The 144179-nt window shown below is 39.6% G+C and overlaps 3 protein-coding genes across 3 annotated transcripts in view; 2 read left to right on the forward strand and 1 right to left on the reverse strand.

Annotated features, from left to right (window-relative positions):
- The first annotated feature begins 10256 nt into the window (after positions 1-10256).
- l(2)34Fd (lethal (2) 34Fd) lies at positions 10257-68076 on the forward strand. Its single transcript, XM_070090795.1, has 15 exons — positions 10257-10492; positions 11408-11453; positions 25504-25718; positions 25995-26131; positions 26456-26668; positions 27222-27315; positions 27890-28039; positions 37439-37558; positions 53410-53554; positions 59156-59316; positions 62269-62438; positions 62883-62976; positions 63745-63813; positions 66407-66609; positions 67808-68076. Exons 1-15 carry the CDS (start codon positions 10424-10426, stop codon positions 68022-68024), a joined length of 2103 nt encoding a protein of 700 aa, XP_069946896.1. The 5' UTR covers positions 10257-10423; the 3' UTR covers positions 68025-68076.
- On the reverse strand, positions 66615-119599 carry LOC128693879 (carbohydrate sulfotransferase 11). The gene is made up of 5 exons (XM_053783743.2): positions 118615-119599; positions 74728-74889; positions 73077-73261; positions 72289-72766; positions 66615-70977 (listed from the first exon to the last, which is right to left on the reverse strand). Exons 1-5 carry the CDS (start codon positions 118846-118848, stop codon positions 70756-70758), a joined length of 1281 nt encoding a protein of 426 aa, XP_053639718.2. The 5' UTR covers positions 118849-119599; the 3' UTR covers positions 66615-70755.
- A 16950-nt stretch (positions 119600-136549) lies between these two features.
- Positions 136550-144179, forward strand: part of LOC128693878 (serine-rich adhesin for platelets) — a 52338-nt gene continuing 44708 nt past the window's right edge. Inside the window, exons 1-3 of the mRNA XM_070090803.1 lie at positions 136550-137019; positions 141447-141516; positions 142715-142885. Coding sequence (XP_069946904.1) covers positions 137004-137019; positions 141447-141516; positions 142715-142885 — 257 coding nt within the window. The 5' untranslated portion in view covers positions 136550-137003. The remainder of the gene's footprint in view (positions 137020-141446; positions 141517-142714; positions 142886-144179) is intronic.

Consider the following 144179-nt stretch of genomic DNA (forward strand, 5'->3'; position numbering starts at 1 on the left):
TCCGATAACATTCTTCTTTGCAAATATACAGGGTCTAAAGCCAGCAACAAACAACAAAATACCTTGTATCCGTGGACTGCTTGCAGAGGCAAAGGCAATGTTCGCGGCTTTCACTGAGACCCACATAAGGGATCACTTGGACAACGAAATATGGATCCCAGGTTACAACCTATACAGATGTGACAGAGTAAACAGGCAAAAGGGGGAGGGGGTTGGCCTGTACACTGCAGAGTCACTTGTTTGCACAGAATTGCTTAATGCCTCAAATAATGTAGTGGAAGTTTTAGCAGTAAAGGTCGAGAACCAAAACCTAGTCATTGTGGTAGTCTACAAGCCTCCAGATGCAACATCCCAGCAATTCCAGGAACAGCTGTTAAAAATTGACCACTGTCTGGAAAATCTGCCAGCTCCTGCACCCAACATCTTGCTCCTGGGGGATTTCAACTTAAGGCACCTAAAATGGAGGAATATAGCAAATAATATTGTTGCAGTAATAACACCAGGAGGCAGCTCTGATGAAAACTCGCACTCACACGAGCCTTTAAATCTCTGCACAAAATTCAATTTAAACCAGCAAATAATAGAGCCTACTAGACTGGAGAATACACTAGACCTCATCTTCACTAACAATGATGATCTGATATGAAATGTCACCATATCAAAAACAATATACTCAGATCACAACATAATTGAGGTTCAGACATGTATGCGTGGAGCCCCAGACCGACATAATGAGACTAGTCACGAGGGAGCATTCACCAAATTCAACTTCAATAACAAAAACAAAGTGGGACCAAGTAAACCAAGTCCTAACCGATATAAGCTGGGAAGATATACTAAGCAACACAGACCCCAACTTATGCCTAGAACAGATTAACTTGGTGGCACTCGATGTATGCACAAGGCTTATTCCTCTAAGAAAAAGGAGGAGTAGATGTAAAATAGAAAGAGACAGGCGCTCCCTTTACAGGCGACGGAAAAGAATAACAGAGCGGCTAAAAGAGGTCAATATATCTGAAATGCGTAGGGAGACACTGGTCAGAGAAATAGCAAGCATCGAACTTAAGCTAAAGGAATCTTATAGGAGTCAGGAATCGCGGGAAGAACTAAAAGCCATAAATGAAATCGAAAGAAACCCAAAGTATTTCTTCTCCTATGCCAAATCAAAGTCGAGAACAACGTCCAGTATTGGGCCCCTACTTAAACAAGATGGATCCTACACAGATGACAGCAAGGAAATGAGTGAGCTACTCAAGTCCCAATATGACTCAGTTTTTAGCAAGCCGCTAACCAGACAGAGTCGAAGATCAAAGTGAATTTTTTATGAGAGAGCCACAAAATTTGATTAACACAAGCCTATCCGATGTTATCCTGACGCCAAATGACTTTGAACAGGCGATAAATGACATGCCCATGCACTCTGCCCCAGGGCCAGACTCATGGAACTCCGTGTTCATCAAGAACTGCAAGAAGCCCCTATCACGAGCCTTTTCCATCCTATGGAGAGGGAGCATGGACACGGGGGTCGTCCCACAGTTACTAAAAACAACAGACATAGCCCCACTCCACAAAGGGGGCAGTAAAGCAACAGCAAAGAACTACAGACCAATAGCACTAACATCCCATATCATAAAAATCTTTGAAAGGGTCCTAAGAAGCAAGATCACCACGCATCTAGAAACCCATCAGTTACACAACCCAGGGCAACATGGGTTTAGAACAGGTCGCTCCTGTCTGTCTCAACTATTGGACCACTACGACAAGGTCCTAAATGCACTAGAAGACAAAAAGAATGCAGATGTAATATATACAGACTTTGCAAAAGCCTTCGACAAGTGTGACCATGGCGTAATAGCGCACAAAATGCGTGCTAAAGGAATAACAGGAAAAGTCGGTCGATGGATCTATAATTTCCTCACTAACAGAACACAGAGAGTAGTCGTCAACAGAGTAAAGTCTGAGGCAGCTACGGTGAAAAGCTCTGTTCCACAAGGCACAGTACTCGCTCCCATCTTGTTCCTCATCCTTATATCCGACATAGACAAGGATGTCAGCCACAGCACCGTGTCTTCCTTTGCAGATGACACCCGAATCTGCATGACAGTGTCTTCCATTGCAGACACTGCAAAGCTCCAGGCAGACATCAACCAAATCTTTCAGTGGGCTGCAGAAAACAATATGAAGTTCAACGATGAGAAATTTCAATTACTCAGATATGGTAAACATGAGGAAATTAAATCGTCATCAGAGTACAAAACAAATTCTGGCCACAAAATAGAGCGAAACACCAACGTCAAAGACCTGGGAGTGATCATGTCGGAGGATCTCACCTTCAAGGACCATAACATTGTATCAATCGCATCTGCTAGAAAAATGACAGGATGGATAATGAGAACCTTCAAAACTAGGGAGGCCAAGCCCATGATGACACTCTTCAGGTCACTTGTTCTATCTAGGCTGGAATATTGCTGCACACTAACAGCACCTTTCAAGGCAGGTGAAATTGCCGACCTAGAAAATGTACAGAGAACTTTCACGGCACGCATAACGGAGATAAAACACCTCAATTATTGGGAGCGCTTGAGGTTCCTAAACCTGTATTCCCTGGAACGCAGGAGGGAGAGATACATGATTATATACACCTGGAAAATCCTAGAGGGACTAGTACCGAACTTGCACACGAAAATCACTCATTACGAAAGCAAAAGACTTGGCAGACGATGCACCATCCCCCCAATGAAAAGCAGGGGTGTCACTAGCACGTTAAGAGACCATACAATAAGTGTCAGGGGCCCGAGACTGTTCAACTGCCTCCCAGCACACATAAGGGGGATTACCAACAGACCCCTGGCAGTCTTCAAGCTGGCACTGGACAAGCACCTAAAGTCAGTTCCGGATCAGCCGGGCTGTAGCTCGTATGTTGGTTTGCGTGCAGCCAGCAGCAACAGCCTGGTTGATCAGGCTGTGATCCACCAGGAGGCCTGGTCTCAGACCGGGCCGCGGGGGCGTTGACCCCCGGAACTCTCTCCAGGTAAACTCCATGTAAACTACGAAAGCAAAAGACTTGGCAGACGATGCACCATCCCCCCAATGAAAAGCAGGGGTGTCACTAGCACGTTAAGAGACCATACAATAAGTGTCAGGGGCCCGAGACTGTTCAACTGCCTCCCAGCATACATAAGGGGGATTACCAACAGACCCCTGGCAGTCTTCAAGCTGGCACTGGACAAGCACCTAAAGTCGGTTCCTGACCAGCCGGGCTGTGGCTCGTACGTTGGTTTGTGTGCAGCCAGCAGCAACAGCCTGGTTGATCAGGCTCTGATCCACCAGGAGGCCTATTCACAGACCGGGCCGCGGGGGCGTTGACCCCCGGAACTCTCTCCAGGTAAACTCCAGGTAAACCCTAGAAGGGCTAGGCATGGTGTCGATCAGACCTATTAATTACAAATGAAATATGTATCACCAGGAATTCTGGTAAATATATAAGTTTGTGGACTATATATTAAAATTAATAAATGATTATCTATACACACATTTACATAACAGAAGGAGAATATCACTCACCAATTTGACTGGAGATTAAGGTGTATCATACTCAGAAAACCTCATTCTAACTAAATTTATGATGATAATACTGGCCAGAATTACAACACAATTTAGATAGCTTATCTGAGGTTCCTGGAGCTGTCTTGTCCAGTCGCCTGATATCTCAAGTTATGCAGGAATGCACATCCAACAATTTCGGCTCCTGTTTGAGAGGTGTCAGCACAATTTTACCTCTAGAGCACGAAAATTCTTCCCATTATTCACTAACGTTTGTGTTCAATTCAAACATGGCGGGTCTCTTCTGCCCAGGTGCAGGGCTTCCCATTTTTTATAACATAAATTTTATTAAATACAATATATTACACTAATTTACATAAAAAATACACTGTATTTTTTCCGGAAAATACATTATTTTCCACACCCGGTATGTCGGCACTAGGTAGTGCATGTAGCTTGAAAGGATCATCAGGCCAATTACATTTTTGTTATATAGAGTAAGGGGTAATAGAGACTGGTCAGATTACAAACCCTTATCCTCTATACAACGAATCAGTCATTCAGTGATTGAGCTGCTACCGCTAACTATGCCAGTCTACCCATTACCACACGAACGAAATTGAAGTCCAAACATGATGCAAGAGGGAGGCTAATTTTGTTATATGCTCAGCAAGGAAGATAACCTACAACATTCCTTGCTCCATTAAGTACCGGGAAACCCTTTACTTGAAGCATACAGCATGAGCTATTTAACTAGGAAGCTCCCTAAATTATGGACCAATAGTCGCATCATCCCCATTCCAAAACCTAATCAACAAAATGTATTTCGCCCAATATCTCTCACTAGCTGCTTATGTAAAACATTTAAGAGGATGATTCAAGGACTTCAGTAGAATTAAGTCACTTTGACTCTGTTTGGGTTATCCTAGGTAATTTACACGTGTTACTATGTATGATGTTTATTGTGTATCTGTACCTAAATAAACTTATTCCAAATTGTCTCATGCACATAATCAAACATTTCTGTCTCCTTCATTGTATGCTTTTGTGCATGAAAGGGATGTAAATCACCGCATAACCACATTTCTCGCCTTACACTCTGATAGCTTCTACACTGCCTTCCTTGATTTTAAATATGCATTTGACATTGCTGACAGACATGAATTTGCCAGAACAGATGTAGGAGGACGTCTTCTCCGCTGGTTTAAAGGCTACGTGTCCAACAGAAAGTTTTCTGTGTGCTCCCAAAGAATAGGAGTGCAATTAAAGGCTGTGTAAGGAACTCTCAGGGAGGTGTCCTCGGTTCCACCCTAGTTAATATTTTAATTAGTGCTTCAGTAAATACTATTCCTAGGCAGCCCGAAATGTTATGCATCCTATGGGCTTATTGATTGTTGTATATATATCTTACAATGGAGTGGTTGAAAATAAAGAATTTTTATGTTAATCAACATATGATTATCTTTGCTGTTGATATAATTCGCACCGCCAGATTCTCCAACACCCAAGACGTCTTACCCATGAGGTTGATCACCTCGGCCGAGAGACCGAAGATACTTAACGGGAGTGCTACCCGACAGAGAGACACAGTCCACAGGATCCAGTTGCATGATTAAGTCTTGGCTTGAAAATGTTACCAGATACAGGTATCTAGGCTTTGAAGTCCCACTACCTGGACTTCTAATAAGATTTTGTTGCAAATACAAAGAAAGACTGAGAACACTTAGCGCTGTAGCAGGTTTTCATCCCAGGTATGGAGCTCATGTTAAAATTATGAAAATTATTAATTTTACTTACATTAGATCACTGGTTGATTAAGCCGCACCCTTACTTGCCCTTATGTTAGATTGGAAGTTTGAAGGGCTTGAAAAACTGCAGAACGAAGCAGTGAGAATCATCCTGCGAGGCCCCCATATCTCCCAAATTCTAAATATTAGAAAGAACTTGATATTCCAAGTATCAGTGATCGTATCACAAAGAAATGTCCTCTTTAGTGTTAATATGCTCGGGGAAACCTGTCCAAACTCTTGCACAGAAGCCCTCCAAACTTAGGTGCCCTGTGGCCTGGTGGCTAAAGCTCTCGATTCACACGGCGACGTCTGGGTTCGATTCCCAGCGAGGGTAGAAACATTGGGCGTGTTTCTTTACACTGGTTGTCTATGTTCACCCATCAGTAAAATAGGTACCTGGGAGTTAGTCAAAACTGACCTAATTTGTCCGAAATTCTCTGTATAACAAGCGACTTTCTATATAGTAGTATGTCACTGATGTTAGCTAGGACTGTATACCTTGTACATGTACTTGTAGTAAATAAAGATATTATTATTATTATTATTATTATTATTATTATTATTATTATTATTATTATTATTATTATTATTATCATGTGAGCACTCCAAATGGATCATGAATACTGGAACTGACCTTCGGATAAATCAGAAGTGTCTTGGACAAGACACTTCCCTGCAACATAGGAAACTACCTCTTTCCGAATCACTATCCTTCACTTTCCCCCCAAAAATCGTAGTCATAACAAAGTTTCTTCTTGAAGCCTAATACGATGCTTTAGTCACACAGCACTCTCACAATTTATGTAACAATGTTGGTAGGATTACCGAAAAGCTCCTGGAGAGCGAAACGTTGCCACAATAAAATGTCGCAATAGTTTTACTTGTGTCTTTTTACCTAACATAATTTATGTATGTCGCTGGATCTGTTCACCAATCCACTGGTGCAATTCGTAGTGCCACTATTGTCCTACCTGGAGTTTACCTGGAGAGAGTTCCGAGGGTCAACGCCCCCGCGGCCCGGTCTGTGACCAGGCCTCCTGGTGGATCAGAGCCTGATCAACCAGGCTGTTGCTGCTGGCTGCACACAAACCAACGTACGAGCCACAGCCCGGCTGATCAGGAACTGACTTTAGGTGCTTGTCCAGTGCCAGCTTGAAGACTGCCAGGGGTCTGTTGGTAATCCCCCTTATGTGTGCTGGGAGGCAGTTGAACAGTCTCGGGCCCCTGACACTTATTGTATGGTCTCTTAACGTGCTAGTGACACCCCTGCTTTTCATTAGGGGGATGGTGCATCGTCTGCCAAGTCTTTTGCTTTCGTAGTGAGTGATTTTCGTGTGCAAGTTCGGTACTAGTCCCTCTAGGATTTTCCAGGTGTATATAATCATGTATCTCTCCCTCCTGCGTTCCAGGGAATACAGGTTTAGGAACCTCAAGCGCTCCCAGTAATTGAGGTGTTTTATCTCCGTTATGCGCGCCGTGAAAGTTCTCTGTACATTTTCTAGGTCGGCAATTTCACCTGCCTTGAAAGGTGCTGTTAGTGTGCAGCAATATTCCAGCCTAGATAGAACAAGTGACCTGAAGAGTGTCATCATGGGCTTGGCCTCCCTAGTTTTGAAGGTTCTCATTATCCATCCTGTCATTTTTCTAGCAGATGCAATTGATACAATGTTATGGTCCTTGAAGATGAGATCCTCCGACATGATCACTCCCAGGTCTTTGACGTTGGTGTTTCGCTCTATTTTGTGGCCAGAATTTGTTTTGTACTCTGATGAAGATTTAATTTCCTCATGTTTACCATATCTGAGTAATTGAAATTTCTCATCGTTGAACTTCATATTGTTTTCTGCAGCCCACTGAAAGATTTGGTTGATGTCCGCCTGGAGCCTTGCAGTGTCTGCAATGGAAGACACTGTCATGCAGATTCGGGTGTCATCTGCAAAGGAAGACACGGTGCTGTGGCTGACATCTTTGTCTATGTCGGATATGAGGATGAGGAACAAGATGGGAGCGAGTACTGTGCCTTGTGGAACAGAGCTTTTCACCGTAGCTGCCTCAGACTTTACTCTGTTGACGACTACTCTCTGTGTTCTGTTAGTGAGGAAATTATAGATCCATCGACCGACTTTTCCTGTTATTCCTTTAGCACGCATTTTGTGCGCTATTACGCCATGGTCACACTTGTCGAAGGCTTTTGCAAAGTCTGTATATATTACATCTGCATTCTTTTTGTCTTCTAGTGCATTTAGGACCTTGTCGTAGTGATCCAATAGTTGAGACAGACAGGAGCGACCTGTTCTAAACCCATGTTGCCCTGGGTTGTGTAACTGATGGGTTTCTAGATGGGTGGTGATCTTGCTTCTTAGGACCCTTTCAAAGATTTTTATGATATGGGATGTTAGTGCTATTGGTCTGTAGTTCTTTGCTGTTGCTTTACTGCCCCCTTTGTGGAGTGGGGCTATGTCTGTTGTTTTTAGTAACTGTGGGACGACCCCCGTGTCCATGCTCCCTCTCCATAGGATGGAAAAGGCTCGTGATAGGGGCTTCTTGCAGTTCTTGATGAACACAGAGTTCCATGAGTCTGGCCCTGGGGCAGAGTGCATGGGCATGTCATTTATCGCCTGTTCGAAGTCATTTGGCGTAAGGATAACATCGGATAGGCTTGTGTTAATCAAATTTTGTGGCTCTCTACAGTGATGGTTCTCATATAGAAATTGGAACAAGCATCAACACTTCGGTTTCCACACTTCAAACTGAACTGTTTGCTAGCCTCTTTGTGCTCAAATGTGTTCATGTATCCTGTATGCCTTGCATCATGTATTCATGTATTATGCCCATATATCATGTATTTATGTATGCCTTAATTGTAAATGATTCTCAATTAGTTTAGTCTGATTAAGTGCAAATTTGAAATTGTTTTGAAATAGTTAAAAAAAAAAAAACTTAAATTACTGGAATCATAAATTACCGGAAAATGCATTTTTCTGGTCGGATTCAAACTTTTACCATAGGTGGCCTTTATTAAACAACAGTGTATCGCTCAATTTGAGTTGTGTGAATTTTGATATGCAATTTTATTGAGGAAACTGTTTCCCAAGTAATAACTAGAGAATGCCTCATCTAATCAGCTTCAAACCCTAAATGCTGGTGTATCTTAATAAGAAGTATTGTTGCATTGATTTTGGTCTGTGTGAGTGCCAATTTGCCAATTTCATGAAACTGGGTTTTGAAAAATTAAAATCTAATTATTTTCTTAAATGATTGTAGAGAATCTTAAATAGAATGTAAACAAAAAAAATACAGTCCGCGGATTGAAAGTGTTTTTAAGGTTAACGAGGGAAGACTTTCCAATTTCTCACACACTGAGGTCCGGGGGTTCGAGTCTCCTCTGGTACGGCTGGAAAACATTAGGGACGTGTTTCCATAAGACACCTGCTGTCCCTGTTCACTCATCAGTTTAAAATAGTCGACTGGTGTGGGTCACATCCTGGACAAAATTGACCTAATTTGCGGGAAATGCTTAGCATAACAAGCGACTTTCTATATAGTAGTATAGCATTGATGTCAGCTAGACCTATATACCTTGTACATATACTTGTAGTAAATAAAGATATTATTATCATTATATTACTATTAACATTCTCAGCAACATTTTCCTTGGCTTTCTCACAAATTTCCAGTTATTACTCGAAAATGTCTTATTTAATCGGCCTCAACTTTTCAACGTTTGTGTAATATATCTTGGACAAGATCCATGGGACTATTTGCGTGTGTGAGTGCACTGTGCACGTTGCTGCATAAGTCATTCCCTCATTCCTTTATTTCAGCACGATAGTGTCGTATGTCGTATGACATTTAGGTGTGCACGCACAAAGCTCCTTAATATGCAGAACATTTGGGGCAAACTGTAAGTTTAGAGCTTTCTTTTCATTAAAACAACAATTATGAACAACAGTAATCTTCAATGGCTGATGCATCGAATAAAATTATAGATCTTACATATGGAATTTGTGCATGGGGATCAACAACATCCAATCATCTAAAACCCCTCATAACCCAGCAAAAGGCAGCAGTCAGAATGATAACGAATTCCCACTCCCGCCAGCATACTCCACCAATTTTCAAAAGCCTGAATCTGCTCACCATTAAGAACATCCATACTTATTCATGTGCCTACTACATACACAGCACAATACACGCAAATATAAACCCTCCACTCAAACTTCTCCTCACCTACTTAAACAGGACACATGACCACAACACAAGGCACAGATCTCTTTTTGATATACCTCGTGTCCATATCACACTGTGTAAAAACTCTATGCACATAAAGGACCCTAAAATATGGAATTCATTACCAGAATATATTAAAGTAACCCAGTCTGAAAATCAGTTTAAGACTCTTCTCAAAAGCCACTTAATCACCATAGACTAAATGCTAAATATTCAATACACACATACTCAGCTATGTACTCCCACATCATAAGTTCAACAATCACTTTGAACCTCTTATCCATTGTTGACAAGAATATAATTGAACCATTGCTTTTCACAATAAGCATTTTAGACTATATGAATATATCCTTTGTCTTATACAAATTTAATTCACTTATAATTAATAATCTACTGTTCAACTATGAAATAATTACTGTCCTACTGTACAACTATGATGAATCCTTAGTATTAAGTAGTCTGTAAGCCAATAATGTTAAGTTGGCCCATAATGCCCAGGCATAATAGAGGCTCTCTTTGCATTGCAACCCACTATTGTAAATATAAAATCTCAATGTACTGTTTGCAAAGACATAAAATAAATAAAAATAAATAAAAAAATCATATACCACACTGCAGCATTCCAGTCTCGCGCTTGAGGAACATATTTCTCCCGGACTCCCGGGAGGTAATGTTCAAGATGGAGTACGCTTTGGTACCCCTTATTAACCCCAACATCATCAACAGTGAGGACCTCGTGGCTGTCAGTGGCCCTTAAGACACTAATAAGAAGAGGGACTCGTGCAATCACAGGGAGTAGAGACGTCCAGGCAAATAAAAGAAGCTGTATAAACTAATTAATTCATACTACATCTGTCAAAATGAAAGCCCTAGACGGACGCAATAACATTAAAGTGTACAATTTAAGTGCTGGAAAATCACTTCCCGACGTGAGTTGTTTCTCGAGGTTATTTTTCCTTTTAAGAGGATTGTATTGATGATAGTGAAGGGTTGTTTATATATATAGAATTAGAGCTATCTTCCCCTTTCATTGGATCAAACCTGATTGCTTCCACTTCCCCAAGTGCTGTATGACCCTTAAAGGCTTAGCACTAAAAAAAATATTTTACTAGTCCCTTTAAATATTTTGTTTGGGTAAAAGCGAACATTTGGTAAAACTACTGATCTTTATATTAATTTTTGCTAAAAGTTGTATAATTTGGTTGATGATAATTCCCTGATGGTTGTGGAAATAGCAAAAATAACACTGATATACTCTAACCACTATAAGGAACCTATATTTGTCAGTAATCTCATTTATTTTCCCAAGTCTCCGATAGATCAACAGAAGCCTCCAATATTTTCTTACTGATGGAGAATTTTCCTTTATATAAATTTAATAAGACTATCACCAAAGGCATATGTAGGGGTATTAATTTAATTGTTCTATTTGTTTCATAATGTATACTATCATTATTTAGCTTCACAGTTGTATTAATGGTAAATGTCAGTCATAATTACTGCAGAATATTAATCATCACACTCACTTCACATACTGAGTGTCTGTGGTTTAATCATAACCTCATTACAGAGCAAAAAATTGATGTGAGGGATCTGGGAGTGATAATGTCAGAGAATCTCACTTTCAAAGATCACAACAATGTCTTTACTACATCTGTTAGGAAAATGATAGGATGGATAATGAGAACTTTGGTTTTGTAATACTAGAATAATTATTGGTATATAAATATTAACCTGTTTCTGGTGATGAAAAATTGCATTAAAATGTGACTATAAAGGTTGTTAGTTTAGTATGAAAGTTAAAATATGTTTTGTATTATAAAAGTTATTTTTTATCTATGCAGTGGTTGACAGACAGAAAAAGAAGACAACTATCAAAAAGAGATGTTGGTAAGTATTAGATACAGTGTTAGCATTTGCATTATTGTTTGTCCTGTAGTGTATAATTTCTGTAAATACAAATGCAAGTGCAGTACATTATTTACTTTTTTTTTTATTAACACATCAGCCATTTCCCACCAAGGCAGGGTGGCCTGAAAAAGAAAGACTTTTATCATTCACTCCATCACTGTCTTGTCAGAGATGTGCTTACATTACAGTTATAAAACTGCAACATTAACACCCCTCCTTCAGAGTGCAAGCACCGTACTTCCCATCTCCAGGACTCAAGTCCAGCCTGCTAGTTTCCCTGAATACCTTCGTAAATGTTACTTTGCTTACACTTCAACAGCACGTCAAGTCCTAAAAACCATTTGTCTCCATTCACTCCTGTCTAACATGCTAACGCACACTTGCTGGAAGTCCAAGCCCCTCGCACACAAAATTTCCTTTACCCCCTCCCTCCGACCTTTTCTAGGCCGACCCCTACCCCGCCTTCCTTCCACTACAGATTTATACACTCGAAGTCATTCTATTTCCTTCCATCCTCTCTACATGTCTGAACCACCTCAATAACCCCTCCTCAGCCCTCTGGATAATAGTTTTGGTAATCTCGCACCTCCTCCTAATCTCCAAACTATGGATTCTCTGCATTATATTCACACCACACATTGCCCTCAGACATGACATCTCCACTGCCTCCAGCCTTCTCCTTGTTGCAACATTCACCACTCATGCTTGCCCTTGGTTATGAAAATACGAGTCTCGTACCAGCAGTATATCAGTCGGAATCAGTAAGTCTTTCAGACTTCTTGCTCCTTCACCACACATTCCATCCACAAAGTCTCTACCTGCTTGATGGTTCTGGGTATTATTGCCCCTGTCAAGCTGTTTTTGCAGTATGCAGTCTTATGTAGATATCACTGTTTGACTGTTCAGGAACAGTTGTCAGTAAGTTATGAAGTTTCCCTTTATGAAGTTTCCCTTTTATTTGAATGGATGAAGTTGAAAAGCCCTGGGCCCTAAAGCTTTTTGACACCTAATTTTACAAACTAATATCTATTTTAGTACTTCAGCTCAGTTTCAGTGCTTCACTTGTAGCTTTGATGTACTTAACCCCTTTTCCCAGGATTCATCCAACATTAGTCAACTACAGTGGAACCCCGTTAAACGACCAGCTCCCTACTTGAACTAAGCTCAGCTCTCGACTAAATAAATGCGACCTACCAGAACTTTGCTGTAAACTATTTCATGTTTCTTCGCATTTTTTGGTGTTTTTTGTATTATTTGTATATATGTCACCATGGGGCGTACAACAATTAGTGGTAACAGCCAACCAAACAGAAAATTGGTTGGGAAGAACGTGTTCGACACTCAAATGGAGCAGCACTTGAACAGCCTTCTGGGATGAATTAAGGTCGTATACCAAGGTTCCACTATACGTATGTGTATTCCGGTCTCCGTGTAACTGGGATTATGTATTTCATAATCCAGGTCTCTTGTTCCTCATTGCACATGATTTGATTAGTGCAGAGTGCAGCATGAGTTTATGATGCAGTTATTAATATTGAAGATTTGAAGGAAATCAGAAGAGGCATGCATAAGCTATTACGTATATGGAAACTAATATCCAAATTTCTTCATTAAAAATTGTAAATTAGGACATATGATCCTGCTCTTATGAGGGATTGTTTCAGTGTGCATATTTGGAACTACTACCTCTGTTATTCTTTGCATATGCTTGCCCTCCATAGAGCACAAATTGAAGGATATTAGGCATTTCCAGTCTGGACTGCAATTTTGTCTTAAACAGGGTGGGCCAACAGTAGGCTTACACTCAGTAGGTATGCACTTAACACCTGCACCTGCTCAGCATTTTCACACTTTCAATACTGCTTTAGTTTTGGAATGCTGGTTTGGAATAATGGTTTGGAATAATGGTTTGGAAAAATGGGTTGGAATAATGGTTTGGAATAATGGTTTGGAATTATGGTTTGGAATTTTTTTATTATTTTTTTTTATTATCACACCGGCCGATTCCCACCAAGGCAGGGTGGCCCGAAAAAGAAAAACTTTCACCATCATTCACTCCATCACTGTCTTGCCAGAAGGGTGCTTTACACTACAGTTTTTAAACTGCAACATTAACACCCCTCCTTCAGAGTGCAGGCACTGTACTTCCCATCTCCAGGACTCAAGTCCGGCCTGCCGGTTTCCCTGAATCCCTTCATAAATGTTACTTTGCTCACACTCCAACAGCACGTCAAGTATTAAAAACCATTTGTCTCCATTCACTCCTATCAAACACGCTCACGCATGCCTGCTGGAAGTCCAAGCCCCTCGCACACAAAACCTCCTTTACCCCCTCCCTCCAACCCTTCCTAGGCCGACCCCTACCCCGCCTTCCTTCCACTACAGACTGATACACTCTTGAAGTCATTCTGTTTTGCTCCATTCTCTCTACATGTCCGAACCACCTCAACAACCCTTCCTCAGCCCTCTGGACAACAGTTTTGGTAATCCCGCACCTCCTCCTAACTTCCAAACTACGAATTCTCTGCATTATATTCACACCACACATTGCCCTCAGACATGACATCTCCACTGCCTCCAGCCTTCTCCTCGCTGCAACATTCATCACCCACGCTTCACACCCATATAAGAGCGTTGGTAAAACTATACTCTCATACATTCCCCTCTTTGCCTCCAAGGACAAAGTTCTTTGTCTCCACAGACTCCTAAGTGCACCACTCACTCTTTTTCCCTCATCAATTCTATGATTCACCTCATCTTTCATAGACCCATCCGCTGACACGTCCACTCCCAAATATCTGAATACGTTCACCTCCTCCATACTCTCTCCCTCCAATCTGATATTCAATCTTTCATCACCTAATCTTTTTGTTATCCTCATAACCTTACTCTTTCCTGTATTCACCTTTAATTTTCTTCTTTTGCACACCCTACCAAATTCATCCACCAATCTCTGCAACTTCTCTTCAGAATCTCCCAAGAGCACAGTGTCATCAGCAAAGAGCAGCTGTGACAACTCCCACTTTGTGTGTGATTCTTTATCTTTTAACTCCACGCCTCTTGCCAAGACCCTCGCATTTACTTCTCTTACAACCCCATCTATAAATATATTAAACAACCACGGTGACATCACACATCCTTGTCTAAGGCCTACTTTTACTGGGAAAAAATTTCCCTCTTTCCTACATACTCTAACTTGAGCCTCACTATCCTCGTAAAAACTCTTCACTGCTTTCAGTAACCTACCTCCTACACCATACACTTGCAACATCTGCCACATTGCCCCCCTATCCACCCTGTCATACGCCTTTTCCAAATCCATAAATGCCACAAAAACCTCTTTAGCCTTATCTAAATACTGTTCACTTATATGTTTCACTGTAAACACCTGGTCCACACACCCCCTACCTTTCCTAAAGCCTCCTTGTTCATCTGCTATCCTATTCTCCGTCTTACTCTTAATTCTTTCAATTATAACTCTACCATACACTTTACCAGGTACACTCAACAGACTTATCCCCCTATAATTTTTGCACTCTCTTTTATCCCCTTTGCCTTTATACAAAGGAACTATGCATGCTCTCTGCCAATCCCTAGGTACCTTACCCTCTTCCATACATTTATTAAATAATTGCACCAACCACTCCAAAACTATATCCCCACCTGCTTTTAACATTTCTATCTTTATCCCATCAATCCCGGCTGCCTTACCCCCTTTCATTTTACCTACTGCCTCACGAACTTCCCCCACACTCACAACTGGCTCTTCCTCACTCCTACAAGATGTTATTCCTCCTTGCCCTATACACGAAATCACAGCTTCCCTATCTTCATCAACATTTAACAATTCCTCAAAATATTCCTTCCATCTTCCCAATACCTCTAACTCTCCATTTAATAACTCTCCTCTCCTATTTTTAACTGACAAATCCATTTGTTCTCTAGGCTTTCTTAACTTGTTAACCTCACTCCAAAACTTTTTCTTATTTTCAACAAAATTTGTTGATAACATCTCACCCACTCTCTCATTTGCTCTCTTTTTACATTGCTTCACCACTCTCTTAACTTCTCTCTTTTTCTCCATATACTCTTCCCTCCTTGCATCACTTCTACTTTGTAAAAACTTCTCATATGCTAACTTTTTCTCCCTTACTACTCTCTTTACATCATCATTCCACCAATCGCTCCTCTTCCCTCCTGCACCCACTTTCCTGTAACCACAAACTTCTGCTGAACACTCTAACACTACATTTTTAAACCTACCCCATACCTCTTCGACCCCATTGCCTATGCTCTCATTAACCCATCTATCCTCCAATAGCTGTTTATATCTTACCCTAACTGCCTCCTCTTTTAGTTTATAAACCTTCACCTCTCTCTTCCCTGATGCTTCTATTCTCCTTGTATCCCATCTACCTTTTACTCTCAGTGTAGCTACAACTAGAAAGTGATCTGATATATCTGTGGCCCCTCTATAAACATGTACATCCTGAAGTCTACTCAACAGTCTTTTATCTACCAATACATAATCCAACAAACTACTGTCATTTCGCCCTACATCATATCGTGTATACTTATTTATCCTCTTTTTCTTAAAATATGTATTACCTATAACTAAACCCCTTTCTATACAAAGTTCAATCAAAGGGCTCCCATTATCATTTACACCTGGCACCCCAAACTTACCTACCACACCCTCTCTAAAAGTTTCTCCTACTTTAGCATTCAAGTCCCCTACCACAATTACTCTCTCACTTGGTTCAAAGGCTCCTATACATTCACTTAACATCTCCCAAAATCTCTCTCTCTCCTCTGCATTCCTCTCTTCTCCAGGTGCATACACGCTTATTATGACCCACTTCTCGCATCCAACCTTTACTTTAATCCACATAATTCTTGAATTTACACATTCATATTCTCTTTTCTCCTTCCATAACTGATCATTTAACATTACTGCTACCCCTTCCTTTGCTCTAACTCTCTCAGATACTCCCGATTTAATCCCATTTATTTCCCCCCACTGAAACTCTCCTACCCCCTTCAGCTTTGTTTCGCTTAGGGCCAGGACACCCAACTTCTTTTCATTCATAACATCAGCAATCATCTGTTTCTTGTCATCCGCACTACATCCACGCACATTTAAGCAACCCAGTTTTATAAAGTTTTTCTTCTTCTCTTTTTTAGTAATTGTATACAGGAGAAGGGGTTACTAGCCCATTGCTCCCGGCATTTTAGTCGCCTCATACGACACGCATGGCTTACGGAGGAAAGATTCTTTTCCACTTCCCCATGGACAATAGAAGAAATAAAAAAGAACAAGAGCTATTTAGAAAAAGGAGAAAAACCTAGATGTATGTATATATATATATGCATGTGCGTGTCTGTGAAGTGTGACCAAAGTGTAAGTAGGAGTAGCAAGATATCCCTGTTATCTAGCGTGTTTATGAGACAGAAAAAGAAACCAGCAATCCTACCATCATGCAAAACAGTTACAGGTTTTTGTTTCACAGTCATCTGGCAGGACGGTAGTACTTCCCTGGGTGGTTGCTGTCTACCATTATGGTTTGGAATTATTGTTTGGATAAATTAAATCGAAAACGTGAGCAAATAGTGAAACAACTGTAAACTTACTTTTGGCCCACCCTATATATTACACTACTGTATTATTATTGGTTGCATTTCTTAAAACTTTTGTTTTCTAGCCTATCATTTTCCTCTCAGTTGTGATAGTGTAACGGTGTTGTGTTCTTTAACACAAAAAAAAAATACTCTGACTTGTTACCCACAGATCCTTAACACATCTATTCTGCCTTAAGAAGTGGTTTAACGATGGTTCGACTTGCAATATTTCAACTTTATGATAATGTGATAGCGAAGTGTATTCACTCCTATCCAGTACTGTAATACTATATATTTATTAATAGGATAAACTTGTATTCATTTATTTACTTTTCAATACTGGTATTTAGTGTTGTTTTTTTAACACATCAGCCATCTCCCACCAAGGCAGGGTGACCCAAAAGAAAGAAAAACCCAAAAAGAAAGAAAAAAAAACTTTCATTATCAGTCAACACTTTCACTATCACTCATACATAATCAGTGTCTTTGCAGAGGCGCCCAGATACGACAGTTTAGATAGTCAGTCCAAACTGCCAATATCCCAAACCCCTCCTTTACAGTGTAGGCATTGTACTTCCCATTTCCAGGACTCAAGTCTGGCTAACCACTTTCCTTGAATCCCTTCACAAAATATTATATATTTATTTATATATTTATTTACTTATTCAGTGACAGTAGCTATTTATTTGTTTATCATATCATACTCAACTTATGATGGATTCATTGAAATGTAACCCCATCATTAGTCAAGAAGCACCTGTTCTAGCTTTATCTCTTGAGTTTTTACCATGGCAGAGTAGCATATCCAGCTTTTAACCTCTGTCTTACTTTCATATTCTACTTCCTAATTATTATCCCAGCTGAATAATGTTTTCTGGTATCTGAACTTATAGCATAAAATATTTCTCTCTCTCTCTCGACTAACATTTCATTAAGATTTCCAATACAGTACTCTATATACATAATTTTGAAAATTAAGACTTATATTCTTATCAGTATGTAGTTACAGCATCCTACTGCACTTAACCCTTTGACTGTTTTGGTCGTATATATACGTCTTACTAGCCACCGTTTTTGACATAAATTCTAGCGGCTTCAAATCAAGCAGGAGAAAGCTGGTAGGCCCACATGTGAGAGAATGGGTCTGTGTGGTCAGTGTACACCATATAAAAAAATCCTGCAGCACGCAGTGCATATTGAGAAAAAAAAACTCCGACCTTTTTTTTTTTAATTAAAATGCCGAATTTGTGGTCTATTTTCGTATAGTATTTATGGTTGTATTCTCGTTTTCTTGGTCTAATTTGATAGAATGGAAAACATATTATAGAAATAGAGGTGATTTTGATTGGTTTTACTATGAAAAGAACCTTAAAATGGAGCTCAAAGTAGGGGAAATGTTTGATTTTTGCTGATTGTTAAAAGTAAACAAATGATGTCATTTTCCAATAAATGTCCAAGTAGCCATTCTAATATGCAGTCATGAATGGGTTGACATTATTTATACAATTACTACAATATTGCAGTAGTCTGCATAACAGTAATTCTTCTATTTTTTGTTTGAATAAAAATTACCCCTCTGATATTACCAAGAGTAATATCCTAGGGGCCTGGAGATGTGACTGATGAACAAAGAAAATGTTATTTTAGAGCCAGGAATGTCTGCACGGTTAATTCTGGACCCTATTTTGAAATTGTCATATTTTTAAATTTTCGTGAAATTGGCCAAATTGCAAATTTCTGACCACATTATTGGGTAGTTGAAGTCAGTAAATGGGCAGTTTCTTGTACTAAATCGATAGAAAAAATGGAGTTCTAAAGAAATAGCTATGAGTTTGGTCGACTGGAACAATGGAATTAGCCAAAAATAGGGCTCAAAGTGGGCGAAATCGCCAATTCGTTAATATCGCTGAGGCCGCTAACTTCGCGAGAGCGTACTTCCATCAGTTCTCTATCAGATTTCATTCTTTTGGTGTCATTACAATCTGGAAAAGATTCTCTATCATTTCATAGGAAAAACTAATTTTTTTTTTTTTTTTTTTTTTTTTTTTTTTTTTTTTTTTTTTTTTTTTTTTTTTTTTGAAATTTTGTGACACCAGGAGATACCTGAGGATTTGGGGTTGCGACAGTCAAGGGGTTAATCTGTTCCAGAGAGTGTGACTAAAGGCGAATTTGACGATTTCCGAATTCATTTTCCAGATAAGAAATAATGAAAATCCAATTAATCCATTCCAGACACCCAAAAGTATAAAAAAAAATTGTTTTACATGAAATATACATTTACATACACAGAAAACAATGATACATGAAGAATAAAACAATAATAACATGACACTTACCTTTATTGAAGACTATTCTTAATGTATTGAAGACGGGATGAGGGGAGAGGATGGAGAAATTACCGTTTGGAAGGGGAATCCCCTTCCATAAAGACTTCAGGTACCAAGTCCTTTTTTGGGGTTACTTCAGTTCTTTGTTTTTTAATGCCACTAGGACCAGCTTGAGTCACTGGACCCCCTGTTGCTCAAAAAAGTGTTCCACAGAGGTCTGTTTCTGGCGTATGTTAGGATTTGTGGCAGTGGCAGGGGAGTGTGTTTGGAGTCGGGACAAGGTAGACCTTCAATATGGCACTAATATCAACTCTGCGGCTTATTTATCTAGCACAGTTCATCTAATATGACATAATAAATAATATTAATAACATAAAAACATGATATATACTCTAGAATGAATAAAATATGGCATTAATGCTACAGTTTATTGCTTGCTAGCACTATAGCCTTTATCGACTCCTGCTGCTTTAGTATCGTACATATCTCAGAATCACTGAAGAAAGCACATTCTCCCCTCTCTCTCAGCCCTTTACCAAAGGGCTGACTGGCACTAGGAACTTTCTTTGGGCCCATGGTGGCTTATTTAGCAGTTGCAAGCACTAAAAAGAATGGAATATTACGAAATGTATCGTATGAATGCGTGGGGTGACTGTCACTCGCTGATAAACAATGGCAGACTGACTGTGAATGGTGTGGAATGGTGTGTGGGGGTGCTTGGGCCGCTCGTACGCATTTGAGACGAATGACCATTACCGAGCTATATGACGATCACCGAGCCAATATTTTTATGAAAAAACGTTACGATTACCGAATACTATTACGAAATCCGACAACTACGATATCCGGAGTCCACTGTAATTTATCACGTTTTTCGGTATTCATTTTCATGCTCTGGGCCTTTTAAAGCTTTCACTACTCATTGTCATATAATTTTTCAGCACAGCCTCTCCTCACTTAGCGATGTACTCGTTAAACGATGACTCGGCCTTACGACAGGCTGTCTGACCAGTAAGCATACCTAAATGATGTATATTAGAGCTGATTTCCTCTATTCTGTTTATTACAATATATATGTACAGCACACTACTGTATACACATTTAAAAATGTGCTAAAAATGTTATAAATGGTGCAAAGGTGACATTAACACAACATTAAAGATGGTTGACACAAACCCACTACCATTACAGTATGCTCCTCACTTAGCGACAAATTCATTTACTGACGTGGTCTTAGGAACAGAACTCCGTCGTTAAGTGAGGAGAGGCTGTATTCTTAAAAGAATTTCATCGTCATTATATGTCAAATCTTTACCTGATCTATCATTATCATTTTGTATATGCAGTTTCCCGAGTACTGTATTCTAAAACAGAACATTCTACTGCAATTTTTCCATTTACTAATTTCATTTGAGCCATACTATATTTACACTTTGTGAGTTAATCGCACATCTGTTTCATTCGTTTAATACTCTACCATGTTTCCAAATTTCTATGCATATTATTCATACACATTAAGCTCTTGTCTGCCCTTCATCCTAACCAACTTCAATTACTACATTATCCATACAATCAAATTTTATGCAGCCTCTCCTCACTTAACAGCGGAGTTCCATTCCTAAGACTACGTTGGTAAATGAATTCATCACTAAGTGAGGAGCATGCTATAATGGTAGTGGGTTTGTGTCATCCATCTTTGATATTGTTTTAATGTTGCCTTTGCATCATTTATAACATTTCTGGTATATTCTTAAATGTTTATACAGTAGTATATTGTATATTGTAATAAACAGAATAGAGGAAATCAGCTCTAATATACATTATTTAGATATGTATACTGGTCAGAGAGCCCATCGTAAGTCCGAGGCGTCAGTAAACAAGTATGTTGCTAAGTGAGGAGAGGTTGTACATATTTTATTGCATATTTTTTAATATTGGCAAAGTGTTGTAGTTTCTTGTGCATTTTATATCATTCCACCTCTATTCCTAACAAATTATTCTACTGTTAGTATACACTGGACCTGTTTAGCATGAGTCAGCAGGCCTACTGCATTGCTTCTCTATTCTTATAATTTTATATTTATTTCATGGGGGAGTGCTAAACCCATAGGGGTCATACAGTACCTTGGGTATGGTATGACATCAGATTTGGTCCAAGGAGGAGGAGGGCAGCCTCAATTCTTTGGATCAAGAGCCCTTCACTACCATCAAGGCATTTCCCTTGATGAGCCATATTTCATAAATCATCACTGCCTGTCAGCTTTTCAAATTCTTACATACTTATGAGTACATTTTTTTTTTTGTGTGTGCTTGCTTTGCGACTGGTGGATGAAGGAGCGAGCACTTAACTCTGATATTAACCCTCCTCTCAAACATCTCCTTGCCAACCTCAACAGAACACATGACCATAACACAAGGCACAGATCACTCTTTGATGTTCCTCGTGTCCATCTCACACTATGCAAAAACTCAATGCACATAAAAGGCCCTAAAATCTGGAATTCATTACCTGTAAATATAAAAGAAACACTACTTGTTTATAAATTCAAGTCTCTTCTCAAAGATCACTTACTCACCCAAAACCAAATAAATACTGAATAACTGAACCTTATAAATTTTTTTTATTTTTTTTTATTATCACACTGGCCGATTCCCACCAAGGCAGGGTGGCCCGAAAAAGAAAAACTTTCACCATCATTCACTCCATCACTGTCTTGCCAGAAGGGTGCTTTACACTACAGTTTTTAAACTGCAACATTAACACCCCTCCTTCAGAGTGCAGGCACTGTACTTCCCATCTCCAGGACTCAAGTCCGGCCTGCCGGTTTCCCTGAATCCCTTCATAAATGTTACTTTGCTCACACTCCAACAGCACGTCAAGTATTAAAAACCATTTGTCTCCATTCACTCCTATCAAACACGCTCACGCATGCCTGCTGGAAGTCCAAGCCCCTCGCACACAAAACCTCCTTTACCCCCTCCCTCCAACCCTTCCTAGGCCGACCCCTACCCCGCCTTCCTTCCACTACAGACTGATACACTCTTGAAGTCATTCTGTTTCGCTCCATTCTCTCTACATGTCCGAACCACCTCAACAACCCTTCCTCAGCCCTCTGGACAACAGTTTTGGTAATCCCGCACCTCCTCCTAACTTCCAAACTACGAATTCTCTGCATTATATTCACACCACACATTGCCCTCAGACATGACATCTCCACTGCCTCCAGCCTTCTCCTCGCTGCAACATTCATCACCCACGCTTCACACCCATATAAGAGCGTTGGTAAAACTATACTCTCATACATTCCCCTCTTTGCCTCCAAGGACAAAGTTCTTTGTCTCCACAGACTCCTAAGTGCACCACTCACTCTTTTTCCCTCATCAATTCTATGATTCACCTCATCTTTCATAGACCCATCCGCTGACACGTCCACTCCCAAATATCTGAATACGTTCACCTCCTCCATACTCTCTCCCTCCAATCTGATATTCAATCTTTCATCACCTAATCTTTTTGTTATCCTCATAACCTTACTCTTTCCTGTATTCACCTTTAATTTTCTTCTTTTGCACACCCTACCAAATTCATCCACCAATCTCTGCAACTTCTCTTCAGAATCTCCCAAGAGCACAGTGTCATCAGCAAAGAGCAGCTGTGACAACTCCCACTTTGTGTGTGATTCTTTATCTTTTAACTCCACGCCTCTTGCCAAGACCCTCGCATTTACTTCTCTTACAACCCCATCTATAAATATATTAAACAACCACGGTGACATCACACATCCTTGTCTAAGGCCTACTTTTACTGGGAAAAAATTTCCCTCTTTCCTACATACTCTAACTTGAGCCTCACTATCCTCGTAAAAACTCTTCACTGCTTTCAGTAACCTACCTCCTACACCATACACTTGCAACATCTGCCACATTGCCCCCCTATCCACCCTGTCATACGCCTTTTCCAAATCCATAAATGCCACAAAGACCTCTTTAGCCTTATCTAAATACTGTTCACTTATATGTTTCACTGTAAACACCTGGTCCACACACCCCCTACCTTTCCTAAAGCCTCCTTGTTCATCTGCTATCCTATTCTCCATCTTACTCTTAATTCTTTCAATTATAACTCTACCATACACTTTACCAGGTACACTCAACAGACTTATCCCCCTATAATTTTTGCACTCTCTTTTATCCCCTTTGCCTTTATACAAAGGAACTATGCATGCTCTCTGCCAATCCCTAGGTACCTTACCCTCTTCCATACATTTATTAAATAATTGCACCAACCACTCCAAAACTATATCCCCACCTGCTTTTAACATTTCTATCTTTATCCCATCAATCCCGGCTGCCTTACCCCCTTTCATTTTACCTACTGCCTCACGAACTTCCCCCACACTCACAACTGGCTCTTCCTCACTCCTACAAGATGTTATTCCTCCTTGCCCTATACACGAAATCACAGCTTCCCTATCTTCATCAACATTTAACAATTCCTCAAAATATTCCTTCCATCTTCCCAATACCTCTAACTCTCCATTTAATAACTCTCCTCTCCTATTTTTAACTGACAAATCCATTTGTTCTCTAGGCTTTCTTAACTTGTTAATCTCACTCCAAAACTTCTTCTTATTTTCAACAAAATTTGTTGATAACATCTCACCCACTCTCTCATTTGCTCTCTTTTTACATTGCTTCACCACTCTCTTAACTTCTCTCTTTTTCTCCATATACTCTTCCCTCCTTGCATCACTTCTACTTTGTAAAAACTTCTCATATGCTAACTTTTTCTCCCTTACTACTCTCTTTACATCATCATTCCACCAATCGTTCCTCTTCCCTCCTGCACCCACTTTCCTGTAACCACAAACTTCTGCTGAACACTCTAACACTACATTTTTAAACCTACCCCATACCTCTTCGACCCCATTGCCTATGCTCTCATTAGCCCATCTATCCTCCAATAGCTGTTTATATCTTACCCTAACTGCCTCCTCTTTTAGTTTATAAACCTTCACCTCTCTCTTCCCTGATGCTTCTATTCTCCTTGTATCCCATCTACCTTTTACTCTCAGTGTAGCTACAACTAGAAAGTGATCTGATATATCTGTGGCCCCTCTATAAACATGTACATCCTGAAGTCTACTCAACAGTCTTTTATCTACCAATACATAATCCAACAAACTACTGTCATTTCGCCCTACATCATATCGTGTATACTTATTTATCCTCTTTTTCTTAAAATATGTATTACCTATAACTAAACCCCTTTCTATACAAAGTTCAATCAAAGGGCTCCCATTATCATTTACACCTGGCACCCCAAACTTACCTACCACACCCTCTCTAAAAGTTTCTCCTACTTTAGCATTCAAGTCCCCTACCACAATTACTCTCTCACTTGGTTCAAAGGCTCCTATACATTCACTTAACATCTCCCAAAATCTCTCTCTCTCCTCTGCATTCCTCTCTTCTCCAGGTGCATACACGCTTATTATGACCCACTTCTCGCATCCAACCTTTACTTTAATCCACATAATTCTTGAACCTTATAAATTGTATATCTTAAATGTTTCTCACAATTATATCACATAAATGTTAAACCTAAAACCCAATCTAACCTTATTATTTTTTAAATACACTACCTAACAGAATATTCCATTCGACTGAATGTACAGCAATGCATGCAACCATATGACCTGTCTTTGTAATACTCATTTGTGCTTTATAGTTATCTGTTTACAATAATGTTTTATCACTGATTTCATCATTGCTTAGTTAATCTTAAGCTAATTTTAAGCCAGCCCATAATGCTATGCATATAAGTGGCTTTGGCATGCCGCTCTTACCTGTATTTTTTTGTACCTCTGTATGTATGCTCAAATTACTAAATAAATAAATAAATAAATAAATACTTCACATAAATAAAAATCCTTAGTGCTATTTTTACTAATAAGTATGAATTTTTTAATGATTTTGAAAGTGAATTTTTTGTATCAGCTATATAAATTGCAATTTCTGTATTGAAGTGCTTTTGTAATATATAACATTAGTGCATGTATTATCAACACGACTTTTTTCAGAATTTCGACGGAGGATAGAATTAATCCAGGATTTTACTATGCCTGATGTAAGTGGCTGCGTACGTGTATCTCCAGATGGCCGGTATATTTTAATCACAGGAACTTACAAGCCAAGAGTAAAATGCTATGAAGTTGCTGCACTTTCTCTTAAATTTGAGAGATGTTTTGATGCTGAAGTCGTTCAGTTTGAGATTTTGTCTGAAGACTATAGCAAGGTTAGCTTGATGTTATAATATACTGTACCAGTACAGTATATGATTTCTTTGTCTTGTTAAAATGCATATATTAGTACAATACAGTATTCATAAATTTATTATTTTATTTAATATATATGTTGATCTCTTATTTGGGTCACCCTGCCTTGGCAGGTGATGGATGATGAGTGAAAAAAAAAAAGTTGATCACTTGTTAATTAAAGGCTTTTGTTGTATGGTATTCTTTTAAAGAAGCAGGTTTTTCAAACTAAACAATACTGTTAAATCTTGTTTCAGCTGGTTTTCTTACAAGAGGGAAGGTATGTTGAGTTTCACAATCAAGGAGGGCGTTGGTTTCGGACACGAATTCCAAAATTTGGACGTGACTTGGCCTATCATTATCCCTCTTGTGATCTCTATTTTGCTGCATCAGGGTGAGTATTATTTGGCTGTAAGATTAAACTACAAAATATAATGGGATTTTGCTTAAAAAGTAAATTTGTTTAAATGTAAGCTCCTCTGTATAGTTCAGTTTTTCATAAATACAATTGGAAAATTGGAAAATGTCAAATTGAGAAGTTTATGTAGATTGAAGTGTCACCAATGAATTGAGTACAAAGAATGAATTCTTTGCTGGGGTGCAAAAAGTTCCTTATAGTCTGTATACTATAATGTATCTTCATTATATCTTCCAAAAATTTTATTAGTAGGAGTCCTCTTAAAAGTTAGTTGTTATTTATATATTATTAACTTTCCAGGAGTGATATATATCGATTAAATTTGCACCAAGGCCGGTTCTTGAACTCTCTGCAGACAGATGCCCCAGGTGTAAACAAATGTGTTTTTAACAATGTCCATTACCTCTTTACCTGTGGGACTGAAGATGGTAGAATTGAGGCTTGGGACCCAAGATCAAGACACAGAGTTGGAGTGTTAGACTGTGCAATGCATATGGCTACAGAAAACATTCAGTAAGTCTTCTCATTGAATGAATGCATATATAAATTACCGTTAAAATGAGTTAAGAATGTTTTAAAATAAGGCAGAGTACTTCTTTCTTTCAACAAACCAGCCATATCCCACCGAGGCAGGGTGGCCCAAAAAGAAAAACAAAAGTAAGGCAGAGTACTAAGGCTACTTATTGTCACTGTGGCTGTTCACTATAATTAGATGCTACATGACTTAATTCAAAAGTGATAGTAAGAATATTTGGGATAGATTACCATAAGGTAAAGTGATAGAAAATTAGTTTAGTTAATTAGAAGTATAAGTTAGGCTTATACTGTAAAGGGCCTAGAAGAATTTTTATAGTAAATGCTAGTAGAGTAAAATTTTTATATTCATAATAGAAGAACTGTAGTGTATTGTTAACTCAGTTGGTAAAAATTGTATGTCTTGAGTGAATTGAGAAAGTTTGGATAATTATATGACAGAATTGGCAATTAGAAATAAAATTATATTCTGTATATTCTTGAGCATGAATTGAAGTTTTAATTTTACTTACCTTATGTTTTAATTTTTCAGGTTAGGCAGTTACAAGTCAGTGAAGCAACTGGGCATTACGGCTTTAGCCTACAATGACACGCTCACATTGGGTGTAGGCACACAAACTGGACAGGTAAAGTGTTTGTTTTGTGAAGCTGTGGGATATAAAAAAGCTACCTCTGATTAGACTGCAAAGGACAGATTGGGGTATCAGTACCTTTTACCTCTTTTTTTTTTAAGGAAGTTTTAGGTCAACTAATATGGTCGTTGTTTCTTTACTATGGTTGTTTCTTTACTATCTATAATCTTTTATATGTTAATAGTAGCAAAAGTTACACATTGAAAAATCTAATAGGAATTTTTGTCACTGACCATCTTTAAATTAATTACAGTTGAAATTTGAAATAAATCCAAACAGAATTTTTACATTTCATGATTGTCACAAAAACATAAGAATGCATCATTCAGTTACCTTCAGGAATAAAAGTGTGCCAAGAAAAAAGTTGAATGCAGTAAACATGTAAAAAGAGAAATAAGAAATTAATAATGTTTAAAAATTTGGTGGGAAATACGTTTATGGGTGATATCAACAAAGATGTTTCATTCATTTGTTTTACTTATGTTCTTTGTGTTTGTGGCCTTTTGTGGAACCAAACTGAATTACACTTCTTATATTAACTCTTTTCTATTTGATTTTATTCCTTCAGGTGCTGCTTTATGATATCCGTTCAGACAAACCACTGTTGATAAAAGATCATAATGATGGATTTCCTATTACGGATCTGGAGTTTCATAATTCAGCAGGGTTAGTTCTCTCCATGTCTCCCAAAATTGTCAAGATTTGGAACAAAGATACAGTAAGTAATGTAAAGTATCATTGTCTTTATAATTATAGGTAGATTCAGTGATTTTCGTAGTTGCTAAGATAAATTGATGTAATAAGAACATAAGAAAGAAGGAACACTGCAGCAGGCCTACTGACCCATGCAAAGCAGGTCCATCCCTCCCCCATCCTGGATTAGCCCAATGACCCACCTATTCAGGTCACTTCCACTTAAGGAAGGAGCAAGGCATCAGACCTAGTAGCACAATACACACCCACCCACACCCACTCATGTATTTATCTAACCTATTTTTAAAACTACACAACGTTTTAGCCTCTATAATTGTACTCGGGAGTTTGTTGCACTCGTCCACAACTCTATTACCAAACCAGTACTTTCCTATATCCTTCCTGAATCTGAATTTTTCCAACCTGAAACCATTGCTGCAAGTCCTGTCTTGGCTGGAAATTTTCAGCACGCTATTTACATCGCCTTTATTTATGCCTGTTTTCCATTTATACACCTCGATCATATTCCCCCTAATTCTACGCCTTTCGAGAGAGTGCAGATTCAGGGGCCTCAGTCTATCCTCATAGGGAAGATTTCTGATACATGGGATCAACTTTGTCATCCTCCTCTGTACGTTTTCCAGTGCATTTATATCCATTCTGTAATACGGTGACCAGAACTGTGTAGCATAATCTAAATGAGGCCTAACCAAGGATATATAGAGTTGAAGAACAACCTGAGGACTTCAATTATTTATACTTCTAGACATGAAGCCAAGGATTCTGTTAGCTTTATTGCAAACACTGATGCATGGTTGTCTTGGTTTTAGATTATTGCTAACCAGAACTCCTAAATCCGTTTTGCAATCAGTAGTACAGTGGACCCCCGGTTAACGATATTTTTTCACTCCAGAAGTATGTTCAGGTGCCAGTACTGACCGAATTTGTTCCCATAAGAAATATTGTGAAGTAGATTAGTCCATTTCAGACCCCCAAACATACATGTACAAACGCACTTACATAAATACACTTACATAATTGGTCGCATTCGGAGGTAATCGTTATGCGGGGGTCCACTGTATTAAGATCTCCATTATTTAGCTTATATGTGGCATGGTTATTTTCCTGTCCAACATTTAGAACTGCATTTGTCTATATTAAACTGCATCTGCCACTTCTCCAACCATTGCATCAGTCTGTTCAGATCATCCTGGAGTGCTCTAGTGTCCTCATTAGAATGAATTGGCTGGCCTATTTTGGTGTCATCAGCAAATTTGCTTATGTCACTATTTATTCCCTTATCTATGTCGTTTATGTAAATTGTGAACAACAACGGGCCCAACAATGGCCCCTGCGGAACACCGCTAGTGAAGTGCCCCCATTCTTATTTCTCCCCATTTATGCAAACTCTCTGCTGCCTATTTGTCAACCATGCCTCTACCCAGGAAAAAAATTCTCCTCCTATTCCATGTGTCTTAAGTTTCCTCAATAGCCTCTGATAGGGAATTCTATCGAAAGCCTTACTGAAGTCCATATACACAATATCATATTCATTACCATGATCTACCTCCTCAAACACCTTAGTGAAAAATGTTAGTAAATTCGTAAGACAGGAACGCCCCTTTGTAAAACCGTTTTGAGATTCATTAACCAATTTATGCCTATCAAGATCGCTATGAATTGCTTCAACAATTATTGATTCCATAAATTTTCCCACTATGGAGGTAAGGCTTATTGGTCTATAGTTTGAAGCTAAGGACCTGTCACCTGCCTTGTAAATAGGTATTACTTTTGCCATTTTCCACTTATCAGGCACTATGCCAGTTTGTAGTGATATGTTAAAAAGATTAGCCAAAGGTATGCTAAGTTCCTCTTTACATTCCATTAACACCCTTACAAATAGTTCATCAGGGCCTAGGGATTTGTTAGGTTTTAACTTCTCTATTTGTCTGAGGACCATGTCACTAGTTACTGCAATTGTGCATAGTTTATTATCATCCTGTTCTACATAATCTATTATTTCTGGAATTTTGCTAGTATCTTCCTGAGTAAAAACTGAGAGGAAGTAAGTATTGAAAATTTCACACACATCCTTATCACTGTCAGTGATTTGACCTGAGTTACTCTTAAGTGGACCTATCTTGTCCCTAATCTTACTTCTGTATACCAGAAAGAACCCTTTTGGGTTAGTCTTCGAATACCTTGCGACCTTAGCCTCATAATCCCTTTTTGCTTTTCTTAATATTTTTCTTTTATTTCTCTCTTTAACCTTTTCAGGGTCCATGCCGTAGATCTACGGCTTTACGTTGAGGGTCCAAACCGTATATCTATGCCATGAGCTCAGCTCACTCTGATAAGCTGTGAGCGGTAAATTTGGGCCTAGATATGAGTGAATACATTTATGTGGTATGTGTGCACCACATAAAACAAATCCTGCAGCACACAGTGCATAATGAGAGAAAAAAACTAAGACTAATTTTCGATTAAAACAGCGACTTTGCAGTGTTTTTCATATGTTTTTTGTAGTTGTATTTGCAATTTCTTGGTCTCATTTGATAGATTGGAAGATATATTACAGAAATAGAGATAATTTTGATTGGTTTTATTACTGGAAATGGTTTGAAACCGAGCTCAAAGTAGCGGAAATGTTAAATTTTTGCAGATGTTCAAGAGTAAACAAATGACCTCACACGTCCAATACACGCCAGCTGGTGGGTCTAATATATGTTCACATATGTGGTGATATTATTTATACAATTATTACATTATGGCATAACAGTAAATCTTCAATTTTTTGGTTTGAATAAAAATTCATTATGTGAATAAAATAATCAAAACGGAATTCATTTGTAAAGCATGAAAACATAACTAATGAACAGAGGAAATGTTAGCTTAGTGCCAGGAATGCCTTCTTTGTTTATTCTGGACTCTATTTTGAAATTGGAATATTTTGAACTTTGCATTAAATTGGCCAAATTACCAATTTCCGATCACTTTATTTTGTAGTTGAAACAGTTGACTTGGCGATTTCTTGTGCTCAATCGATAAAATAGAAGTAATACTAGTGAAATAGCTAAGAATTTGGTCGACTGGAATAATGTAATTGGCCCAAAATGGGAGTCAAAGTCGGCAAAATCGCCGATATGTAAATATCGCTGACATATCAAAATTTGTGAGAGCATAATTTCGTCAATTTTCCATCAAATTTTGTACTTTTTGTTTTATTACCTTCAGAAAAAGATTCTCTACCATTTCATAAGAAAAAATAGCAATTATTTTTTGAAAATTTTTGGATACTGGTGCACTTAGAAATTTAGCCTCTGGACCCTGAAAGGGTTAATTGAATATAATGTATTGATTACTTAACTGCCCATCCCCTCTTTTGATACACCTATATATGCTTCTTTTTTGGCCACCGAGATGTTTTAATCTATTGTTCATCCATGTGGGATCATTTCGGTTAGATCTACTTTCTCTACTTGGAACAAAAGTTGTCTGGGCAGCTAGAACTATGCTCTGAAAAATGTCATATTGGCAACCAAGATCACCTTCCTGACCCATAGTCAGGTCATCCCAATTTAGCCCACCCAGGTAATTTTTCAGTCCCATGAAATCGGCCAAGCGAAAGTCTTGGACAGAGATTTGATTGCATTTTTCTTGGTAATTCCATGATATACTGAAACTAAGTGATTTGTGATCACTTTTCCCCAGCTCATCATTAACCTCAAGATTATTAATTAGTGATTCTTTGTTGGCAAGAACCAAGTCAAGCAGAGTGTTTCCTCTAGTTGGTTTTGTCACAAACTGTTTTAAAAAGCAATCCTGGACCGTATCAAGAAAGTCACTAGACTCAAGGGTTCCTGTTGTATTGTTCCAATCAATTTGTCTAAAGTTAAAATCTCCCGTTAACACAAAATTTTCATATCTAGATGCCTTATGAATTTCGTCCCATAACAGCTTACTGCACTCCCTATCAAGGTTTGGGGGCCTATAAATCACACCTAAAATTAATTTGTCACGACCCTCGAAAAACTGTAGCCAAACATTCTGTGTCCGATGTTTCTAATCTTATATCATGTCTAAGACAACAATTTAAATTATCTCTGACATACATCGCCACTCCACCACCCTTCCTGTTGACCCTATCAGTGTGGAATAGTTTATAACCCTGTATGTTGCATTCAGAAGGTATTTCTCTATCTTGTTAAAAAAAAAATCTATATTACCTGTACTTGCAAGTAATCTTAGCTCATCTATCTTATTTCTTAGACTCCTACTATTTGTGTAGTAAACCTTCAGAGAGCTAGTCACTCGTTGCCCTCTACTATCTCTCTTTGTTTGTTGATCAATTGATTTGCCTTTACTAGCAACTTTATTTTGAATATTGTCTTTTAAACACATCCCTGAGGTATCCCTGTAATATCTGCTGTTTTCAACCCTAATTCTTCAGCCAATTAGACAATAGATATACAGGTGGGCCCTGCTTTACAGGGCTTCACGTTGCAGCATTTCGTTAATGCAGTTATACCCATTCTTCATTTATTCAGACTTCCTACAATAAATACTTTTGTCCTTAGCTATTAAGCTAAGGGCAAAAATATTTTAAGGTATGTAATGTGTCTTACACTTAGGTCACACTACACTTGCATGTATAAGCATATATATACACACCCCTCTGGGTTTTCTTCTGGTTTCTTACTAGTTCTTGTTCTTGTTTATTTCTTCTTATTTCCATGGGGAAGTGGAACAGAATTCTTGCTCCGTAAACCATGCCTGTTGTAAGAGGCGACTAAAATGCCGGGAGCAAGGGGCTAGTAACCTCTTCTCCTGTATACATTACTAAAGTTAAAAAAAGAGAAACTTTTGTTTTTCTTTTCTTTGTTTTTGGTGGGATGCAGCTAGTTTATTGAAAGAAGAAGAACGTAATGTGTGTATTGAATATGCACATTTAAGGCCTAGCTCTATTGTTCATTTAATATATGATAGTGTAAACATGTTATCAGGCTTTTACATACATTGAAAAGTGAGAAAAGACTGTTTCATTTTACAGCAATTTTTGCTTTACAGTGGTAGCCTGGAACCTAACCTACACTATTCAGAGTGTAGTGCCTACACTCTGAATAGTAGGTGGGGATGTTGACATTTCGAGGGTCATTTAAGTTGAGAGGTTTATGCACTTGTGGCAATTGTCTGATTAAACACATGCGGCAGAATGGGTTTAGAAATGAGATGGCTCTTCTTGTTCCTTGCTTTACAAATGATGCTCTTTGAAACAGTACACTGTAATAGATTATCAAATTTCACTGAACTATATGGGAAAAAATTTTAATCTTTGAAGCATCAAAATATATTGTGGCAATAATTTTGAGCATGAAGCTTAAAATTTATGACTTGGTACTCTGTCTTTCTTAAAAGTTATTGTGAATAATCTGGTTGTCCTTGGTGTTATTAGATAGTTTATTGGAAGCAAATGTTGCACAGTACATACCATATTACTGGCCATAAGTCAAGGTAAAATTTCACTCAAAATTATCATAGTTTTGTCTAATACCAAATAGAAGTTGAAAGAATACTTTCATGTCTCACATATGAGAGTAATTTTTTTTTTTTCATCAGCAGTCAACACGTGCAGTGTTTTCACATCTGAAGAAAGTGGTCATAATGTTTGTATATAAATTATCAACCCAGGAGTCACAGGTCTCCACAGATGGGTAAATGAGGTGTTTCCTGCATCAGCAGTCAAAACATTCACTTTTTTTGCATATTGTCTGTCCTCTTCTTCACCAGGTTAAAGATATAAAAAAATGGAGGTAATGTTTATATGAAAATTGTTTATCCACTTGTCACAAGTTCTGGTTATGTGTATATGAGAGATGCCATGATATATATGAGAGATGCCATGACTGGTGATGCCATATCACAATACCAATAATTAAACTTCAAAATTTACAGCATTAATACAATAAAATAATTTTTAATATTAATGCATAATATCCAGAAAGCTTTTTTTTCATTTTCAATCCTCTTGTATTTTTACACTCATATGGTAACAGGTATGAAAATACAATTTTCTGCTTATACTGAATTAATACTTTTTATGGGCCACCTCTTGGGTTCCATAACACATCTAAACAATACTGTAATTCATTCTATGTATTGGCCAACATACTGTGTTTGGATTGAATTTTCCAGTGCCATTATTTATTCTAGCACAAAATGCTCTAATGACAATTACTGGTACCTGGAAATTACAGTCCTTCAAACCCCTCCACAAGAAGTCTGAAGACAAGGTATCAGGGAAGGTGAGGGCCAATTGATGGGGGCCATTATGCCACATCCATCTGCCAGGGAAGTTGATGTTACAATAACCATGCTATCATATGCACAGCACTACATTTTTATATATATTTTACCATATTGTAGAGTTGAAAGAGTTTGACAGCCAGCAGTTGAGTATTGTTCGGTTAAGGGTTGAAATATCCAGCAGTTGAGTATTGTTAGGTTGAGGGGTTGAGACAGCCAAGCCATTCCAACCCTTCAACCTTACAGTAACAACAATGAGTAAGACACACATACAACAGTAAGTTTTTTTTTTCTTTTTCAACAAGTTGGCCATCTCCCACAGAGGCAGGGTGAGCCCCCAAAAAAAGAAAAACCATAAAAGAAAAAAATTTTCATCATGTAGGTAGTGGGTTGGTAGACAGCAACCGCCCAGGGAGGTATTACCGTCTTACCATCCTGCCAAGTGAGTGTAAAACGAAAGCCTGTAATTGTTTTACGTGATGGTAGGATTGCTGGTGTACTTTTTTCTGTCTCATAAACATGCAAGATTTCAGGTACGTCTTGCTACTTCTACTTACGCTTAGGTCACACTACACATACATGTACAAGCATATACATGTATATACACACCCCTCTGGGTTTTCTTCTATTTTCTTTCTAGTTCTTGTTCTTGTTTATTTCCTCTTATCTCCATGGGGAAGTGGAACAGAATTCTTCCTCCGTAAGCCATGTGTGTTGTAAGAGGTGACTAAAATGCCGGGAGCAAGGGGCTAGTAACCCCTTCTCCTGTATAAATTACTAAATTTAAAAAGAGAAACGTTCGTTTTTCTTTTTGGGCCACCCTGCCTCTGTGGGATATGGTCGGTTTGTTGAAAGAAGAAGACATATATCTTTCTTTCAACACACCGGCCGTATCCCACCAAGGCAGGGTGGCCCAAAAAGAAAAACGAAAGTTTCTCTTAAATTTAGTAATTTATATGGGAGAAGGGGTTACTAGCCCCTTGCTCCCGGCATTTTAGTCGCCTCTTACAACACGCATGGCTTACGGAGGAAGAATTCTGTTCCACTTCCCCATGGAGAGAAGAGGAAATAAACAAGAACAAGAACTAGAAAGAAAATAGAAGAATACCCAGAGGGGTGTGTACACCTACCATCCGACTTACGATCGAGTTCGGTTCTGAGAAACTGGTCGTAAGTCGAACTTTACTACTGAATATCAACAAAACATTTTTGTAATGACTTTATTTTATTTTTTTATTTGGGTATTTCATGTTTTACTGTACTTTTTATGCTGTTAGTACTGTATTTTATACTGTAAGGTTTAGGATAAACACTTTGTACAACACAAATAGTTGTTTATTTCCCAGAAATTTGGCATAAAAAGCACGGTCGTAAGTCGAGTGGTCGTAAGTCGAGCAGGTCGTAAGTCGGATGGTAGGTGTATATATATGCTTGTACATGTATGTGTAGTGTGACCTAAGTGCAAGTAGAAGTAGCAAGACATACCTGAAATCTTGCATGTTTATGAGACAGACAAAAGACACCAGCAATCCTACCATCATGTAAAACAATTACAGGTTTTCGTTGTACACTCACTTGGCAGGACGGTAGTACCTCCCTGGGTGGTTGCTGTTTACCAACCTACTATCTAGGATATATATGTACTATACTTTCTTTCTTTCTTTCAACACACCGGCCGTATCCCACCGAGGAGGGGTGGCCCAAAAGGAAAAACTAAAGTTTCTCCTTTTACATTTAGTAATATATACAGGAGAAGAGGTTACTAGCCCCTTGCTCCCGGCATTTTAGTCGCCTCTTACAACACGCATGGCTTACGGAGGAAGAATTCTGTTCCACTTCCCCATGGAGATAAGAGGAAATAAACAAGAATAAGAACTAGAAAGAAAATAGAAGAAAACCCAGAGGGGTGTGTATATATGTGCTTGTACATGTATGTGTAGTGTGACCTAAGTGTAAGTAGAAGTAGCAAGACGTACCTGAAATCTTGCATGTTCATGAGACAGAAAAAAGGACACCAGCAATCCTACCATCATGTAAAACAATTACAGGCTTTCGTTGTACACTCACTTGGCAGGACGGTAGTACCTCCCTGGGTGGTTGCTGTTTACCAACCTACTATCTAGGATATATATGTACTATACGTATATATATATATATCCCTCTGGGTTTTCTTCTATTTTCTTACTAGTTCTTGTTCTTTTTTCCTCATATCTCAATGGGGAAGTGGAACAGAATACCTCCTATGTAAGCCATGTGTGTTGTGAGAGGTGACTAACATGCTGGAAGCAAAGGGCTAGTTACCCCTTCTCCTATATACATTACTAAGTTAAAAGGAGAAACTTTTGTTTTTATTTTTGGGCCACCCTGCTTCAGTGGGATAGGGCCGGTTTGTTGAAAGAAGGAGAAACATGCAAAATTTCAGGTATGTCTTGCTACTTCTACTTATACTTAGGTCACACTACACATGCATATACACGTTTATGTATACACACTCATCTGAGTTTTTTTTTATTTTATCTTAATAGTTCTTGTTCTTATTACTTTTCCTTTCATATCCATTGGGAAGTGGAATAAGAATCTTTCCTCTGTAAGCCATGCTTGTTGTAAAAGTCAACTAAAATGCCAGAAGCAATGGGCTAGTAACCCCTTTTCCCGTATAACTTAATAAAAAGAAAAAAGAAGAAAACCGTCAAGTAACAGTATCTTATTGAAAAAACATTTTGCCTACTCTGCAGAATTCATCAGTTGAATACAGAAATAAAGATACCTAGTGTTACATGTCTTATTCATCAGTTTGCTGGTACTGTATACCATGTATAATATGTTATGCATCCTGAGTATTCTTTCGATATCATAATAATTTTTTACATGAATTTTTGTATTATCTACTTATAAAATGCGCATATAATTTTTTCATGTATTTTTGTATTATCTACTTATTAAATGGGCATATAATTTTTAAGTATATTTAACAAAAAATTTGACTTTGGTTGATAATATAGGTACTTTTAATCTGAATTTTTTTTTTTAGTTTATTCTATATCATTGGTTTTATCTAACCTATATAGTCAATTATTTAAAGCAGTGCCAAATTAGTTATTATAATGACCTTACTTTGCAGGGAGCCCCTCACACCAGCATTGAGTCTGGAGTGGACTACAATGATATGTGTTTAGTACCAAACTCTGGCATGTTGTTTTTGACTACTGAGGATGTAAAGATGCAAACATATTTCCTACCTGTGAGTATTTTATTTCTGACTGTAAAGAACGAAACTGAGCATGTGTATTAACTAGTATAAGTTGTGGTGGTGGAGGAAAAATTATTTTAGAGAATTTTTCTGATAAGTAAGGAATTGTGTTGGAGGCCATGTAAAAATACCTTGTTCATCAAGATTTAGAAAGTGCACTTAAAATAGTTATAGGTAGTAGGTTGGTAGACAGCAACCACTCAGGGAGGTACTACCATCCTGCCAAGTGAGTGTAAAACGAAAGCCTGTAATTGTTTTACATGATGGTAGGATTGCTGGTGTCTTTTTTCTGTCTCTTAAACATTCAAGATTTCAGGTACATCTTGCTACTTCTACTTGCACTTAGGTCACACTACACATACATGTACAAGCATATATATACACACACCCCTCTGGGTTTTCTTCTATTTTCTTTCTAGTTCTTGTTCTTGTTTATTTCCTCTTACCTCCATGGGGAAGTGGAATAGAATTCTTCCTCCGTAAGCCATGCGTGTTGTAAGAGGCGACTAAAATGCCGGGAGCAAGGGCCTAGTAACCCCTTCTGTATAAATTACTAAATTTAGAAAGAGAAACTTTCGTTTTTCTTTTTGGGCCACCCTGCCTTGGTGGGATATGGCCGGTTTGTTAAAAAAAAAAATTAAAATAGTTATAGGTAGTAGGTTGGTAGACAGCAACCACTCAGGGAGGTACTACCATCCTGCCAGGTGAGTGTAAAACGAAAGCCTGTAATTGTTTTACATGATGGTAGGATTGCTGGTGTCCTTTTTTTCCGTCTCAAAAACATGCAAGATTTCAGGTACGTCTTGCTACTTCTACTTATGTGATGAATGGTTTGAAAAACCGACAAGTTGAAGATTGAGACACTTATGCAGCATATGGGAATCTTTATTCCTCTCCTTATGCCTTCCTCTTTGTATTGGACTGATGAAGCCACTGTGTGGCGAAACGTTTCCTGAATAAAGATTCCCATGTGCTGCATAAGTGTCTCAATCTTCTACTTCTACTTAGGTCACACTACACATACATGTACAAGCATATATACACACACCCTTCTGGGTTTTCTTATATTTTCTTTCTAGTTCCTGTTCTTGTTTATCTCCTTTTACCTCCAATGGGGAAGTGGAACAGAATTCTTCCTCCATAAACCATGCGTGTTGTAAGAGGTGACTAAAATGCCGGGAGCAAGGGGCTAGTAACCCCCTTCTCCTGTATAAATTACTGAATTTAAAAAGAGAAACATTCATTTTTCTTTTTGGGCCACCCTGCCTTGGTGGGATATGGCCGGTTTGTCGAAAAAAAAGAAAAAAAAAATTTAAAATAGTTGGAAAAGAAGATATGTTTTATTAACCCTTTCAGGGTCCGTCCCGTAGATCTACGGCTTTGCGTTCAGTGTCCAAACCGTAGATCTACGTCATAAAACAAATCCTGCAGCACACTGTGTATAATGAGAGAAAAAAAACTGAAACCAAGATTTACGATTAAAACAGCAACTTTGCAGTGTTTTTTCGTATGTTTTTTATAGTTGTATTTGCAATTTCTTGGTCTCATTTGATAGAATGGAAGACATATTACAGAAATAGAGATGATTTTTATTGGTTTTAGCACTGGAAATGGCTTGAAACTGAGTTCAAAGTAGCGGAAATGTTAAATTTTTGTCGATGTTCAAGAGTAAACAAACGACCTCACACGTCTAATACATGCCAGCTGGTGGATCTAATACACATTCACAAATGTGGTGATGATATTTATACAATTATTACAATATTGCATAACAGTAAATCTTCTATTTTTTGGAGTGAATAAAAATTCATTATGTAAATAAAAAATAAAAATGGGATTTATTTGTAAAGCCTCAAAACGTAACTAATGAACCGAGGAAATGTTAGTTTAGTGCCAGGAATGCCTACATTGTTTATTCTGGATGTTATTTTGAAATTGGAATATTTTGAACTTTGTGTTAAATTGGCCAAATTACCAATTTCCGATCACTTTATTTTGTAGTTGAAACAGTTGACTTGGCGATTTCTTGTGCTCAATCGATAGAATAGAAGTAATACTAGTGAAATAGCTAAGAATTTGGTTGACTGGAATGATGTAATTGGCCTAAAATGGAAGTCAAAGTCGGCAAAATCGCCGATTCGTAAATATCGCTGACACATCAAAATTCGCGAGAGCATAATTTCGTCAGTTTTCCATCAAATTTCGTACTTTTTGTTTTATTACCTTCGCAAAAAGATTCTCTACCATTTCATAAGAAAAAATAACAAATTTTTTTTTTTTGAAAATTCTTGGACACTGGGGCACCACTTCAGATTTGGGCCTTGGACCCTGAAGGGGTTAAATAAAAGGATTTGTATGGTTCCCAGAGCTAGAAGAAATAAAAGTTACATAAACAAATTGAAATCATTGAAAATGTCCATGCTGATTTATTGGAGAAGGCATGACAATCACATATAAGATCTTGAAAGGGTATGAGAAAATACATTAAGATGCAGTAACATCAGCAGAGAACAAAAGGTCACAGTTGTAAATCAAGAAAAAATAAAGCCTCAAGATATTAGAAAATTGTTTCTTCATAAATAGTGAGGAAGAACAATAAGATTGGGTTCCACGAGCTCAGTCCTCACCTGTTCTGTGATTAGTGCGTTGAGATTATAGGAAACTAAAAGTTTTTGTAATTAATTAAATACTAAAGATGAGATACAATGAGTATTTCTCTGTTCTGTAACTATAACAACAAATGTGCATTGCAGGTAGGTAATCATGCACACATTAGAGAATTGTGATATCAGACAGAGAGGTTCAGCTCTTGACCTCACAACATACATAAGAATATAAGAAAGAAGGAGCACTGCAGCAGGCCTACTGACCCATGCGGAGCAGGTCCATCTCTCCCCCCGGATTAGCCCAATGACCCACCCAGTCTGGTCACCTCCACTCAAGGAAGGAGCACGGCACCAGACCCAGCAGCACAAGCTAGTCAGGTCCAACTCACACTCACCCACACTCACTCATCTATTTATCTAACCTATTTTTAAAACTACACAACGTTTTAGCCTCAATAACTGTACTCAGGAGTTTGTTCCACTCATCCACAACTCTATTACCAAACCAGTGCTTTGCTATATCCTTCCTGAATCTGAATTTTTCCAACTTGAAACCATTGCTGCGAGTCCTGTCTTGGCTGGAAATTTTCAGCACGCTATTTACATCTCCTTTATTTATCCCTGTTTCCCATTTACATATACACCTCGATCATAGTGGTATGGTAGGGCCCCGCTTTATGGCATTTCGCCTTACGGCGTTCTGCTAATACAGCGATTTCAAATTATGACCAAAATTTGCTATACGGCAAGTGCTCTTTCAAATACGGCACCCCACCCGATTTGTTTACATTCTCCATGAGCACATCTATTATGTCTGGAAACTTTCCAAAATTTCAAGTGTTTTAACCCTTTGAGGGTTGAGAGGCCCTCTCCCAAACTCATTCTCAGGGTCAAAAAATTTAAAAAAAAAATAAATTATTTTTTCTCGTGAAATGATAGAGAATCATTTTCTGATCATAATGACACCTAAAGTATAAAATTTGATGAAAAACTTAAAGAATTATGCTCTTGCGAAGTTAGCGGTCTCAAAGTTGGCGATTACGCCCACTGTGGGACCTATTTTTGGCCAATTCCAATGTTGCAGTTGACTAAAATCATAGCTATTTCCCTAGAACTCCATTTATTCTATCGATTGAGTACAAGAATCCGCTCATATACCGATTTCAACTACCCAATGAAGTGGTCAGAAATTGGCAATTTGGGCAATTTCACACAAATTTCAAAAGATACCAATTTCAAAATTATTTTTATTTTTTTTTATTATCACACTGGCCGATTCCCACCAAGGCAGGGTGGCCCGAAAAAGAAAAACTTTCACCATCATTCACTCCATCACTGTCTTGCCAGAAGGGTGCTTTTACACTACAGTTTTTAAACTGCAACATTAGCACCCCTCCTTCAGAGTGCAGGCACTGTACTTCCCATCTCCAGGACTCAAGTCCGGCCTGCCGGTTTCCCTGATCCCCTTCATAAATGTTACTTTGCTCACACTCCAACAGCACGTCAAGTATTAAAAACCATTTGTCTCCATTCACTCCTATCAAACACGCTCACGCATGTCTGCTGGAAGTCCAAGCCCCTCGCACACAAAACCTCCTTTACCCCCTCCCTCCAACCTTTCCTAGGCCGACCCCTACCCCGCCTTCCTTCCACTACAGACTGATACACTCTCGAAGTCACTCTCTTTCGCTCCATTCTCTCTACATGTCTGAACCACCTCAACAACCCTTCCTCAGCCCTCTGGACAACAGTTTTGGTAATCCCGCTCCTCCTCTTAACTTCCAAACTACAAATTCTCTGCATTATATTCACACCACACATTGCCCTCAGACATGACATCTCCACTGCCTCCAGCCTTCTCCTCGCTGCAACATTCATCACCCATGCTTCACACCCATATAAGAGCGTTGGTAAAACTATACTCTCATACATTCCCCTCTTTGCCTCCAAGGTCCACAGACTCCTAAGTGCACCACTCACCCTTTTCCCCCTCATCAATTCTATGATTCACCTCATCTTTCATAGACCCATCCGCTGACACGTCCACTCCCAAATATCTGAATACATTCACCTCCTCCATACTCTCTCCCTCCAATCTGATATCCAATCTTTCATCACCTAATCTTTTTGTTATCCTCATAACCTTACTCTTTCCTGTATTCACTTGTAATTTTCTTCTTTTGCACACCCTACCAAATTCATCCACCAATCTCTGCAACTTCTCTTCAGAATCTCCCAAGAGCACAGTGTCATCAGCAAAGAGCAACTTTATCTTTTAACTCCACACCTCTTGCTAAGACCCTTGCATTTACTTCTCTTACAACCCCATCTATAAATATATTAAACAACCACGGTGAGATCACACATCCTTGTCTAAGGCATACTTTTACTGGGAAATAATTTCCCTCTTTCCTACATACTCTAACTTGAGCCTCACTATCCTCATAAAAACTCTTCACTGCTTTCAGTAACCTACCTCCTACACCATACACCTGCAACATCTGCCACATTGCCCCCCTATCCACCCTGTCATACATCTTTTCCAAATCCATAAATGCCACAAAGACCTCTTTAGCCTTATCTAAATACTGTTCACTTATAAGTTTCACTGTAAACACCTGGTCCACACACCCCCTACCTTTCCTAAAGCCTCCTTGTTCATCTGCTATCCTATTCTCCGTCTTACTCTTAATTCTTTCAATAATAACTCTACCATACACTTTACCAGGTATACTCAACAGACTTATCCCCCTATAATTTTTGCACTCTCTTTTGTCCCCTTTGCCTTTATACAAAGGAACTATGCATGCTCTCTGCCAATCCCTAGGTACCTTACCCTCTTCCATACATTTATTAAATAATTGCACCAACCACTCCAAAACTATATCCCCACCTGCTTTTAACATTTCTATCTTTATCCCATCAATCCCAGCTGCCTTACCCCCTTTCATTTTACCTACTGCCTCACGAACTTCCCCCACACTCACAACTGGCTCTTCCTCACTCCTACAAGATGTTATTCCTCCTTGCCCTATACACGAAATCACAGCTTCCCTATCTTCATCAACATTTAACAATTCCTCAAAATATCCCCTCCATCTTCCCAATACCTCTAACTCTCCATTTAATAACTCTCCTCTCCTATTTTTAACTGACAAATCCATTTGTTCTCTAGGCTTCCTTAACTTGTTAATCTCACTCCAAAACTTTTTCTTATTTTCAACAAAATTTGTTGATAACATTTCACCCACTCTCTCATTTGCTCTCTTTTTACATTGCTTCACCACTCTCTTAACCTCTCTCTTTTTCTCCATATACTCTTCCCTCCTTGCATCACTTCTACTTTGTAAAAATTTCTCATATGCTATCTTTTTCTCCCTTACTACTCTCTTTGCATCATCATTCCACCAATCGCTCCTCTTCCCTCCCGCACCCACTTTCCTGTAACCACAAACTTCTGCTGAACACTCTAACACTACATTTTTAAACCTACCCCATACCTCTTCGACCCCATTTCCTATGCTCTCATTAGCCCATCTATCCTCCAATAGCTGTTTATATCTTACCCTAACTGCCTCCTCTTTTAGTTTATAAACCTTCACCTCTCTCTTCCCTGATGCTTCTATTCTCCTTGTATCCCATCTACCTTTTACTTTCAGTGTAGCTACAACTAGAAAGTGATCTGATATATCTGTGGCCCCTCTATAAACATGTACATCCTGAAGTCTACTCAACAGTCTTTTATCTACCAATACATAATCCAACAAACTACTGTCATTTTGCCCTACATCATATCTTGTATACTTATTTATCCTCTTTTTCTTAAAATATGTATTACCTATAACTAAACCCCTTTCTATACAAAGTTCAATCAAAGGGCTCCCATTATCATTTACACCTGGCACCCCAAACTTACCTACCACACCCTCTCTAAAAGTTTCTCCTACTTTAGCATTCAGATCCCCTACCACAATTGACTCTCTCACTTGGTTCAAAGGCTCCTATACATTCACTTAACATCTCCCAAAATCTCTCTCTCTCCTCTACATTCCTCTCTTCTCCAGGTGCATACACGCTTATTATGACCACTTTTCGCATCCAACCTTTACTTTAATCCACATAATTATTGAATTTACACATTCATATTCTCTTTTCTCCTTCCATAACTGATTCTTCAACATTACTGCTACCCCTTCCTTTGCTCTAACTCTCTCAGATACTCCAGATTTAATCCCATTTATTTCCCCCCACCGAAACTCCCCTACCCCCTTCAGCTTTGTTTCGCTTAGGGCCAGGACATCCAACTTCTTTTCATTCATAACAACAGCAATCATCTGTTTCTTGTCATCCGCACTACATCCACGCACATTCAAGCATCCCAATTTTATAAAGTTTTTCTTCTTCTCTTTTTTAGTAAATGTCTACAGGAGAAGGGGTTACTAGCCCATTGCTCCCGGCATTTTAGTCGCGTCATACGACACGCATGGCTTACGGAGGAAAGATTCTTTTCCACTTCCCACTTATCTAGTGTGTTTATGAGACAGAAAAAGAAACCAGCAATCCTACCATCATGCAAAACAGTTACAGGTTTCTGTTTTACAGTCATCTGGCAGGACGGTAGTACTTCCCTGGGTGGTTGCTGTCTACCAACCTAGTGTTCAAAATAAACAAGACAGACATTCATGGCACTAAAATAGCATTTTATCTGTTCATTAGTCATGTTTCTAGGCTCCTTTTACATTACTTTTGCTTTCCATTTTGAATTTTTATTCTCACAGAAAATAGAAAGTTTTCTGTTATGTATACTACTGCTTCATTGTAAAAACAGTATAAATGATATCAGCGCACTTATGAAAGAATATTAGACTCACCATTTGACGTGTATTGGATGCGTGGCTTGATTTGTTTACTCTTGAATATCAGCAAAAATTAATAATTTTAGCTACTTTGCGCTCAATTTCAAAGTACTTGTCATTGTGAAACCAATCAAAATCATCTCTAATTCTGTAATATATCTTCCATTCTATTAAATGAGACCAAGGAAACGAGAATACAACCATAAATACTATATGAAAATTCACTAGAAAGGCACTGTTTTAAACCAAAAACACAGTCGAAGTTTTTTTTTTTTCTCATTATGCACAGCATGCTTTAGGATTTTTTTTATACTGTGCACACTGACCACAGAGACCCATTCTTTCATATGTAGGCCTGCCAGCTTTCTTCCACCAGATTTGAAGGCGCTAGAATTCAGGCGTACAAGTACATGACCGACCCTGGCTGCAATGACGTACTTGTACGTGACCGACCCTCAAAGGGTTAAAGTTATTGCGTATTTTATATGTACTCTGATAATTATGCTTATGTGTACCTGTACCTAAATATATACTTACACATGTGCTGGCATGTAGGTACACATTAAAATCACCAAGAGTCTCTCTACTCATGATGCCATAGTAATACTATGTAATAATAATCTCTCTTGGGCACATTAAATGTCTAATTTTATGTTAATTAAGACATTTTCATGAATCCATCTCTGATATTTTCTTCAAAATTATATAAGAAACACGTTACATAGCATATAAATATTATACATACACCCACAGAATAAAAATTGAAATAAATATGAGATATGTTTACAAAGCGGCTCTAGGAGTGTCGTAAGAATTACATTTTCTCTAGTCAAACACTGGGGGATAACTGTAGATAAATATTCCTTTTGTATGCCTTCACTCTATACAGTGGAACCTCTACTTGTGAGTTTAATTCGTTCCATGACCTTGCTCGCAACTGGATTTGCTCGTTTGCAGAGTCAATTTTCCTCATTTAAATTAACTGAAATGCAATTAATCCGTTCCAGTGGAATTCTGTACTTCAATAATTTCGCTAATATCAACTCTACAGCTTAGTTATCTATCTCACTTCATCTAATATGACATAATAAACAATATAAATAACATACAAACCTGATATATACTTTAAAATGAATAAAATATATCATTCATGCGGAGGTATGGGCGGTGTCGGTGGTGGACGAGTTTGTCTGGAGACCGGGCAAAATACTTCATGAATAATTTAGCTAATATCATCTATACGGCTTATTTATCTATCACAGTTCATCTAATATGACATAACAAACAATATAAATAACATAGAAACATGATATATACTCTAGAATGAATGAAATATGTTATTCATGTAGTGGTATGGGCAGTGTTGGCGGTGGACGAGAGTTTGTCTGGAGACCGGGCAAAATACGTACTTCATGAATAATGACTCAAGAAATCGTAATGACACGATTGCAAACAAACCATACCCCCGGCCGGGATTGAACCCGCGGTCATAGAGTCTCAAAACTCCAGCCCGTCGCGTTAGCCACTAGACCAGCTAGCCACAATTAGATTCATCCAACTAGGTATATTTCTACACCATAGGAAGGTTAGCACAGGCACCACTGTGACCACAAATGCAAGTTTTTACAGATGAATCTCCAGCTAGCGTAAAAACTTGCATTTGTGGTCACAGTGGTGCCTGTGCTAATCTTCCTATGGTGTAGAAATATACAGTGGACCCCTGCATACCGATTTTAATCCGTGCAAGAGGGGTCATTGTTATGCAAAATAATCGGTATGCGAATGAATTTTCCCCATAAGAAATAATGGAAATCAAATTAATCCGTGCCAGAGACCCAAAAGTATGAAAAAAAAATTTTTTTTACCACATGAAATGTTAATTTTAATACACACAAACTGAAAAAGGCATGCACACTTACATGACACTTACTTTTATTGAAGATCTGGTGATGATTGATGGGATGGGAGGAGAGGAGAGAGAGTGTTAGTGTTTAGAAGGAGAATCCCCTTCCATTAAGACTTGAGGTGTCAAGTCCTTTTCTGGGGTTACTTCCCTTCTTCTTTTAATGCCACTAGGACCAGCTTCAGAGTCACTGGACTTCTTTCGCACAACATATCTGTCCATAGTGGCCTGTATCTCTCGTTCCTTTATGACTTCCCTAAAGTGTTTCACAACATTGTCAGTGTAATAATCACCAGCACGGCTTGCAATAGCTGTGTGAGGGTGATACTCATCCATAAAGGTTTGCACTTTCAGCCACATTGCACAGATTTCCTTAATCTTTGTAGTAGGCAACTTCTTCAATTTCTCTCTCCCCTCCTCTGAACCAGTTTTCTCAGGTCTGGCCTCTTGCTCTTGAAGTTGATCTATCAGCTCATCAGTGGTTAGTTCTTCATTGTCCTCCTCCACCAACTCTTCCACATCCTCCCCACTAACCTCCAACCCCAAGGACTTTCCAATGCCACAGTGGATTCCTCAACTGGCATAATCCTCTCAGGGTTAGCCTCAAACCCTTCAAAATCCCTTTTGTCTACACATTCTGGCCACAGTTTCTTCCAAGCAGAGTTCAAGGTCTTCTTAGTCACTCCCTCCCAAGCCTTACCTATAAGGTTTACACAATTGAGGATATTAAAGTGCTCTCTCCAAAACTCTCTTAGAGTCAATTGAGTTTCTGAGGTCACTACAAAGCACCTTTCAAACAGAGCTTTTGTGTACAGTTTCTTGAAGTTTGCAATAACCTGCTGGTCCATGGGCTGCAGGAGAGGAGTGGTATTAGGAGGCAAAAACTTCACCTTAATGAATTTCATGTCCCCATAAAGTCGCTCTGCCACGTCTGTAGGATGACCAGGGGCATTGTCTAACACCAGGAGGCACTTAAGTTCTAATTTCTTTTCAGTTAGGTAATCTTTCACATTGGGGGCAAATTCATGGTGTAACCAGTCATAGAAAAAGTCCCTAGTGACCCATGCCTTACTGTTTGCCCTCCACAGCACACACAAATTCTCCTTGAGGACATTCTTTTGCCTGAACGGTCTGGGAGTTTCAGAGTGATACACTAATAAAGGCTTAACTTTGCAATCACCAGTAGCATTGGAACACATCAACAAAGTAAGCCTGTCTTTCATAGGCTTATGTCCTGGGAGTGCCTTTTCCTCCTGAGTAATGTAGGTCCTGCTTGGCATTTTCTTCCAAAACAGGCCTGTTTCATCACAATTAAACACTTGTTCAGGTTTCAGTCCTTCAGTCTCTATGTACTTCTTGAATTCCTGCACATATTTTTCAGCCGCTTTGTGGTCCGAACTGGCAGCCTCACCATGCCTTATCACACTATGTATGCCACTACGCTTCTTAAATCTCTCAAACCAACCTTTGCTGGCCTTAAACTCACTCACATCAGCACTAGTTGCAGGCATTTTTTTAATTAAATCCTCATGCAACTTCCTAGCCTTTTCGCTTATGATCGCTTGAGAGACACTATCTCCTGCTAGCTGTTTTTCATTTATCCACACCAATAAGAGTCTCTCAACATCTTCCATCACTTGCGATCTTTGTTTCGAAAACACAGTTAAACCTTTGGCAAGAACAGCTTCCTTGATTGCCTTTCTGGTGCCCACAATAGTAGCGATGGTTGATTGGGGTTTCTTGTACAACCTGACCAGGTCGGCGATACGCACTCCACTTTCATACTTATCAATGATCTCTTTCTTCATTTCTATTGGAATTCTCACCCTTAATGGTGTAGGGTTGGCACTAGAAGCTTTCTTGGGGCCCATGTTCACTTATTTTCCAGAAACAGCACCGAAAACACTGTAATAATACGAAATATTCCGATTGTATGCTTGGATGTTACCACGGAGGCTGGCTGGTAAACAATGGCATGGGCGGCACATGTGAGGCTGGCTGAGGGCGCACATTGGACGCGTCTCGGACGAAAATCGGTGAGCGGGTTTTTAAGCGGTATGCGAGGCAAAATTTTTGCGATTAAAGCAAGCGGTATGCGGATTAATCGTTATGTGGTGCCATCGGTATGCGGGGGTCCACTGTACCTAGTTGGATGAATCTTATTGTGGCTAGCTGGTCTAGTGGCTAACGCGATGGGCTGGAGTTTTGAGACTCTATGACCGCGGGTTCAATCCCGGCCAGGGGTATGGTTCATGAATAATTTCGCTAATATCATCTATACGGCTTATTTATATATCACAGTTCATCTAATATGACACAACAAACAATAAAAATAACATAGAGACATGATATATACTCTAGAATGAATAAAATATGTCATTATATAACAGGTGGAGGCGGCCACAACCACACCCTCTTTGTTAAGGTAAACACTGCCATCTAGTGATGGCCTTTTGAAGCCATCTATTATAATTGTTATATCAAGTACATTATTATTATATGTATATGTATTATTATTATACATATTATATTATTGTTATTATCATATTATATTATTATTAGTATAACAGTGGACCCCCGCCTTACGATGGCATCGCGTTACATTAAATCCGCCATACGATACATTTGAATGCAAAAATTTTGCCTCGCCTCACGCTAAAAAACTTGCCTCTCGGGATTCGTCCGGGACGCGTCCCATGTGTGGCCTCAGCGCCAGTGTTTACAAGCCAGCCAGTGCAGTCGCATCCACGCATACATTTGGTACATTTCACTTTATCCCAGTGTTTTTTGTGCTTATAACTGCAAAATAAGTCACCATGGGCCCCAAGAAAGCTTCTAGTGCCAACCCTGTGGTACAAAGGGTGAGAATTCATATGGAAATTAAGAAATATTTTGAAGGCATTAGGGCTAACCCTGAAAAGCCTATGCCAGTTGTGGAATCCATTGTGCCTACTTCAAAGATTAAGGAAATGTGTACAAAGTGGGTTGAACTGCAAACCTTTATGGATGAAAAGCACCCTAACACAGCTATTGCAAGCCGTGCTGGTGACTATTACAATGACAATGTTGTGGCCCATTTTAGGCAAATCTTAAAGGAATGGGAGGCACAGAGCTCTATGGACAGATTTGTTGTGCGACAGAGGTCCAGTGACTCTCAAGCTGGTCCTAGTGGCATTAAAAGAAGAAGGGAAGTAACCCCAGAAAAGGACTTGATACCTCAAGTCCTAATGGAAGGGGATTCCCCTTCTAAACAATAACAACTTCTACACTCTCCCCTCCTCCCATCCCATCAATCATCACCAGATCTTCAATAAAGGTAAGTGTCATGTATTCTGTTCTTAGTAGAGTATTAATTGTGCATGTCTTCTTAAGTTTGTGTGTATTAAAATTAATATTTCATGTGGTAAAAAATTTTTTTTTTCATACTTTGTGGTGTTTTGCACGGATTAATTTGATTTCCATTATTTCTTATGGGGAAAATTAATTCACCATATGATAATTTCAGCTTACGATGAGCTCTCGTGAACGGATTAATATTGTAAGGCGGGGGTCCACTGTATTATTGTATTATATTATTATACTACCTAAGTAGTAGGTTGGTAGACAGCAACCGCCCAGGGAGGTACTACCGTCCTGCCAAGTGAGTGTAAAACAAAAGCCTGTAATTGTTTTACATGATGGTAGGATTGCTGGTGTTCTTTTTTCTGTTTCATAAACATGCAAGATTTCAGGTACGTCTTGCTACTTCTACATACACTTAGGTCAAGCATATATATACATACATACCCCTCTGGGTTTTCTTCTATTTTCTTTCTAGTTCTTGTTCTTGTTTATTTCCTCTTATCTCCATGGGGAAGTGGACCAGAATTCTTCCTCTGTAAGCCATGCGTGTCGTAAGAGGCGACTAAAATGCCAGGAGCAAGGGGCTAGTAACCCCTTCTCCTGTATATATTACTAAATTTGAAAGGAGAAACTTTCGTTTTTCCTTTTGGGCCACCCCACTTCGGTGGGATACGGCTGGTACGTTGAAAGAAAGAATTATACTATTATTATTATTATTATATGTATTATTATTATACATATTATTATTACTATTATTATTACATAAATAATTTGTAATTTTTATTCACACAAAAAATATAAGATTTACTGTTATTCCTTATTGCAATAATTGTATAAATAATATCAACCCATTCACGACTGCATATTGGAATGGACAGTGACGCCATTTGTTTACTCTGAAACAGCTAAGCAATGGACCATTTCTCCTAGGTTGAGCTCTATTTCAAGGTACTTTCGTCGTGAAATCATATCTATTTCTGTAATATATCTTCTATTCTATCAAATGAGACCAAACAAACGAGAATACAACCATAAAAACTATTCGAAATTACCGCTAAGGAGTGGCTAATTGCTGAAAAGTAACTCCATTATTTATGCTTAGATTTCTTTCATTTTTGGTGCATGTTAAGAAACATCTTTCCATCATACATTGCCCAAGTTTCAATAAGATAGTCCAACAAACAAATGAGATACAATTTCCGAGATCAAGAGCAAGAGCCCCTCACCAGTGTCACGGAACCTGCCTTGAGGTCTGTTTGCATGTGGAAATTTTGCTCGCGTATGGAAGCAAAAAATCGACCCATCGACTGCTCGTATTTGGAAAAACTCGCACATGGACACACTCGCAAGTAGAGGTTGCACTGTATATAGCAATTCATGATCCTTGTGGGTTTAGTGCTTCTTTTTTATTATGATTATAATAATTTGCAATAATAATTTGTAATAATAATAACTTGTAACAATAATCATTTGTAATAATAATTTGTCAGAGCATCATTCCTTCTAAAAATTACATGAGAATGGAAGTGTTGGTCTTTATTTATTCTACTGTACCACTGTGGAGACAAGTTGTACACAATGTAAGGTGTCTGTATGAATGTTTATGAACCATAACCAGACGCATCGTCTGTTTGTTTACATAGTGGGTGGGGTGGCCAGGCTGGCTTCCCTACACTGTCCTACCTACCACACCACTTTCTACAAATAAATACTTTTCACCTTTCACCCTACATTAAGACTACAAATATTTTAAGGTAAGTAATAAGTGCACTGTATATACATTTTATCACTCTAAGCATCGTCATATATTATGTGTGGGGTGGGGGTGGCCAGGAGGGCTACCACACCTAGCTTCTTATAGTAAATGCTACTCACCTTTTGCCCTACATTAAGACTATGAATATTTTGAGGTAAATAATGAGTGTACTGTATGTGTATTTTACTTTTTATTCTTTTTTTATGCCTATGTTATATTGCTAACTTAATATATGTTAGTGTAAGCTTGTTATCTGGCATTTATATGCATTTATAAGTGGAAAAAAATGGCGTTCTGCTTTCCGGCGAAGTCTGCTTTCCGGCAGTAGCCTGGAACCTAACCTGTCGTATAAGTGGGGCCCTACTGTATTTCCAGAACAGACAGGAAAACTTTAGCTTGACATTAAAGTGATCAGAACTAGGATAGAAGCCACACACCTGGATCAGTCACAGTGTTTAGAAAATACAATATTTTGCCAGTGTAAAGAAGGTGAACCATTGGAATGAGCTAGGTGAAGAGGTAGTTAAAGTTAAAGGTAAATATGGAACAGTCCAAAAGGCTAGGAACTAACTGCATTAGCTGACTAAAAGTCAAAAGACAGAACCAGGAAGGTGCATTGAATACACACTCAGATATTCAGAGAACCTAAATTATATTGAAATTTTTAATATGTTAATGCACCTAGGAAAAATATTTGGTACAAGAAATAATGTTCACCTTGATTGATCTTTTGGACCCATTACTACTATTTTGTATCACTTACTTGCTATGCTGGATAGGTTATTTAGATTGCATATACTTTTACAGTGTATGCAGTCTAAATAACCATACACAGCATAAGGAATCCATCCGTTTCTGATAGTAAATATAGATTAGAGAAATCTGATTATTGATATTTGGTGATTGAGGCTGGTGGGACATAAAGAAGAAAACTAAACTTCATTGTATGATCCACATTGAAACATTATATATCAGACGTGTAAACAGTCAAGCCATACAAGCCGATAAAGTATTTATTGGTAAAATGGCTAAATAGTAGGTGGTTAAAATATTGGAGGAGATAGAAGCTATGCCACTGAAATTCAAATTAAAAATGTAGTGATTGAGAGAGTGGGCATTTTTTATGAGACTTTTCAACTCTTGTCTTCTGAACATTTGGAATAACAAAATCACCAAGTAGTATAAAATACTATCACTCTCTGTAATATAATTTTGTAAAGGAAATTGGTGAGAGAAATATAAATTGATCATATTTTAAAAGATAGTGATATTACGGTGTTTTTAAACTGATGTTTTCATCATAATGTCTCTCCTAAAAGTAATATTTTCTCCTTAGCTGGATTATGTGATCACAGTAAAATTCGTAGTATCAATTTCAGAGCCTTGGTGCTGCACCCAAGTGGTGTTCTCACCTTGATGCACTTATTGAAGAGTTGGAGGAAGAAGATGCTCCAGCTCAGTATGATGATTATAAGTTTGTCACAGAGGATGAACTAAAGCAGCTTGGCCTCCATGACCTAATTGGTGAGTTGTTTTCTTGACATTGATATATTGTATTAATAATAGCTGGAAAACACACAAAATGCAAACACTAGAACATTTTATTGGAAAAGTTTGTCCTGGGACCTTGGTCACTTCAAATGTACTGGTACATATGGATAGGAAGACATAAGCCTAAAATGGTCAGGAAAGCACCTGAGTGGCAGTGAGGTTAGAGGGCTGAAAAATCTTGAGTAACTTTAAAAATAAGTTGGATAAATATGTGAATTCTCCGTGGGAGAGTGGAGAAGAATCCTTCCTCTGTAAGCCATGCGTGTCATAAGAGGCAACTAAAATGCCAGGAGCAAGGGGCTAGTAATTCCTTCTTCTGTATAAATTACTGAATGTAAAAAGAATAAAAACTTTAATTTCCTCTTTTTTGGGTCACCCTGCCTCAATGGTTGACAGCTGGTGTGTTAAAAAAAATTTGTGGCTGAGAAGGATGAATTTGAGTTGGACCAGCCTAATGTGGGCCAGTAGGTCTGCTGCAGTTTCCTTCATTCTTTTGTTCTTATATGTGTCATCTAGTCATGTCTGGTGTTAGGCAGGGTGATGCTTGTTTAATGAGTGATAGTGTGGTGGCAATACTGTAGCTTCCTCATCTTTGTGTGACTGCATTTGTTACAAAAATCCGAGAAGCTTCTAAACAACTGCATCTGTTGAGATTTGGCTCTGTGATCATCTATTTACCAGTCCAACTCATGTCTTCTTTGTTGCACACGCTTTTTTTCTTGCAACCAACGAGGCAGGGTGACCCCAAAAAGAAAAACACTCACTATCATTCAACATTTTCACCATCATTCACACAATCACTGTCTTTGCAGAGGTGTCCAAATATGACAGTTCAGATGCCACTCCAAACAGTCAACATCCCAAACCCCTCCTTTAAAATGTGGGCATTGTATGTACTTCCCACCTCCAGGACTAAAGTCCAGTTAACTGGTTTCCCTGAGTCCCTTCACAAAATATTACCCTGCTAACACTCCAACAGCTTGTCAAGTCCCAAAAACAATTTGTCTCCATTCACTCTTATCTAACATGCTCACACATGCCTGCTGTATGTCCAAGCCCCTTGCACACAAAACCTCTTTTACCCCCTCCCTCTATCCTTTTCTAGGATGATCCCTAGAACATATTTCTTTTATGTTAATAATACAGTTGAACAATATTACAGCTGTTCTTTATCCTATTTTCTAAACATGATCCTTATTGTTGTTTCAGTAATTTTTAAGCACAGTATTTTATAAATAACTGTACTGTATACCTAGATGTTTTCATTTTGATGATAAACTAAGTTAAAATTTTTTTTTTTTCAACAAGTCAGCCGTCTCCCACTGAGGCAGGGTGACCCAAAAAGAAAGAAAATCCCCAATAAGAAAATACTTTCATCATTCAACACTTTCACCTCACTCACACACAATCACAACAGTTTAGAAGCATATACGTATAAAGATACACAACATATCCCTCCAAACTGCTAATATCCCGAATCCCTCCTTTAGAGTGCAGGCATTGTACTTCCCATTTCCAGGACTCAAGTCCGGCTATATAAAAATAACCGGTTTCCCTGAATCCCTTCACTAAATATTACCCTGCTCACACTCCAACAGATCGTCAGGTCCCAAATACCATTCGTCTCCATTCACTCCTATCGAACACGCTCATGCACGCCTGCTGGAAGTCCAAGCCTCTCGCCCACAAAACTTCCCTTACCCCTTCCTTCCAACCTTTTTGAGGACGACCCCTACCCCGCCTTCCTTCTCCTACAGATTTAAATGCTCTCCATGTCATTCTACTCTGATCCATTCTCTCTAAATGACTAAACCACCTCAACAACCCCTCTTCAGCCCTCTGACTAATACTTTTATTAACTCCACACCTTCTCCTAATTTCCACACTCCGAATTTTCTGCATAATATTTACACCACACACTGCCCTTAGACAGGACATCTCCACTGCCTCCAACCGTCTCCTCGCTGCTGCATTCACAACCCAAGCTTCACACCCATATAAGAGTGTTGGTACTACAATACTTTCATACATTCCCTTCTTTGCCTCCATAGATAACGTTTTTTGACTCCACATATACCTCAACGCACCACTCACCTTTTTTCCCTCATCAATTCTATGATTAACCTCATCCTTCATAAATCCATCCGCCGACACGTCAACTCCCAAGTATCTGAAAACATTCACTTCTTCCATACTCCTCCCCAATTTGATATCCAATTTTTCTTTATCTAACTCGTTTGATACCCTCATCACCTTACTCTTTTCTATGTTCACTTTCAACTTTCTACCTTTACACACACTCCCAAACTCATCCACTAACCTTTGCAATTTTTCTTTAGAATCTCCCATAAGCACAGTATCATCAGCAAAAAGTAACTGTGTCAATTCCCAATTTGTATTTGATTCTCCATAATTTAATCCCACCCCTCTCCCGAACACCCTAGCATTTACCTCTTTTACAACCCCATCTATAAATATACAAAACAACCATGGTAACATTACACATTCCTGTCTAAGACCTACTTTTACCAGGAAGTAGTCTCCCTCTCTTCTACACACCCTAACCTGAGCCTCACTACCCTCATAAAAACTCTTTACAGCATGTAGTAACTTACCACCTATTCCATATACAGTGGTCCCTCAATAATCGTCCGGCCTGAAAGTCGTCCATTTCGGAAAAAGTCCTGTTTTTTCATCAAAATATTGGCTCGCAAATGGTCCGGTAACTCGCTAATAGTCCTAATAGTCCTTTGTCCCGGACGCGTACTCACGCTCTGAGCCGCCTCGGCCTTTCCTTCCCAGCCAGTGTGCCATTGTTTACCAGTGAGTGACGGTCCCCTCACATGCTCCTACGAAATATTTCATAATATTCCATTGATTTTAGTGCTTGCAAGTGCTAAATAAGCTATCATGGCTCCAAATAAAACTTCTAGTGCCAGCCCTTTGGTAAAGAATGTGAGATACACATAATTTAGGAAAAAGTTTGTAGAAAAATACAAAGATGGTGGTGGTAGAGTGGAAGCAGTTGTGATAGTGGTTGATGAACATAAGAAAGGAGGATCACTGCAGCAGGTCTGTTGGCCCATGCTCGGCAGGTCCTTTACAATTCATCCCACTAATGAAACATTTTCCCAACCCAGTCCTCAATGCTACCCAAGAAATAAGCTATGATAACTCTATCCACTCATTTGGGACTTGCAATTGAGTGGATAGAGTTATCATAGCTTATTTCTTGGGTAGCATTGAGGACTGGGTTGGGAAAATGTTTCGTTAGTGGGATGAATTGTAAAGGACCTGCCGAGCATGGGCCAACAGAGGCCTGCTGCAGTGATCCTCCTTTCTTATGTTCATCAACCACTATCACAACTGCTTCCACTCTACCACCATCTTTGTATTTTTCTACAAACTTTTTCATAAATTATGTGTTTTTCACATTCTTTACCAAAAGGCTGGCACTAGAAGCTTTCTTTGGTGCTACGTAGTGATGGTGGTAGAAGGTAGTAGTGATGGTGGTAGAAGGTAGTAATGATGGTGGTAGAAGATAGTAGTGATGGTGGTAGAAGGTAGTAGTGATGGTGGTAACAGTTGTAATAGTGGTAGAAGGGCGTAGTGGGTTCCTTCTTCAGTGGTTCAGCGATTCTACCATCTCCTCCAATGTTGTTGGAGTTATATAGGGCTACAAAAACCACCGCCGACTCAGCTGCTGCTTCACCACCATTATGGACGGCTTACACTCAGTGGCCCTTATATACCCAACAACAACACAACACAACGCCTCTCGTGACATACGTAATGACTTATTTTATTCATTCTAGAGTATATTCCATGTTTCTATGTTATTAATATTGTTTATTATGTCATATTAGTTGAATTGTGATAGATAAATAAGCCATAGAGTTGATATTAGTGTCATATTCTCCAACAATAAACTTGCCATCCCTCCCTCACACAAATAGCCAATAAGAACATAACAATGGAAGAACACTGCAGGTTTACTGGCCCATATAAGGCAAGTCCTTATCAAAATGACCTCCACCCAAAGCTACCCAAGAATTTACTCCCGTACCCAATGATACAAATCAAACTCAGCTCCTCCAACTCGTATATTTGTCCAATCTCTTCTTAAAGCTACCCAAGGTCCTAGCCTCGATCACCCTACTGGTAAGTGTGATGTTAAATAAGAACTTAAGAAAGTAGGAACACTGGAACAGGCTTGCTGGCCCATACTAGGCCGGTCCTTCACAAATCCAACCCACTAACAGAACAAATGCTACCCAAGCAATAAATTCAGGTGCAAGTCCGACTCAAATCCAACCCCTTTCACTCGTGTATTTATCCAACCTAAATTTGAAACTACCCGATGTTTTAGCTTCGATCACCCTACTAGGCAGACTGTTCCACTCATCAACTACCCCTATTACCAATGTTCATTTATACATTTTATTAGTGCCCTAGAGTCCTTATGGAGGGGGATTCCCCTTCCAAATAACCTCTCTTCCCTCTCTCCTCCTCTCTGTCTTCCATTCATCAACAACAGCCTTCAATAAAGGTAACTGTCATGTTGAATGTTCATTCTTTTGTGCATGTAAATCTATCTTTTAGGTAAAAAAAAAAATTTTTTGCTGATACTTCTGGGTGTCTGGAACGAATTAATTGGATTTACATTATTTCTTATGGGGAAAATTGATTCGAAAATCGTCCATTTTGATAATAGTCCCACTTCCAGGAACGGATTATGGACGATTATTGAGGGACCACTGTACTTGCAACATCTGCCACATTGCTCCCCTATCCACTCTGTCATATGCCTTTTCTAAATCCATAAATGCAATAAAAACTTCCCTACCTTTATGTAAATACTGTTCACATATATGCTTCAATGTAAACACTTGATCTACACATCCCCTACCCACTCTGAAACCTCCCTGCTCATCCGCAATCCTACATTCTGTCTTACCTCTAATTCTTTCAATAATAACCCTACCGTACACTTTTCCTGGTATACTCAGTAAACTTATTCCTCTATAATTTTTACAATCTCTTTTGTCCCCCTTCCCTTTATATAAAGGGACTATACATGGTCTCCACCAATCCCTAGGTACCTTCCCCTCTTTCATACATTTATTAAACAAAAGTACCAACCACTCCAACACTATATCCCCCCCCCCCCTGCTTTTAACATTTCTGTCATGATCCCATCAGTTCCAGCAGCTTTATCCCCTTTCATTCTACATAATGCCTCACGTACCTCCATGGCCAGTGCATGAAATTACCGCCTCCCTTTTTTCCTCAACATTTAAAAGTTCCTCAAAATATTCTCGCCATCTACCTAATACCTCCCTCTCCCCATCTACTAACTCCCCTACTCTGTTTTTAACTGACAAATCCATATGTTCCCTAGGCTTTATAGTTTATATTTTCATTAAAAAATTATCTTGACCTGATGAGATTAGACTTTTGCCTGATTGGGCATGAACAAAACTAGCTATGTTCTATGTATAATTTCATGCATACTATGTTGTCTTAATATATCATTATGTGCTGAGATTTTTTTTTTTTTTGTTTTTTTTGCAGGTAGCAACATGCTTCGTGCTGTGATGCATGGATATTACATTGATGTTCGGCTCTACAACAAGGCTAAGCTAATTGCTAATCCATTTGATTATAATGATTTCATGAAGCGTAAAGTGAGGCAAAAAATCTCTGAAGATAACCAGCGAGGAATTCAAACCAAGGCAATTAGACTTACATTAGCAGTGCATCAATGGCACTTATTTATTGTCTTGTTATTGTTGAAATTAATATAGCATGTTGTCCAACTATTTTAAGTGTGTAATTTGGGGTGCCATGGGTAAATGTAAATGGGGAGCCTTAAATTGAGCTATGTGTAGAAAGAGATTTGGTAATAAGTAATACATATTTTATGAAAAAGAGGATCAATAAATATACAAGGTATGATGTAGCACGTAATGAAAGTAGTTTGTTAGATTATGTATTGGTGGATAAAAGGTTGATGGGTAGGCTCCAGGATGTACATGTTTATAGAGGGGCAACTGATATATCGGATCATTATTTAGTTATAGCTACAGTTAGAGTAAGAGGTAGATGGGAAAAGAGGAAGGTGGCAACAACAAGTAAGAGGGAGGTGAAAGTGTATAAACTAAGGGAGGAGGAGTTCGGGTGAGATATAAGCGACTATTGGCAGAAAGGTGGGCTAGTGCAAAGATGAGTAGTGGGGGGGTTGAAGAGGGTTGGAATAGTTTTAAAAATGCAGTATTAGAATGTGGGGCAGAAGTTTGTGGTTATAGGAGGGTGGGGGCAGGAGGAAAGAGGAGTGATTGATGGAATGATGAAGTAAGGGGTGCGATAAAAGAGAAAAAGGTAGCTTATGAGAGGTTTTTACAAAGCAGAAGTGTTATAAGAAGAGCAGAGTATATGGAGAGTAAAAGAAAGGTGAAGAGAGTGGTGAGAGAGTGCAAAAGGAGAGCAGATGAAAGAGTGGGAGAGGCACTGTCAAGAAATTTTAATGAAAATAAGAAAAAATTTTGGAGTGAGTTAAACAAGTTAAGAAAGCCTAGGGAAAGTATGGATTTGTCAGTTAAAAACAGAGTAGGGGAGTTAGTAGATGGGGAGAGGGAGGTATTAGGTAGATGGCGAGAATATTTTGAGGAACTTTTAAATGTTGAGGAAGAAAGGGAGGCGGTAATTTCATGCACTGGCCTGGGAGGTATACCATCTTTTAGGAGTGAAGAAGAGCAGAATGTAAGTGTGGGGGAGGTACGTGAGGCATTACGTAGAATGAAAGGGGGTAAAGCAGCTGGAACTGATGGGATCATGACAGAAATGTTAAAAGCAGGGGGGGATATAGTGTTGGAGTGGTTGGTACTTTTGTTTAATAAATGTATGAAAGAGGGGAAGGTACCTAGGGATTGGCAGAGAGCATGTATAGTTCCTTTATATAAATGGAAAGGGGACAAAAGAGATAGTAAACTTATTCCTCTATAATTTTTACAGAGTATACCAGGAAAAGTATACGGTAGGGTTATAATTGAAAGAATTAGAGGTAAAACAGAATGTAGGATTGCGGATGAGCAGGGAGGTTTCAGAGTGGGTAGGGGATGTGTAGATCAAGTGTTTACATTGAAGCATATATGTGAACAGTATTTAGATAAAGGTAGGGAAGTTTTTATTGCATTTATGGATTTAGAAAAGGCATATGATAGAGTGGATAGAGGAGCAATGTGGCAGATGTTGCAAGTATATGGAATAGGTGGTAAGTTACTAAATGCTGTAAAGAGTTTTTATGAGGATAGTGAGGCTCAGGTTAGGGTGTGTAGAAGAGAGGGAGAATACTTCCCGGTAAAAGTAGGTCTTAGACAGGGATGTGTAATGTCACCATGGTTGTCTAATATATTTATAGATGGGGTTGTAAAAGAAGTAAATGCTAGGGTGTTCGGGAGAGGGGTGGGATTAAATTATGGGGAATCAAATTCAAAATGGGAATTGACACAGTTACTTTTTGCTGATGATACTGTGCTTATGGGAGATTCTAAAGAAAAATTGCAAAGGTTAGTGGATGAGTTTGGGAATGTGTGTAAAGGTAGAAAGTTGCAAGTGAACATAGAAAAGAGTAAGGTGATGAGGGTATCAAATGATTCAGATAAAGAAAAATTGGATATCAAATTGGGGAGGAGGAATATGGAAGAAGTGAATGTTTTCAGATACTTGGGAGTTGACGTGTTGGCGGATGGATTTATGAAGGATGAGGTTAATCATAAAATTAATGAGGGAAAAAAGGTGAGTGGTGCGTTGAGGTATATGTGGAGTCAAAAAACGTTATCTATGGAGGCAAAGAAGGGAATGTATGAAAGTATAGTAGTACCAACACTCTTATATGGATGTGAAGCTTGGGTGGTAAATGCAACAGAGGGGAGATGGTTGGAGGGAGTGGAGATGTCCTGTCTAAGGGCAATGTGTGGTGTAAATATTATGCAGAAAATTCGGAGTGTGGAAATTAGGAGAAGGTGTGGAGTTAATAAAAGCATTAGCCAGAGGGCAGAAGAGGGGTTGTTGAGGTGGTTTGGTCATTTAGAGAGAATGGATTAAAGTACAATGACATGGAAAGCATATAAATCTATAGGGGAAGGAAGGAGGGGTAGGGGTCGTCCTCGAAAGGGTTGGAGAGAGGGGGTAAAGGAGGTTTTGTGGGCGAGGGGCTTGGACTTCCAGCAAGCGTGCGTGAGCGTGTTAGATAGGAGTGAATGGAGATGAATGGTACTTGGGACCTGACAATCTGTTGGAGTGTGAGCAGGGTAATATTTAGTGAAGGGATTCAGGGAAACCGTTTATTTTCATATAGTCGGACTTGAGTCCTGGAAATGGGAAGTACAATGCCTGCACTTTAAAGGAGGGGTTTGGGATATTGGCAGTTTGGAGGGATACGTTGTGTATCTTTATACGTATATGCTTCTAAACTGTTGTATTCTGAGCACCTCTGCAAAAACAGTGATAATTTGTGAGTGTGGTGAGTGTTGAATGATGATGAAAGTATTTTCTTTTTGGGGATTTTCTTTCTTTTCTGGGTCACCCTGCCTCGGTGGGAGATGACCGACTTGTTGAAAAAAAAAAAAAATTCTTCATTTAAGTGTTATAATGTATACTGTAATATATAAATTCTTTAATTCCAGAAACTTCCAAATGTTAACTGTGAACTGTTTGAGAGGTTGATGGAGGAAGAGGAGGAAAAAAAGAAAAAGAAGAAGGGTGCAACAGCAGAGGCACTGTTGAAAGATGATAGATTTGGGGAACTGTTTTCCAGTGCTGATTTCCAAATTGATAAGGATTCATATGAGTTTAGGTGTGTATTATTTTGAGGATCAATATCTACGTAATGCATATGAATATGGATTTTATTAGATCAAGGCTACTGATGACATGGATATTGAAACCACGGATAGTAGCGAGCCTATATGTAAGTCCTATACATACCTATTATAAAGTTATATTAATTTATCATGCACAATAAGTGGAGAATTATCACTTTTTCACTGATGGGAAGCATTTCACAGCTTCTCTTAGGCTGTGGAGAACTTCCGCCATCAATGCTTTTGCACTTTTGAGGCCGTTATTAAGCAAAATTAAGGATTATTTTTGGGCCACGGTAAACAGCGGATACCAGACCCGCAGATATGGGGGTCTTCTGTATACAGTATTTATGTTATGGATGTTGGGGTTACAAAATAGGTGTCTCGCAAATTCATAAGTAATGTGAAACAACTTTATTTTATCTTTATTTCCTCAGATTATTAAACCCTGTGCTCAGTAGAATGGATAAGAAGAAAAAGAAACAGAAACTGCAAGAAGAAGAAGAGGAACAAGAATTCTTAAGAGCTCGGGTAAGATAAATTCACAGAGTAGAATGGATGATATTGTTATCTCTATCTGCCCGACCTATACTGGTTTATTGCTTAATTTTGTTATTACTAGAAGGGTTGCCATATGGGCTGCACTCTGAGGTTGTTCATTTGGGGATAGGACATCTTATATTAGGAATCTTATGCATCACTGGCTTGATCTGCCACAGGGGTTGTCCTGCAATTTGTCCTGTCTTAGATAGTTAGGAACTACATCAGGATCTGTTTTTCCCTACCAGTAAATTCACTCTATGGGCCTTCTTGTGTTGTATGGCTAAATTGGATGGGGCTTTTTCTTTTAGGGCTATTGGTTCTGCCTGAGAGTTTATCCTTTGTGCTGCCTTGCGTTGGATAACTGGGGAAGGGGTTTTTGCACAGACATGAACAAGCTTTTAATTTACAGGGATTTCTAGTTGGGATATTCACCAGGAACAATAAATCCTTTGTTCTGTCCCTTTATTCCTCAATATTCTTCATTCTCCCTAACCATGATGAGCATATGAACTGTGCCTCCACTAATGTCCCTGGTATCATGCCAGTCCCTAGCACCTAAAGAACCTCTTGGTTTCAAGAGAGGTAGACTTGATACAGCTGATTATGAACAAAATGTCTGCTATGAAAACTTTTTCTTGTGTTGTATTTCTAACATTTTTGTTGGTAGTCCAATTAATAACCAGTAATTTTGACTTACACTGAGTGAACAAATAAAATACTAGGTGCTGTATCTGTATAAATTAATTATTTTTTCAGGGAGATTTGGATGATGATAGTTCAGATTCAGATTCTATTATGTCAGACATGGGAGATGAGGAACCAGAGGTAAGCACATCAAATTTATGTTGCTCAATTTAACTTTTACAATGCTCAAAATTCACTTTAACCCGTAAACGGTCCAAGCAGATCTACGTTCACATGTGTAGTGCTACAAAAGTAGATCTACGTTTTTTTACATACTTTCAAATATAACAAAAAAAAAGTAGATCAAAGTTTTTTTTACACATTTTCAAATATAAAAAAACAAAAAGACGATCTACTTTTTTTTACATACTTTCAAATGTTGAAAAAACGTATATATATGTTTGGACCGTTTACGGGTGAAACATCTTTAAAGTACATTATTTAAAATTCTTGATTATACAGGAAGTTACTTGTATTTAACCCCTTCAGGGTCCAAGGCCCAAATCTGAAGTGGTGCCCCAGTGTCCAAGAATTTTCAAAAAAAAAATTTGTTATTTTTTCTTATGAAATGGTAGAGAATCTTTTTGTGAAGGTAATCAAACAAAAAGTACGAAAGTTGGTGGAAAATTGACGAAATTATGCTCTCGCGAATTTTGATGTGTTAGCGATATTTACGAATCGGCGATTTTGCCGACTTTAACTCCCATTTTAGGCCAATTACATTATTCCAGTCAACCAAATTCTTAGCTATTTCACTAGTATTACTTCTATTCTATCGATTGAGCACAAGAAATCGCCAAGTCAACTGTTTCAACTACAAATTAAAGTGATCTGAAATTGTTAATTTGGTCAATTTAACACAAAGTTCAAAATATTCCTATTTCAAAATAGGGTCCAGAATAGACAATGTAGGTATTCATGGAACTAAAGTAACATTTCCTCTGTTCATTAGTTACGTTTTGAGGCTTTACAAATAAATTCCATTTTGATTTTTTATTCACACCAAAAAATAGAAGAGTTACTGTTATGCAATACTGTAATAATTGTATAAATATCATCACCATATTTGTGAATGCATATTAGACCCACCAGCTGGCGTGTATTAGACGTATGAGGTCGTTTGTTTACTCTTGAATATCGGCAAAAATTTAACATTTCTGCTACTTTGAGCTCAGTTTCAAGCCATTTCCAGTGCTAAAACCAATCAAAATCATCTCTATTTCTGTAATATGTCTTCCATTCTATCAAATGAGACCAAGAAATCGCAAATAGAACTATAAAAAACACTGCAAAGTCGCTGTTTTAATCGAAAAATCATGATTTCAGTTTTTTCTCTCATTATACACAGCGTGCTGCAGGATCTGTTTTATGTGGTGCACACATACCACATAGATGTATTCTGTTATATCTAGGCCCAAATGTACCACTCACAGTTTATCAGAGTGAGCTGAGCTCATGCCGTAGATCTACGGGACGGACCCTCAAAGGGTTAAGGACATTTTTTAATTTTTCTATTTCATTGCAAAAACCCTGTGGTCAATAATAATTTTTCTAGTCACATTTATCCTCAGTTTTAAATACAATACTGTCTCCATCATTATTCTAACATGACATGTTTTTTATTAAAGCTTGATGTATGCATCACCTGCAGAAACTAGACTTTTAAAGCATCATTTTTCTGAATATTTTCAAAATGTTCTGTCATTATTTCTTTTTGATATAGTTTATACATACTGTAATTCAGATTTTTACCACATTCCATTATTTTACTAATGCAAGTTATGTATTATCTCTAGTCTAATTGTGTTTTCAGAGGATATTTTATCAAAATGAAAATTTTTAATGCATTCAAGTGGAAAGCAATTAATTTATATAATTATTATATACATGGGGCAGCGCTAAACCTGTAGGGGTCATCAGTGCCTTGAGTTAATGGGAGGCAGGTCCAGTTCCATGAATCAAGAGCCCTTTATAATTTATAAAAGCAATTTTTTATAAATTATAATTTATAAATTTTTGAAATAGGACATTACAGATGTTCATATTACTAAATTTATCCTAAATTCTGATATTTTCAATCCCCAAATATTATAAGAATACAGTGCAACCCCAGTGTTTGAACTTAATTGGTTCCCAGGTGATGTTCAAACTACGAAAAGTTCAGTGTCTGAAACGGTATTTCCCAGGCTTTAATTATCAGCCTCACAAACTAGAGGATGTTGAACTGACTCTTCCAAAAGTCTCTTGAGAGTTAGGTCAGTGTCAGAGGTCACTTCAGAACATTTGAAACAGGGCTTCCCTGTAAAGCTTTTTGCAACTGAATTTTAAACAAATCAGCGTGTCTGGACTCGGAAAAATGTTCAAAGACCGGGTCAGTTTTTTCTAAACAAAATTGTTTGGGCTCCAGTTTGTTCAAGGTCCAATGTTCAACCACTGGAGTTTCACTATACTTGAAGATATATGTAACATTTGGGGATACTGTACTGTACTTAAGTTACTGTGGTAGCTTCCAATATTACAGGTATCTCATGTAATGAATTATTATATTCATGAGATGTATGAAGGTCGCATGGGTCTTGCAGTACCTGGGGAACAAGAAATACGTATTGCATTTGATCCAAGGGAGGGAGTGTTAGCTCCAGTTCCTTGGATCAAGACCCTTTCATCAGCATCAAGGCATCCCATTTTCCCCTTGAAAGGCCATGTTGAAGTTTATCTGACCATCATTTTTCAGGAGAAAGTCAAGAGTGACTACAAAGTTAAGCAAGATTCTAAAGCGGAAAGGGAGACATGGAAACAAAAACTGAGAAGTAATGATGAAACATTGACAAGAGTACAAGGCTCTGTCGAGAAGAAAATGGATACAAGCACGAGCCTGAACTTTACTTCTGCTGATTCTCTAGCTGAATTAAAAGCCAACAGAAAAAAACTTAGAAAGTGAGTTTTTTTTTTTTTTTTTTTTTTTTTTAATGTTGGCCGTTTATATTGTGCAAAAATGTCAATTTTAGTTTGTTTTTCTGACATAGTAATTTTTATTTATTCATTTATCAGTGTAAGTAGGCTGTCATGGTTACTATTTTCATGATCATATGTACACTCTGTGGCCACCTTATTAGGTGCATCTGCTCATTAATGCAAATATCTAATCATCCAATCACAATGCAGCACCTCAATACTTAAAACCATGCAGATATGGTTAAGAGGTTTAGTTGTTGTTCAGACTGTACCTCAGGATGGGGAAGAAATGTGATCTAGGTAATTTTGACAGTGGAATGAATGTTGGAGTTAGGTGGGGGTGGTTTGAATTGCTCAAACTGCTAATCTCCTGGTATTTTTCACACAACAGACTCAAGTTTACAGAGAAAGGTGTGAAAAACCACAAAACAATTTGGTTAGTGGTAGTTCAATGGGCAAAAATTCCTTGATAATAAGGTCAGAGAAGGGCCAGACTGGTTCAAGCTGAAGTGGATAGGACTACACTGGGTTCTACTCCTGTCATCTAAGAACAGGAAATTGAGGCCAAGAGGGGCACAGGCTCATCAAAACTGGACAGTTGAAGATTGGAGAAATATTGACTAGTCTGATGAATTGCAATTACTGCTGCAATATGTAGATGGTAGGGTCAGAATTTGGCATAAATCTTTGGGATGTGGTGGAATGGAAAATTTGCAACATGAATGTGCAGGCAACAGATCTGCAGCAACTGTGATTCTATCATATCAACGTAGACCAGGATCTCTAAGGAATGTTTCCAACACCTTGTCGAATTCATGCCACAAAGAATTCAGGCTGTTCTGGGGGCAAAGGAGAAATCCTACTCAATACTAGAGATGTACCTAATGAAGTGGCCACTGAGTGCATTAGCAACCTAATTGCTTCTTAAAAAATAATACACATTTATGCATTGATTATTGAAGAATTGGTGCACTTACAACTACAGTAGTATTGTACAGTACTTTGCATTTCAAATAAGAATTTACATAAACATGGAGTAGAGTATGTTTAAAGTCAAATGAGCACTATGTTTACAGTTTTATCTTTTGTTTAACATTTCCTTAATTCTCTGTTTTATTTAAACATTAATGACACTAACTTTGAAGGTGAAATATTTAACGTTTTCCACAATTTCATCCAGAATGACCTTAGCTGACCGCCTTGACATGGAAGACAGTTCTGAAAACGTCAAGCAACATACCTTTGGTAGCCTGGAAATGAATTATGTCATCAAAAAGGCACCAAAGTTTGAACGTTTAAGACAGCAACAGAAGGAGCATCAAGAAGAGAGAAGAAAAATTTATAGGTCATCAGCTAAACTTAAAGGAAAATTTAATGCCAAAGAGTCCTTATTTTAAATAATGTACATGTATTAACTTAGAAAAAATAAAAAATATATTTTACATGGTTTACCGAGTCTTTTTAGACCCATCTGCTGACGTGTCTATTCCCAAATTTCCAAATACATTTTACTTCCTTCATTCTGATATTCAATGCATCACCTTGCTCTTTTACATACTCTCCCAAATTTGTAATGTTAAGAATCTCCCAAAAGAACTGCATCATAGGCAAGAAATAACTGTGATAACTTGCATCAGATCCAATGTCTCAATCTCTTAACACCATAGCAGTCGTTTCTTTACAACCCCATATGTACTATATATTAGAGAATACATATTCCTGTAAGTTCTACTTTCGCTGGAAAATGGTTCCCCACCCTCCTACATACCCTAACCTGATCCTCACTATGCTTACAAACTCTTTACTGCTTTTAGTAACCTGCCATATATTTGCAACATTTGCTACATGGTTCCCCTATCCATGAATTTTTGGTGGGTGGAATTCTGGCGAGGAGGCTGTAGCTAGTATGTACAGGGTTTATTTTTTTAATGGACTGTAGGAAGATAAGAGCCAAGCCTATATATTTGATGGTGTAAGGCAAGATTAATAAACTAACATTTCTTTTACTATCATGGTACAGTATAATCAAAGATTTTAATGTAATTGCCACATATGTCAATATATAAGTTGACTTTTTACCCATAAGAAAAATCTTTCTAAAACTAGGGGTAGACTAATATGCTCAGTATAAACACTGCTGATACATGGCAGAGGTGAAAATAAGGCCAAAGCATATAGGCCTTAACTTGAATTAACACCAAGCTTTTAGGGGTTGACTTATACACAGACATATATGGTAGATTAAAAATAGAAAACAGTATTTTCAAAATTATTGTGCTCTATTAACAATTAACAAATAACACTCTTGCCCAAAATACTGTACATACTCTGGGATTTTACATCAGTAAGCATGCGTGAGCGTGTTAGGAGTGGAGGCGAATGGTTTTCGGGACTTGACGAGCTGTTGGAGTGTGAGAAGGGTAATATTTTGTGAAGGGATTCAGGGAAACCAGTTAACCAGACCTGAGCCCTGGAAATGGGAAGTACAATGCCTGCACTTTAAAGGAAGGGTTTGGGATATTGGCAGTTTGGAGGGACTTCTAAACTGTCATATCTGGTTGACTCTGCAAAGACAGTGAGTACACATGAGTGAGGTGAAAGTGTTGAATGGTGATGAAAGTATTTTCTTTCTTTCTGGGTCACCCTGCCTCAGTGGGAGATGGCCACCGTGTTAAAAAAAAAAAAAAAATCTGTATAACATTTTGAAAGAAAAATCCTGATTGATTTGACTGTTCTTTTTTCTTATGGTTAAAGTTTTTGTGATTTTCCTAACGTAACAAAGCAGTATTATTAAAATAGCTTTTTGCCTTGCTGGATTAATTTTTTTTTATTATTAACATATTGGCAGTTTCCCATCAAGGAAGGGTAGCCTGAAAAAAAAAGAAACATTTTCATCATCATTCACTCCATCACCGTCTTGCCAGAGGTCTGCCTACACTACAGTTAAAAAACAGCAACATATCTCCACCCCTCCTTTAGAGTGCAGGCATTGTATGTTCCATCTCCAGGACTTAAGTCCAGCTAACTGGTTTTTCTGAATCCCTTCATAAATGTTACTTTGCTCACACTCCAACAGCACATGAAGTTATAAAAATCATTCGTCTCTCCACTTGTTCCTATCTAACATGCTCACACACATTTGCTGAAAGTCCAAGCCCCTCACACACAACCTCTTTTACCCCCTCCCTCCAACCCTTCCTAGGACAACCCTACCCTGCCTGCCTTCTACTATATTTATATGTCCTCCAAGTCATTCTTTTGTGTTCCATCCTCTAAATGTCTAAACCACCTCAACAACCCTTTCTCTGCCCTCTGGATAATACTTTTAGAAACCCCGCACCTCCTAAATCTCCAAGCTACGGATTCTCTGCATTATACTCGCACTGCACATTGCCCTCAGACATGACATCTCCATTGCCTCCAGCCTTCTCCTTGTTGCAACATTCACCACCCATGCTTCATACCCATACAAGAGCACTGATACCTCTATACTCTCATACATTTTCTTCTTTGCTTCCATGGATAATGTTCTTTGGCTCCACTCACCTTTTTCCCCTAATCAATTCTATGATTCACTTCATCTTTCATAGACCCATCTGCTGACAAGTCCACTCCCAAATATCTGAATATATTCACTTCCTCCATACTCCTTCCCTCTAATTTGATATACAGTCTTTCATTACCTAAATCTTTTTATCTTCACCTTGCTCTTTTGTACATTCACTTTTAATTGACTTTTTATGTACTCTTCCAAACTCATTCACCAACCTCTGAAACTCCTCTTTAGAGTCTCCCAAAAGCACAATGTCATCAGCAAAAAGCAACTGTGACAACTCCCACTTTGTGTTACATTCTCTATCTCAATCCCACACCTCTTGCCAACACCCGAGCATTCACGTCTCTCACAACCTCATCTATAAATATATGGAAGAACCATGGTGACATCACACATCCCTGTCTAAGGCCTACTTTTACTGGGAAATAATCTCCCTCTCGTCTACATACTCTAACCTGAGCCTCACTATCCTCTTAAAAACTCTTAACTGCTTTTGGTAACCTATTCCACATATTTGTAACATCTGCCACATTGCTCTCCTATCCAGTTTACTTTTCATAATATTAAATAAATTATTGATTTATATTATCAGGTGAATAACCAAAAAGGAGAAAATCATAAAAATATGCATTGACAACTCTCTCTCTCTCATGTTGACTTAATGTAGAAAAGTATTTTTTAGTGAGGGAAGCAGTGGAAGGATCTCTGGAGTGGAGTTTGGCAGTTCCTGTAGAGTGCAAAGAAAGCCCCATCAGCTCACTTAAGTATTCTTCATCTTCAGAAAATGTTTCAGTCTGAGGATAACAAGAAAAAACAGTGAATGTGCACAGGTGATTTTTTTTTTTTTTAGTATTAAAAGTTGCTTAATTTGAATATCTCGAGCATGGAAAATTAAATATCATGGACATAGTGGTAACCTTGAATCTGTCTGCAAACCTGATTTTACAGTTTAAGGTGTGTGAATTGCCACACCCACCCATCATGTTAACATTGCAAAAAGCATGTTAAATCCCAAAGACTACTTGCCTCCACTAATGCAGTTGTACAAAACACATTTGGTATAAACCTTGGTAATAAATACCGACAAGTTGGTTTAGAAAGACACGTAAGCAAACACTATGACATATTTACCCCTCATGGAAGGTTCCTTGATGTTGGTGAGGGGCTCTTGATTTAGGGAATTGAATCTGTGCTCCAGTTCCCCGAATTAAGCCTGAATGCCTTCCACATCCCCCCTGGGCGCTGTATAATCCTACGGGTTTAGCGCTTCCCCCTTGATTATAATAATAATAATAATATGACATATTTAAATATGTCATAGTGTTTGCTTACGTGTCTTTCTAAACCAACAAAACACATTTACCTATGTCTGTGTACAATATTTATATAAGCAGGTATATGCATTATAGGTAGTAGGTTGGTAGACAGCAACCGCCCAGGGAGGTACTACCGTCCTGCCAAGTGAGTGTAAAACGAAAGCCTGTAATTGTTTTACATGATGGTAGGATTGCTGGTGTCCTTTTTTCTGTCTCATGAACATGCAAGATTTCAGGTACGTCTTGCTACTTCTACTTACACTTAGGTCACACTACACATACATGTACAAGCACATATATACACACCCCTCTGGGTTTTCTTCTATTTTCTTTCTAGTTCTTATTCTTGTTTATTTCCTCTTATCTCCATGGGGAAGTGGAACAGAATTCTTCCTCCGTAAGCCATGCGTGTTGTAAGAGGCAACTAAAATGCCGGGAGCAAGGGGCTAGTAACCTCTTCTCCTGTATATATTACTAAATGTAAAAGGAGAAACTTTCGTTTTTCCTTTTGGGCCACCCCGCCTCGGTGGGATACGGCCGGTGTGTTGAAAGAAAGAAGAAGGTATATGCATACAGTATATGTATGGAAAGATAAATGGTTGTGTATACAACATCTGCATACAGTATTCATAAATAAATATTGTATGAAGGAGGATAGTTGGATACATTATGGTTAATAGATAACATGTTCAATATAAGAGTTGTATTAAAACTTTCAAAAAGAAGTAAATACAGCACTGGCATGCAGGCAAATTACTTTTCTTCCCCTTTGTCATTTAAGCCACTCACCTTAGCAATGACATCGTAGTGAATATCACATGGAGCACAGCGGTTAAAGATGGGTTGCCAATGCACATCAATCTCATTGAAACACTGGAAGCTGACATCAGATGAGCACTTCAACACTTGATCACTCACAAACAGCACAAATTCACGGAAGGTTGGTATGCTCGCATCTAGTGCTATCTCGCGGGAGTCATTTTGAGCAAGCAATGCCCCTTTTATTGTTTGGTGGTATCTATATGCTGAAGTTTCTTTTGTTGATAAAGTGTCAAATGCCTTTGAACTCAGAACATTATTTACACTTGCATTTTTTAGCTCTGATACTAAATTTTGTATTTTATTTGAGAATTTGCTGATGCTTAAGGTGATATCATTATCAGACATACTAATATTTCTTTGATGCACTCGGTATTTTGAAATCATTCTCATTTGCAGATCTTTCTTGTATTTTTCTGGCATTTTGTCTCTGTATGCAGATACTAACCTGAAAGCATGAAGGAAAAATACCTTAGCACAAAATGGATAAATTTCCACTTTTTGAGATTAAAATTCAATAAATATATACTATAGTACAAGTACTGTAATGAGAAAATTTATAATGCAGTTGGTCATAAAATAAAAGTAATTTTAAAAGTGTAGGCACTGACTAGCTTCTATCTGATCCTGATGATATATTCTTTACAATTATCACATCTGAACACTGCACTGGGCAACTCTCTTGTGCCAAGAGGCAAGAAATGGCTGGTTTCTCGAAATGGTGAAGTAAGCTTTAATGTCTACTGCACCTATATTACCTTGTGAAGGGATGGCGGACCACAGTGAAGGTGATGGGCAGGTGCTGCATCTCCTGGGCAGCATCCTTGGATGGCAAGGCTGGAAAGGCCTGATTGGCTGCTTCATGAATCTCGTATGGTGTCATGTTTGATATCTCCACACCTGCCCACTCTAGCAGGTGTCCCAGCCAGCTAGTGGTGCCTGTCTGAAAACACCAAACCATTATTCATTTCTGTAAAATACCCAGTAAACTATATTAAGTAAAATTTAATCCTGTAATGCATTAGATAAAGATGTACATTGGCTTACACCAGGGATATACTAATGAAAGGAAGATCAGCAGTTTCAAGGCCAGTCAATGTGTCTACATATATTGGTAATTAAACATTTATGATTTTTTTTTTACGAAGAATTCCCATGAAGAAGTTCGTTGATGCAAGTGTGAGTCTCATGGTGCAAAGAATTTGACTCATCCTCTTGTTCCTTGAACATGATTGCCTCACACTAGCTCAGGTGCTGTATGAACCATATGGGTTTAGCACTTTGCCTTTAATAATAATAATAATAGCATGGAAGCTTTTTGGGGCTTTTGGCATGTACACTCAACCACTGTATTTCTTTTGTACAACTATGTATCATGTCCAAATAATAATAAATAAATAAATAAATAAAAAAAGAAGGGAATGTGTTCAGATATTTGGGAGTAGACTTGTCAGCAGATGGGTTTACGAAGGACAAGGTTAACCACAGAATTGATGAAGGGAAAAATGTGAGTGGTGCATTGAGGTATCTGTGGAGACAAAAAGAAAACGTTATCCATGGAGGCAAAGAAAGGAATGTATGAAAGTTCAGTGGTACTAACACTCTTATATGGGTGTGGAGCATGGGTTGTAAATCCTACAGCAAGCAAGAAGCTGGAGACAGTGTAGATGTTATGTCTAAGGGCAATGTGTGGTGAAAATACTATGCATAGAATTTGTAGTGTGGACATTAGGAGGTGTAGAGTTACTAAAAGTAATTTTCATAGGGCTGAAGAGGGGTTGTTGAGGTGGTTTGGTCATTGAGAGAGAATGGAGCAAAATAGGATGACATGGAAAGTGAATAAATCTGTAGTGGAGGGGAGGGGGGGTAGGAGTCATCCTAGGAAAGGATGGAGAGAGGGGGGTAAAAGAGGTTTTGTGTTCAAGGAGACTGGACATGTAGCAGGCACGTGTGAGCGTATTAGATAGGAGTGAATGGAGATGAATGGTTTTTGGGACTGACGAGCTGCTGGAATGTGAGCAGAGTAATATTTCATGAAGGGATTCAGGGAAACTGGTTAGCCAGACTCGAGTCCTGGTCGTGGAAAGTACAATGCCTGCACTCTAAAGGAGGGGTTTAGGATATTGGCTATTTGGAGTGACATCTAAACTGTTGTATTTGAGTGCCTCTGCAAAAACAAAATATGTGGGAATGATTCTGAAAGTGCTGAATGATGGCGAGTCTTTCTTTTTTTGGGTCACCCTGCCTCGGTGGGAGATTGCCGATGTGTTAAAAAATATTATTAATAATAATATACAATCTATTATTGCTACATTAAATTGATTCCAATTTTATTCCGATAGCTTCTAATAAAAAATGGAATATAAATGTATGAGTATAGCTCAGAATATTTAATAAACTTGTCCTTACCTTGGCATTCCTGCAGTAAGCAAGATGGTGTTGGGTATCATATGTGAATTTATTTAGAAAGGAAAACCTCTTTAAAGATAAGTAGTGCTGTTGGCAAACTCTCTTGACACGTGCTAGACGCTTTGTCATTACAGACCCCCAGGCACTCTCCAGAACACTCAGCTGCAACAAGATATCAAGTTAATTAATTTTTTACAGGCAGGACTACAAAGAGACCTGGACAGGCTGAACACATGGTCCAGCAACTGGCTTCTCAAATTCAACCCTGCCAAATGCAAAATCATGAAGATTGGGGAAGGGCAAAGAAGACTGCAGAGAGAGTATAGGCTAGCTGCAAACCTCACTAAAGGAGAAAGATCTTGGGGTGACCATAACACTGAGCACGTCTCCGGAGGCACACATCAACCAGATAACTGCTGCAGCACATGGGCGCCTGGCAAACCTGAGAATAGCGTTCTCATACCTTAGTAAGGAATCGTTCAAGGCACTGTACACTGTGTACGTCAGGCCCATACTGGAGTATGCAGCACCAGTTTGGAACCCACACCTGGTCAAGCATGCCAAGAAATTAGAGAAAGTACAAATGTTTTCTTTTTCTGTCTCATAAACACGCTAGATAACAGGGATATCTTGCTACTCCTACTTACACTTTGGTCACACTTCACAAACACGCACATGCATATATATATACATACATCTAGGTTTTTCTCCTTTTTCTAAATAGCTCTTGTTCTTCTTTATTTCTTCTATTGTCCATGGGGAAGTGGAAAAGAATCTTTCCTCCGTAAGCCATGCGTGTCGTATGAGGCGACTAAAATGCCGGGAGCAATGGGCTAGTAACCCCTTCTCCTGTAGACACTTACTAAAAAAGAGAAGAAGAAAAACTTTATAAAACTGGGATGCTTAAATGTGCGTGGATGTAGTGCGGATGACAAGAAACAGATGATTGCTGATGTTATGAATGAAAAGAAGTTGGATGTCCTGGCCCTAAGCGAAACAAAGCTGAAGGGGGTAGGAGAGTTTCAGTGGGGGGGAAATAAATGGGATTAAATCTGGAGTATCTGAGAGAGTTAGAGCAAAGGAAGGGGTAGCAGTAATGTTAAATGATCAGTTATGGAAGGAGAAAAGAGAATATGAATGTGTAAATTCAAGAATTATGTGGATTAAAGTAAAGGTTGGATGCAAGAAGTGGGTCATAATAAGCGTGTATGCACCTGGAGAAGAGAGGAATGCAGAGGAGAGAGAGAGATTTTGGGAGATGTTAAGTGAATGTATAGGAGCCTTTGAACCAAGTGAGAGAGTAATTGTGGTAGGGGACCTGAATGCTAAAGTAGGAGAAACTTTTAGAGAGGGTGTGGTAGGTAAGTTTGGGGTGCCAGGTGTAAATGATAATGGGAGCCCTTTGATTGAACTTTGTATAGAAAGGGGTTTAGTTATAGGTAATACATATTTTAAGAAAAAGAGGATAAATAAGTATACAAGATATGATGTAGGGCGAAATGACAGTAGTTTGTTGGATTATGTATTGGTAGATAAAAGACTGTTGAGTAGACTTCAGGATGTACATGTTTATAGAGGGGCCACAGATATATCAGATCACTTTCTAGTTGTAGCTACACTGAGAGTAAAAGGTAGATGGGATACAAGGAGAATAGAAGCATCAGGGAAGAGAGAGGTGAAGGTTTATAAACTAAAAGAGGAGGCAGTTAGGGTAAGATATAAACAGCTATTGGAGGATAGATGGGCTAATGAGAGCATAGGCAATGGGGTCGAAGAGGTATGGGGTAGGTTTAAAAATGTAGTGTTAGAGTGTTCAGCAGAAGTTTGTGGTTACAGGAAAGTGGGTGCGGGAGGGAAGAGGAGCGATTGGTGGAATGATGATGTAAAGAGAGTAGTAAGGGAGAAAAAGTTAGCATATGAGAAGTTTTTACAAAGTAGAAGTGATGCAAGGAGGGAAGAGTATATGGAGAAAAAGAGAGAGGTTAAGAGAGTGGTGAAGCAATGTAAAAAGAGAGCAAATGAGAGAGTGGGTGAGATGTTATCAACAAATTTTGTTGAAAATAAGAAAAAGTTTTGGAGTGAGATTAACAAGTTAAGAAAGCCTAGAGAACAAATGGATTTGTCAGTTAAAAATAGGAGAGGAGAGTTATTAAATGGAGAGTTAGAGGTATTGGGAAGATGGAGGGAATATTTTGAGGAATTGTTAAATGTTGATGAAGATAGGGAAGCTGTGATTTCGTGTATAGGGCAAGGAGGAATAACATCTTGTAGGAGTGAGGAAGAGCCAGTTGTGAGTGTGGGGGGAGTTCGTGAGGCAGTAGGTAAAATGAAAGGGGGTAAGGCAGCCGGGATTGATGGGATAAAGATAGAAATGTTAAAAGCAGGTGGGGATATAGTTTTGGAGTGGTTGGTGCAATTATTTAATAAATGTATGGAAGAGGGTAAGGTACCTAGAGATTGGCAGAGAGCATGCATAGTTCCTTTGTATAAAGGCAAAGGGGATAAAAGAGAGTGCAAAAATTATAGGGGGATAAGTCTGCTGAGTATACCTGGTAAAGTGTATGGTAGAGTTATTATTGAAAGAATTAAGAGTAAGACGGAGAATAGGATAGCAGATGAACAAGGAGGCTTTAGGAAAGGTAGGGGGTGTGTGGACCAGGTGTTTACAGTGAAACATATAAGTGAACAGTATTTAGATAAGGCTAAAGAGGTCTTTGTGGCATTTATGGATTTGGAAAAGGCGTATGACAGGGTGGATAGGGGGGCAATGTGGCAGATGTTGCAAGTGTATGGTGTAGGAGGTAGGTTACTGAAAGCAGTGAAGAGTTTTTACGAGGACAGTGAGGCTCAAGTTAGAGTATGTAGGAAAGAGGGAAATTATTTCCCAGTAAAAGTAGGCCTTAGACAAGGATGTGTGATGTCACCGTGGTTGTTTAATATATTTATAGATGGGGTTGTAAGAGAAGTAAATGCGAGGGTCTTGACAAGAGGCGTTGAGTTAAAAGATAAAGAATCACACACAAAGTGGGAGTTGTCACAGCTGCTCTTTGCTGATGACGCTGTGCTCTTGGGAGATTCTGAAGAGAAGTTGCAGAGATTGGTGGATGAATTTGGTAGGGTGTGCAAAAGAAGAAAATTAAAGGTGAATACAGGAAAGAGTAAGGTTATGAGGATAACAAAAAGATTAGGTGATGAAAGATTGAATATCAGATTGGAGGGAGAGAGTATGGAGGTGAATGTATTCAGATATTTGGGAGTGGACGTGTCAGCGGATGGGTCTATGAAAGATGAGGTGAATCATAGAATTGATGAGGGAAAAAGAGTGAGTGGTGCACTTAGGAGTCTGTGGAGACAAAGAACTTTGTCCTTGGAGGCAAAGAGGGGAATGTATGAGAGTATAGTTTTACCAACGCTCTTATATGGGTGTGAAGCATGGGTGATGAATGTTGCAGCGAGGAGAAGGCTGGAGGCAGTGGAGATGTCATGTCTGAGGGCAATGTGTGGTGTGAATATAATGCAGAGAATTCGTAGTTTGGAAGTTAGAAGGATGTGCGGGATTACCAAAACTGTTGTCCAGAGGGCTGAGGAAGGGTTGTTGAGGTGGTTCGGACATGTAGAGAGAATGGAGCGAAACAGAATGACTTCAAGAGTGTATCAGTCTGTAGTGGAAGGAAGGCGGGGTAGGGGTCGGCCTAGGAAAGGTTGGAGAGAGGGGGTAAAGGAGGTTTTGTGTGCGAGGGGCTTGGACTTCCAGCAGGTATGCATGAGCGTGTTTGATAGGAGTGAATGGAGACAAATGGTTTTTAATACTTGACGTGCTGTTGGAGTGTGAGCAAAGTAACATTTATGAAGGGGTTCAGGGAAACCGGCAGGCCGGACTTGAGTCCTGGAGATGGGAAGTACAGTGCCTGCACTCTGAAGGAGGGGTGTTTATGTTGCAGTTTAAAAACTGTAGTGTAAAGCACCCTTCTGGCAAGACAGTAATGGAGTGAAAGATGGTGAAAGTTTTTCTTTTTCGGGCCACCCTGCCTTGGTGGGAATCGGCCAGTGTGATAATAATAAAAAATACAAATGTTTTCAACAAGGCTAGTTCCAGAACTCTGGGGAATGTCCTACGAAGAAAGGTTGAGGAAGGGGAGACATGATAACAACATACAAAATAATGCGTGGAATAGACAAGGTAGACAGACAGGATGTTCCAGAGAGGGGACACAGAAACAAGGGGTCACAATTGGAAGCTGAAGACTCAGATGAGTCACAGGGATGTTAGGAAGTACTTCTTCAGTCACAGAGTCTTCAGGAAGTGGAATAGCCTAGCAAGTGATGTAGTGAAGGCAGGAACCATACATAGCTTTAAGACGAGGTATGACAAAGCTCAGGAAGCAGAGAGAGAGGACGTAATAGCGATCGGTGAAGAGGCGGGGCCAGGAGCTGAGTTTCGACCCCTGCAACCACAATTAGGTGATTACAGCCATACTGCCCCACAACCTACAATTTAGAGGAGTACATGGAATCTTTTTCATCTTGTACAAAATGCATTTGGGGCAGGAGCTGGACTAGCACTTGTGATGGAGTGAGAAATTCTCTGTACTGTTACTTTTATAGGGGAGCACTAAACCCACAAGGGGTCACGAAACAAATGAGGGAATGGGAGGCAATCGGGTTTTTTGAAAAGAAGGGTAGGACAGGTCCAATTCATTGGAGCTAAATTCTCTCACTGGCATTAAGGAACAATGAACATATATACAATAGACCGTTGGCTAACATGTGATCTGATAACGCAATTTTGCTCTAACACGGTTGCAAATTTGTGGTACATTTTTTGTGAACATACCATAAATATCAGTTTACACAATGGAGTTCATGAAAAAAAACAGTGTTTATTATTTTCATATTTGCCATCAAGCGTTTAAAATTTCTTCCAATGTACCCCGTGGCCTGGACGGTGCCCCATGGCCTGGTGGTTAAAGCTCTTGCTTCACATGGTGAGGATCTGATTCGATTCCCAGAGAGGGTAGAAACATTGGGTGTGTTTCTTTACACCAGTTATCTATGCTCACCCATTAATAAACTGCGTACCTGGAAGTTAGTCGACTGGTGTGGGTCGCATCTTGGGACAAAACTGACCTAATTTGCCCGAAATGCTCTGCATAACAAGTGACTTTCTATGTAATTACTATACTGACATCAATGACATACTACTATATTATAGTAATATGTCAGTGCCTGCACTCTGAAGGAGGGGTGTTAATGTTGCAGTTTAAAAACTGTAGTGTAAAGCACCCTTCTGGCAAGACAGTGATGGAGTGAATGATGGTGAAAGTTTTTCTTTTTCGGGCCACCCTGCCTTGGTGGGAATCGGCCAGTGTGATAATAATAAAATAAATAAGATGTCATTGATGTCAGCTAGGCCTGTATACCATGTACTTGTAATAAATATATTATTATTATTGTTATTATTATTATCCTCTTCAAGGGGGGCTCCTTGGCGTGGTGAAGAGGCTCTTGGTCTGAGGAATTAGACCTGTCGGTCTCCTTCCTCAGACCGAGCCTAATTACCCCCCAATCCCCCCTTCCCTATCCCATCCTCCCCTTTTCCCTTTCCTCCTCCCCCTCCCCACCCCTCCCTTTTGCCCTTCCTCTTTTTGGCCTTTGGGATTTTTCCCACAGGCGCGCTAGTTCCCAGGTAGGGGAAAGGGTACCAGGGTCCATCCCATTCCGTTGAGGTTCTTGGCAGTGGCGTAGTTTGCCGTGGAATCTGGATCGCCTGGGGATGTCCCGATCCCTCTCCAGTATCCCGGAGAGTGGCTTTGGGTGTCTTTCGGGCGACGGGTGTATCTCTGGAAGCCACCTTTCGGATTCCGGGGGTGGTGGCTGAAGGAGGTATGCTTTGTGGCGGATATCCGGCCGCCCTCTCTTTTGTCCACCGAGGTAGCTCGGCAGATATGAGGTTGCTATCCCGGATTGCTAGTTTACTGGCATGATGGGTAGGGTATGGCACGGGTTCTATGCTGCATCTACGCTACTTGCGGTGCTGAGGTCCTCTTGGGCGCGGAGGGAGATTTCTGGCCCTTTCATTCCTCCTAGGAACTATCCCTCCCCAGTCCCCCCTTTTTTTTTTTATTCTCTTTTTTTATTTTTATTTTCTTTTCTTCTTTCTTTTTTTTCTTAAAAACAAAAAGAAAGAAGTAACCTAACCATGGCAGCCCTAGTCCATGAACCTAATTCCCCCGGCCCCTTCTTGATACCTCACCCCGTTCTGACCCCGCCTCGTCTTTGGACCACTCTTCAGACACTCCTCATGCCTCTGTACCTCTTGCCGGTGCTGTTTCCTCACCCGCTTCAGGTACTGAGGTCTCGACTGACTCCTTTGATTTATCTGACCTCCGCTCTCCTTTGACTATGCTTCCGGCCTCTCCCTCTATGGTGCAGCAATTTTCGAATCGCCGGCCCATTCCGCATCGGACCAATTCTGGTCCCACGCCCATACGCCAACGACAGTTACCTGCTGATGATACTTCTCCACCTTCTCGTTCTTCTCAGAAAAGATCAACACGTCCTGCACTCCCTTTCCACGCTCAGTTTCAGACTGCACAATGGACTAAATTCTTCACTTTACGACCGACTTCCTCTACCGCCTATCTTTCCGACCACAGTATTGGCAAGGCACTCCTACGCCATGTTGGTAAAGATATTTCTTTTCATGCTCTTAAGAGCGGTACGCGCATCATCACTGTACAGAATGCTACCCAAGCTCATGATCTTTCTCTTCTTTCCCATATAGATACTGTTCCTGTCACTATTGAAAAACATCATTCCCTCAATTCTTGTAGTGGTACCGTCATTCTGCCCCATACCATAGTTCAACAAAATTTCCAGACATGTGGCAATGACATTCTTGAACAGCTGGAACTCCAAGATCTCCCAATCCTCAAGGTAATCACTTATGTTCTTCCTGCCCGCGGGCGGAGACAATACCCTAGCAATGTGGCTCGTTTAACTTTTGACAGCCGTGAACTCCCATCCTCAGTTTATGTGGCAGGACATCGGTTACAAGTTTGAAAGGTGATCCCTACACCGCAGCAGTGTAGAAATTGCTGGCGATTTGGCCATCCAGCTAAATATTGCAGATCCATAGCCGAATGCCCAGTCTGTGGTGCCGATGACCATTCTAATACGTCTTGCAATCGACCTCCCTCTTGCCTTAATTGTCATGAGGCTCACCCTTTGTACTCTCGCCATTGCCAAGTCTACTTAAATGAGCGGGAAATCCGCTACCTCAAAGAGGCAGAAGGTCTCCCTTATGCCATGGCAGTTTCTCATCTCTGCCTCCGAGGGAGACTACCTCGTGTTTCTTATTCCCGTGTTTCAAAACATCCCCCCACTTCTGGGGTCCCATCTTCTGCAGCCTCCTCTGTGGTTACCTCCCCCACAGTCTCTACTGTATCTAATTCTTTTGCTGTCCTAGGCTCAGACGTCCCTACTTCAACGCCTCAGTCTGTTCACGCTTATTCGTGTTCTCCCTCACAAGCCTCAGTATCGACGAGACCTCGTACGACACCTCCTCCCAATTGTCCCTCTACTTCTCAGAAGTCAAAAAAAGGTCCTTTAACCCCTCCTTCCCTACTTCCACCTCCTCATTTTACCTTCCCTGTCTCTGTACCGGGTTCTTCCCCTCTCACTGGCTCTGTTACAAGTGTAGAGGTTCACCCTCCTCCTCGTACTATACCTACCTCCCCTGTTCCCTCCCAGGTTTCTTCCTCTTCTGCCACCTCCCAGGTTTCTGCCTCTTCTGCCCCCTTCCACGCTTCTTCTCCAGTTCCCTCCACCCTTTTGCCCCCCCTACCTTGGTACAGTCCATTACCGTTCCAATCTTTACTCATCCTCCCCCTACCATCTCCCATACGACGTCTCTGAATTCCGAAACACTTGAAGCAATCTCTGAATATATTGCAGAGACCAAACCATCAATGGACACTGATCCACCCTCTGTTCCTTCTCTCTCCTCTCCTCCATCTGCACAACTCCTTTCTTCACAGCGCACCGTTCCTTCGCTGCTTGAACGTTTTCCACTGCCTCCTCATGTGGACTTTTCTAACCCCTCTAGTCCGTAGGAACCCTTATCTGCGGATTTCAAGTATCTTTATCATTGCCAATCATGGTCTATTTACAGTGGAATATACGCGGCCTCAGGGGTAATCGGGGTGAGCTTCAGATGTTACTCTCCCAGTTTTCCCCTGTTGGTGTTTGCTTACAGGAACCAAAATTACACTCTGCTGTTATCTCTCCCATCTCAGGCTATAATTTATTGTATTCGTCAGATCCTTTTCCTGATGGGACCTTTAATGAAAGTGCCCTTCTTCTACGCAATGATATTCCGTACCATCAGCTATTTGTTCGTACTTCGCTGCATTACACAGCAGCCCGTATCCACTTGCATAGGTGGTATACGCTCTGTTCTTTATATCTCTCTCCTTCTCGGGCATTATCTATTCCAGATATTGCCTTTCTTGTTTCGTCATTACCGCCACCGATTCTGTTACTTGGCGATTTTAATGCCCATCATTTCCTCTGGGGGGCCTCACTGTGATTCCTGTGACATTCAGTTAGAGGCTTTTCTTGCCACCCACCCCCTCCATGTTTTAAATACAGGTACTCACACCCATTTTGATCCTCGGACTCACACTCTCTCTTGCATCGAACTCTCAGTCTGCTCTTCCTCCGCCGCATTAGACTTCACTTGGTCTGTTCTCCCGGACTTACATGACAGCGATCATTTCCCAATCATTCTTACTTCCCCTTCATATTCACCACCTCTTCGCATCCCACGCTGGCAATTTGATCAGGCAAATTGGAACCTTTACTCACACCTAACTGTTTTTAGAGAGGTTCCTTCTTTATCCTCCATTGATGAGCTTTTACACCTCTTCTCGTCCTCCGTTTTAACCGCCGCTTCTAATTGTATACCCCAAACTTCGGGCAGGCATTCTCAGAAATGCGTGCCTTGGTGGTCTCCTGCTTGTGCTCGTGCAGTACGTTTAAAATGCGCTGCATGGGGCAGGTACTGGTACAATAGAACCAAGGAGAGACTTCTTGATTTTAAGCAGAAGCGTGCGATTGCTCGCCGTGTCATCCGTGACGTTAAACGCACTTGCTGGCGAGATTATGTCTCCACCATCACCTCTGCTTCCTCTATGAGTGCAGTCTGGAAAAAAGTACGAAAACTGAGTGGTAAATATTCTCCTGACCCGGCTCCTGTTCTGCGGGTTGCCGGTGTTGATATAGCAAACCCACTAGATGTTGCCAATGAAATTGGCAATCATCTGGTCCGTATTTCTCAGAGACTCCATCTATGCCCCTCGTTTCTTTCCTCAAAGTCTGCCAGAGAGTTAGCACCCTTGGACTTTTCTTCTCTCAGAGAAGAACAGTATAATGTGCCTTTTACACTTCAAGAACTGGAGGCAACACTCTCAGCTTGCCGATCATCGGCAGCTGGGCCCGACGACATTCACATTCGTATGCTACATTTACATCAGTCAGCCCTTGCAGTCCTATTATGCCTTTACAATCTTATTTGGTCACAAGGAGTTCTTCCACAGCTATGGAAATCTGCCATTGTTCTCCCTTTCCGCAAACCAGGCACTACGGGACATGAAGCCTCTCACTATCGTCCAATTGCTCTTACCAGTGCAGTTTGCAAAGTGATGGAACGCCTGGTAAATAGACGTTTAGTGTGGTATTTAGAGACACACAACAGTCTCTCCACTCGTCAATATGCCTTTCGTAAGGGACGTTCTACCATAGACCCCTTACTACGCTTGGATACGTATGTTCGTAATGCCTTTGCGAATAACCACTCAGTTATTGCCATATTTTTTGACCTTGAGAAGGCATATGACACAACTTGGAGGTATAATATTTTAGCCCAAGCCCACTCAGGCCTTCGAAGCAATCTACCATCCTTACTTAAGAACTTTTTAACTGACAGGCATTTCCGTGTTCGGGTTAATAATGTGCTCTCCCCGGACTTTATCCAAGCTGAAGGTGTCCCCCAGGGATGTGTTCTGAGCACAACACTTTTTCTCCTTGCTATTAATGATTTGGCCTCTAGTCTTCCATCACATATTTGGTCATCACTCTATGTTGATGACTTCGCTATTGCCTATGCAGGCGCTGACTGTCGCCTCATTACAGTTTCTCTCCAGCATGCAGTTGACCGTGTTTGCAATTGGGCCACTGCACATGGGTTTAAATTTTCCAGCACTAAAACCCACCAAATTACTTTCACTAGACGCTCTGTCATCTCCGATCATCCTTTGTACCTCTATGGCTCCCGTATCCCTGAATGTGATACAGTCAAGTTTCTGGGCCTCCTCTTTGACCGTAGGTTATCCTGGAAACCTCACATTACCTCTCTGAAGGCAACTTGTCACAGCCGGATGAACCTTCTTAAAACCCTTGCTCATCTTTCTTGGGGAGCTGATCGTCGAACCCTCCTTTGCCTACATTCCACCCTCATTTTATCGAAACTTAATTATGGTGACCAGATCTATTCAGCGGCATCTCTTGCTACTCTCTCTAGCCTTAACCCCATTCATCACCAAGGATTACGTTTATGCCTTGGTGCTTTTCGCTCTTCCCCTGTCGAGAGCCTCTATGCAGAAGCGAACGTTCCATCCTTATCCGATCGCCGTGATGCCCATTGCCTTTGCTACTATGTACGCTCTCATGATCTCCGCAATCCTTCCATTTATAGAATGGTCACTGATATTAGTAGACATTCTTTATTTGTTTGCCGCCCCTGTTTACTCTGTCCCTTCTCTCTTCGCCTTCATTCGCTCTTGTCTTCTCTTCAATTACCACCTTTCTATGTTCATGTAGCATCTCAATTTTCCCTACCCCCCTGGGAAGTCCCAGTGCTTTTTTCATATACGTCCAATCCCATACCGTGTTAATGAATTGATTTTTGATCTTTTCATCATCCCATCTCGTCTCTGGATAGTAATCATGGCACCAAGAGCGATTCTGGAAGTGCAAACTATTATTATAATCAAGGGGAAGCGCTAAACCCGTAGGATTATACAGCACCTGGCGGAAGGATGTGGAAGGCATTCAGGCTTAATTCGGGGAACTGGAGCACAGATCCAATTCCCTAAATCAAGAGCCCCTCACCAACTTCAAGAAACCTTCCCTGAGGGGCTGGAAGTGCAAAGAATAAGCATGAAAGTCTTGACTTTTCAAACAAAACCGAGAAATCTGATAAGCTTAAAAGTGGTGCGCGTTTGACTGAGATGGCATGATCTTATTTCCAAGATGAGGCATCAGTTAGGAAGAGTCAGGCAAAGTTACGAGCTTGTGCAGTGACTAACCCAGGTTATGATCTGAAAAGAATGACAAATATGTGTATTCCCACCCATGCAGTTCCCCCACGGCCACACACGCCTACAGCTATACCATTCCTCCATGACCACATTTCCCCCACTGCCTCAAGACCACAGCTTGCCCAGCCCCATGCCATGCCCTCACCCATACCATTTCACTACGACCTGACGACCACACACTTGATTATTCATCCTAACACGCTGTCCACATACCTAATGACTCAGTCACCTGTCACCTATCACTCATTACTGCCTATACCACCAGCCACACACCCATCATCCGCATCAACATGCACATCGGGCCAACGACAACCACACCACTACAGAAATCAGTATTAGAACTCACCACATAATACAGGATATAAATAACCACTATTTAAACCTAAAAGATGAATGATCACGTTGACCCCGATCTAAACCTCCATAATCTAACACACAATTAAAACTTATTGGAAAGTAACTGCCTTTATTACACAGCATCACAAGCCAGCACTATCCTGAACACTGCTCAAAGTCTATCAGTTCTTAACTGCGACATCAGGTCCTTAAGCAAACACTATGATAACCTCCTGGCACTCCTTGAGTCACTAAAGACACCCTTTTCCTGCATTATTCTTACTGAGACCTGGCTTAAGCAGGACACAATAGATATCTACCCACTACCAGGATACACAGCAATCCACAACTGCAGACCATATTAAGTTGGGGGTGGTACTGCAATCTATTACTCTAATCAACTATCTTGTATTAGCACCAATTGTTTTAGTGATGAATATGGGGAATACATTTTTGCTAATTTTACTGTAAAAAACCTCAAGATGCCTACAACAATCGGTGCCATTTACCGGATACCCCACACAAACATCCCAAACTTCAGTGAGAATCTAAAGGCACTACTAACAAACGGACAAATGAACAAGCACCACCTTCTCTTAGCTGGAGACTTCAATATCAACCTTGGCCTACCAGATGATCCGACTGTAACTGATTTCATCAACAATATGAACAACACACTTCTCATACCAACAATAACTAAACCAACTAGCCCCCCTTAAATCAGGAATAATCACAGACAGCATTACTGACCACTACCCAACCTTCCTCAACAAACATTAGTAAGCCACCACTCGAATACAACAAAGTTTCATTTAGACTCCATGACGAGGCCTCAATAAGGAATTTCACAGCAGACCTAGAGACTGCTGACTGGCCTACAATTCTCCAATGCCAATGGTATTGACGACTGGACAGACATTTTTCTTAACAAAATGCTTAGACTATACAACATTGTCCTATAAAAACGAAACAGATCACGAATAAACGGCTCGGTTGTCCATGGCTAACCAGCAGCATTCTGAAATCCACTGATAAGAAACACCAATATGAAAAGCAATATAGACAGGGCTTAATACACAAAGATATTCTTAAACACTATTCATCATTTCTCACCAAAGTAATAAAGAAAGCCAAACAACTGTACTTGTGGAAAATTACATTTATCTGAATGTAACTCATTATGTACATACCAGTAAATAACAAAGATAATTAATATTTATCAGAGTTACATAGACAAGTAGGAATTCGGGACACCTAGGTCACAAAAAATGTCCCCCTTCGATACCTACCACTGTCATATCCACAAGTTGCTCTAGACCTATTAATTACAAATGAAATATACATCACCAGGAATTCTGGTAAATATATAAATTTGTGGACTGTATATTAAAAATAATAAATGATTATATATATACACATATACATAACAGAAGGAAAATATCTTAATATCACTCACCCATTTGACTGGAGATTAATGTGTCATGTACAGGACCCCCCCCCCCTTTTGCCTACATTTATGAAAAATTTACTGGCCAGAATTTAAACATAAATTAGACAGCTTATCTGAGGATCCTGGAGTTGTCCTGTCCTGTCGCCCGATACTCAAATAATGCAGGAATGCACATCCAACAATTTCGGCTCCTATTTGAGAGGTGTCAGCCCAATTTTAACCTCTAGAGCACGAAAATTCTTCCGATTTCACTAACTTTCTGTTGACCAGTTCAAACAGCAATGGCGAGTGTCTTATGCGCAGGTGCAGCTTCTTCCCATTTTCGATAACATAATTTTTATTATATACAATATAGGCCATCTATTTACCTATAAATTACCGTACTTCCAGAAAATATACAGTATTTTCCACACTGCGGCCAGGCGGAGGTCGTTGCTAAACGACTCAAATTGCTGATTTGGAAACGGTGGAGGACCTGGGTACATATAGGATCTGGCATCCACATGGCGACATATTACACAAGATTTAATCACCCTTTTTACACTTTGCCGTCCATGTGGAATCCAGAAAGTTTCCCTGATACAATTTAAGGTATCTTGTACCCCACCATGCATTACATTTTTATGGGCATTTAGAACAATTAAATTTGTTAGATGATGAGTTTTGGGCAGTAAGATAGGGTGTTTAGCATAATCACCCAATTCAGCATTTTGTAACCTACCTCTGCACCTAATTACATTGTTCTCTAAATACAACCCCAATTTCTCTATTATGGAACCTTTCACAATTTTTCTTTCCATCATCAATTTAATCTCATTTCCATAGAGTTCTTCTTGTACCCTCTTTATCCAGTATTCAAGAGGATGTGAAAACTTATATGAGATATTCATCTTGTTTAGAAATTTAAACACCAACTTAGTTACATTGATTAGTTTGGGTAAAGAAGAATACCTATTTATATCAATGGCTAAAGAAGGACAAACTATTGGAGCGGTGGTCACAGTAATTTCAACAGGAGCAAATTACGCCTTTTGTACAGGCCAATTAGCTTTATTTACCAACCAGCTCGGTCCTTTAAACAATGATACAGCATTTACAAATTTAGCATAAAGTAAACCTCGAGACAAGAAATCAGCTGGATTTCTCCTCACCAGGTATATGATTAAATGTTAACATATGCTGACCCAAGCTATTGTACTTCTCTTGCATCTGATTAATTTCAGCGACTCTGTTTTGTAAGTACACAATTTTACTGTTTCCATTATGAATCCATTGTAAAGATACCTCATGATCAGACTAAATTAGTGTCGCTAATATTTATCTCCTGCAACTTATTTCTTATATAATTAGCTTATTTGACACCTACATAAATGGCTGTTAATTCAAAATGAGGCAAGGTACGTGATTTAATTGGAGACACTTTAGCCTTAGACATAACAAGAGAAATAACACTATTACATTGAAGGTAAGCAACTGCTCCATATGCCAATTTTGTAGCATCACAAAAAATGTGGAGTACATTTTTCCCATTTGGATTGGCCACCTGGCATGGGAACTCCAACATTGGAATTTTTTCATAATCACCAATTAATTCATCCCACCTGTTAATGAATTCCTCAGGTAGAATTTCATCCCAAGCACATTTAAGTTTCCATGCTTCCTGTATTAATAATTTCCCTCTTATAGTAAGGGGTGACACTAAACCTAGTGGATCAAAACATTAACAAATCTCTCTCAGTATCCCAAGTTAATCCCAATACATTACTACATTTTGGCACTTCATCTCTAGGGTAATCTTTAATTATTTTGTCCTTTAATTTGGACGAATTACTATTCCATTCCCTCAGAGGCATATTTGCACTTTGCATTATTTTATTAGCCTCTCCATAAGTCATTAACAGTTTCATTCAGTTGACGTCACACCCAGGAAATTGTCCACATAAAATTGTTTGCTCATTACTTTACTCAATGGACTTCCCATACGTTTAAGGTGTGCATTTATCGTTGCTTGAAGTAGGAACGGATTGGATGTAGCACCAAATAATACACTCCTAAAGCGAAAGGTTTTCAGAGGGCTAAGTGGGTCACTAGGATTCTCAGGCCATAAGAAGCGGGTACAATCCCGGTCAGCCTCTTGTAAACCCACTCTTAGGAAAGCTTTACTTATGTCAGCCGTAAAGGCGTAATTCTTCACCCTGAAATTTGATATCTCCTAATTTTTCCGTCAAAGACGGACCTGTCATCAGTCATTTAAACTAGGTACATTTTTGTTACTCTTGGCACTACAATTAAACACAATTCTCAGAGGAGTGGTCTTAGAATCCTTCTTCACTCTGTGATGTGGCAAATAGTGACCATAAATTTTGGCTTGCTCAGGAGGTACCTCTTCTATAAATTTATTAATTAACTGCTCAGCAATTATATCATTATAGGCAGTTAACAATTCTGGTGTCTTACTCAGTTCGCGGAGCCGAGCCTTTAACTGTCCATATGCCATTCTGCAATTAGTGGGCAATTCTGGATGGTTCAGTTTCCATGAAGTCGCACCCAGTATTGTCCAGATTCAAATTTTACATCTCTCAGGTATTGCTCCTGAGTAAAAGAATCGTCTGGACTTTCTTCATTTACATTTGTTCCAATGCTGTCTAATTCCCACAATTTATGCACTGGCTCAACACCATCCTCTATAGAAGAATTATACTGGGGCAAGATTTCATGAGTAAGACGCACAGTTACTGTATTTGTAGTTTCCTCTAGTCATGAATTATTATTACGAGGAATCCTACCATACAATACATGGCCTCCTGCAGTCTTCAAAAGGGTGACACCACATTTCTTTACCATACCCTTTACAAAGGAGGCATAATAGTCACTACCTATCAAAATATTTATTGGGCCTACAGAATCATCACTTACACCAGAAGGTGCTAAATTTACATTATGTGAGAGTCTTTCTGTAGCTTTACTAAGCCCTACTGTAGATATTTTCTCTTTAAGTCTATGTACAATTACTGCATTAACACGTTTTTTCTCATTGCCCAACCTGACAGTTACATAAACAGTGTCATACAATTGAGACCTTTTATCCGAGAGAAAACCAGATAATTTTAAAGTTGTGGGATCTCCCATCTGTACTTTCATACCATCAAGACATTTACGTTTTATGAAAGTACGCTGGGATCCCTGGTCCAATAATGCATTTACATTTTTTTTATTTATGCCTTTTATCATCAATTTTTACCTGTAACACAGGTAAGGCTACTTCAGCAAAACCATCATTATTAATATTAGCAGCAATTTTTACATTAGCCACTGTTGTGTCAGGATTGTCAACATTATCATTATCATCAACATTATCATATAGACCTTTACACATGACTATATGGTGTCTTCCTTTGTGACATTGATAACAGTTGTTTAATTTGGCATGACAATCCTTTACATTGTGATTACCTAAACACCTGATACATCTGTCAAGTTCCTCCAATCTTTCAACTTTATCATTCCATGAATTGTATGCACTGCAATTCTTAGAAAAATGAGTACCCTTGCAGAAAAGACAATCTCTCTTTTCTTTGACTGGTTTCTTATTAACTGGGCTACTCTTAGGAGGGTACTTATTCTTCTTACCTTGTGGAGAATCATTATTTCTGATTCCTGCTACTTGATATGCACCTATGCAACTATTTTTAGGAAATGAATTTTGATTATTAGCATTGGGGTAATTTTTCCCTTTGTGAAACTTGACAGATACCTCAGAATTATTATGTGTTGCATCTTTAAAATGAGTTGGTTGGCTGGTCTGCAACTGAACAATTAATTCTTGCAGACCTAGTCTTATTTCCTCCAGACCAAAATAACCCTTGTGATATTTGTTTGAGATCCATTCAAGTGTTTTATAGTTTAATTTATTCTGTGCAATGGCACTCAATAACCAATCTGATTCCTTCAGATTATATTTATTACTTAAAGTTTTGAGAGTGCTCTCCAGTTTAACTCTAAACTGCTGTAAACCTTTGTAAGTGTGATCTGGAGATTTTAAATTAACAATGATATTCACTAGATCCAACCTACTTTGTTCTATATTACCATAAGTGACCTTCAACAAGTCAACTGCTTCCTTGTAAGAGTCATCTACATTGGGAAAGGCTTGTATGAGTATGTGAGCATCTCCTCTTACCTGTCCTTTGAGGTAAAATAATTTAGTTACACAGGCTAGGTCACTCCTGTCATGCACAGCAGCTTTAAAAATTGACCAAAACTCCTCCCAGTTTTCTCCAGGATTAAATACAGGTAAACATAATTCTGGGAGTTTTGGCAAAGACATCTTATTTGTTGGAGCAGACTGATTAACTGCCTGGTTTACACATTTTAATTTATTCAAGGCCTGACTTTTACAAGAATCTTTTCCTCTAATTCATAATACTGATTAATCATAAGGTCTACTTCAGTCTCATCTACACAGTTTACTAACAAATCTCCTTCATATTTGTTGTAATATAATTTGTATGAATCATATCTTTTCCCTAAAGCATCTAAATACAATTTTAAATCATCAATATTCACAGTTTCTTGATTCATTAATTCCAAACATTTATTGTATGCTTTTCTAACATGCCTTTTTCTAGCTTGCAGTGATGCTTTTTTTGCTCTATATTCCATATGTTTGTCTTCTACATTAATTTCCTCATTTTCAGCCATGATGCAATGTATTAAATTCAACTTAATTAATAACACTGATTACAACTTACAACACTGATACAATTTACCTTTGAATAAAAAATAACTACTTGAGCTTAGTAATTACATGTAAGAAAATTATAATATAAATTTTAAATACACATTAATAATGTTAGCTACACTTGAGCTTAGTAAGTACACATGTAAGAAAATTATATAAATTTTAAATGTACATTAATACAAACCTTTAGCCAGATATGGCTCATCAAAATTAATATTATACAAATTAATATAAATCCTTGCCAGAATTTGGCATAGCAAAATTAATATTATACACATTAATAATTAGCTACACTTAGCTTATCTATTACACATACACTGATATAAATCTTGGCCAGACTTGTCTTATCAAATTAATATTATACAAATTAATATAAATCCTTGCCAGAATTTGGCATAGCAAAATTAATATTATACACATTAATATAATCTTCAGTCATACTTGACTTGGCTTATCAATTACACATACACTGATATAAATCTTGGCCAGAATTGTCTTATCAAATTAATATTGTAATAATTATAATCCACTACACATTAAGTAAATTTGTGAACTTAACATCCACCTCCTTCTGTCATTTCACATATAATTATTAAGTAATTAACTAATTAATGACTTCACTAATTACCTCCAGTTCAAGAAGGACCAACGGGCAAATTAAATGTGGAAAATTACATTTATCTGACTGTAACTCATTATGTACATACCAGTAAATAACAAAGATAATTATTATTTATCAGAGTTACATAGACAAGTAGGAATTTGGGACACCTAGGTCACAAAAAATGTCCCCCTTCGATACCTACCACTGTCATATCCACAAGTTGCTCTAGACCTATTAATTACAAATGAAATATACATCACCAGGAATTCTGGTAAATATATAAATTTGTGGACTGTATATTAAAAATAATAAATTATATATATATACACATATACATAACAGAAGGAAAATATCTTAATATCACTCACCAATTTGACTGGAGATTAATGTGTCATGTACAGGACCCTCCCCCCCTTTTGCCTACATTTATGAAAAATTTACTGGCCAGAACTTAAACATAAATTAGACAGCTTATCTGAGGATCTTGGAGTTGTCCTGTCCTGTCGCCTGATACTCAAATTATGCAGGAATGCACATCCAACAATTTTGGCTCCTATTTGAGAGGTGTCAGCCCAATTTTAACCTCTAGAGCACGAAAATTTTTCCGATTTCACTAACTTTCTGTTGACCAGTTCAAACAGCAATGGCAAGTGTCTTCTGCGCAGGCGCAGCTTCTTCCCATTTTCGATAAAAAATTTTATTATATACAATACAGGCCATCTATTTACCTATAAATTACTGTACTTCCGGAAAATATACAGTATTTTCCACAGTACTACTCCAGCAGATTCACTGACACAAGCGATATAAAAAAGACCTGGAGAACACTTTCCCAGATTCTGGAGACCCACAAACTGAAAAAAAAAAAGAATATTGTCCTAACTAAACCTCATGAAACACCACTGCATCCCACTGATACAGCTAACAAGATAAACGACTTCTTCTCCAACATAGGATCTAATCTTGCTAGTAAAATCCCACGTACCAATGCCCGTGCCGGGGACTACCTAGATGGGAATTTCCCAAATTCCTTCTATCTTGTACCAACTGAGCACGCGGAAGTCACCTCGATCATAAAGTCACTTAAAAATAACTTGGGGAATCTGTCTCACATCTCACCATTATTGTACAAGCGAGCAGCCCATGTCCTTTCGCATGCTATTACATTACTTTTTAACAAGTCACTAGAAACTAGCACTTTCCCTACACTACTCAAGACAGCAAGGGTTACACCAATACATACAGGTGGTGACCCTACAGATGTAAACAACTATAGGCCAATATCAAACTTACCATTGCTATCCAAAATCTTCGAGAAACAAGTGCACAGGAGACTATTCATTATTAACGTCACAAAACATACTCAACCCCTGCCAATTTTGATTCAGGAAAAATAAAAGCACTAATGATGCAATTATGAAAATGCTAGACCTGCTTTACACAGGACTGGAAAATAAGGAATATCCGCTAGGAATTTTTACTGACCTAAGAAAAGCGTTTGACACAGTTGACCACGGCATCCTACTCCACAAACTTGACCACTATGGTATAAGAGGCCATGCGCTTGCATATTTCAAATCCTACCTTTCTAATAGGTATCAGTATGTCACCATTAAAGACACAGCCTCATCAATACGGCCACTTGATACTGGAGTTCTGCAGGGAAGTGTCCTTGGACTCCTGCTCTTCCTCATTTACATCAATGATCTTCCAAACATATCCCAACACCTGAAACCCATTCTCTTTGCTGACGACACAACTTATGTCATCTCCCACCCTAATCTTGCCACCCTCAACACCATTGTTAACGAGGAGCTGCTCAAAATATCAACTTGGATGACAGCCAATAAACTTACACTTAACACTGACAAAACATACTACATTATGTTTGGTAGCAGAGCAGGTGTTGCGCAACTTAACATTAAGATAGACAACACTCTAATTGCCAGACATAATGAGGGCAAATTACTTGGCCTATACCTCGACAACAACCTAAATTTCTGCACCCATATCCAACACATAACAAAAAAAGTATCCAAAACGGTGGGGATCCTCTCCAAGATACGATACTACATGCCGCAAACTGCCCTTCTCACACTATACCATTCACTTATATATCCATACCTCACCTATGCTATCTGTGCTCGGGGTTCAACTGTAGCAACACACCTAAAGCCAATAACCCAACAAAAAGCCGCAGTAAGAATAATCACTAAATCCCATCCCTGGCAACACCCCCCCCCCACTCTTCATAGATCTAAACTTACTCCCTGTTCAGAACATCCACTTACTACTGTGCAATCTATATCTACAGGACCTTAAATTCCAATATTAACCTTGACCTAAAACGCTTTCTTGATAGTTGTGACAGGATCCACAGGCATAACACCAGACACAAACATCTCTATGACATTCCCTGTGTCCGACTAAACCTTTACAAAAATTCAATGTATTTCAAAGGACCTAAAATCTGGAACACCCTACCTGAAAACTCTAGAACTGCAGACACACTCATCACTTTCAAAACTACAGTTAGAAAACATCTTATCTCCCTGATACACCCCGACAACTAACTACATGATAACCACCTGGTGGTTCACAATTACACTCATTCACCCACTGACTATAAACACAGAAATACTAATCTTAATCTTAAAATAATGAATCCTAACTAATCATAAGTTTGCCTATGATACTCCAGTATACACACTTTGTATTGTGCCAAAACAAAAGCATTCACATTGCTAAACTCACAAATTATAATGTAGTCACCTAGCCTTAATACCATAATCTGTAAGGATTTAATGTTAAGAATTAATCTAAGTCTGCCCGAAATGCCTAGTCATGCTAGGTGTCCTAGTGGCCCCCTCTGTAATTAGTATTTTATAACATGTAAACCACACAATATCCAAATCCTGTAAACCCCACATTGTAACCCTTATAGAGAATAAACTTGATTTGATTTGATTTGATTTGAACTTGCACTCAGCTTCACACACCTCCATTCCCACAGCCTCAAGCCCACACCTCACCCTCGCTTTCATGGCCCACGCACCCTTACACACACCTAGTCACCCACCACTCTCATTACCGCTCACTCACCCACCCATCATCCACACCAGGCCACTGACATCATCATCCTCACCACTATCATTATCATCACTTTTATCATTACCGTCATCACCACTATCATTACCGTCATCACCAAATCATCTGGTGACTGGAATATCGAAATAGAGAATTAAAACCTCGTTGTAGATTTTTTCCTACTGGTTTATTCAGTTGTGCAGAGGCTCAGATCCATCTCTCCACACATGGAAATTTCTTCTTGCAGAGGTTCAGATCTCTTAAGACGTTGTGATCCTCCTCCTTTGCTTCACAGCAGTGGAAACGCCTCTGCTATGACCTGACCTTCCTGCTACGCTTCACAGCAGTGGGAACGACTCTGTTAAGACCTTCTGACCTTCCTGCTATGCTTCACATTAGTGGAAATTCTTCTCGCAGAGGTACAGATCTCTCTTCAGCAGGTGGAAGGCTCGGACGAGCGGCCGTCAATTATAGATTACACCGCAGCTTAATTGTCTAATTACCTTCATCTGTTTTAATACCACATTTACTATCTTAGAGTACTCTTAATTACCTTGTACTGCCAAATAACCTCAAGTATACCTACCAGTGCAATATTGAATGAAATAAACATTACTTTTTCACTTTTTTTGTAATCATTATTACTTACTAAAATTTTATTAAACACCATATTTACTACCAGTCAATTTTACTTTTTTACATAAAACATTATTTTATACTTCCCATAACATTTTGTTGCCAAATTTTCAAGTTTGTATATTCAACTCCAACCTTTATATTATCCTTTGTACCTGTGTACCTGTCTACCGTCTTACTATCATATTATAACCAAGACATTACCATTGTTATTTTTTACTATTATTCTTTTGGTACTTTAATTGTGAATTTTATTTTGTCAATTTAAATCTAGTTATACTCTTGATCTTGTCAACAACATATTCCAGACTCTAGTGCAATTGCAAGTACCATTTCAATTTGTATTTTTATATTATAAGTTTATATTGTAAGTCCTACTCTAAGATTGTTTTCATATCTTAGTGACTATATTGTGTGTACAATTAGTGTATATTTCAATTATATTATTGTTCAAGGCCCTTAACTATCTTTTGCTAACTAGTACCAACTACCTCACATTTTTTTTCTACTTTTTTTTATTCTTTTGCTACCTTAACTTGTATATTTTATCTTGTCAATTTAAATCTAGTTATACTCTAATTCTTGTAAACAACTTATATAACACCTTAGTGCAATTACAACTGAGAGTCTTGTGCCTTTTTTATATCATTAGATTAAACTCAGTTGTACTATAGCTCATTCTAGCTCAATACATAGTCAGTACCAAAGTCATTATATTAGACCATAGTGTAATTACTAGTGAGAGCCTGGTGCTATTTTTAATTTGTATTTCTACATTATTAGATTAAACCTAGTTGTACTACTGCTCACTCTAGGTCAATACATAGACTATACCAAAGTCATTACATTAGACCTTAGTGCAATTACAAGTGAGAGTCTTGTGCTATTTTTAATTTGTATTTTTATATTATTAGTTTATACCTAGTTGTACTTTAGCTCATTCCAGCACAACACATAGACAACACCAACTTCATTATGTGTATTAGTGACTATACTCTACATGACCAAAATGCTATAGCTATATACTTGTCCAAACTTCCCACCACTACAGATATCAGTACTAAAACTCAACACACAACTCAGGATATAAATAACCATAATTTAAATCTAGAAGATGATTGATCACGTTGACCCTGATCTAAACCTACATAATCTGACAATCAAAACCTATTGGAAAGTAACTGCCTTTACTACACAGCATCACAAGCCAGCACTATCCTAAACAATGATAAAAGTCTATCAGTACTTAACTACAACATCAGGTCCTTAAGCAAACACTATGATGACCTCCTGGCACTCCTTGAATCACTAAAGACACCCTTCTCCTGCATTATTCTTACAGAGACCTGGCTAAAACAGGACACAATAGATATCTACCCTCTACCAGGATACACAGCAATCCACAACTGCAGACCATACCAAGTTGGGAGTGGTATTGCAATCTATTACTCTAACCAATTATCTTGTATCAGCACCAATTGCTTTAGTGATGAATATGGAGAATACATTTTTGCTGATTTTACTGTAAAAAACCTTAAGACGCCTATAACAATCGGTGCCATTTACCGGATACCCCACACAAACAACAAAATACCTTTCATCCGTGGACTGCTTGCTGAGGCAAAGGCAATGTTCGCGGCTTTCACTGAGACCCACATAAAGGATCACTTGGACAACGAAATATGGATTCCAGGTTACAACCTATACAGATGTGACAGAGTAAACAGGCAAAAGGGGGGGGGGGGGTTGGCCTGTACATTGCAGAGTCACTTGTTTGCACAGAACTGCTTAATGACTCAAATGATGTAGTGGAAGTTTTAGCAGCAAAGGTCGAGAACCAAAACCTAGTCATTGTGGTAGTCTACAAGCCTCCGGATGCAACATCCCAGCAATTCCAGGAACAGCTGTTAAAAATTGACCACTGTCTGGAAAACCTTCCAGCTCCTGCACCCAACATCTTGCTCCTGGGGGATTTCAACTTAAGGCACCTAAAATGGAGGAATATAGCAAATAATATTGTTGCAGTAATAACACCAGGAGGCAGCTCTGATGAAAACTCACACTCACACGAGCTTTTAAATCTCTGCACAAAATTCAATTTAAACCAGCAAATAATAGAGCCTACTAGACTGGAGAATACACTAGACCTCATCTTCACTAACAATGATGATCTGATAAGAAATGTAACCATATCAAAAACAATATACTCAGATCACAACATAATTGAGGTTCAGACATGTATGCGTGGAGCCCCAGACCGACATAATGAGACTAGTCACGAGGGAGCATTCACCAAATTCAACTTCAATAACAAAAACATAAAGTGGGACCAAGTAAACCAAGTCCTAACCGATATAAGCTGGGAAGATATACTAAGCAACACAGACCCCAACTTATGCCTAGAACAGATTAACTCGGTGGCACTCGATGTATGCACAAGGCTTATTCCTCTAAGAAAAAGGAGTAGATGTAAAATAGAAAGAGACAGGCGCTCCCTTTACAGGCGACGGAAAAGAGTAACAGAGCTGCTAAAAGAGGTCAATATATCTGAAATGCGTAGGGAGACACTGGTCAGAGAAATAGCAAGCATCGAACTTAAGCTAAAAGAATCCTTTAGGAGTCAGGAATCACGGGAAGAACTAAAAGCCATAAATGAAATCGAAAGAAACCCAAAGTATTTCTTCTCCTATGCCAAATCAAAATCGAGAACAACGTCCAGTATTGGGCCCCTACTTAAACAAGATGGGTCCTACACAGATGACAGCAAGGAAATGAGTGAGCTACTCAAGTCCCAATATGACTCAGTTTTTAGCAAGCCGCTAACCAGACTGAGAGTCGAAGATCAAAATGAATTTTTTATGAGAGAGCCACAAAATTTGATTAACACAAGCCTATCCGATGTTATCCTGACGCCAAATGACTTCGAACAGGCGATAAATGACATGCCCATGCACTCTGCCCCAGGGCCAGACTCATGGAACTCTGTGTTCATCAAGAACTGCAAGAAGCCCCTATCACGAGCCTTTTCCATCCTATGGAGAGGGAGCATGGACATGGGGGTCGTCCCACAGTTACTAAAAACAACAGACATAGCCCCACTCCACAAAGGGGGCAGTAAAGCAACATCAAAGAACTACAGACCAATATCACTAACATTCCATATCATAAAAATCTTTGAAAGGGTCCTAAGAAGCAAGATCACCACCCATCTAGAAACCCATCAGTTACACAACCCAGGGCAACATGGGTTTACAACAGGTCGCTCCTGTCTGTCTCAACTATTGGATCACTACGACAAGGTCCTAAATGCACTAGAAGACAAAAAGAATGCAGATGTAATATATACAGACTTTGCAAAAGCCTTCGACAAGTGTGACCATTGCGTAATAGCGCACAAAATGCGTGCTAAAGGAATAACAGGAAAAGTCGGTCGATGGATCTATAATTTCCTCACTAACAGAACACAGAGTAGTCGTCAACAGAGTAAAGTCCGAGGTAGCTACGGTGAAAAGCTCTGTTCCACAAGGCACAGTACTCGCTCCCATCTTGTTCCTCATCCTCAATCCGACGTAGACAAGGATGTCAGCCACAGCACCGTGTCTTCCTTTGCAGTTGACACCCGAATCTGCATGACAGTGTCTTCCATTGCAGACACTGCAAGGCTCCAGGCGGACATCAACCAAATCTTTCAGTGGGCTGCAGAAAACAATATGAAGTTCAACGATGAGAAATTTCAATTACTCAGATATGGTAAACATGAGGAAATTAAATCTTCATCAGAGTACAAAACAAATTCTGGCCACAAAATAGAGCGAAACACCAACGTCAAAGACCTGGGAGTGATCATGTCGGAGGATCTCACTTCAAGGACCATAACATTGTATCAATCGCATCTGCTAGAAAAATGACAGGATGGATAATGAGAACCTTCAAAACTAGGGAGGCCAAGCCCATGATGACACTCTTCAGGTCACTTGTTCTATCTAGGCTGGAATATTGCTGCACACTAACAGCACCTTTCAAGGCAGGTGAAATTGCCGACCTAGAAAATGTACAGAGAACTTTCACGGCGCGCATAACGGAGATAAAACACCTCAATTACTGGGAGCGCTTGAGGTTCCTAAACCTGTATTCCCTGGAACGCAGGAGGGAGAGATACATGATTATATACACCTGGAAAATCCTAGAGGGACTAGTACCGAACTTGCACACGAAAATCACTCACTACGAAAACAAAAGACTTGGCAGACGATGCAACATCCCCCCAATGAAAAGCAGGGGTGTCACTAGCACGTTAAGAGACCATACAATAAGTGTCAGGGGCCCGAGACTGTTCAACTGCCTCCCAGCACACATAAGGGGGATTACCAACAGACCCCTGGCAGTCTTCAAGCTGGCACTGGACAAGCACCTAAAGTCAGTTCCTGATCAGCCAGGCTGTGGCTCGTACGTTGGTTTGCGTGCAGCCAGCAGCAACAGCCTGGTTGATCAGGCACTGATCCACCAGGAGGCCTGGTCACAGACCGGGCCGCGGGGGCGTTGACCCCCGGAACTCTCTCCAGGTAAACTCCAGGTAAACACTAACATCCCAAACTTCAGTGAGAAATTAAAGGCACTAATAACAAACAGACAAATGAATAAGCACCACCTTCTCTTGGCTGGAGACTTCAACATCAACCTTGGCCTACTAGATGATCAGCCTGTAACTGATTTCATCAACAATATGAACAACACACTTCTCATACCAACAATAACTAAACCAACCAGGCTCACTGAAACAAGTGCAACTATAATAGACCACATATGGACCAATATACTAGCCCCCCTTAAATCAGGGATAATCACAGATAGCACTACAGACCACTACCCTACCTTCCTCTTGACAAACATTAGTAAACCACCACTTGAATACAACAAAGTCTCATTTAGACTCCATGACGAGGCCTCAATAAGGAAGTTCACAGCTGACCTAGAGACTGTTGACTGGCCTATAGAGTTCTCCAAGGCCAATGGTATTGACGACTGGACAGACATTTTTCTTAACAAACTACTTAGACTATACAACAAACATTGTCCTATAAAAACGAAACAGATCACAAACAAACGGCTTGGTTGCCCATGGCTAACCAGCACCATTCTGAAATCCACTGATAAGAAACACCAATATGAAAAGCAATATAGACAGGGCTTAATACACAAAGATATTCTTAAACACTATTCATCAGTCCTCACCAAAGTAATAAAGAAAGCCAAACAACTATACTACTCCAGTAGATTCACTGACACAAGAGGAGATATAAAAAAGATCTGGAAAACACTCTCTCAGATTCTAGGGACCCACAAACTGAAAATAAACAAGAATATTGTCCTAACTAAACCTAATGAAACACCACTGCAACCCACCGACACAGCTGACAAGATAAACGACTTCTTCTCAACCATAGGTTCTAATCTCGCCAATAAAATCCCACGTACCAATGCCCATGCCGGGGACTACCTAGATGGGAATTTCCCAAATTCCTTCTATCTTGCTCCAACTGAGCCCACGGAAGTCACCGAGATTATAAAGTCACTTAAAAATAACTCAGGGAATCTGTCTCATGTCCCACCATTATTGTACAAGAGAGTGGCCCATGTCCTCTCGCATACTATCTCATTGCTTTTTAACAAGTCACTAGAAGCTAGCACCTTCCCGAAACTACTCAAGACGGCAAGGGTTACACCAATACATAAAGGTGGTGACCCTACAGATTTAAACAACTATAGGCCAATATCAAACTTACCATTGCTATCCAAAATCTTTGAGAAACTCGTGCACAGGAGACTATATTCATTTATAACGTCACAAAACATACTCAACCCCTGCCAATTTGGATTCAGGAAAAATAAAAGCACTAACGATGCAATTATAAAAATGCTAGATCTGCTTTACACAGCATTGGAAAATAAGGAATATCCACTAGGAATTTTTATTGACCTAAGAAAAGCTTTTGACACAGTAGACCACGGCATCCTACTCCACAAACTTGACCATTATGGTATAAGAGGCCATGTGCTTTCATATTTCAAATCTTACCTTACTAATTGGTATCAGTATGTCACCATTAAAGACACAGCATCAACAACACAGCCACTTGATACTGGAGTTCCGCAGGGAAGTGTCCTTGGTCCCCTGCTCTTCCTCATATACATCAATGATCTTCCAAACGTATCTCGACACCTGAACCCCATTCTCTTTGCTGACGACACCCTAATCTTGCAACCCTCAACACCATTGTTAATGAGGAGCTGATCAAAATATCGACTTGGATGACAGCCAATAAACTTACGCTTAACGTTGACAAAACCTACTACATTATGTTTGGTAGCAGAGCAGGAGATGCGCAAATTAACATTATGATCGACAACACTCTAATTACCAGGCATAATGAGGGCAAATTCCTAGGCTTATACCTTGACAACAACCTGAACTTCAGCACCCATATCCAACACATAACCAAAAAAGTATCCAAAACGGTTGGGATCCTCTCCAAGATACGATACTACGTCCCGCAAACTGCCCTTCTCACACTATACCATTCACTTATATATCCATACCTCACCTATGCTATCTGTGCTTGGGGTTCAACTGCAGCAACACACCTAAAGCCAATAATAACCCAACAAAAAGCCGCAGTAAGAATAATCACTAAATCCCATCCCTGGCAACACACCCCCCCACTCTTCATAGATCTAAACTTACTCCCTGTTCAGTACATCCACACTTACTACTGTGCAATCTACATCTACAGGACCTTAAATTCCAATATTAACCTTGACCTAAAACGCTTTCTTGATAGTTGTGACAGAACCCACAGGCACAACACCAGACACAAACATCTCTATGACATTCCCCGTGTCCGACTAAACCTTTACAAAAATTCAATGTATGTCAAAGGCCCTAAAATCTGGAACACCCTACCTGAAAATTCCAAAACTGCAGACACATTCACTTATATATCCATACCTCACCTATGCTATCTGTGCTTGGGGTTCAACTGCAGCAACACACCTAAAGCCAATAATAACCCAACAAAAAGCCGCAGTAAGAATAATCACTAAATCCCATCCCTGGCAACACCCCCCCCCCACTCTTCATAGATCTAAACTTACTCCCTGTTCAGTACATCCACACTTACTACTGTGCAATCTACATCTACAGGACCTTAAATTCCAATATTAACCTTGACCTAAAACGCTTTCTTGATAGTTGTGACAGAACCCACAGGCACAACACCAGACACAAACATCTCTATGACATTCCCCGTGTCCGACTAAACCTTTACAAAAATTCAATGTATGTCAAAGGCCCTAAAATCTGGAACACCCTACCTGAAAATTCCAAAACTGCAGACACATTCATCACCTTCAAAACTACCATCAGAAAACATCTTATCTCCCTGATACACCCTGTCAACTAATAATACGAATACCACCTGGTGGTTCACACTTACACTCACTCACCCATTTGACCATAAACAGAAATATCAATCTCAATCTCAAAATAATGAATCTTAACTAGTCAAAAGTTGGCCTGTGATACTCCAATACTGAAACTATGTATAGTGCCAAAACAAAAGCATTCACATTGCTAAACTCACAACTAGTATTTAGTCACTTAGCCATAATACCAACTTATCTCATAATTCTGTAACATTTTAAACCTAAGATTTAATATAAGTCTGCCCGAAATGCCTAGCAATGCTAGGCGTTCTAGTGGTACACTCTGTAATTATTATTTTACTACATGTAAACCACACAATAACCAAATTCTGTAAACTCAGCATTGTAATACTTATAGAGAATAAAGTTTGAATTGAATTGAATTGAATTGAATTGAATTGAATTCAGGTGGTAATAGGTAGCAAGGGGCTCATTTACGGTAATGGACACCATTACCTGTCCTCTCATTGCAGTAACGGGGCACCGCGCCTGCCCCTAGCGCCCTATTAAGCGTAATTCAGAGGCGAGTCCTAACACATTACCCAAAGGAATTTTATGTAATGGGTTTACTATTTAACTAATGATATCTCAGGCTTCTTGAAGTGTCAGACACTTGTATATGTATTACTCACTGCTACATCAAAAAAATATCTATTTCTGGATGGTTTTCAATCAAATTATATACAGTAGGTTAACCTTTGTTATGTAATGTAAATATTTACGTAATGTCTTGGGTTCAATGCAGAATGTTCATTGTATGACATCTGCCGTGTCCCCAGACACGAATATATACAAGGGACACGCACTCCGAAGTCGTACGTGTCTCTGCTATGTGCTCATTCTCTTACTCGTACGTGCCTTGTCCGTGTTCCTTGACCAGGGATCGTTACACCCCAGACGTTCCTGGACGTGTCTGACAGCTGGGCTCCCAGTGTCCTACCGCCGACACAACTGAAGTAGTTAGGTTGCAGCACAAGCTTTCACTGGGAAATAGTTTTACTATATTATGACTTTATAAAACTCTCACAGAACGATGACAGCTTGTGTTGCAACGTGTGTCTTTTCTTCAACACACCAGTTGTAGACTAAGCTATTGGTACACGCAGAAGGCGACTCCTTGAGACGGGTCAAACACACTTGAGTGCAGCTCTGCACTTTAGTCTTCCTGGACTTATATATTACGATTAGCACAACTTTTTTAACCTGCCTTTTAAATAAGTGATGTTGTCTGTTATGCAGGTAAGTTACTGTACTCGTTACAGAAAAATAACTGACACGGATTACTGTCGTAATGGAATATTTTGCGTTACCGATCACCTTGTGTCTGGGAGTATTGTAAGATGCAGGCGCAAGTATGCGGTACCACTGGGCAACCACTACCGTAACACTCAGTAGCATGGATGCTACATGATAGGTGCTTCGTCTCTTCCGAGGTTACACCTCTGACATCTTCAAGAAGCAGTGAATTCATTAAGGTGATTTTTTATTAGGCAGTTGACTTAATTTGTGGGACTGGTGACCTCAAGTGTGCAACCTTGGCACCTAGGCACAGCGGCTGTAGCCTTTAGTGCCAGACATTATATTCTCATCATTCTACCCTCCCTTCACCTGCCAGGCTCACTCATATTAACACTACAGACTTAGGTCGAGTGTCTATCGACAAGTGCCTTTAACAACTGGTAACCGACTACCACCAACGTGTGGGGGTGGAGGCTCTCAGCTTCCACCCTAACACCCATCTACCACCCAAAATGTCTCCAGCTCCTGCCCCCACCCATACGCCATTTGGTCCCCTTCAAGAAAATTTAAAGATTTTTTTAAGTAATAGTTTTCTTTAAAAAACAAAAGTCTTCAACAAAATTTATAGATTTTTTTTCAAGATTCGTTTTTTAAAATTTGAAAATTTTTTAAGAATTTAAAAAAAAAAAAATATATATGAAAAACATTAAAGGTAACTTTTTAAAGAATTTTTAATTTTTTAAAATTACATTTTTAATTAAAATCTTAAAAATAAAAATCTAAAAAAATAAAAAAAAATTTAAAAATATTTAATTTTTTTTATTTTTGTTAAGGACAGTGTTTTTATTTTTATATTTTTTTAAAAATATCTTAAAAAATATTCTTAAAAAATCTAAAAAAAAAAAAATTCAAGAAAATTTATTTTAAAATTTTCATTAAAAAATTTTTCTTGAAAAAAAAAAAAAAAAGTTAAAGCCACTTACGGATCCTGCCTATACCATTTCACTCTCCAGGTCGTTTTACTTCCTGACTACTATAAGGCTGAAGAAATACTTCCTAACATATCTATAAGTCAAAGTTTTTAACTTCCAACAGTGCCCATGTGTCTGTTTCTAATCTTTCAAACAATCTGTCCTGATTCACCTTGTCAATTCCTCTCAGTATTTCGTACATTGTTATATCATCCCTAGTCCTGTCCTCCAGTGTCATCAGGTTGATCTTCCTTAACCTTTCCTCATAGGACATTCCCTTTAGCTCCGGGACTACTCTAAGTGTATACCTCTGCACTTTCACCAATTTCTTGACAGGCTTGATTGGGTGTGGGTTCCATACTGGTACTGCATACTAAAAAATGGACCTGACGTACTGTATATTGTACAGTGTCGTGAATGACTCCTTACTTTATATCTAAAAGCCCGATGAGCATTTGCTGTAGCAGTTATTTGTTTGTGAGAGCCTCAAGCGATTTACTTGGTACAATTCTCACCCAAAGGCTCTTCTCGAGTGAGGTTTGCAGCCTTTGCCCCCAGATCCTCTACTCCCTGTCTTATTTCTTCTCTAAATTTCACATTACATTTGCTGGGGTTAAACTCCGGTAGCCACCTACCAGAAAAGATCTGCAGCTTGTCCAGATCCATTTGTAGCCTTTCCTGGTCCACATCTATCCCATGCATTTGCAACATCTGCCATATTGCTTCCCTAGGCCTTTTTTCTAGATCAACAATTGCAACAGTTGCTTACCTTATCTAGGCATTGGTCACTCTGCTTCCCTGAATCTCTTCATAATTGTTACCTTGCTCACACTCCAAAAGCACGTCAAATCATAAAAGCCACTTCTCCACTCCCTCTAACACGCTCTCACAAGCCTTTTGGACTTTCTTGCCCCTACCTGGAGGTTACCTGGAGGTTATTCCGGGGATCAACGCCCCCGCGGCCCGGTCCACGACCAGGCCTCCCGATGGATCAGGGCCTGATCAACTAGGCTGTTACTGCTGGCCGCACGCAGTCCGACGTACGAGCCACAGCCCGGCTGATCCGGCACTGACTTTAGGTATCTGTCCAGCTCTCTCTTGAAGGCAGCCAGGGGTTTATTGGCAATTCCCCTAATGCTTGATGGGAGGCTGTTGAACAGTTTTGGGCCCCGGACACTTATAGTGTTTTCTCTTAGTGTACCAATGGCGCCCCTACTTTTTATTGGCGGCATTTTGCATCGCCTGCCCAGTCTTTTACTTTCGTAGGGGGTGATTTCTGTGTGCAGATTTGGGACCATTCCTTCCAAGATTTTCCAAGTGTAGATTATGATATATCTCTCCCTCCTGCGTTCCAACGAGTACAAGTCAAGTGCTTCCAAGCGTTCCCAGTAGTTAAGGTGCTTGACAGAACTTATACGTGCAGTAAAGGATCTCTGTACACTCTCTAGATCTGCGATTTTACCTGCTTTGTATGGAGATGTTAATGTACAGCAGTATTCCAGCCTAGAGAGAACAAGTGATTTGAAAAGGATCATCATGGGCTTGGCATCTCTCGTTTTGAAAGTTCTCATTATCCATCCTATCATTTTCTTTGCACGTGCGATCGTGGCACTGTTGTGATCCTTGAAAGTGAGATCCTCAGACATTACTACTCCCAGGTCCCTTACATTATTTTTCCGCTCTATTGTATGGCCGGAGTCAGTAGTATACTCTGTTCTAGTTATTATCTCCTCCAGTTTTCCATAACGGAGTAGTTGGAATTTGTCCTCATTGAACATCATATTGTTTACCGTTGCCCACTGGAAAACCCTAGCATTCAAATCCTTTAGCTTCTCCCTCCAGCACTTCCTTGGACAATCACTATCGCTGTACTATACATAAAAATAATGTTATCATGGTGCTCCATCCTCTAAATACCCAATCCATTTCAACAACCCCTGGCACGGGTGAAACATTGGGCATGTTTCCTTACACCTGCTGCCCCTGTTTCAACTAGCAATAAGTAGGTACCTGGGTGTTAGCCGACTGTTGTGAGTGGCATCCTGGGGGGACAAGATTAACCTAAGTTGCCCTAAATGTTCTGCATTAGCAGGGGCTTTCTATATATGTAGTATGTATTATTATTATAATCGACACCCTCTTCTAATCTCCCTACTTCGAATTCTCTGCATAATACTAACACCACACATTGCTCTGAAACATGACATCTTCACGTGCACACTCAAAGTCTAGACTGAGTGAAGGGATCCAAGCCTGCGTATCTGCGAATGGAGTTGGCAGCTGAGAAAACCCGGGATGCACTGAATTGTATTAAAACTTTGTTAAAAAAAAAATAGATCTCATCTCACTAAAGTCTGGCTATCCCTGCTCTAGCATACACACACATCCATCTGCCTCAGTAACTGCGAGTCCATCTTAAAAAAAAAAATACCGTAGTGGCTGCAATAACTATACGGAGGCGCACAACCATTCAGATACAATCTGCTTTAAGAATGAATTTATGGAAAGGTGATAAGTCGCAGGGGAACCAATATGTCCCCTATAATTTCCTTATTATAATCAGTTAAGTAAAATGTAATTATTGTAATACTGGAAAAATTATTATTCTGATAGGAAAATGTATTACACACTTAGAAATATCACTGAATAAATGTGTACAAGATAAACGTTACGAGAGAAATAAATATGGCGTAACGGGAAGGACGGACTGGCGAGGTGTGTATCTTTATTTAACGTAATAGTAGTCGACAGAAACATTATCGGCGAAAAGGTAAATAAGTGAAGAGGAAATGCATCTGGATGATTCCAGATATATAAAGAATTTGAGGAAATAAGGATAGTATTAACGAAAAAAGTGATACGGTATGGAATGGGCATCATGTCTACTATCGCATGTATCATCCAGTAATTAATGTACGCCTCCCAATGTGTATTAAACTTCATACAACAGATAAGGTAGCTAGGTATTGGCCAATTTTAAGTTGCCTTTCTGTTAAGAAGCGTTAGGATATACCACCAATGTAATAAATGTGTAAGTACGGTGCCCCGTGGCCTGGTGGCTAGATAACAAAGAGGCACATACCGTATCTGGAACAATACATGTCATCGAAAGCTCCTCTCTCCTATGTGCGGGTTACTGGTGGCTAAAGCTCTCGCTTCACACGGCGAGGTTCCGGGTTCGATTCCCAGCTTAGGTAGAAACATTGGGCGCGTCTATGTTCCCCCATCAGTAAAATGGGTATCTGGGTGTTAGTCGACTGGTGTGGGTCGCATCCTGGGACAAAACTGACCAAATTTTCCCGAAATCCTCTGCATAACAAGCGGCTTTCTATATATTAGTATGTCATTGATGTCAACTAGAGCTGTATACCATGTACATGTACTTGTAGAAATAAAGATATATGAAATTGTGTTTAATAATCGTCAAATTTATTGGCGTAAATTTTCATAATAAATATTCAGGAACCATATGTTCCTAATCAAGGGTCCCTGTGTCAGTTGGGGAGCTGAGACGGTGGGCACTGAAGGAGGGACATTGTTTTCGACCCCAATGTTTCTCAAATCCCACAAGTCTCCAAGATACATTAATATCAGTGATAAATTAGACACATGTGCAACAATTGGGTATCTTTATTAAGGAAATGTTTCGCAACACATTGGCTTCATCAGTCCATACAAAGGAGAACAGAGAAGAACAGTCCCTCAGCCTTGAGTCGATGTGGTCAGTCCATCAGTCTTGGGTATCAATAAAGATACCCAAGTGTTGCACATGTGTCTAATTTATCAACTTGTCGGTTCTTTGAACAATTTATCTACATCAACATCAGTAAGTTACAATTAGTTTTTGTATCAAGAGCTCTTCCCAGTGTGTGAGTGGAAGTTAATTCGAGATTGTGCACTCGTGAAAAATCCCCACATAATTTCTAACAGAATTTAACCTATCATGGTTAGGTTAGGTAAGGTTCGTCAAGAAAAAGGACAAGTGTTGCCTGCCGCGGGTCGCCAGATGATGACCCGCCGGTCATCTGACCGAAGCCTTCCGCTGGCTTACCGATCCACCCCTTTAAAAATTATGGTCATAGTTATAACTACTTAGTTACAATAAAAACCTATCATGTTATCCCCCATTAACTCCACAACCTTTTTATGTGATATATCCTCTACCAGGATACACAGCAATTCACAACTGCAGACCAAACCAAGTTGGGGGTGGTATTGCAATCTATTACTCTAACCAATTATCTTGTATTAGCACCACCTGCTTTAGTGATGAATATGGGGAATACATTTTTGCTAATTTTACTGTAAAAAACCTTAAGACACCTATAACAATCGGTGCCATTTACCGGATACCTCACACAAACATCCCAAATTTCAGTGAGAAATTAAAGTCACTAATAACAAACAGACAAATGAATAAGCACCACCTTCTCTTAGCTGGAGACTTCAACATCAACCTTGGCTTACTAGATGATCAGCCTGTAACTGATTTCATCAACAATATGAACAACACACTTCTCATACCAACAATAACTAAACCAACCAGGCTCACTGAGACAAGTGCAACCATAATAGACCACATATAGACCAATATACTAGCCCCCCTTAAATCAGGGATAATCACAGATAGCACTACAGACCACTACCCTACCTTCCTCCTGACACACATTAGTAAACCACCACTTGAATACAACAAAGTCTCATTTAGACTTCATGACGAGGCCTCAATAAGGAAGTTCACAGCTGACCTAGAGATTGTTGACTGGCCTACAGAATTCTCCAAGGCCAATGGTATTGATGACTGGACAGACATTTTTCTTAACAAATTACTTAGACTATACAACAAACATTGTCCTATAAAAACGAAACAGATCACAAACAAACAGCTTGGTTGCCCATGGCTAACCAGCACCATTCTGAAATCCATTGACAAGAAACACCAATATGAAAAGCAATATAAACAGGGCTTAATACACAAAGATATTCTTAAACACTATTCATCAGTTCTCACCAAAGTAATAAAGAAAGCCAAACAACTATACTACTCCAGTAGATTCACAGACACTAGAGGAGATATAAAAAAGATCTGGAAAACACTCTCTCAGATTCTAGGGACCCACAAACTGAAAATAAACAAGAATATTGTCCTAACTAAACCTAATGAAACACCACTACATCCCACTGACACAGCTAACAAGATAAACGACTTCTTCTCAACCATAGGATCTAATCTCGCCAATAAAATCCCACATACCAATGCCCATGCCGGGGACTACCTAGATGGGAATTTCCCAAATTCCTTCTATCTTGCACCAACTGAGCCTACGTAAGTCACCGAGATTATAAAGTCACTTAAAAATAACTCAGGGAATCTGTCTCATGTCCCACCATTACTGTACAAGCGAGCGGCCCATGTCCTTTCGCATGCTATTTCATTACTTTTTAACAAGTCACAAGAAACTAGCACCTTCCCGAAACTACTCAAGATGGCAAGGGTTACACCAATACATAAAGGTGGTGACCCTACAGACTTAAACAACTATAGGCCAATATCAAACTTACCATTGCTATCCAAAATCTTTGAGAAACTCGTGCACAGGAGACTATATTCATTTACACGGCACAAAACATACTCAACCCCTGCCAATTTGGATTCAGGAAAAATAAAAACACTAATGATGCAATCATAAAAATGCTAGATCTGCTTTACACAGCATTGGAAAATAAGGAATATCCACTAGCAATTTTTATTGACCTAAGAAAAGCTTTTGACACAGTAGACCACGACATCCTACTCCACAAACTTGACCATTACGGTATAAGAGGCCATGCGCTTGCTTATTTCAAATCTTACCTTACTAATAGGTATCATTATGTCACCATTAAAGACACAGCATCAACAACACGGCCACTTGATACTGGAGTTCCGCAGGGAAGTGTCCTTGGTCCCCTGCTCTTCCTCATATACATCAATGATCTTCCAAACGTATCCCAACACCTGAAACCCATTCTCTTTGCTGACGACACTTGTGTCATCTCTCACCCTAATCTTGCCACCCTCAACACCATTGTTAACAAGGAGCTGATCAAAATATCGACTTAGATAACAGCCAATAAACACTGACAAAACCTACTATATTATGTTTGGTAGCAGAGCAGGAGATGCACAAATTAACATTAAGATCGACAACACTCTAATTACCAGACATAATGAGGGCAAATTCCCAGGCCTATACCTTGACAACCTGAATTTCAGCACCCATATCCAACACATAACCAAAAAAGTATCCAAAACGGTTGGGATCCTCTCCAAGATACGATACTACATGCCGCAAAATGCCCTTCTCACACTATACCACTCACTTATTTATCCATACCTCACCTATGCTATTTGTGCTTGGGGATCAACTGCAGCAACACACCTAAAGCCAATAATAACCCAACAAAAAGCTGCAGTAAGAATAATCACTAAATCCCATCCCTGGCAACACCCCCCCCCCACTCTTCATAGATCTAAACTTCCTGTTCAGTACATCCACACTTACTACTGTGCGATCTACATCTACAGGACCTTAAACTCCAATATCAACCTTGACCTAAAACGCTTTCTTGATAGTTGTGACAGAACCCACAGGCATAACACCAGATACAAACATCTCTACGACATTCCCCGTGTCCGACTAAACCTTTACAAAAATTCAATGTATGTCAAAGGCCCTAAAATCTGGAACACCCTACCTGAGAACTCTAGAACTGCATACACATTCATCACCTTCAAAACTACCATTAGAAAACATCTTATCTCCCTGATACACAGTGGTCAGTCGTCACGTGAGGTCACAGACCCTGAGCTGCTTTGGGGATTAGCGTGGACGGTTACAAAGCATGGCTTGCTTCTGCAGTGTTTTAAAAACTGAGTTTGGAGAGTTGAAGGAGGAGGTCTTGCTTCTCCAGGAGGAGATTAGGAGGCTGAAGGTCCACCTCAATGGGCCTGGGAGAGAGTGTGAGGTGGTTGGAGATGTGGGGAATGAGGCTTCTAGCAGTGAGGTGCAGTCTGTCTCTCACTGTGAGGAGGCTGTAGGTGGGGAGGTAGCAACGGGTACCAGCAGTGAGGTGCAGCCCAGCACCTGCTACAAGTGGCGAGTTGTTCACAGTAATGGGAGGCGCATCAGAGTAAGGAAAGTTAAGAGTGAAGATCTGAAGGTAGGAAATCGCTTCTCTGTTCTCCAGGATGAATGTACTTCAGTGGCCAGTGAAGGTAAGGGTACTACTGCCCCTGCTAATGAAGGTAAGCGCATTCTTGTGGTTGGTGACTCTCAGGTAAGATATGTTGACCGTGCTTTTTGTAATAGGAATAAGAAGATGAGAGATAGAGTGTGCTTCCCTGGAGCTGGTGTTGGGGACATTGTCAACAGACTGGATAATATCATGTCAGGTAATGGGAACAAGCCCATTATCTGTCTCAGTGCTGGTGGAAATGATATTGGGAAGGGTAGGAGAGAAGAGCTGCTAGATAAGTACAGGTCAGCTATAGATTTCATTAAGTCTAAGGGAGGGATCCCAATCATATGTAGCATCTTGCCTAGAAGGGGAGTAGGAAATGAATGGTTGTCTAGGGCAATTGGTGTAAATTGCTGGCTAGACAGATACTGCAAGGAACTTGCAATCCCATTCATTGACAACTGGAACAACTTTTATGGCAAACATGATATGTATGCAAGGGATGGGGTTCATCTCTCTGGGGCAGGGGTGGTAGCACTTGCAGACTCGATTGAGAAGGCCATTGGTGAAATGCCTATGATTTTAAACTGATGGAAGATAGAGGTATGGGTGTGTGTGGGAAACAAGCAGGTTGCAACACTAGGGTTGGAAACAGTAAATGTATAAAAGGCATTCAGCATGAAGTTATAAATAAAGACAATAGAACAGGTCAGAAAACAAAGGGGGACAGCAGAGGGCAGCAAGGGACTAGCTCCCTTAAGGTTTACTATACTAATAGCAGGAGTGTTAGAAATAAGATAGATGAGCTAAGATTAATTGCAAGTGCAGGAAACATAGATATTATTGCTATAACAGAGACCTGGCTCAATCTGAAAGATAGAGAGATGCCCTCTGAATGTCACATACAAGGCTATAAATTATTCCACACTGACAGGGTCAACAGGAAAGGTGGTGGAGTAGCGATGTATGTCAGAGACAATTTAAATTGTTGTGTTAGACAAGATATTAAATTAGAAGCGTCAGCCACTGAATCTGTTTGGTTACAGCTTCTCGAGGGCCGAGAAAAACTAATTTTGGGTGTGATTTACAGGGCCCCAAATCTTGATAGGGAGTGCAGTAAACTTCTATGGGACGAAATTCGTAAGGCATCTACATACGAAAATGTTGTGCTAATGGGAGATTTCAACTATAGACAGATTGACTGGAGCAATTTGACAGGAAATTTAGAGTCGGGTGACTTTCTTGATACGATCCAGGATTGTTTTTTAAAACAGTTTGTGACAGAGCCAACTAGGGGAAATAACCTCCTTGACTTGGTTCTTGCCAGTAGGGAAACACTAATTAATAATCTTGAGGTTAATGATGAGCTTGGGGAGAGTGATCACAAATCACTCAGTTTTAACATATCATGGAATTCCCCTAATAATGGCAATCAAGTCTCCGTCCCTGACTTTCGCTTGGCTGATTTCATAGGACTGAAAAATTACTTAGGTGGGCTGAACTGGAATGACCTGACTAGGGGTCAGGTAGGTGGTGATGGTTGCCGATATGATGCTTTCCAGGGCATAGTTCTAGCTGCTCAGTCAAATTATGTTCCAAATAGGGAAATCAGATCAAACAAAAATGATCCTAAATGGATGAACAATAGATTAAAATATCTGATTGGTCAAAAGAGAGGCATATATAGGCAAATCAAAAGAGGAGAGGGGCAATTAAGAAATCGATATATTCAGTTAAAGAGAGAAATAAAAAAGGGAATTAGAAAAGCAAAAAGAGATTATGAGGTTAAAGTTGCAAGAGAATCGAAGACTAACCCAAAAGGATTCTTTCAGGTATACAGAAGTAAGATCAGGGACAAGATAGGCCCACTCAAAAGTTCCTCGGGTCAGCTCACTGACAGTGATAAGGAAATGTGTAGAATTTTTAACACATACTTCCTCTCAGTTTTTACACAGGAGGATACCAGTGATATTCCAGTAATGATAAATTATGTAGAACAGGACGATAATAAACTGTGCACTATTAGGGTCACAAGTGACATGGTCCTTAGGCAAATAGATAAATTAAAACCTAACAAATCCCCAGGCCCTGATGAACTGTATGCAAGGGTTCTAAAGGAATGTAAAGAGGAGCTTAGCACACCTTTGGCTAATCTTTTCAACATATCACTACAAACTGGCATGGTGCCAGATAAGTGGAAAATGGCAAATGTGATACCTATTTTCAAAACAGGTGACAGGTCCTTAGCTTCGAACTATAGACCAATAAGCCTAACCTCCATAGTGGGAAAATTTATGGAATCAATAATTGCCGAGGCAGTTCGTAGCCACCTTGAAAAGCATAAATTAATCAACGAATCTCAGCATGGTTTTACAAAGGGACGTTCCTGCCTTACGAATTTATTAACTTTTTTCACTAAGGTATTTGAGGAGGTAGATCATGGTAACGAATATGATATTGTGTATATGGACTTCAGTAAGGCTTTTGACAGGGTCCCACATCAGAGACTATTGAGGAAAATTAAAGCACATGGAATAGGAGGAGAAATTTTTTCCTGGATAGAGGCATGGTTGACAACTAGGCAGCAGAGAGTTTGCATAAATGGGGAGAAATCAGAGTGGGGAAGCGTCACGAGCGGTGTTCCACAGGGGTCAGTGTTGGGCCCCCTGCTGTTCACAATCTACATAAACGACATAGATGAGGGCATAAAGAGCGACATCGGCAAGTTTGCCGATGACACCAAAATAGGCCGTCGAATTCATTCTGACGAGGACATTCGAGCACTCCAGGAAGATTTGAATAGACTGATGCAGTGGTCGGAGAAGTGGCAGATGCAGTTTAATATAGACAAATGCAAAGTTCTAAATGTTGGACAGGACAATAACCATGCCACATATAAACTAAATAATGTAGATCTTAATATTACGGATTGCGAAAAAGATTTAGGAGTTCTGGTTAGCAGTAATCTGAAACCAAGACAACAGTGCATAAGTGTTCGCAATAAAGCTAATAGAATCCTTGGCTTCATATCAAGAAGCATAAATAATAGGAGTCCTCAGGTTGTTCTTCAACTCTATACATCCTTGGTTAGGCCTCATTTAGATTATGCTGCACAGTTTTGGTCACCGTATTACAGAATGGATATAAATTCTCTGGAAAATGTACAAAGGAGGATGACAAAGATGATCCCATGTATCAGAAACCTTCCCTATGAGGATAGACTAAGGGCCCTGAAACTGCACTCTCTAGAAAGACGTAGAATTAGGGGGGATATGATTGAGGTTTATAAGTGGAAGACAGGAATAAATAAAGGGGATGTAAATAGTGTGCTGAAAATATCTAGCCTAGACAGGACTCGCAGCAATGGTTTTAAGTTGGAAAAATTCAGATTCAGGAGGGATATAGGAAAGTACTGGTTTGGTAATAGAGTTGTGGATGAGTGGAACAAACTCCCAAGTACCGTTATAGAGGCCAGAACGTTGTGTAGCTTTAAAAATAGGTTGGATAAATACATGAGTAGATGTGGGTGGGTGTGAGTTAGACCTGATAGCTTGTGCTAACAGGTCGGTTGCCGTGTTCCTCCCTTAAGTCAATGTGACCTGACCTGACTAGGTTGGGTGCATTGGCTTAAGCCGGTAGGGACTTGGACCTGCCTCGCATGGGCCAGTAGGCCTTCTGCAGTGTTCCTTCGTTCTTATGTTCTTATGTACACGAATACCACCTGGTGGTTCACACTTACACTCATTCACCCATTTGACCATAAACAGAAATATTAATCTCAATCTTATAATAATGAATCCTGTGATACTCCAATACTGAAACTATGTGCTGTGCCAAAACAAAAGCATTCAAATTGCTAAACTCACAAACTAGTATTTAGTCACTTAGCCATAATACCAACTTACCTCATAATTTGTAATATTTTAAAATTAAGAATTAAACTAAGTCTGCCGGAAATGCCTAGCCATGCTAGGTGTTCTAGTGGTACACTCTGTAATCATTATAGCTGTATAGTCCTTGTGGCTTAGCGCTTCTTTTTTGATTATAATATAATAATAATGTAATCATTATTTAACTACATGTAAACCACACAATAACCAAATTCTGTAAACTCAGCATTGTAATCCTTATAGAGAATAAACTTCGAATTGAATTTGAATCCTGACAGATGGTAATGCCTAAGTAAAAACAATTTTTACTTTGCTAGAATGAATCAAGTCTGTATTCTGTACCCACAATGGCATGCTTGGCGATAGCCTTATCAGTATTGAAGTCTCCCAACTCGATCTGACAAATTTGATTAAATCACGTATAAAACTAGTCTATAAATAGGTGCACGCTATTCACTCATTTACTGTATAATTTACCAGTCCATAAACGTGTAATCTACTACATTCTCGCATGTCCGGCAACATCGCCGGACACACATCTTCCTTGTCGAATTGACAGGTTCGAATCTAGTGTTAAAAAACACTAAATTCACCGTCGAGATGTGCAATCCTAACATGATAAGTAAATTTATTTAGTTACTATTACACACGAGTACTATTCGATAAGTTTTGGGAGATTACAACTAGGTAACTTACACGTTACTATGTATGATAATTGTACTTATGCGTACCTATCTAAATAAGCTTGTTTACTGTATTATTATTATTATAATCAAAAAGAAGCACTAAACCACAAGGACTATTGTTTACTGTAGTGATAGATGTTATTTAAAGAAGAATAATGTTTACCTTGCGTTTAGGCGAGATGACTGGAGTTGTGTGTGTAGTGGCGGTAGTTGACTCACTACTTGTGTGGTGAACAGAGTTGATGAGAGCAGTGAGGGTCCATGAGGCTGGTTGTGGGTAGTGGTTAGTGATGGTTGTAGTGGAATACAACAACCACACACTACACACCCACCCAGTTCCTACCACAGCCGCCACCACCACCCACCACCACCAGCAACAACCTTGAAGACGCACCATGTAACACCTAGCTCCTGGTACTTTATATCTTCATGTCTTGAATGTAGACATGCTGTAGATGTTACAAGTTAGTAAGGTATAGGGTAGGTTTATCATGAATTTTAATGAGGAACCAATGAAAGGCACCGGCTTTTAACTAGTGAACTTAAAGCTTAGTATATTTTTGAAGATTTATAAATTATCAAGGCCACTCGCATTGTACGGTGTTAAGGTCACATTTGTTTTTAAATAACAGTGTAGCTTGTGGTATGTTAAATGTAGGGATTGTGTGACCACAAATGGTAATGTCTCTGCTAGATTATTCATTGAAACCGTTCATCTGTTGACACGACAGCAACAGTTCATGAGATTTTTTTTTTCAAATGCAGATCATCAGCTTCTAATTTGGGTCATATTAAAGGAACAGCAAGAGAAAGCAGCAGGAGCGTATTCCATCCCGCATGAACACGCACACAAACACCCTCCCTCAGCTAAAGTTGGTGTAACACTGAAGTGAACCCCTGGTCCTCACCACTCACTGGGTTGCCAGTCAATGTACACTCGAACCTAAATATACGGATACTTTTTTTTCCAAAACTGGAAATATATCGTGGCTCTCTTTCCCACTGTATAAGAGAAAATTGTTGTAACTGATTAATAAATGGAGTTCATTTTGGTTTCAATAATTGCATAAATTTATAAGTTTACAGCTATCAGTAAGTTTACGTAGGTACAGGTACACACAAGTACAATTATAAACAATAACATGTGTAAATTACCTAGGATAGCCTTAAAAAAAGTCAAGAGGAGCTTCATTCACAGTATAATGCAAGTTTACAAGTATCAGAGGGTTTTATGAATATTAAAAATTAACGAAATTTCATTACGGTTATATTAAATATGGTAATAATAAATTACCGGAATTTCTGTTATTATTACTGATTGTCCTTAATGACTAAATTTCACATAATTTTTGTTTAAATCATTCTTGAAGTAATTATAATCAAAATTCGAGACATTTCAGCTGGTTTCCATGAAGCTGACCACCACAGGGATGTATACCACAGCGCTGTATCATCTTTTGCAGACGATACTAGGATCTGCATGAGAGTGTCATCCATTGAGAACACGGTTAACCTCCAAGAAGATATAAATCAAGTTTTCCAATGGGCAACAGAGAACAATATGATGTTCAATGAAGACAAATTCCAACTACTCCGTTATGGGAAACTGGAGGAAATAATAACTAGAACTGAGTATACTACAAATTCCAATCACACAATTGAGAGGAAAAGTAATGTGAGAGACCTGGGAGTGGTAATGTCAGAGGATCTCACCTTCAAGGATCACAACAATGCCACTATCACATTTGCTAGGAAACTGATAGAATGGAAACTGATAGAATGGATAATGAGAACATTCAAGACAAGAGATGCTAAGCCAATGATGATCCTTTTTAAATCACTTATTCTCTCTAGGCTGGAATACTGCTGTACATTAACATCCCCATTCAAGGCAGGTGAAATTGCAGAACTAGAGAATGTACAGAGAACCTTGACTGCACGTATAAGTTCCATCAAACACCTTAACTACTGGGAACGCCTGGAAGCACTTGACTTGTACTCACTAGAGCGCAGGCGAGAGAGATATATCATAATCTACACCTGGAAGATTCTGGAGGGACTGGTCCCTAATATGCACACAGCAATCACTCCATACGAAAGCAAAAGGCTTGGCAGGCGATGCAACATACCCCCAGTGAAAAGTAGGGGCGCCACTGGTACATTAAGAGAAGACACAATAAGTGTCCGGGGCCCAAGACTGTTCAACAGCCTCCCACCAGCAATAAGGGGCATTACCGGTAGACCCCTGGTTGTCTTCAAGAGGGAGCTGGACAGATACCTAAAGACGGTGCCGGATCAGCCGGGCTGTGGTTCGTATGTTGGATTGCGTGCGGCCAGCAGTAACAGCCTGGTTGATCAGACCCTGATCCACCATGAGTCCTGGTCTCAGACCGGGCCGCGGGGGCGTTGACCCCCGAAACCCTCTCCAGGTACACTCCAGGGTGGTCATAAAATTGCATTGCAGTAAAATATTAGAGCTTCTTATTTATTATAACAATAATAATGTGTATACGTGTATGTTTGTGCGAATTAATTTTTGTGCGTAAGTGAACTTTCATATGCATTCAGAGCATGTATTTGTATGCGTATGTTTGCATATGTGTATTTGTGTGCGTACGTGTGTGTATTTTAATTTGTATATTTGCATAGACCCTTGACTGTTTACAAGAAAGCGTTGGAGGTACCTAAAATTCAGTACCTAACCAGCCGGGCTGGGGTTTGTACGTCGGCTTGCGTGCGGCCAGCAGTAACAGCCTAATTGATCAGGCGGCGTTGACCCCCTTCCAGGGAAACTCCTATACCCCGGATCACAGTTTATATAATAATTATATAAATGCAAGTTGCAAACGCTCCAGATGCTCGGATGTTTTAATAGTTGTCGGAGTGACGTTTGGAAGTGAAAGTGAGCAAGAGGGTAACATTCTCTCTCTCTCTCTCCCGTCTCTAATTTGAAAGTTTAGTGGCATGTATTTGTGGTTGCAGGGATCGAGTTACAGCTCTTGCCTCCCCGCCACTACTAGGTCCACTCTGCTACAAGAGTTTTATCGTACCTCTTAAAGCTATGTGTAGATCCTGCGTGATGAATGGTTTTGAAAACCGACAAGTTGAAGATTGAGACACTTATGCAACATATGGGAATCTTAATTGAGGAAACGTTTCGCCACACAGTGGCTTCATCAGTCCAATACAAAGCAGAAAGGTTTGTATTGGACTGAGACACTTGCAACATATTCCCATATGTTGCAAGTGTCTCAGTCTTCAACTTGTCAGTTTTCAGAACCATTCATCACAACTGTCAGACACTGCATCATCATTGGATCTTGATACAAAGAATTCTTCAAAATTTGTCCAACCTTAGGACGAAGACCTACTTCGACTAGTGGATGGTACCACTATGATCCTGCCTCCTCCTGCTTCGCCTCACCTGACTGCAGTATATAAGCCACGTCTACGGCCCTATGCTGTACATTCTACAAGATTGATGGACTGAACACATCGACTCCAGGCTGAGGGACTGATTACCTCAAATTCCTCCTCTCCTTACCCCTTTCTGCTTTGTATTGGACTGATGAAGCCACTGTGTGGCGAATCGTTTCCTCAGTTAAGATTCCCATATGTTGCATAAGTGTCTCATCTTCATAGATCCTGCCTCCACTACATCACTCTCCAAAGTGTTCCACTTTCTGACAACTTTATGACTGAAGAAATACTTTCTTACATCCCTGTGACTCATCTTGAGTTTTTAACTTCCAGCTGTGATCCCTTGTTGCTGTGTCCCATCTCTGAAACATTCTGTCACTATCCACCTTGTTTATTCCTCTCAGTATTTTATAGGTTATCATGTCTTCCCTATCCCTCCTGTCCTCCACTGTCGTCAGGTTTTGTGTGTGTACTCACCTATATGTGGTTGCAGAGATCAAGTCTCATCTGGCCCCGCCCCTTCGCTGATCGCTACTAGGTTCACTCTCTCCTGGCCTCGATAGCTTTACTGTACTTCTTTTTAAAGCTGTATATGGATCCTGCCTCTACCACTTCACTCTCAAGGTTGTTCCACTTCCTGACTACTCTAAGGCTAACATTCATGGCTCATCTGCTATGTATGATAATCTATGTAACTGTATTTGTGTATACCTGAATACAGCGTGTGTTAGTGTCACGGTTACAGTGTCACGGTTGCTACAGTGTCACTGGTGTTACAGTGTCACTGGTATTACAGTGTCACGGTTGTTACAGTGTCACTTGTGTTACAGTGTCACTTGTGTTAGTGTCACTGGTGTTCAGTGTCACGGTTGTCACTGTGTCCCTAGTGTTACAGTGTCATGGGTGTTACATTGTCAAAAGTTGTATGAGTGATAGTGTTATATGGTTTGTATTGGGCAGACTGTCAGATGTAGCGGCCAAAGCAGCTGCTTACATTATGGTGGATTATGTGGTAATCACTTGGAGTGAGGGAATGTTGGTGGCCACCTTTAATAGGAGTGCGGCCCATGTGTGGTGCTGGGCAGAATGTATGTGAGCAGATGCCCTGCAACATATAGACGAATGTGTGTTAATGATACGTTGCAACTGAGAGAATCCCAATATATTTTCTGAGAAGCGCAAGAAGAGCAGTAAATGAAGTAGAGACTGGAATTATATATAAGGGAGGAGAACCCATGTAGGGTGATCCGATAAACAAGGAAACACATTCACCATGATTCGTTCATTAGCTATCTTACCAGAAGTGCACAGACATCACAGTTCAAATGACCAGGGAGGCCTGGTCGTGGACCGGGCCGCGGGGGCATTGATCCCCGGAATACCCTCCAGGTAGATTCCAGGATCTCCACCCTCTCTTTTAAAGTGTAGCTTCCCACCGCTAGGACTCAAATCTGTCTAACTTATTTCCAGAATCTTTTCTTAAATGTTACCTTGCTCATACGCCAACAGCACACTAAGCCATGAAATCTACTTATTTCAATTCACTTTATCTTAAACGCTCACACAACCCTGCTTAAAACTCACTGTCTGGAGCATATATGCTAACTGACTTGACTGACTCTGCTAATTAGTGTCAGTCTTCCACCCAGAGAAAACCAGCCAAAACACCTGAAATATTTGCTGGATATTTCCTCGACAGTGGACTGTGAAACACAACTACACTGGACACTACTGACACTTACTGGGATAAGTCATTGATAATGCCTGGTTCCTGGTTCCGAACCTTGATAAATGATCCAGCACATCTGATCACTGGATAAGTGGAACTTAACACGAGGGGTCACTACACGACATATTAAAATGACATATTGATACCTGCTATATGGCAGGCTCCAGAGCTTAATGGCCTCCTGCTACCCTAGTACCACCTGCCTTGCAAAAATTATGGACTGCAATCTATTTAATAATAACAGTGAGGGAAGGTGATGTTTTCTGTACCTCAAGTGTAGAATGCCCAGGGTCTTTTCTTGGGTTTGTGGTGAAGTCAAGGCTGCTCGCCAATCAACTCGTGCCCTGCTTGCTGATAAGCATCGTCTCGGTGCCCGAGTGTCGTATCATTACCACAGACACACTATACCTTAGACATTCATGTAACACTCGCTAATACGTGTCTACTCAAGATGTGGTTATTGGCTAAGTCCAGGAATCCACTATTAAATGTATCTTTCATCTACTTAACAATCCCGAGAACGCTTAAAGCAGACGATAAGCAGATGTGCCGGCCCCTTCTCTCGCTAATGCGCTCAGGAAAATGTAACTAATTAATCGGGCTTCCTAAATAAAAGTTACGACCGGCCATGGTGTGCCCTTTCAGGATTCTCGCGCAATATTGGCCAGCCTACACAGGACAGCTCGACCCAGGATACTGTTGCCAAACTGCTGACAAAGGTGAGTGTTAATTAGTCACTCACAATTCGACGATATCAATCACGTGGCTTTATCAATACCAATTCTAGGACATGACTAAAAGACAGTAGAACTATATACAAAAGATGAGGTAATCAGTCCCTCAGCCTTGGAGTTGGTGTGAAGAGCACCGTGGTTGTAGAGACGTCTACAATAAAGATAACGATATCAGTCACACTGATATTCATAATACGCATCGGCAATCTGAGATCAGAAATCAATTGCGTCCAAACTCTCATATTGCATATGCACAGTTAATGAATGCACAGGGCATCTGGCACACTTCGACCTCTGTGGCAGGAAATCTCGCCTCCAGAGCCTTAAGAGGGCCATCAAACTCCTCTTCCCTATACGGCAGAGAGGGGAATAACGATTATGTAACCCATTCTTTTACCCTCATTTGACAAAGAGGGGGTAAGGGGTTACATAGGCCTCATTAAGGCACTCTGAAGAACATTAATATAAAATTCCGGCACCCTAGCACTCAAAACACCCTTTACCTCCCTTCCAACCCTTCCTGTGATGCTATTCTTCTCTACCCTCTCTAAATGCCCAAACCACATCAACAACTCCTTGGTCTTCTGAATTATACCATTCGTGACCCCACACCGTCTTCTATTTTCTTTGCTTTGAACTTGCTGCATCATAATCACACAACATATCGCCTCTTAAAGCCCATGTTTCACATCTATAAAGTGTTGGTACCATTATACTCTGGTATATTCCGCATTTTGCCTCCGTATATAAAGATCTTTTCACAAATGTATATTCTATGGTTCACCTATCAGAAAGTCCTCCATAGATCCTTCAGCCGAGATGTCCACTCCCAAATATCTGAATACATTAATTTCCTCCATATTCCCTCTTTACAATTTAATATACAATCTTATGTTGTTTTACTCTGTCTTCAACATTCAGCATATCCAATTGTTGTAATTCATCCTGGCCTATATGCTCTCTTGGTCCCAGGTCCAGAATGAATCTTACCATTTTGTTTTGGGTGATTTGCAGTCTATCTTTCATTTTTTTTTTTTTTTTTTGGGTTAAGGCAGAGTACCGTGAAGAGCAAGCGTAGTCCATATGATATAGGGCTAGACATAGGGTCCTGCGAGCCTCAGTAGGTAGACAGTGTACTTGTCTGTAGAGGAACTTCAGTCTGGCATTCGCCTTCTTGACTACACTATTCCATATCAATTCTCCTGACATGCATGGGTCAAAGGGGATGCCCAGATATTTTACTGAGGTAACTGAAATGATGAGTTCACCATTACACAGGACTTTAAAATTGTTTACCCTTCTCAGTTTCGTGCAAAAGAGAATGGCTTCCGTTTTCCCGAGGTATAACGATAGTTTATCAACTAACCATTTGCTGCAGGTCAAGATAAGATAAGATTTCGTTCGGATTTTTAACCCCGGAGGGTTAGCCACCCAGGATAACCCAAGAAAGTCAGTGCGTCATCGAGGACTGTCTAACTTATTTCCATTGGGGTCCTTAATTTTGTCCCCCAGGATGCGACCCACACCAGTCGACTAACACCCAGGTACCTATTTGCTATCGAACCCTGGCCCTCCGTGTGTGAAGCGGGAGCTTTAGCCACCAGGCCACCGGGCCACCATTTCCAGTATTATTACATTAGCTATATCTTGCAGGTCTTTACCTGACACTAACAGAGCACTGTCATCCGCATACAGTAGGAGATTGCACTAGACACTGATGGGCATGTCGTTTACATAACAAAGAAATAATAAGGGACCCATAATACTATCTTGGGGAACTCCACATGCTATCGGCAGGGGTTCTGATTCTGTTTTGTTGATTTTGACAATTTGTTTCCTGTTGCTAAGGTAGGACTTAAACAAGTCTACGGAACCTATGACGATAGCTTGAAGTTTCTTACATAATATATTGTGGTTGACAGTATCGAATGCCTTTTTGTAAGTCTAAGATTACCATTCCTATGAGGTTCCCTATCAACATTTCAGTTCTCATGTAATCCATTAGATTAATTAGATAGGTGTCGGTTAAGTAAGCTGTCCTAAAGCCTGATTGGTAATTATGAAGAATGTTGTCATTAACATACTTAACTACTTGATAGTACACCGACCTCTCTAGAATTTTGGATATACTGAGTGTACTAACAGGCGTATAGTTGCTGACATCAGATCTACTATTTTTCTTGAAGATAGGAGTAACTCTGGCCTCCTTGAACAGTTGAACCCCTCCGGTACGGTATTAGTGGTGATGGACAAATTTGTTATGTGAGCAGTGGGGATTTGCAATTCAGAGGCACCATCTTTTAGGACCTTAGAAGGGATGTTATCTGGGCCGGTGCTCTGCTTAGTTCTAACCTGCTTAGTTCTTTTTTGCACGAAGTCATGAGATACACTTACTAGTTGACAACTGTTTGGGGTTACCCGTTTATTAGTATAGTGTGCTTTAAGCTTATCAGAGTCTGTGTTAAAGGAATTTGATGCATGAACTGTATCACTGTAGGCAACAAGAGCATTTCACCCCTCCGTGGAAGATGTGTTCATTTAATATCACATACCTGCAAGTCCCTCCCAAGAAGTTCATTGCTAGTAATTCCTTCCTTAAACCACTTGTTAAAGCAACTGCTCAAGAAGAAATTTCTCACCTAGCTGGTAGTAATAAGTTATCACAAGTTATATACACTGATGGATTTAAACAGGAGTCTTCTGGCAGGGCTGCATCTGCTCTTGTTGCCACCTCCCTAGTTAATAACGATAATAAATTTGTTGAGTTAGGCACAAGAATTAACAACTGGGCGTCTACATTGCAAACTGAATTGTTTGCAATCCTAATGGCGCTAAGCTAACTTACAACACTGAGCTTGACTCTATCATCATTACTGATTCTATGTCATCATTGGAGGCTCTTGACTCATATAATGACTCCAACAACATGCTCATTGGAGAAGCCAGGTATAGATACTCAAAAATCAGGGACAAAGGAATTAATGTACAATTGCTATGGATCCCATCACACATTGGATTACTCCTTCATGATAAAGTTGATACGTTAGCCAAGAAGAGTACCCAGAAGGAGAATGTAGAATATAACTTTGGTATATCTGTGTCTAGCATTAGGAATAACATTAGGAGAGAAGTAAATAACGAAAATGATTGTTATAGGAATGCAGTTAGAAACCTGAGTAGATCTATAACCCACTATGATAACATGAACGTAGATAAGTATGTTTATGGAGCAACGTGCAATGTGAACACACTAACATGTTGTAGTGGCCAGGCTTAGGCTTGGTTATAAGTACTTCTGGCAGTTTGGGAGACACACAGATGATGATCAAACTAAATGTAAATTATGTGATCAGGCATATTGTCACTGTCTTGAACACTATGTGTTTAATTGTCCACTTATTGAGGAATACAGAGATAGTATAATAACCTAAGTGACATGTCAAGATATCTTATTAATGAAAATGAGATACCAGATATACTAAGCAAAATTTGTTACAAGCAAATTTCCTAAATTTGCTTGTAACAGTTAAGTGAACTGTAGTTATGTAGATATAAACCCATATGTACACCTGTTAACCATTTTGGGGCCTAGTTCCTAGGCCTTTTGTGTATCCAAATGCTCTTGCGCTACCATCCACAGGATGGATATGGCGTGCACAATAAACTAGCCACTTCGGTGGCAAAATCTAAACTTACTAGTATTGATGCGACAGATGTGTAGTAGGAATTAAAACAATTTACCACTTTGGTTGTTTCGTGGCATACCTCGTTATCGAGATTTAGTACTATGTTAGATCTATCTACGGGTTTATGGCTATACCCCAGATGTTTTAGTTGTTGCCAGAGCTTTCTGAGGTTATTCTTATACTCTTCAATTTTTGAGCAATAGTGCTTTGCTTTTGCTCCTTTTATAAGTCTCTGTACTCTGTTCCTCACACTGGAATTCATTTAGTGCTGCAGTATCCTGTCTGTTTGCTTTAAATCTTTTTAGCAACTGGTCTCTGAATTTCATATTATCTAATATCTCAGTATTCATCCAGGGTTCAGTTCTTCGTTTAATCCTAACCTCTTTAACTGGTGCAATATTATCAAGGATGGTAGTGAACATTGTTTTGAATTTTTCCCAGGCATCGTTTACGTCCGTGCAACTTGTTATCTCTCTCCAGTCACAATTGTGTAGCCTATTTACCAGTGTTTCTTTACTGTAGTCTCTAGTTGACCTCATTTTTATTGTCCTGTGTAGGCCTATCCTATCCCTAGTGATTTTCCTGGTGCAGTAAATAATGAAATGATCACTAAGACCTGATTAGCAGGTATAGGTCAGCAATAGAGATAATTAGGAAGAAGGGTGGGAAACCTGTCATATGTGGCATTTTGCCAAGGAGAGGAGTTGGAAATGAATGGTTGTCCAGAGCAATTGGTGTCAATTGCTGGCTGGACAAATACTGTAAGGAAAATGCGGTAACATTCATTGACAACTGGGACCTCTTCTATGGCAGAAATGACAAGTATGCCAGGGATGGGGTTCACTTGTCTAGGTGTGGGGTGGGAGCACTGGCCAACGCAGTGGAGGGAGCTGTTAGGTCTTTAAACTAGGAATAGTTAGTGGTATGGGTTTTGGCGGGAAAACTGTGAAGTCGCAGGGTAGTAACATGAGTACTAGGAGAACTAGTAATAGGCAAAATGAGGAGGATATTGGAAAGCCAGTGGCACTAATTGACAATGACAGTAATAGGTTTAGTGGAATAACAGAAAGGAGCAGGAAGGGTAAAGAGATAGGAGGGTCATTAAATATTTATTACACAAATAGTCGCAGTGCTAGGAATAAGATGGACGAGTTGAGACTAGTTGCTAGTGCAGGTAACATAGATGTATTTGCCATTACTGAGACGTGGTTTAATTCAAAAAGTCGGGACATGCCTGCAGAATGTCACATTCAGGGTTTTAAATTGTTCCAAGTAGATAGAAGTATCGGGAAGGGGGGTGGGGTGGCATTGTATGTCCGAGATCGCTTGAACTGTTGCATAAAAACGGGTATTAAGTCTGAAGTAACACATACAGAGTCTGTTTGGATAGAATTTTCAGAGGGGCATGAAAAATTAATTTTAGGTGTGATATACCGTCCCCCAAATTTAGATAGGGACCAGGGGAGACTACTATGGGAGGAAATTGTTAGGGCCACAAGGCACGATAATGTAGTAATTCTAGGAGACTTTAACTTTAGTCATATTGATTGGAATTTCTTGACTGGGAATTTAGAATCATACGATTTCTTAGAAGTAGTTCAGGATTGTTTTTTGAAGCAGTTTGTGACAGAACCTACAAGGGGTAATAACCTGCTTGACTTAGTTCTGGCAAACAATGAATCCCTTGTTAATAATTTAGAAGTTTCAGAGGAACTGGGTGCTAGCGACCACAAATCAATTACATTTAGAATTGAATGGAAGTATGATAGTAGGGATAACTCAGTAACAGTCCAAGATTTTCGCTTAGCAGATTACGATGGGCTTAGAGAACACTTATCATCTGTTGACTGGGGTAACGAAGAGAGCTATCAATATGACAGTTTTCTGGACACAATACATGCTGCTCAAAGAACGTTTATCCCTTATAAGGAAATTAGATCAAATAGCAATGACCCAAAATGGATGAATAATAGGCTGAAATATCTACTAGGGCATAAAAAAGGAATTTATAGGCGTATCAAAAGAGGCGAGGGTCATCTTATGAATCAGTATATTGACATTAAGAGGGACATTAAAAAGGGGATAAGAAAAGCTAAAAGGGACTATGAAATTAAAGTTGCTAGGGATTCTAAAACTAACCCAAAAAGTTTTTTCCAGGTCTATAGAACAAAAGTCAGAGATAAGATAGGTCCCCTTAAAAAATAACTATGGGCATCTTACTGACAAAGAGAATGAAATGTGCTCGATTTTAAATAATTATTTTCTCTCGGTTTTTACACAGGAAGACACTAATAATATTCCGGTAATAAATTTTTATAGTGGATCAGAAGAAGATAAATTATGTAACATCACAGTCACTAGTGAAATGGTTGTGAAGCAGATAGACCGACTGAAGCAAAATAAGTCACCGGGTCCTGATGAGGTTTTTTCAAGGGTTCTTAAGGAATGCAAAATGGAAGTCTGTGAACCATTAACTAATATTTTTAATTTATCTCTTCAAACAGGTGTAGTGTCTGATATGTGGAAGATGGCTAATGTGGTTCCTATTTTTAAAACAGGGGACAAGTCGTTACCGTCAAATTACCGCCCAATAAGCCTGACCTCAATTGTAGGCAAGTTGCTAGAGTCAATTATAGCTGAGGGTATAAGAAGCCATCTCGATAAGCATAGCTTGATTAATGATACTCAGCATGGATTCACAAGAGGCCGGTCTTGTATAACTAATTTATTAACTTTCTTCAGTAAAGCTTTTGAGGCTGTTGACCACGATAAAGAATTTGATATTATTTACTTAGATTTTAGTAAGGCATTTGATAGAGTTCCGCACCAAAGACTGTTGAAGAAAGTAGCAGCTCATGGCATTGGGGGAAGGGTGCTCTGGTGGATCGAATCATGGCTCACAGACAGGAAGCAGAGAGTGTCCATAAATGGGGTTAAATCCGAGTGGGGATCAGTAACAAGTGGCGTTCCACAGGGATCAGTCTTAGGCCCGTTGTTGTTTATAATATATATCAATGATCTTGATGAAGGAATTACTAGTGATATGAGCAAATTCGCCGATGACACGAAGATAGGTAGGATAATTGATTCAAACGTAGATGTTAGGGAACTTCAGGAGGATTTAGACAAACTCTACTCTTGGTCAGAAAAGTGGCAGATGCAGTTCAATGTAGATAAATGCAAGGTTCTGAAGCTCGGGAGTGTCCATAACCCTAGCACTTATAAGTTAAATAATGTAGAACTTAACCATACAGATTGCGAAAAGGACTTGGGGGTTATGGTAAGCAGCAACCTTAAACCAAGACAGCAATGCCTAAGCGTACGTAATAAGGCAAATAGATTACTGGGATTTATATCAAGAAGTGTAAGCAACAGAAGTCCAGAGGTCATACTGCAGCTTTATACATCATTAGTAAGGCCTCACCTAGATTATGCAGCTCAATTCTGGTCTCCATATTACAGAATGGACATAAATTCGTTAGAAAACATTCAGCGTAGGATGACTAAATTAATACATAGCATTAGAAATCTTCCTTATGAAGAAAGATTGAAGACTCTTAAGTTACATTCACTTATTAGACGAAGAATGAGGGGAGACCTGATCGAAGTGTATAAGTGGAAGATAGGTATTAATAAAGGGGATATTAACAAGGTCTTGAGGATATCTCTCCAAGAGAGAACCCGCAGTAATGGATTTAAATTAGATAAGTTTAGATTTAGAAAGGACATAGGAAAGTATTGGTTTGGAAATAGGGTAGTGGATGAGTGGAACAGTCTACCTAGTTGGGTTATTGAGGCTAGGACTTTGGGTAGTTTCAAATTTAGGTTGGATAAATACATGAGTGGGAAGGGTTGGATTTGAGTGGGACTTGCACATCAGAGCTTATTTCTTGGGTAGCATTGAAAATTGGGTTGGTCAAATGTAATTGTAAAGGACCTGCCTAGTATGGGCCAACAGGCCTGCTGCAGTGTTCCTCCTTTCTTATGTTCTTATGTTCTTATGTAATGACGCCTGACTGACTAATATTCTCAGAGCGGTTACAAAGTATGTGGTCAGTTAGGGTGGCTGAGAACTATGTGATCCGGGTTGGTGTATTAATTAGTTGAATGTAACTATTTAAACCTAGAATTTGCTTATACCTTTTACATAGCCCATTATTTTGCTGTTGAAAACAGATATTGAAGTCTCCCAGTATTACTGTCTCGCAGTTTTTGTCAGGTCCGGACAAGACTCGCGAAAAATCTTCTAAGAATTGGTCCTGGGTGGGAGGGCGGTAACTAGTTGCTACTAAGATGGGATGTTCACCTTTAATTTCCTTTTACATACCTTCCCAAGTTCTTACATCAGTCTTTGCAACTCTCATTTAGAATTTCCCAGAAGAACTGTATCAACAAAGAGCAAATGTGACAACTTCCATTTTGTATACTTTAATCACATACCTCTTCCCAACACCACAAGACTCACTTCTTTTACAACCCCGTCTATTAATGTTAAATAATCATGGTGACATCACACAATCATGCCTAAGGTTTAATTTCAGTGGAAAATAGTTCCATCCTCCCTCTCCAACATACCCTAGCTCCAGCCACATTATGTGCATAAAAACTCATTATTGGCTTTTATTATTATTATTATTATTATTATTATTATCGAAACTAAGCGCTAAACCCACAAGGATCATACAGTGCTGGTTGGGTTTAGTAACTTATTACCTGTTCCATACATTTGCAACATCTGCCATATTGCTCCGGTATCCACCCTATCACATGTCTTTTCTAAATCCATAAATTCAACAAAGAGTTCCTTTCATTTAAGTATTGTTCACTTATAAACTTCAATGTAGCTCCTTAGTTTGTATATCCCCAGCTCAACTCTACTTAAATCCTCTTTGTTGCTCTTACAATCCTACTGTCTTTCTTACCTCTAACTCTTTCAATTGTAATTCTACCACACTTTTTACCTGGTATACTGAACAGACTTATTTTCCTACAATTCTTATACTCAGTCTCCCTTTCCCTTATGTAAAGGAATTGTGTATGTTCTAGGGTACTTTCTCTAACTTTTATGCACATATTGTATAAAAACTACCAGTCACACCAAAACTATCGCGGAACAACTTGATGTACCATGAAAGAATCTGAGGCTGTGGAAAGAGACAGTAGGGTCACGGTTGGTGCCGCTGATACAAGCAGATCACAGGCGCTGACTGTAAAATCTTCCTTTTGTAAGCTTCGTGACTCAGTGGTACAGCGCTGGGGGCGGGGGGATGGGAGTGGCATTGTATGTCACTTTATTCCAAGATCACACTTCGGATCCTCGTCCTTTTTTGTGTGTGTGTGTTTATTCATACACACAGACAGACACAGACACAGGGAAGGCAAATCCTGTGTCACAAACCTTCTGGAGTTTTATAACAAGGTAACTGCAGTAAGAAACGAGAGAGAGGGGTGGGTTGATTGCATTTTCCTGGATTGCAGGAAGGCCTTCGACACAGTTCCTCACAGGAGATTAGTACAGAAGCTTGAGAATCAGGCGAGTATAACAGGAGGGGCACTGCAAAGGATCAGAGAATACCTGACAGGGAGGCAACAATGGGTCATGGTACGTGATGAGGTATCACAGTGGGCGCCTGTGACGAGCGGGGTCCCACAGGGGTCAGTCCTGGGACCAGTGCTATTCTTGGTGTATGTGAACATGACGGAAGGGACTGACTCAGAAGTGTCCCTGTTTGCAGATGATGTGAAGCTAATGAGGAAAATTAAATCAGACGCGGACCAGACAGGTCTACAAAGAGACCTGGACAGGCTGGATGCGTGGTTCAGCAACTGGCTCCTAGAATTTAACCCTGCCAAATGCAAAGTCATGAAGATCGGAGAAGGGCAAAGAAGACCGCAGACAAAGTATAGGCTAGGAAGCCAAAGACTGCAAGCCTCACTCAAGGAGAAAGACCTAGGAGTGAGTATAATACCGAGTAAGTCGCCAGAAGCACACATTAACCAGATAACTGCTGCGGCATATGGGCGCCTGACAAACCTGAGAATAGCGTTCCGGTACCTCAGTAAGGAATCGTTCAAGACTTTATACACTGTGTACGTCAGACCCATACTGGAGTACGCAGCACCAGTTTGGAACCCACACCTGGTCGAACATGTCAAGAAATTAGAGAAAGTGCAAAGCTTTGCAACAAGGCTGGTTCCAGAGCTAAGGGGAATGTACTACGAAGAAAGGTTAAGGGAAATCGGTTTGACGACACTGGAGGACAGGAGGGTCAGGGGAGACATGATAACGATATACAAAATACTGCGTGGAATAGATAAGGTGGACAGAGACAGGATGTTCCAGAGATGGGACACAGAAACAAGGGGCTACAATTGAAAGCTGAAGACTCAAATGAGTCAAAGGGATGTTAGGTAGCATTTCTTCAGCCACAGAGTTGTTAGGAAGTGGAGTAGTCTGGCAAGCGATGTAGTGGAGGCAGGAACTATACATAGTTTTAAGACGAGGTATGATAAAGCTTATGGAGCAGGGAGAGGGAGGACTCAGTAGCGGTCAGTGAAGAGGCGGGGCCAGGAGCTGTGTCTCGACCCCTGCAACCACAATTAGGTGAGTGCACACACACACAGAAGATTATCAGGAGAAGAGTGGTGGAGCACCTAGAAAGGCTTATCAACGACAACCAGCACGGTTTCAGAGATGGGGAATTTTATGTCACAAACCTACTGGAGTTCTTTGACAGGGTGACAGCAGTAAGACAAATGAGAGAAGGGTGGGTAGACTGCGTTTTCTTGGATTGTAAGAAGGCTTTTGACACAGTTGCACACATGAGATTAATGCATAAGCTGGAAGACCAGGCAGGTATAACAGAGAAGGCACTACAGTGGATCAGGGAATACATGTCGGGAAGACATCAGCGAGTCTCGGTACGTAACGAGGTGTCAGAGTGGACGCCTGTGGCGAGTGGGGTTCCACAGGGGTCAGTCCTAGGACCGATGCTGTTTCTGGTGTATGTGCACGACATTGTGGATGGAATAGACTTAGAAGTGTCCCTGTTTGCAGATGATGTGAAGTTGATGTGAACGAGGATCATGCGGAACTACAAAGGGATCTGGACAGGCTGCAGGCCTGGTCCGAAAACTGGCTCCTGGAGTTCAACCCCAGTAAGTGCAATATCATGAAGATTGGGGAAGGACAAGGAACACCGCAGACGGAATACAGTTTAGTGGGCCAGGGACTACAAACCTCACTCAAGGAAAAGGATCTTAGGGTGAGTATAACACCGGACACATCTGAGGAACACATCAACCAAATAACTGCTGCAGCATATGGGCGCCTAGCAAACCTAAGAATAGCATTCCGATATCTCAATAAGGAATCGTTCAGGACCCTGTACACCGTTTATGTCAGACCTATATTGGAGTATGCAGCACCAGTTTGGAACCTACACCTAGCCAATCATGTAAAGAAATTAAGAGAAAGTGCAAAGGTTTGCAACAAGATTAGTCCTGGTGCTAACGGGCATGTCCTACGAGATGTTAAAGGAAATCAACGACATTGGAGAACAGGAAAGGGGGTATATGATAACGACATATAAAATACTGAGAGGAATCGGCAAGGTGGACAGAGACAGGATGTTCCAGAGATGGGACAGCAATAAGGGGTCACAACTGGAAGTTGACACGTATATAATATATATATATATATATATATATATATATATATATATATATATATATATATATATATATATATATATATATATATATATATATATATATATATATATATATATATATATATATATATATATATATATATATATATATATATATATATATAGGTAGTAGGTTGGTAGACAGCAACCGCCCAGGGAGGTACTACCGTCCTGCCAAGTGAGTGTAAAACGAAAGCCTGTAATTGTTTTACATGATGGTAGGATTGCTGGTGTCCTTTTTTCTGTCTCATGAACATGCAAGATTTCAGGTACGTCTTGCTACTTCTACTTACACTTAGGTCACACTACACATACATGTACAAGCACATATATACACACCCCTCTGGGTTTTCTTCTATTTTCTTTCTAGTTCTTATTCTTGTTTATTTCCTCTTATCTCCATGGGGAAGTGGAACAGAATTCTTCCTCCGTAAGCCATGCGTGTTGTAAGAGGCAACTAAAATGCCGGGAGCAAGGGGCTAGTAACCTCTTCTCCTGTATATATTACTAAATGTAAAAGGAGAAACTTTCGTTTTTCCTTTTGGGCCACCCCGCCTCGGTGGGATACGGCCGGTGTGTTGAAAGAAAGAAAGATATATATATATATATATATATATATATATATATAACATATATAAACAAACACAATCACAAGAATAGATATAAACAAGGTGTTTACTAGAAGCATATATACAGTGAAAAACGTTTAGGATTCATAAATAGGATGTGGCGAAGATAGACTACAGCTGGGCAGAGATAGTGGAGGTGACGTGTTTCAGAGATCCCGGGTGTGATTCACTGAGCTTTCGACTGCTCCCTCTCTCACACACCAATGGTGACACTCTGCATGTAAACACCCTCACACTGTAGCTCCCTCCGCTAACACTTCTTGCATGTTTGATATAAGCAGTGTGTATCGCAGCCAGTGTTGGCAATACTTCACGTATTCACCGAGTGTTCAGAATCATAATAACTTATGCACTGTGATGAGTTAGCTGCGAGTGTTGTGGCTATACTGTGTTGAGACGATTTACCATCCAGGGTGTGGAACCATCCGGGGTGTGGTACCATCCAAGGTGTGGTACCATCAGGGTGTGGTACCACCTGGGTGTAGTATCATCCAGGGTGTGGTACCATCTAGGGTGTAGCATCATCCAGGGTGTGGCACCATCTAGGGTGTAGTATCATCTAGGGTGTGGCACCATCTAGGGTGTAGCATCATCCAGGGTGTGCCACCATCTAGGGTGTAGCATCATACAGGGTGTGGCAGAATGAATAACACACTTGGTAAGTAAATCACTTCCTATCTTCTTGTATCTTTATTTTATGTAGACTCCTCCCTTCAAGGGGATTCCTGATTACCTCATTCTTTAAATATTGTATGTCTCTTACGGATTTAGCGCTTCTCCATAAATAATTATTGCTACTATTAGTAATAATATTAATAATAATGAACCCATTAAATAACTACTGTATTACTGTCTTCTATGAGTGATAGATCAGCCAAACTGTGATGATCATGCAGCTAGCAACAACAACCTGGTTTAGATGGCAGGTTTGCCCCCAGGCCGGGCTGTAAGGGCAGCAGAAACCTCGTAACCAGTGACAGGTATCGAACCTATGATGCCAGTGAATTAATTTGGAAAGTATAATATAACTAGGCATACAGAGATACAACTCCGGGTATTGTTACAACGCTACTGGAAACAAGATAATAAAAATATCTCAGAGGTAATATTTGTGTAAATAAAAGAGAGAGAGAGAGAGGGGCAGTGAGTGGCGGAACTCGTTAATAGTTACTCTGTGATATGAAGGGATACTGTCTTCTGTTGTGTCAAATATTCTGCTAAACATTCCTCGTGGCATTGATAAGCTGTATACAAGTGTCAAACTTGTGCTATTTTTACGGTGATCATCGCCCCCGCAGCTCGGTCCTAGTAGCAGCTATGATTTTTACTGAGTACTGGCCGTGTACCAATAAAAATTATTTAACATACACAAAAAAACATACATAAAATTAACAAACAATAAAAACCACAAGCGTGAATGAAACGCACAACACAAATACTATCATACCAAGTTAAAATATCCACCGTCAGCTAAAAGGCTTATTAAATATTATCTTTTTAAATTATTATCTGTAGTGGAAGGAAGGCGAGGTAAGGGTCGTCCTAGGAAAGGTTGGAGGGAGGGGGGGGGGGTAAAGGAGGTATTGTGTGCGAGGGACTTAGACTTTCAGCAAGCGTGAGTGAGCGTGTTAGACAGGAGCTAGTGGAGGCAAATGGTTTGTATGATTTGACGCGCTGTTGGAGTGTGAGAAGTACAGTGCCTGCACTCTGAAGTAGGGGTGAAAATATGTTGCAGTCTTTGAACTGTAGTGTCGGCACGCCTCTGACGAGACACTGATGAAGTGATGATGAAAGTGTTTCTTTTTTTCGGGTCATCCTGCCTTGGTGAGAAACGGCCGATATGTTATATATATATGGATATATATATGTATATATATATATATATATATATATATATATATATATATATATATATATATATATATATATATATATATATATATATATATATATATATATATAATGTCGTGCCGAATAGGTAAAACTGGTCAATTAGCAAGAAGTCATTTCTAAAAAAATTCTCTTGTACGTTTAAAGATATAATTTTTTCATTGATGTTAATGTCAAAACTGGAGGAAGAGAGAGAGAGGATACTGGTGTCCTGGGAGGAAAAAATCTGGGTGGCGACATGGTGAGTAAAAGTATGTGGGGGTGGATGGATGTTCACAAGCGTCACGTACGCAGGAAGCAAGAGGAGGAGCAACAGGTTGGAGGGGAGGTTTGGTCATTGATTGAATTTTGAGCCTTTGAGGGTATTACGAGCACAGGTGTAGTCTAGTGGCCTGCACACCTGGCTGTAGCACGATAACCACGTAGGAATAAGCAAAAAGGCAGCAGAGAGTGTAAATACTTATAACATAAACAGCAGATATGTACAATAAGGCAAATGTAAGTGAAAAATGTTGCGACTAGACTTGAAGGTAAGTCTGCCGAAGTTGATTCACGAGTGTCCCACATCGCTTCACAACTTTGGCTGGCTTCCTTGTGATTGGCTGGCTGAACCAAAGTGCTAGCACAACAATAGGACCCCTGCTCGTTATACTCTTAGCACTCGATTCGTTGATCGGGAGGGCATGCCTATATAAGTGTGATATACGCTGAATAAAATGTAACATACTCTTAACATGCCACTGAGGGCTTGGAGGAAGAGATAAGGGCCCAACCGGAAGAAAGCTGTGTGGGTGGGGAAACATGTGGAATAGAAGACGAAATAAGAGTAGGAGAAGGTGAAGAGGTGGAAACATCAGAGATGAGACCTTCATAAGGGTCGGACACTTAGGTGACTGGTAAAGGGTACAACAGGACCTGAGACCGCAGAGTTGCTTTGAATTAAGAGAACTGTGAAAGTCTGCCTTGGAGACGGAGTCGAGTCACTATCACTACCTATGAAATGCCAACCCTTTCCTCGAGGCAACGAATTTCACATTCTCTCAAGAAACCCGGGCTTCGGCGCGAAGCAGGGTGAGCTTTTCCACAGTCTAGGTAAGCAGGATCATGATCTACCACTGCACCGCAGACCAGGTATTTTGCTGATCTACAATACTTGGCCAGGTGGCTAAAATGCCAGCAGTGTCTGCATTGTTGAGGTGTAGGGAGCAATTCCCGCACTTGAAAGTGTTGTCCTGCTAAATAAACTGAGGCCAGAAGCTCCCGGCAGTCAAGGGTCAGTCTGGCAGTGTTCCTTGGGTAATGTCTCCGACCTCGGGCAGGGCGCACATAAGTATCCACTTTGATTACTAGGAGCTTGTCGAGCTCAAGCTGCTCTTGGATGTCTGGGCCACATTGAATAATTTCCTGTTTAACAGTAGTATGCAAGATAAAGACAGTACCACAGATAGAACTGAGAAAGAAATGCACGGGAATGTACATTGTGACAGGATGTCACATCCCACTCTTGAACATGTAAAGGCTTTTATGAGGAACACGCATCATGAGTGCTTTGCTAATGCCATGGTCAGTGAGGTAATGAGTAGGTATCATTGGTTAAAGAGAAAAAAAATTCGTCCAAGATTGTTTTTGAAACAGGTGGCGTGTTTCTTAGGGTAGGAGTGAGGAATGTCAGTAACAGCGTCGGGATTGTCAAGTATATGTCAAGGTCATTTGGATGACTGCTTCAAGCCAGTCCATCCTGTGACGTGTGAACGATTAAAAAAAAAGGTGCCCTGTCGTGACAGAAGATGGGATCATGGTCAAAATAGAGCAAAGGTCAGAGGTATCAAAAGTCAGCCGGAACGGGCGCACAAAAGCGGTATCTGGTTAGTAGGAAGATTCGCGGACGTGTCGTGATCAGTCAAGAGTGCCGCAGGGGTGAGGGGCTCTAGTGGCATAACATGAATATGACTATCCATATTTAGGTTCTTCACTTTTGTTTTATTTTGTTAAACGAAAAGAGGGGAAAGAGGCGCAGCCCTGAGGAGAAACAAACAGAAACCGTATATTTCCTCCGCGTCCAAGAGTACGCTTGAAACCGCCAGTAGTCTTTATGCAACATGGAGACTACCCGTTTTTTACTTTTCAGGCCAGTAAACCAGCACTTCAAGATGGCACCTCTCGAATCAGGCAAGCTAGGCTCAGCCGACAAGAGAGGTGGACAACCAGAAAAGCCGGGAGTCGTACCCCCTTGGCTGCCACCTCCCGGAGCCGACAGGTAGCCTCCAGGAATATTTCTGTCATCTAAGGACATGAGGGCCTCCTCCGGGGCCCCAGTGGGAGGGCCAGCACATCCCCATATAATCCAATTCCCACGGTAAACAACACTACCACCGAGGCTCTCAACGGAACGGGGCGAATAACGATTCCTTTCCCCTCTGCTCACGAGCTCAAATTCCGAAGGGGAAAATAACTCCAAATAACTAGGCCGAATGAAGAGAGGGGGTGAGGGGTTGGACGAGGGAGAGTATTTAAATTCATAGTGACTAACATATCGCCAGAAGTATACAACAACCTGATATTCTTTGCAGCTCATGCTCGTTTGGCGAATCTAAGATTAACTTTCAGGAATCTCAACGTTTACGGTCCTATGTACGGCATACTTCAGGCATGTCTTGAGTATGTAACACCAGCATGGATTCCATACCTGATAAAACATGTTAAGAAACTGTAGAAAGTACAGAGGTATGCAAGGAGGCTAGTACCAACATACAAAATATTAAAAAAAAAAAAATATAATGGTCGAGAGGCGAAGAACGGGTACACGAGAGCACAGTAGGAAGTTGCGCACCGATGAGTGATAGGTGTCAGGAAATATTTCTTCAGCTTTATTGTACTCAAAAATTGGAATGACCTGGACGAGTTTTAGGACTCGCATGCCATGGGTTCGATCCCCATCCCCTCTGTGCTTTGTTTGCAATCTTGTTATTGTGATTTTGTGAGTCATGGTGGCAGCTTTGAGAGACTTTAGCTAGAGCACGCCACAGCCATGCTGGTGTAGGATTTCTCTGCAAAAACCTGCATTGTGGTTACAGTGGTGACCTATGCTAACATTTCTATGGCATATAGGTTGGAGTGGGTGTGAGCTGGACTTAGCTAGCAGGGGCCAATAAGCCTACTGCAGTATTCCTTCATTCTTATATATTGTGTTGACAGGTTCGTCGCTGATGCACACAGGCCTAGCTCGTCCCAGGCCCAGGAAGACTCAAAATCCTACACGAGCACGGTAAGATCACAACACACTCCCCAGCCTTATTGATCCTCATCACTATTCTTTGTTACTCTCTGCTTCGAAATGTTCACTATCTTACTACGTTCTTTTTTCCTCTCTTCATGTTTCAGTTTGTGTAATTTCGAAGCTTCTAAACGTATTTTTTTTTTTTGTAATGACATTGTCATACTGGCTCTCGTCTTTGCAGCGCTGCTCAGCTAATGAATATTTGATAAACATTTTTCGTTGATTTATATTTAAAATTTTCAATATACATTTTTGGAAAGGTTATAATCTTGCACTCTTTGTTTCACATCCGGTACATTTTCTTCAAAACTTTATCATTTGTATCAAAGATTCAACTTTGTGACACCAACAATTTAAAACAATCATTTAATAAATACTTCTACTTTGGAATTTAACAATGTAACGACATTGATAGTAAATGTTCTATTAAAGAGAGGTAAACTCGGCATCACTGTGTTATGTATACCACATTACCTCTACAGTAGCTGGAAATTCCATCTCCAGAGACCATGAGGTAATGACACTGACTCTAAAGTAGTTACAATGTTTGTCAGGAAACAAGACAAGTGTTTCCTGAGGCGGGTCATAGTCACATGATGACCCACAACTGGTCATCTGGTCGAGGACTTCCACTGGCTTACCCGTCCACTTCTTTAAAAATTGTCGTTATGATTATATATAATAATAATATAACCATTATTAATTAGGTACTGGCTCTAAGTCTCTTATAGTGGGTTATATTCAAACTCTGGTACCCTCTTTTTTTATTATTATTATTATAATCAAAAAGAAGCGCTAAGCACCCTCTTTTTTTTATATTTCGGCGATATATTGGTATAAGGAATTGCTTTATTGTATATGTTATTTAAAGTGATATGAAATTTTCTTTGCTATACACTTCTGCCTCAAAGTACCAATAGTTGGGCATTAAATAAATGATCTTATTAGGAGAGTGGATATTAACCTTCAGTTTGTTCATAATTCGCAACTAGTCCATGGATATTTTCAAGAGGGTTCAATGTTTTGTGAAAACTCGAGGTTTATCATAAGGATTTAAATATAACAACAGCTTTCTATACAGTGCCGTGCTCATACATTATTTTGAAACACCTACACTATAGCAACATGCCAATATATTATACATGTCTTCCTTTCCTATCCTGATGCTTCTGCTAATTCCTCCCAGTCTAGGGCAGAGCGTCGTCAGAGACAGCTTACTGGATACCTTCTTCCCCAAGATACCTCGAGAACGACCTGGCGACGTGCCAACGATACCCCATGAACCATCTGGTGACATCGATGGACCCAGCGAGACTTTCCCTGAAGTCACTGACGACGCTCCATCCAACCAATGCTGGTAAGTCAACTGATTACCATAGAACAGAAAAAACAGACAGATAATTATCTGAATACTGAGACTGACGATGTGTTGATACTCCGGCGATTGTTACAGAGGAACTAAAATGAACACAGCGAAACACAACTCCAGCTATTTCCCATAAGTTTTCATCATAAATGTTCGTCTCCTCTTTCTAGCTCAAACTCTGGAACACTTGTGGTATTCGTCTTATAAGACTAATTTCATGTTAACTCACAATATGCTGTCAGATATCAACAGAGATATTCTAAAGCCCCTCTTGTGAGGGCTGATGGCACATACTCTGAGTAAAGACGAAATTAGTTTTATAAACCCACATCACATGTGTGCTCCCGGGTTTAGGTTAACGTGCCGAGGTAAAAAAAAAAAAAGAAAAAACAAAACTTGACTCAAACTGATCCAGTAGCAGGTATAATGGTTTAAGGCAGAGTAATGGGATATGAGGATAACTCACCCTGGCTGGGATATGAGGATATCATGCCGAATAGTGAACGAGCATGCCTCATTTACCCTTGGCAACGTGAATTATCATATTTCATTAGTTACTCCACTTAGCAAATATCACTTAAGTGGCCATTTGAAGAATGACACTTTGAAACCCACTTAAGTTAAAAAGGTGTGTGAAGAAACCTTATCACTTTATAGCCAATTGCGATCAGTTAACATTATTTATAGCTTACTGCCCATGTGATATAATCATTTCTTAATAATTTCAAACCACAATAAAAGAGAGTACAAGATACTTTATTAACATCAGCATCATAAATCGTATAGCCTTAACACTGGGTCCTGGATATTAAACAAATTAACCTGTGAGGAGAAGAATTTTACTCTCTCTTAAGGAAGACCGAGAAAACACGGATACACGAAGTATTATGAACTCTGGAAATGAAGAAACACTTAGCCACAAGTCTAGTCTCTGGTTATCTGACTATGTTGCACCACTACGCTGAGAGTTGTGCTAAGACCTGCCTCCACCAAGTCCTCTGATTCTTTCTCCCTCTCTCTCTCTCTCTCTCTCTCTCTCTCTCTCTCTCTCTCTCTCTCTCTGCATTCTACTCCCTTATCTGATGAAAGGGACCTCAAGTCCTCAAAAAACTAGTGATACGATTGAAATCACCTGGAGACACCACGAGGTACAAGATAGCTGAGAAAAATTATAATTCAATCGTTCGCGCGCGCGCGCGCGCGCGCGCGTGTGTGTGTGTGTGTGTGTGTGTGTGTGTGTGTGTGTGTGTGTGTGTGTGTGTGTGTGTGTGTGTGTGTGTGTGTG

The sequence above is a fragment of the Cherax quadricarinatus genome, chromosome 33 (assembly GCF_038502225.1).
Source record: "Cherax quadricarinatus isolate ZL_2023a chromosome 33, ASM3850222v1, whole genome shotgun sequence".
In the NCBI taxonomy this organism is placed as follows: domain Eukaryota; kingdom Metazoa; phylum Arthropoda; class Malacostraca; order Decapoda; family Parastacidae; genus Cherax; species Cherax quadricarinatus.

Coding starts and splice junctions, on each gene's coding strand:
- LOC128693879 (XM_053783743.2), bottom strand. CDS start 118,848: ATGGTGCGTCTTCAAGGTTGTTGCTGGTGGTGGTGGGTGGTGGTGGCG. Junction 72,767..73,076: donor GTCCGCCATCCCTTCACAAG/GTAATATAGGTG, acceptor TCATGCTTTCAG/GTTAGTATCTGCATACAGAG. Junction 70,978..72,288: donor ACTACGATGTCATTGCTAAG/GTGAGTGGCTTA, acceptor TGTTATCCTCAG/ACTGAAACATTTTCTGAAGA.